Genomic DNA, 144,179 nt, shown 5'->3' with positions numbered 1-144,179 from the left:
GGGCAAGTATGGTATCTATAACTTTGTTCTTTCATAAAAGTGCTCTGTTGCCTCAGTTATTTTGTGGTTCAAAAGTTTAATCTTAAAAATAGCTGCTATTTTTGGAATTATTGGAATTTTTGTTATGGATTGCTTGAATATGTAGATGATAAGAATACTGCTCTAGTTGGCCTATAGTTCCCCAGAGATTCCAAGATGGAAGCTTGGACTTAAGAGTGATTGTGCGCTCCTGTGCTGAGCCTTTCAGGCATGAGCTCCACTGAAATAAAAAAGGTCAGGGTGTCTTCACCATCATAAATATGTTAAAATTTTGCCTCTTACAGTAAGTAAGGTCTGCTAAGTGTAGATTTGTTTCTGTGAGAGCTGACTGTTATACAAAGTCTGAACCTGGAGCCTGGAGAGATAGCTGTGATGAAGCAAGAAGGATGTTCCTACAGAGAATCCAGGTTCAATTTTAAAATCCACGTTGTGGTTCATACCCATCTGCAAATCCACTTCCAGCTAGACCAGCTTTTCTGGTCTCTAGAGCCACAAAAATGGTGCTGCAGTGCACATCAAAACCAGGCAAAAGACCCAGTCATATAAATTTCAATTTTTTAATGACTAGGAGACTACAGAAATTGCTTTGGGTTTAATTCTCAGCACCAATAGATAGGTCATAACTCCATTCCCAGAGCATCTCACAGTATCTTCTGACCCCACTTGCTCCAGGCACAACTATGTTGGACAAAAATATATTCAGGCAAAGGCAAAACACTCATGTGCATTAGATAGATAGATAGATACATACATACATAGACAGGATTTAAAAGAGTAAACCTAGTCCATACAAGTTCTTGTATCCTAGCTCGTTTTCTGTCCCTTCTTCATATAATTGGTTTTCGATTTATTTTTGCCAGGCTGTTGTGCCTTTCCCAAACTAGGACACTGGCAACCAGCTACCTGGACCATCATGCCACGTGGTACATCCATCCTCCTGGACTATCAAGCCACCTAGACCATCTAGCTACCAGAAATGATGAGCCAAATTACCTCTTTTAATAAGCTGCACAGCCTCTTTTTACAGTGATATACATGGATTATAATAGATAACATGGGCACTTTAACAATACTGCTGCTTACACAAAAGCATGTACTTTTTTTTTTACATTTAAATACAACTCCTAAGAAAGAGGAGCTAGAAAGACCTGGAGGGGACAGGAGCTTCACAAGAAAAACAACAGAACCAAAAAAATCTGGGCACAGGGATGTCTTCTGAGACTGATAATTCAACCAAGGACCATGCATGGAGATAACCTAGAACCCCTGCACAGATGTAGCCCATAGAATGTCAATATCCAAGTAGGTTCCCTAGAAAGGGGAACAGGGACTGTCTTTGACATGTACTCAGAGGCTGGCTCTTTGATCACCTCCACCTGATTGGGGATCGGCATTACCAGGCCACAAAGAAAGGCTCCTGATGAAACCTGATAGACTAAGGTCAGATGGAAAGGGAGGAGGATCCTACCCTATCATTGAAATGAGGGAGAGGCATAGAAGAAGAGAGAGGGAGGGTGGGGTTGAGAGGGTTGGAGGAGTGGCCTACATCTGGGATACAAAGTGAATAAACTGTAATTAATACAAATAAAAAAATACAACTCCTTCAATTTCTTTCATTAATATTTTAGTTTTTGCATACAAATATTTAAGTCCTTGGGTACATTTACTCTTGAGCACTTTATTCTTTTTTGACTTATATTTTTGCATTATTTTTTGGTTTATTCATTGTTTGTGAATGTGTGTTTATGCAAGTATGCAGTACTACAGTGTGGTTGTAGAAGTCAGAGAATAACTTGCAGAAATTAGCTCTCTCCGCCTCTCATGTGAGTTCCAAAGATCAAACTCAGGTAGGTTTTCAGCTTGGCAATAAACACCTTCATCTACTGAGCCATGTCATGTCTCACTAGCCTCCTAAGTGCTTTGAATATTGTTTTGTCAGGTTTAGGAGAGAGGGAGTACAGCCATTGCATTCATGTGGTCTGAATGGGTCTCGAATTTCCTACTTGCTGTGATATTTCTCAGTTTTATGGTTTTGATCAGTTCCTGTTTTATTTTTCTCAAAGGAAATTGATCTGTTTATTTGGTGCACCTAAAAAGCCAAGTCCTCCTATTCTAAAATTTTACTGATACCCTCTTCTCAGTAAATTTGAAAACTAAAGTGAACTGCAGTATCACTTAGAAAAATTTAGAAAGAGCTCTGTCACTGAGTGCTTAGATCATTCTGCTGTCCTCACTGGCAGCCAAAGTCAAGATCACAAATATGAGAAGAGGTGAAGAAACCAAGTTTAGCAAGTAATAGGATTATGTATATAAAATCTATAAGTAAAAAAACCTGTAAGTAAATAAATAATTTAATTAGAATAAAAATTAGTGAGTTCTTGGAAATAATATTTTAGTACAAACATTATTTTCTACTGTTAGTACTCAATAGAAATTTTTATTTTAATAAGCTGCAATTTTAAAATGCAACACATAATATTTTTGAGGTTATATATAAAAAAACCTACCAAACTTCATGTAATCACTAGCATGAAAAGTATTATGAATCTTTAAACATTTTGTGCTTTCTGAATTGGAAGCATTCATTTTTACTTTTTCCCCTGTGGAATGGCTTGACCAAAGGGGAAGCCACTAGCCAAATGGATGGGACTAGAAACCTAAGACTGAGACAGAAGGAAAGCTTTCACATGCATGCCTCCTACTTTGCAGTTTTATTTTGAGATCTAAAAACAACAAGGTCCAGAAGCACAGAACATTGCCTAGATTTGACATTCAGTTTAATGCTCGCTGCTAATAGTTTAGCAGTGACCTGAATCACGTCCATGTTATTAGCATTCTGTTAGCTCCTGTAATGATTGCCTCATGATTTTGTGTGCAGACGTACAATTGCATAGAATATAAATACAAAATTGATAAGAAAATGAGCTCTAAAGCCTGTTGTTTTCAACTGATAAGGTCACGAATGCTTTGCAAAATGTTCTTTAGAGATAGAGCTTATCCTAGAAATCTGACCGTCCCTCCTAGATCCAGGCGATGGCCTGGGCCCATTGCATATGGGCAGCACTACCTGGATTCAGCAGCTCTCAAAGAGAAGGAGGTGGTTCAAGGAGGGAAGAGACATGTCATGGAGGCACTGCAGGAGCGAGAAAAGGGAAGCAATGGTTGGATATGATCACATTTACTGTGTAAATGTATGAAATTCTCACAAGAGTGAAATAAACTCATAATAAACATAATAATTTAACTGCATAGCATATAGAATAATGATTAGGCTTTTCTATTGTTATTGTCAGTATCCTGAAGATAGGCCATAAAAATTAGAATTATTTCCTAAAGAGAAAAAGAGAAGTGTCATTGACACAGCATCATCTTCTTTACCGAGGTTTTCCAGCTCCCAGACTGTCAGACATTTTCATCCTGGGAGCTTAATAAGCATAAAAGGTCATTAACCTACGGTTATTACAGAAAATTTCCATGGGAGGATAAATGGTCACTTAAAAGTTATTCAAGGAACCACAAAAGCACATAGCAAATTGCTGTGGTGCTCCACATGATCCCTATGGACCACTTATTCCACACATTATAGCCATCCCTGAGAAAGCTCACCTTTGAGGAAAAGCAGTGCATTTTCATTTTCAAAATTCATTAGGTGCACGAGTAATTCTTGCACTACTGTCACAGTACATGTGTGTACACACACCCCGCTCTCATGAAGATGCCTAACTTAATTTAAAGCTTGGGCATGAGGTTATCTTGCCATACTTAAGGCAATATTGGTGAGAATTTATCTCTGTGAACAGCTCATTCCATCCCTTATTAGCTCAGTGAGTAATATTCTCCATTTTCTTCTTCTTTGCATCATTTTTAAGAGATTCCTTGCCCTGGGTTTATGGTGCAGTAAGAGTTTTACGCTTTATGTTTAGCATCTAGTGGAGTGGCAGTCAATACTATACGATGAAAATGATATGAAAATGTGGTGGTCTTCTCTGTACCAGCACTGGCAAAAATTTCTAGCTTGCAATGAAAAATGTGCATATAAGTTTTCCATGTCTTATCTCAGCTCCAATTAATCCCTCATGCACAACTCTGACTAGACATTAGGCATTGGGAAGGAGGGCTCTCAATAAATTAAGTATCTGGTGGGAAACAAACAAATACATAATTTCTATATAATCTTATAAACTATGGAAACTCTTAAGAGAAAGACTATGTACATCAAGAAAGTAATGGCAAGAGACTTCAGAAGTATAGCAATGCTTTAGTGGGTTGTTCCACAAGAGAATAAGTCAAAAAGTTTCTACTCAGGAAAACTTTGCTAGTAAAGAATAGGCCAATGATGTTTGAGAACAAATTCTGTAGCTGGGTAACCAGTGAAAAGAAGAAAATGTCAGGTACAGATTAGGAAAACAAAGCTCTTGGGATGGGCAAGGGTGGGTCAGGAGAACCTCACATAAATGAGAATTCTTTGATGGATTTTTTGCTAAAGGTCAATTTTATCTTGGATAGATTATTTTCAGGCTGGTAAATGGATTTCAAAAAGGTCAAGTTTGAAAAATGGGAGACCATTTATGGTTTTGGGTGAGAGACAATTAGAGAATCTCAAGCAGGAGAGTTGGTGGCTAAATTTGGAGGATCTGGGTGTGTAGGATAATGGGGAAGGCTAAGACTAAGATGGCCTTCTAAGTTCATGCTTGAGTGGATAATGGAGGATGGGGGAGTGAAGAAAGGAATGAGAGAGGAGAGAAAGAGAGACCAACAGAGAGATTGTAAAAGGCTTTAGGAGCAGACAGAGATTCAGAATGGCTGATTGTGAGGTTCTTCAATTATATTTTAGAAAATGAATGGGCACATCTCTTTATAAAGAACTTAGCGATAAGAGAACGGGAGTTAAACAGAACTCTGTGCCAGCCAACACTTGGAAAAAATAGAATTTGAAAATAATTAAAAACAACCCTGCAGAAGAGAGGAGTGCTCTGAACAACTGGAGGAGAAGAGAAACAGCAGCAATTGAATCCATACATCCAATGAAACCTCACTCTAAAACAAGGCGTGTTATAAAATATTTGTAAAGGCGATGTTAACTTCTTGGAGACAAACAGCACTCATCTGAACCATCTCCGAGAGCATGTTCAGTATCATGATTTTTAAAAGCATATTTTCTGTTGTGACCAGCATAGGCTGTTTTATTTTTCAAATATTTTATAATGTCTTATCATTGTGTGACAAAATTTTCCTGGGGAGATGCTACAGGCACATATACTCATCCCAGATAGGAAGTCCACAGTAGACCAAAAGAGGCAGATACCCGCAAAGTCCAACTTGGTCTGCTAATGGATTTCATTGGCATTACTTAAAGAGTAGGAATCACCATCAAGCCTCCTTTTAGTTGAGCATTAATTCCTTTTTGTACATCTAAGGCATGAGCTACATTGGCTAAAAGGTTATTCAGGGTCTGAGCAGTCTGCACAGTATGACTCCTGGCTAATGCCACGGTGGTAGCTCCAACAGCCGCCAATGAGATGGCAGTAACAATGGTGGCTGTAATTCCAAGATCCCTTTTCTGTCTGAAGAGAGTCATAGCGTAATGGGCATCAACGGGCACAGGCACCCAGCGAGGCATGCAAGTAACCAGCTAGTAAATTTACTAGCATTCCAGCATTGGGCAAAAAAGCAAGTATCATTACCACAATTACTTGGCTCTATCTGGCTAATAATGAATAAAAATGGGGGATATAAACAAACAGGTGTGGGCTTATACGAAATATTATGAGAAGCCTTAACCCCCTCTTTGGAGCATCCTGCATCAGTTCTAGAACTAGCAGTGGTGGTGTCTGAGGTCTGAGTAGGTTCAGGAGACCATTGCCCCCAGGGGCGAGACTTGATGGTGTTCAATCAGAGGATTGACCTCTTGCAGGAGCAAATTGAAACCCTCTGGCAAATCGCTCAACTTGGCTGTCAATGAAAGTATGCTGGACTTTGAATCACTAGCATACAACATGAGAATTTTCCCTGTGCTGCAAATCTGTCTAAACAATCGTCTAGCTATATTTTAGGTAATTGGACTGGAGAATTCGATACTACGATGGAGCAGCTGAGAGTGGCCATTGTCACGGTAAATTCTACCAGAGTGGATGCAGGACTAGCCACAGGATTATCATCATGGATTGCTGCAGCCATGAATCATCTGAAGGAATGGGCGGGCATGGGAGCGTTAGCAGGCCTTCTGGTGTTGGTCTCCTTGGTTTGCCTGTGGTATATATGCAAGATTAGAGTCTCACAACAGCGTGATGCAGCCATGACCATTCAGGCCTTTACAGCCATTGAAGTAGGACAGTCTCCCAAAGCATGGTTGGCTACCATAAAAAACTAAAATGTTACGCTCAGGATGCGAGGCTAAGCACTGCACTCAGGGTCAGCCGCTTTCGACCCAGAGAAGAGCATGTCTGATTGCATGCGGGTTGATGCCCCAGGTCCCGCCTCTGAGAAAAAGGTATCAGACGGGTCTGATGCTCTTTGGGTGGATGACACCTAAATGAACATCAGTACAAAGTCCCAATTTATTTCTAATATCAGAGATCAGACCTCTATTCTTGCCTGATGCGTCTAAAACAAAAAGGGGGAACTGTAGAGAGCTGTGTAAAGCCGAGCCTTAAAGATGGAGCTGGTTTCGCCTTCCACCTTCCCGATGGTGAGTGCTCTCTGTCACAAACAACTCCACATTTGGCTAAGGCTGAGGATCTGGCTTGCTTCCATGTATGTGGACCTATCTGCATTGCCTACGTGGCATGCTGGGGTTGGCTACCCAGAGGCTATTTAAGCTGTGGGCTGGCTTTCCCCAGGGTCAGATGATTGGTCAAGGTTCCTGAATAAACTGCATTGGAAAAAAAAAAAAAAAAAAAGAAGTTGAATTGTTTATTATAACAAGAGAAAGGGGGGAGTAAAAAGACAGATTGTGATTTTTTTTAAAAAAATCTTCTTAGTATAAAACATGTGTGAGTTATTATGCTTTTTGTTAAAAATTCACAAGACTATGTACTCCAGTGCATGTGTTCATTACTGTGATGTGAAACCCTATGATTAAAACAACATTCTTTTTTTTTTTTCTTTTTTTTTTTTTCAATGCAGTTTATTCAGGAACCTTGAACAATCCTCGGACCCTGGGGAAAGCCAGCCCACAGCTTAAATAGCCTCTGGGTAGCCAACCCAGGCGTGCCACGTGGGCAATGCAGATAGGTCCACATACATGGAAGCAAGCCAGATCCTCAGCCTTAGCCAAATGTGGAATTGTTCGTGACAGAGAGCACTCACCATCGGGAAGGTGGAAGGCGAAACCAGCTCCATCTTTAAAGCATAGCATTCCGCAGCTCTCTACAGTTCCCCCTTTTTGTTTTAGATGCATCAGGCAAGAGTAGAGGTCTGATCTCTGATATTAGAAATAGATTGGGACTTTGTACTGATGTTCGTTTAGGTGTCATCCACCCAAAGAGCATCAGACCCGTCTGATACCTTTTTCTCAGAGGCGGGACCTGGGGCATCAACCCGCATGCAATCAGACATGCTCTTCTCTGGGTCGAAAGCGGCTGACCCTGAGTGCAGTGCTTAGCCTCGCATCCTGAGCATAACATTTTAGCTTTTTATGGTATCCAACCATGCTTGGGGAGAAAGTCCTGCTTCAATGGCTGTAAAGGCCTGAATGATCATGGCTGCATCACACTGTTGTGAGACTCTAATCTTGCATATATACCACAGGCAAACCAAGGAGACCAACACCAGAAGGCCTGCTAACGCTCCCATGCCCGCCCATTCCTTCAGATGATTCATGGCTGCAGCAATCCATGTTGATAATCCTGTGGCTAGTCCTGTGTCCACTCTGGTAGAATTTACTGTGACAATGGCCACTCTCAGCTGCTCCATCGTAGTATCGAATTCTCCAGTCCAATTACCTAAAATATAGCTAGGCAATTGTTTAGACAGATTTACAGCACAGGAAAAATTCTCATGTTGTATGCTAGTGACACAAAGTCCAGCATACTTTCATTGACAGCCAGGCTGAGCAATTTGCCATAGGGTATCAATTTGCTCCTGCAAGAGGTCAATCCTCTGATTGAACACCATCAAGCTTCCTTTTAGTTGAGCATTAATTCCTTTATGTACAACTAAGGCATGAGCTACATTGGCTAAATGATTATTCAGGGTCTGAGCAGTCTGCCCAGTATGACTCATGGCTAATGCCCTGGTGGTAGCTCCAACAGCCGTCAATGAGATGGTAGTAACAATGGTGGCTGTAGTTCCAAGATCCCTTTTCTGTCTGAAGAGAGTCATAGCGTGAGGGGCATCAATGGGCACAGGCACCCAGTGAGGCATGCGAGTAACCAGTGCATGTGTTCATTACTGTGATGTGAAACCCTATGATTAAAACAACATTCTTTTCCAAAAAAAAAAAGAGTAGGAATCATTCAAAGACAATTGAGTCACCAAAGCCCACCCCAGCATGATGACATCTAACAAAAGCTGGGAAACTGGAGCACACTGCACAACCTGCAGACAGCTCGAAAGGTAGGGAAGTTTCCTTTCCTGGCTTGGTTGGGCTAATCCTCTTCTAGGTATTTGAGCTGAATTTCTACTTTTTATAGGCAGCCAGTACATCCTCACAACCTTCTTTGCAGCTGAGAATGACCTCAGCAGTCCTTGCTGCCTGCTCTTCAGAGGGAAGAGCCTAGTGAATCTTGTTGAATTCAAGGACTTCCTGGAACCATTTTGAATTGTTTACCTTCTGAATTAAGCTTCTCTGCAGGATGAACTGTTTGGATCACAGAGGAAAATGATACACAGCACTTACTGTTACATAATTTAAGTGAGAGTCTTTCATAACATCTGTCCTCTCTGTAATGTAGTCTCACCTGGAATACAAATCCATCTCAACTCTAAGGGGAACAGTGTTTAAGACATACATTGAATTGCACACCAAAACCAAACATTTCTATAAATCTTTTCAGACACTGTATTATATGTTTGGTGCAGACTGGGTAAACACAGATCCAACATTCCAGGGGCGGATGGTCTGGGGAAAATGGGTAAAAAGGTAAAGTAAACAGATTGTGCATTAGGTACAAGCAAATGGGTGTGTGTGTTTATGCAGAGTGAAAGTGCCATGATAATAAACCATCACCTTTAATGGGAACAATGTGCTAGAAAGGAACCCTCTGTAAATTAAATCCTGACCTTATCCAACAGCTCCTTGTCAAGAAAAGACTACTATTCCTTACTGTGTCCAGTGAGGTCTTTACATTAAGAAATTACTGATCATTTTAGTTTGTCTTCAGTAAGTTTGAATTTAGCCTCCATCTTCATAAACAAGGAACCATAATTGCAGTAACATTCAGAAAGAGAAACTGTGTTTCCATACTATGAAGCAAAGCAAAAGATCTATGCTACTGTTGAAATTGGTTACATTACTGAAAAATCTCCTTTTGAAAACTACTGTATTTTTTGTAAGTAAATACAGATCCCACTAAGGTATATAAATATTATTTGTGGAAATTTGTATTTATATAGTTAGATCTTGAAGCAAAAAAAATAATTTTCAGAATCAAGCATGACAGCACAATTTAGGCAAGAAGATCCCCAAGTTCAAGGTCAGCATGGACATATTAATTAGGGTCTGTTTCCAAACTATAAAGTAAAACGAAGGGGCCAATGAGATAGTTCCTCATGTAAAGTCATTTGCCTCTAACCTTAATGGCTTCAGACACATGCTGACACACTCACAGATGCACACACATAATATATGTGTATACATACATATATTATTTTATATATCTGCAATAAATATATAAAAATACACCATCATGGGTATTTTGGATGCAATGAGAACACACATCTACTTTGACAGTTTTTTGGCCTTATCTCCCATTTCCTATTTTGTAATGGGAAATGATGAATTTCTGCAGATATCTACATGTTTTGCTCTGTTGAAAAACCAACAGAAAGCTTTGGAGGTTGAGCAACCTTAACTCACCTAAAGCTGAAATCAGAGGCCTGTTGCTAATGTCAGTTTCACTGGATTCATGAAAGCAGTCACCATAGCAACATCCCTTCCCCACCACACAGAAATGCCACATTTTATATTTTTAATAGAGAATCTGAAGGTTAGATTATCACTGCTTTCTCATCTCCTATTTTTTCTCCACCTTCATACAGGTCCATCTTTATCTACAAAAATCTTTTTGGGCATAAAGGACCACTCTGGTTTTAAGGAGAATAATACAGAGAACAAAATTTCTTCTCAGAAAATAGTAGCAGAAGATTTAGAAAAATCAGAGGGAAACTGCTCCTGAAATTAGAAATATATTACTTGACCTTAAGCCTGAGAACTTGGGAACTAGTTATTTAAACTTGACTGTGTAGATTCAACAAAAGAGTTCTGTTTAAGTGTCTAATAAAATCCAGTTTTATAATTCAGCCACACAGGCAAACACTCGACCTCCCTGTGTTTCTTGTTTTCTTTGAGAACTAAGTTTGAAGGAGATCAGTTATAATTTTTAATGTACATAATTAAGAGTGTGTGGATGTGATTATATGCAGGTGCCAAAGGAGGCCAGGAGAGAGCACTGGATTTTCCAGAGCTGCAGATACCGGAGACTATGACAGGGATGTTGAGAAAGAACTCAGGTCCTGAGTAAAAGATATACATGCTCTTAACGACTGAGCCACTTCCCTGCTTCACAGTTATCTTAAATGATAATGGCTGAAGAAGAAATGGAAGGGACAATTGCCAGAATTATTTTACTAGAAAAAGGACAATTGTTTACTTATTTTTCCATTGGCTCTTCTCTGTCTAACCCCCTTGGCTTGAATGCTTAAAATGCATCTCTTGCTATTATAATTTTACTAAAATTATAAAAATGTTTCTAAAGATTTGGGGGAGGACTCTAAAATAATCTTTCACCCCCTAAAACTTGTATATCTCCATCATGAATAAACATCTGTGTAGTCAATAAACTAGAATGAGCCTCTTTGGAGCCTCCATGGCCCACTGACTAAGTTCATAATTGGGTAAGAGATTTCATGAGGTTGTGCTCAAGCTAATTAAAGTACGCATCAGGTGAATCAGGAGATACTAATGAAAATATTCCATGCTATCAGTTAAACCAGTAATTCTTCTGTAATGTGTCCATTCTCTTTGAAAGTACTCTGAAATTAATTTGTATCAATCACAGTAACAAAAACACAGACTAGTAGGTGATAAATCAAGCAGATCTCTAGTGTGGTCCTTAATAGTCCCTTCAGTATAGTGTTTTCCTTTCTGCAACTTGTTTCTTAATTATAGATAAAATCAGAGAGTAACTTGTTTCCTTACCAAGGCATATTTGAATAATATATATTTAGATGTAGATGTCAGCAAACATTTTCCATGCCACCCCACTGGACTTTCACATCCAGGTTCCTCCCTCTTTATCTTACTCTAAGTTTGAAGAAACTCTCACATCTCTTGATAAAGAGATCCACTTGTTCTTTACTTTCTAAACCACAACACCCCAGATTTCAGGGATGGAAATGACATTTTGTAAAGATGGGAACTGCTAAATTCCCTTCCATCTCCTGCTCTCAGAATGCATTCAGGCAAGGCGAGACCCTGCTGCTCTTCTAAGTGAATGCTTCATACAGTGGCTTCCAACTTACAGATACACAATAAAACCAGTGACTCTCTACATTTATTTTTATCATAAAATAAATGAGTCGATCAGACTCAATATTGCATGTAATAAATGGGGACACTTTTAAATACATACACAGTAAGCTGAATAATAAAAAAAAATGTTACATTATAAGGAGGTAGAAAATCCAGATTTAGGTAAGAGCATAAGATAACTAGGAAAGAATATTGCTTTTCGTGATTGGAAAAGCTCAGAGCAGTCACACAGAGCAGTCTACATGGTTCTATATTAGAGAAATTATCAGTCAGTACACTACAGGGGGTAGAATTTTGGCAGGTGCTATGGTTTGGGTGTGGTTATGTCACCCCAAAGTGCTCATGTGTGTGAAGCTTGAGTCTCACTGTGGAAGGGTTGAGGAGTGAACCCTTAAAGAGTTAAAGCCTAGAAGAAAGTCATGGGAGGCTTGCTCATGGAAGGGACAAAGGTAGTTCTTGTGAAACCCTAGGTTAGTTCTCTCTAGAATGTGTTAACCATTTCATTAGAGCTCCTTTTGGGACCATCGCTGTTGACAGTGGGGCAGGTGGCAGGCTACATGTTGGGAAGAAAATACACCTAATCCCATAACTTTTTTTTTGTGTATACTTTAGAATCGTGGCTATTTGATTTCATTGATGCCACTTGCATTTGACAGTACAGTGGTTCTGGGAGGACCGTAATTTATCAAACGCTGATCAGATGGCATGCAGCTGGTGATGAACAATGAGGTCTCCTCACATGTTACCATCTAAGATTCATTTATCGTCTTTCAATTTCCATTGCCAAGCCCAAAGACATTTTACTGTTGTCTTAAAGAAAATGTGTTATTTAACGGCACAGGTATGTCATTGCTCAAAAATCCTTAGAGAACTAATTTTGAAAATATGGGGCTTTAGAGCTCTGAAAGTGATTAATTTTAATTTCAAACCACTATGCAACACACAGTACTGAACAAAATAAACTAGTTCTAATGAGTGCTGCCCTTACCATGGGCTATGCACTCTGATGCTGTCCTTTCCATGCTGGTCTCTACCACATTCTGTAAGTACAGTTCAAGATCTGTTAAATGGATTTCACAGCTCACTAATGGGTCACGACACACAGTTTGAAGCATGCTGCCCCCAAGGCCTCAATAATTCTCCTTCTGGGATTCACAAGATGAACCATAGGACATTACAGTCAGCCAGAGAAAGTTCAAGGAAAATCGATCCTAACTCTTCAAAAGGTCCAAATGGCAAAGTGCTTTTCTTGAAAGAACTACAAAAGAAAGCCCCTCTGCTTCTTCCTGAAGGCTAGCAGCCTGCAGGTTACCCAATAAGTGGATCAAGGCAGCATTCATAGATATGTCCTACGTTGTCATCAGTTTAAAGGGACCCACCAAATGTTTTCATTTCTCTTTCATACAAACTATAATTCATTTTTCATTTTTGAGTTAACTATGCTTCAGCAGTAGGGATCATTCAAAAGGCCTTCATGTAAAATGGAAGGCTAGAGGACAGGATTTACAGATAAGAAACCCCTACCTAGGGGAAAAGGAAGTTAAAAAAAATAGGCGCATGCTAATACCTGAGAAAAAGGTAGAGGGAGAATGCCCAGGGCGTCAGGCATCCACTTGTAAACACATTAAGGTAGCACTGATTTTAACATAGTCAGATAAATTGAGGACCTTTGGAGCTCTGCAACTTGGTGACCAGAAGATTCTAGTAAAAGAAGCAGTCAAGACTCTTTAGTGTCCTCACTGTTGGAAACGGAGGAGGAGATGCCCAGCTAGTAAAGACAGGAGGAAACAGTATCCAGAATTTAAACATTGAAGGACCAGAATGAGGACTGCACCTACAACACGAAACTCAAAAAGAAAGCACTTCTCCAGTGCCTCGACTAGAAGAGGAAATTTAGATCTTAATGAAGCACACAGTTCACTCTCAACTGTGGACCACCACCACCCATGAGAACATACACGCTGTCTTTCCTCCTGAGACAGGATGGGAAAACAGAGGGGCATACCAAAAAGGGATCTTTGAATTGTTCTTGCCTACAGTACGATAGATGGTAGATGAAAAATACCTGCTCAATTATGAAAAATAATGGAACTATTTCAGTTAATAAAATGTTTATCTCTTCAAATAATAGATTACTGCCATGTCTTTGAGCTGGAAGACCCTGGTGAAATGTGTATAAGGAAGATAGATAATGACAAAAGCAAAGACTCAGTTACATTTCAAAGACAGAGATATGCACTAACATAATTTTTATATTAAATGACATTTATTCCAAGAATAATTATTGTTTTGTTTTGTGGCACATAATAGACCATATTCATGTGAAAACCAAAGTGTCTAGATGATCACAATTCTGGATTACTATGACAACCTTTAATAAAAACATGCATATAAAATCTCATTTGGGAATTTTTTTTTGACAATCCTGAACTTGGTGCTAAAGCCTAGACTCAAACCCACATCTTTTCTTCATCGGGGTAACATTTCTTACTTCTGATTAACCCCCTTCCCTCTTTCCTGGGCACTTTCTCCGTTGTCTGTCTTTAACCTCTGAGTGCTCAGTCTTTGCTTTTCTCAACCCTCTCATTTGGCTCACAGATGTTCCTTACAGATGAAAGATCCCCTTTTTGTGTCAAGCTGTCTGCTCCACCTTTTCTTACAATCACTCTTCACCAAACAGGGAAATCCTGATCAGAGTCACACCTTCTTTTAGAAGCTTCTGGCCCTCAATGATTGGTGCATGTAAGATCATGAAATCCTGGACCCAGAGCCATATTTTAACACAACTCTCATAGTCATCCTACTACAAATACAGGTTGGTAGAAGCCAGACTGTAGCACCAAAAGAGTCCAGTAGCTCTGTGTCCTTTATTCTACCCCTGTGTCCAGTGCTTCTGTGTCCCTTATTCTCTCATGGATGCTCATTCCCAGGCATTTCTATGTGGTGAATCTGAGTCACCTCAGGGTCACCTTCCTGATGAACTGTCCTGGAGACACCCCTTTCTCACCCAGAAATACTAAACCTTTCTCTGCTAAGGAACTGTTCTCTATCACACAACTAGAACTCACATAGCTTTCCATAAATACAAACTCATTGGTTACATATATTTATTATTTTTAAGTTTTTGTAAAAGTATGTAATGTGAAATTCAACTTATTAATGATTGAAATGTGTGTTGCAATATTATTAACTATGTATGCATTGTATGGCAGGTGCCTGGCAGTATTCCACTTTGTACAACCATGTCTTTTGTATAGATTCTCCCTTCCTCGAGCCCTGATAACCATCACATTGCTTACTGCTTTCATGAATTTGACTATGAGATTCCTTATATAAAAGGAACCATGTAATATTTTTCTGTCTATGACTCTTCTTTCATAAGTGTATAATCTTCTCAGAGTTCACCAGTACTGTACTAAGTGGAACTACTTCTGTTTTGGTATTGCATTATGTGTGATTAGTATATGTAGCTTATCCATTTATTTATATCTATGTTTAGATATCTATGTTTAGATATAAATAGATATAAAGATATATATATTTGATATAAAAGTTGTTTCCACCCTTTTATTGTTGTGAATATTGCTGAAATGAGTGTAGAGAGTACAATACATCTTCAAGATCCTGTTTTCTACTAAAACTCAGAAATGTGTTTTCTATTAAATTTCTTTGTTTGCTTATGAACTTCATATATATGCACTAATGTCCTTATTGGGCAACTGAAAAATACAGGAATAAATTCACTTGGTTGTATGGACCATGTTATGGTCTGTGTGCATTGTTTCAAGTATGCTAGGAAACTGGTATGGAACATGTTATTTGCAGAGACACGTTTTATTATTTTACCCATGATAAGAAGGATGATCACTGGATATCTCTAACTGCTCATCAACGAATGACCAGAACTGTGTCAGAGCACTTCAAAAGCTTCATAACAGTTCTTTCTCTTAACCTAGAAATTTTGGAGTCTTCCTGCCACTTTTCCCCATCACTGAATTTTTAAAATGATTCGACCTGCAAAACTGCCTACTTAACAGGAACATAAATCAAGTGTCTGTGGTTCTAAGTTTTCCTGGAAACAGAGATTAGTATTTTAGGCTTTCTATTAAAAACACTCAGAATGGAGTCTACTTGTATTTAATCTGTGAAGAAAGATGAAAAAGTGCTTCACAGTAACACTACAGTCTCAGTGTTGTAAAGTCTATGATTAAATCACATTTTAAATGTCTCGTTGACTTTAGCTCCACATCTCAGCCACCTACAGTTATGACATGATGATGCTCAATGTTCATATTTCTTAAACTTTACTTTTTTAATTTAAAAGTTAAAAGAATTTTAATTACATTTCTATCTCCAAACATATAATCTGAGTAGTAACTGGGTCTATGAGGAATATATCCATAGCTGAGAAGATTAGAAACTCAGAAACATTTGATGTCTTAAAGATAATTATTCTGAATGTGGAAGATGAAATGTCAAAGTCATTTTAATTTGATTTTCCGGGTGACTAAGGCTGTTGAACAGCTTTTAAAGCATTTACTAGACAAATATGTTTTTTTCTTTTGAGTATTTTCCATTCAGAGATATAGTCCATTTTTATTGAGTTGTTCGTTCTCTTAAATTTCTTTATGTATTCTAGATATTAATGCTCTATCAGATGTATAAATGGCAGAGATTTCTTCTCTTTATCTACTTTCTTGACTGTCTCCTTTAGCTTATGAAGAAGGTAAGTTGGTGATCCCTTTGATGCTCCATGGAGAGGATGTGTGGCTGGTGATGCCTGGTGGCAGAGGAATGTCCTGCAAACATTATAGGAGCTTTGCTCTGTGAGGGAATGTGTGGGGTGGGGTGGGAAGAAAGAGAATATCTTTGATTTAGGTATTAGGGAGGGGACTATCGTAATCCAATACTAATAGTTTATAGGCTCCAATGTATATACACACCCCCTACACAAGCAAACAATGAGAAATGATGTGAGATGCTTGACATAACTAAGAATTTCTTCAAATTTGAATTGATAACCCTCTAAAGCTCAGTGTTCGGTAGATCAACCAATCACATAGATCAATATCCAAACCATTATTTCTGTGCCAGTCACTAGGTTTCTTCTTTTAGCTGAAAACTTGATCTTTGGAGAATATGACACCATCTGAATAAAGACCCCAGAATACTGAGGAAGTGGACGTTTCCTAGTCTGTGTTAGTGAACCCAGTTCATCAGTCTTTGGCCACACTGATCACATTGATTGCACAGTCAGCATCCTCACGGAGTGGTCTCTTCTGTGCCTGGTTTGACGGAGACCGCACCCGCTCTCCTCTAACTGCCTTTTACATTTCCTCCCCTATCCTCACTCTACACCTTCTCCTAAAGATGTGCATAAGAGCGCATAATGCCAGGCTGAGGATGGGCTCAGGGCTGGAGAGTGTTGCTCATTCAGAGAACCAGAGTTCATTTCTAGGCATTAGCAGACCACAGAAGAAGACAAGGTAGCCATTCCTGAAGAGACCTAATTGACTAGGATCAGAAGGAAGGAGAAGAAGACCTCCCCTATCAGTGGACTTGGGGAGGAGCATGCAGGCAGAGGGTGGAGGAAGGGAGGGATTGGGACAGGAGGAGGGAAGGAACCATGGGGGGGGATACAAAATGAGTAAAGTGTAATTAATAAAGAAAAATAAAATAAAATAAGAAAAAACAAACAGAAGCAAAAAAAAAAAAATCCTAACTGCATTTTGATTAGCTTCCAGAGTTTAAGTCAAAAGTAATAATACTTGTTGTCAGCAATTCCCATTGCCAGAGAAAAGTCTTCACTTGGTGCAAAGGTAACATAAGGATATTTTGGCATCATAAACTCTTTATTTTTACTATTTCATCATTTACTGGTGTGTGCGTGTGATGCCTGTGAGACTGTCTCTTTTAGCTATAGCTTTAAATTTCATAGTGTCCCAATTATTCATTGTTGTCCATATTTCTTGAATGACCAGAGCTCTCTTTTAAGAATTGTTACCTGTGTCTAGATGTTACAGTATTCTTCTGCCCTTCTGTTTTAGAAGTCTCTGAGTGTTAGATTTTATCTTAATGTCCTTGGAGCACTGGGAGTTGATTTGTGTGCAGGTTGAAGGATAAGGATCTAGTTTCACCCTTCTCCATATGGACATCCAGTTTTTCCAGCACCATGTGTCAAAGCTGCTCTTTTCTCCAGCATGTATTTTTGGAGTCTTTGTTGAAAATGGGGTAGTTGAAATTGCGTAGCCTTAAATCTGGGTCATCTATTTTCTTCCCTTGATCTAAATGTCTGTTCTCATGTCTGTACCGCATTTATTTTATAATATGGGTATATAGTCTAACTCGAGATTGACTATGATAATGGCTTGAGCATTTTTCTTTTTCCTCAAAGTTGAGTTGGATTTCCAGGGTCTTTTAAAGTGTCTCCAATTACTTTTTATTGACTGCATGAAGAACACTGAGATTTTGAATGAGACTATGTTATAAGTTGTTTTGTGGAGGGTCATCATGTTTATAATATTTTATGAGCACAGTCAGGCTTTCTGTCTTTCTTTTTTTTTCTATGTTTTTAATATTCTTTTTTTTTCTTTTTTTTTATTAATTACACTTTATTCATTTTGTATCCCCCTATAAGCCCAGCCCTTCCCTCCTCCCTGCCCACTCCCACCCTACCTCCCCTTTCTGCATGCATGCTCCTCCCCACATCCACTGATAGGGGAGGTCCCCCTCTCCTTCCTTCTGCTCTTAGTCTATCAGATCACATCAGGAATGGCTGCATTGTCTTCTTCTGTGGCCTGTTAAGGCTGTTCCCCACTCAGGGGGAGGTTATCAAAGAACAGGCCAATCAGTTTATGTCAGAAGCAGTCCCTCTTCCCATCGCTATGTAACCCTCTTTGACACTAAACTGCCATGGGCTACATTTGTGCAGGGGTTCTAGGTTATCTCCATGAATAGTCCTTGGTTGGAGTATGAGTCTTTGGGAAGTTCCCTGTGTTCAAATTTTCTTGTTCTGTTGCTCTCCTTGTGGAGTTTCTGTCCTCTCCAGCTCTTGTTATTTCCCACTTCTTACATAAGATTCCACTCATTCTGCCCAACAGCTGCCCATCAGGCTCAGCATCTGTTTTGATAGACTTCAGGGCAGAGGCTTTCAGATGCCCTCTGTGGCAGGTTCCTAGGTTGTTTCCTGTTTTCTTCTTCTTCTGATGTCCATCCTCGTTGCCTTTCAGGATGGGGATTGAGCGTTTTAGTTAGGGTCCTCTCTTTTGCTTAGTTTCTTTAGATGTACCAATTTTAATGGGTTTATCCTATGTTGTATGTTTATATGAGTGAGTATATACCCTGTGTGTCTTTTTGCTTCTGGGACAACTCACTCAGGATGATCCTTTCCAGGTCCCACCATTTACCTGCAAATTTCATGATTTCCTTATTTTTCATTGCTGAGTAATACTCCATTGTATAGATGTACCACAATTTCTGCATCCATTCTTCAGTTGAGGGGGATCTGGGCTGTTTCCAGCTTCTGGCTATTACAAATAAAGCTGCTACAAACATGGATGAGCAAATGTCCTTTTTGTGTGCTTGAGCCTCTTTTGGATATATGCCTAGGAGTGGTATGGCTGGATCTTGAGGAAGCGCTATTCCTAGTTGTCTGAGAAAGCACCAGATTGATTTCCAGAGTGGTTGTACAAGTTTGCATTCCCACCAGCAGTGGAGGAGGGCTCCCCTTTCTCCACAACCTCTCCAGCATGTGTTGTCACTTGAGTTTTTGATCTTGGCCATTCTCATGGGTGTAAAGTGAAATCTCAGGGTTGTTTTGATTTGCATTTCCCTAATGGCTAATGAGGTTGAGCATTTCTTTTTTTTTTTTTTTTTTCTTTTTTTTTTTCAATGCAGTTTATTCAGGAACCTTGAACAATCATCTGACCCCGGGGAAAGCCAGCCCACAGCTTAAATAGCCTCTGGGTAGCCAACCCCAGCATGCCACGTGGGCAATGCAGATAGGTCCACATACGTGGAAGCAAGCCAGATCCTCAGCCTTAGCCAAATGTGGAGTTGTTCATGACAGAGAGCACTCACCATTGGGAAAGTGGAAGGCGGAAACTAGCTCCATCTTTAAGGTGCGGCTTTAAGCAGCTCTCTACAGTTCCCCCTTTTTGTTTTAGACGCATCAGGCAAGAGTAGAGGTCTGATCTCTGATATTAGAAATAAATTGGGACTTTGTACTGATGTTCATTTAGGTGTCATCCACCCAAAGAGCATAAGACCCGTCTGATACCTTTTTCTCAGAGGCGGGACCTGCGGCATCAACCCGCATGCAATCAGACATGCTCTTCTCTGGGTCCAAAGCGGCTGACCCTGAGTGCAGTGCTTAGCCTCACATCCGGAGCGTAACATTTTAGTTTTTTATGGTAGCCAACCATGCTTGGGGAGACTGTCCTGCTTCAATGGCTGTAAAGGCCTGAATGGTCATGGCTGCATTACGCTGTTGTGAGACTCTAATCTTGCATATATACCACAGGCAAACCAAGGAGACCAACACCAGAAGGCCTGCTAACGCTCCCATGCCCGCCCATTCCTTCAGATGATTCATGGCTGCAGCAATCCATGATGATAATCCTGTGGCTAGTCCTGCATCCACTCTGTTAGAATTTACCGTGACAATGGCCACTCTCAGCTGCTCCATCGTAGTATCGAATTCTCCAGTCCAATTATCTAAAATATAGCTAGACGATTGTTTAGACAGATTTGCAGCACAGGGAAAATTCTCATGCTAGTGACTCAAAGTCCGGCATACTTTCATTGATAGCCAAGTTGAACGATTTGCTATAGGGTATCAATTTGCTCCTGCACGAGGTCAATCCTCTGATTGAACACCATCAAGCCTCCTTTTAGTTGAGCATTAATTCCTTTTTGTACATCTAAGGCGTGAGCTACATTGGCTAAAAGGTTATTCAGGGTCTGAGCAGTCTGCCCAGTATGACTCCTGGCTAATGCCGTGGTGGTAGCTCCAACAGCCGCCAATGAGATGGCAGTAACAATGGCGGCTGTAATTCCAAGATCCCTTTTCTGTCTGAAGAGAGTCATAGCGTGAGGGGCATCAACGGGCACAAGCACCCAGCGAGGCATGCGAGTAACCAGTTAGTAAATTTACTAGCATTCCAGAATTGGGCAAAAAAGCAAGTATCATTACCACAATTACTTGGCTCTATCTGGCTAATAATGAATAAAAAGGTGGAATATAAACAAACAGGTGTGGGCTTATACGAAATATTATGAGAAGCCTTAACCCCCTCGTTGGAGCATCCTGCATCAGTTCTAGAACTAGCAGTGGTGGTGTCTGAGGTCTGAGTAGGTTCGGGAGACCATTGCCCCCAGGGGCGAGATGTGCTCCATGTAAATTGACTAACTCCATCTTTCCCTCCACTTTTGAAAGTCATTTAAGCTTCTTAAATTATTTTTTCCCTTTTTTTTTTTTTAATTTTTCATCAATTACACTTTATTCATTCTGCATGCCCCCATAAGCCCCTCCCTCCTCCCTTCCCAATCCCACCCTCCCTCCTCCCTTCCCAATCCCACCCTCCCTCCTCCCTCTGCATGCATGCCACTCCCCAAGTCCACTGAAAGGGGAGGGTCTCCTCTCCTTTCTGATCTTAGTCCATCAGTTCACATCAAAAGTGGCTGCATTGTCCTCTACGATGGCCTGGTAAGGCTTCTCCCCCTCAGGAGGAGGTGACTAAAGAGCAGGCCAGTCAGTTCATGTCAGAGGCAGTCCCTCTTCACATTACTATGTAACCCAATTGGACTCTGAACTGCCCTGGGCTACATCTGTGCAGGGGTTCTGGGTTATCTCTATGAATAGTCCTTGGTTGGAGTATGAGTCTCTGGGAAGTTCCCTGTGTTCAAATTTTCTTGTTCTGTTGCTCTCCTTGTGGAGACCCTGTCCTCTCCAGCTCTTACTATTTCCCACTTCTTACATAAAATTTCATTCACTCTGCCCAACAGTTGCCCATCAGGCTCAGCATCTGCTTTGATAGTCTGTAGGGCAGAGGCTTTCAGAGGCCCTCTGTGGTAGGTTCCTAGGTTGTTTCCTGTTTTCTTTTTCTTCTGATGTCCATCCTCTTTGCCTTTCCAGATGGGGATTGGACATTTTAGTTAGGGTCCTCTCTCTTGCTTAGTTTCTTTAGATGCACAGGTTTTAGTGGGTTTGTCCTATGTTGTATGTCTGTATGAGTGAGTATATACCATGTGTGTCTTTTTGCTTCTGGGACAACTCACTCAGGATGATCCTTTCCAGGTCCCACCATTTACCTGCAAATTTCATGATTTCCTTATTTTTCATTGCTGAATAATATTCCATTGTGTAGATGTACCACATTTTCTGCATCCATTCTTCAGTTGAGGAGCATCTGGGTTGTTTCCAGCTTCTGGCTATTACAAATAAAGCTGCTACAAACATGGTTGAGCAAATTTCCTTTTTGTGTGCTTGAGCCTCTTTTGGATATATGCCTAGGAGTGGTATGGCTGGATCTTGGGGAAGCACTATTCCTAGTTGTCTGAGAAAACGCCAGATTGATTTCCAGAGTGGTTGTACAAGTTTACATTTCCTCCAGCAGTGGCGAAGGGTTCCTCTTTCTCCACAACCTCTCCAGCATGTATTGTCACTTGAGTTTTTGATATTGGCCATTCTCATGGGTGTAAGGTGAAATCTCAGGGTTGTTTTGATTTGCATTTCCCTAATGGCTAATGAAGTTGAGCATTTCTTTAAATGCTTCTCTGCCATTCGATATTCCTCTACAGAGAGTTCTCTGTTTAGCTCTGTTCCCCATTTTTTAAGTGGATTACTTGGTTTGCTGATTTTCAGCTTCTTTAGTTCTTTATATATACTGGATATGAGTCCTCTGTCAGTTAAAGGGTTGGTGATGATTCTTTCCCAATCTGTAGGCAGTCACTTTGTTTTGATGACAGTATCCTTTGCTTTACAGAAGCTTTTCAATTTCAGGATGTCCCATTTATTGATTGTTGCTCTTAGAGCCTGTGCTGTTGGTGTTCTGTTCAGGAAGTTCTCTCCTGTACCAATGAGTTCTAGGGTATTCCCCACTTTTTTTTCTAGCCGATTTAATGTGTCTGGTTTTATGTTGAGGTCTTTGATCCACTTGGACTTCAGTTTTGTGCAGGGTGATAAGTATGGATCTATTTTCATTTTTCTACATGTAGACATCCAGTTAGACCAGCACCATTTGTTGAAGATGCTATCTTTTTTCCATTGTATGGTTTTGGCGTCTTTGTCAAAGATCAGGTGTCCGTACGTGTGTGGGTTTATTTCTGGGTCCTCTGTTCGGTTCCATTGATCCACCATTCTGTTTCTATGCCAGTACCATGCAGTTTTAAAACTGTTGCTCTATAGTACAGCTTAGGATCAGGGATGGAGATACCTCCAGAAGATCTTTTATTGTAGAGGATTGTTTTAGCAATTCTGGGTTTCTTGTTATTCCATATGAAGTTGAGAATATTTCTTTCCAGGTCTGTAAAGAATTGTGTTGGCAATTTGATGGGAATTGCTTTAAATCTGTAGATTGCTTTTGGTAAGATGGCCATTTTTACTATGTTAATCCTGCCAAGCCATGAGCATGGGAGATCTTTCCATCTTCTCATATCTTCTTCTAATTCTTTCTTCAGAGACTTGAATTTTTTTTCATACAAGTCTTTCACTTGCTTGGTTAGGGTTACACCAAGGTACTTTATGTCATTTGTGGCTTTTGTGAAGGGTGTTGTTTCCCTAATTTCTTTCTCAGCCCTTTTGTCTTTTGTATACAAGAGTGCTACTGATTTTTTTGAGTTAATTTTATATCCAGCCACTTTGCTGAAGGTATTTATCAGCTGTAGGAGTTCTCTGGTAGAGTTTTTGGGGTCACTCATGTATACTATCATATCATCTGCAAATAGTGATAGTTTGACTTCTTCTTTTCCAATCTGTATCCGGTTGATCTCCTTCAACTGTCTTATTGCTCTAGCAAGGACTTCCAGCACTATGTTGAAGAGATATGGAGAGAGTGGGCAGCCTTGTCTTGTCCCTGATTTCAGTGGGATTGCTGTAAGTTTCTCTCTGTTCAGTTTGATGTTAGCTATATGCTTGCTGTGTATCGCCTTTACTATGTTTAGATATGTGCCTTGTATCCCTGATCTTTCCAATACTTTGAACATGAATGGATGTTGGATTTTGTCAAATGCTTTTTCAGCATCTAGGGAGATTATCATGTGTTTTTTTTTTTTTCTTTCAGTTTGTTAATATGGTGGATCACATTAATGGATTTCCGTATATTGAACCATCCCTGCATACCTGGGATGAAGCCTACTTGGTCATATTGGATAATATCTTTGATGTGTTCTTGGATTCAGTTTGCAAGTATTTTATTAAGTATTTTTGCATCAATGTTCATAAGGGAGATTGGCCTGAAATTCTCTTTCTTTGTTGAGTCTTTGTGAGGTTTAGGTACCAAGGTGACTGTGGCTTCATAGAAGGAGTTTGGTAATGTTCCTTCTGTTTCTATTTTGTGGAATAGTTTGAAGAGAATTGGTGTTAGCTCTTCTTTGAAGGTCTGGTAGAATTCTGCGCTGAAGCCATCTGGTCGTGGGCTTTTTTTGGATGGGAGACTTTTGATGACCGCTTCTATTTCTTTGGGGGGATATAGGACTATTTAGTTGATTTACCTGGTCCTGATTCAGCTTTGGTAAGTCAAATCGATCAAGAAAATTGTCCATTTCGTTTAGATTTTCAAATTTTGTGGCATATAGACTTTTGAAGTAAGTCCTAATGATTGTTTGGATTTCCTCATGTCTGTAGTTATATCCCCCTTTTCATTTCTGATTTTGTTGATTTGGGTGGTGTCTCTCTGCCTTTTAGTTAGCTTGGCTAAGGGTTTGTTGATCTTGTTGATTTTCTCAAAGAACCAGCTCTTGGTTTCATTGATTCTTTGAATTGTTTTATTTGTTTCCAATTGATTGATTTCAGCCCTGAGTTTGATTATTTCCAGGCATCTACTCCTTCTTGGTGTGCCTGCTTCTTGTTTTTCTAGGGTTTTTAAGTGAGCCATTAAGGTGCTTGAATGAGCTGGCTCGAATTTCTTCTTGAAGGCACTTAGTGCTATGAACTTTCCTCTTAGCACTGCTTTCATTGTATCCCACAAGTTTGGGTATGTTGTGTCTTCATTTTCATTGATTTCTAGAAAGACTTTAATTTCTTTCTTTATTTCTTCCCTGACCCAGCTGTCATTTAGTAATAAGTTGTTCAGTTTCCATGTGTGTGTAGGCTTTTTGCTATTTCTGTTATTGTTGAGGTCCAGCTTTATTCCATGATGATCAGACAAGATACAAGGGATTATTTCAATCTTCTTGTATTTGTTGAGGCTTGCTTTGTGACCCACTATATGGTCTATTTTGGAGAAGGTTCCATGAGGTGCTGAGAAGAAGGTAAATTCTTTTGTGTTTGGGTGTAAAGTTCTGTAAATGTCTGTTAGGTCCATTTGATTCATGACCTTTGTCAGAGACATTGTTTCTTTGTTTAATTTCTGTTTTGTTGACCTGTCCTTTGTTGAGAGTGGGGTGTTGAAGTCTCCCACTATTAATGTGTGGGGATCTATATGTGCTTTAAATTTTATCAATGTTTCTTTAACAAATGTAGGTGCTCTTGTATTTGGGGCATAGATGTTCAGGATTGTGATATCTTCCTGGTGGAATTTTTTCTTGATGAGTATGAAGTGTCCTTCCCCATCTCTTTTGATTAATTTTGGTTGAAAGTCTATTTTATCAAATATTAGAATAGCTACTCCTGCTTGCTTCTTGGGTCCGTTTGCTTGGAAAGTCGTCTTCCAACCCTTTACCCTCAGGTAATGTCTATCTTTGTGTCTTAGGTGTGTTTCTTGTATGCAACAGATTGCTGGGTTTTGTTCACGTATCCATTCTGTTAATCTGTGTCTTTTTATTGGAGAGTTGAGTCCATTGATGTTGAGAGAGATTAATGACCAGTTGCTGTTAGATCCCTTGATTTTGATGTTGGCTGTGGTCATCAGGTTGTGTGCTTGGTTGCTTTTTGTTTTACTGAAGTAAGGTTATTTATTTCCTGTGTTTTCTTGAATGTAGCTAGTTTTCCTGGATTGTATTTTCCCTTCTAGTGTCTTCTGTAATGCTGGATTTGTTTGTAGGTATTGTTGAAATTTGTTTTTGTCATTGAATATCTTGTTTTCTCAATCTATGAGGACTGAGAGTTTTGCGGGGTATAGTAGCCTGGGCTGACATCTGTGTTCTCTTAGGGTCTGCATGATATCTATCCAGGCCCTTCTGGCTTTCATAGTCTCTGTTGAAAAGTCAGGTGTGATTCTAATGGGTTTGCCATTATATGTTACTTGGCCTTTTTCCCTTGCAGCTTTTAATATTTTTTCTTTGTTCTGTATACTTACTGTTTTGATTATTATGTGGCGGGAGGATTTTCTTTTCTGGTCAAATTTGTTGGGTGTTCTATAGGCCTCATGTATTCTAATTGGCCTCTCCTTTAGCTTGGGGAAATTTTCTTCAATGATTTTGTTGAAAATATTTTCTGGGCCTTGGAGAAGGGAGTCTTCTTTTTCCTCTATATCTATTATTCTTAGGTTTTGTCTTTTCATATTGTCTTGCATTTCTTGGACGGTCTGTGTCAGGAATTTTTTAGATTTAACATTTTCTTTGACAGATATATTGATTTCTTCCATTGTATCTTCTACTCCTGAGATTCTTTCTTCCATCTCTTGTAGTCTGTTGGTTATGCTTACCTCTGTAGCTCCTGTTTTCTTCCCTAGATTCTTCCTTTCCATTATTTCTTCCATTTGTGTTTTCTTTAATTTTTCCAATTCTATCTTCAGGTCTTGAGTTGTTTTGTTTACTTCCTTCACCTGTCTGATTGTACTTTCCTGTTTTTCTTTTAGTTCCTTCAACTCTATTTCTTTTATTTCATTCAGTGCTTTAAGCATTTCCTTTCTAAAGGCCATAAACTGTTTGGCCGCAGCTTCCTCTATTTCTTTATGGATGGCAATATTCTGTTTGAGTTTATCTTCCTCTATGTCTTTACGTATCTCATTTGTTTCCTCTGTTATCATCTTCATGAGCATACTTGTTAGGTCATCTTCTTGGATTTCAGTTATGGTGGGGTGTCCAGGGCTACTTGCCCCTGGGTTCTGGAGATGCCATATTGCTCTGTCTTTTGTTGCTTGAGCTTTTACGCTGGCCTCTACCCATTGTGCTATCTTAGGTGTTTGGGGTTATTTTCTGGTGGTTCCTGGAGATACTGTGGTGGAGAGAATCCCCTTTGCAGAAAGCTGGTTTTTCCTGAAGAATGTCTTCTCAGCTTTTAGGGTATAGTCCCTGGATGGCTGGTGTTTTTTCAGGAGTTGCTGCTGCTCACCTCAGGGATATAGACCTGAGTGGTAACTGTGATCTTTGTTAGTCGAGATAGTTCTCCTCTCACCCAGGGAAGTCCTGAGGGCAGCTGCCCTGTTTCTGGGTTTCTTGTTGTAAATTTAATGATCAGATGCTGTGACCCAGTTGGACATCAGGCGTGCAGCAACTGTTTGTGCCTGTGTCTGGAGCACAGCTGAGTGATGGCTCCTCGGCCCCACTGGTCTGCTAGACTTTTTCTAGGGAAGGATTGGGTGATTTAAGTCAGTACAGGTTCCTTCCTTCCCTGTGGATTCTCTGGAGACAGGGACTCCCAGTGTCTTTTTTTTGCCCTGGTGCACACTGCTCAGTGTCAGCCAGCTGGCTGGCCGCAGAAACTGCCTGTGCCTGGAGCACAGCTGAGTGCTGGTGGCTCAGTCTCTGCCAGCTGTCTGGTGCGCAGAAACTGCCTGTGTCTGCCTTTCCGGCCTTTGGGAGCCTGGGTGCCTCCCTACGCTGGGTAATTTTTCCGGGCACCTTTTCAGGCTGGGGGTGTAGGCTGAGGGCTCTGAGATCAGACCAGCCGTTTCCCTCCCTGTGTGTTTGCACCGGACAGTGAAACTCATTCGCTGGTGCCCTGGTGCCCACAGTTCTATCTCAGGCGGCGAATCAGGCACGCAGGCAGGCAGAGCTCTGTGCCGGAGCCTGGGTCCCCAGCTCTGGTTCTGGGCTGTCTCCTGGGGTGCCCATGGAACCCGAGTCTTTTCCAGGGGATGTCTGGGTGACCTAAGGCCGGTCCCAATCGTTTCCTGTACCCTGGGGTTATCTCTCGACTGAAAATTCCAGTCTCTGATAGTGTGGTGCGCACAGTTCAGTCTGGGACCGTGACCAGAGACACTGGCTTGTGGCTCTGGGCTGGGGCTGGGGCTGGCGGCCGGCAGCCGGCAGCCAAGCATCTGGCGGAACTGGGATCTCTTCCGCGGTTTAGCTGGGTGAGTTAAAAGCTGATTGAATCCCCCACCGTGGGGTATCCTCTCACCTGGTATACACAATGACTGTGTTTTATGACTGAGTTCTGATTGCTGGTCACTGTGCTGATCCTGCTGCTGCTGCTCAAAATGAGAGTCCTCCCGGCGCCACCATCTTGCCCCTCCTGGCTTTCTGTCTTTTAATGCCTTTCTTCATTTCTTTATTGAGAGTTTTAAATTTTTCACTGTGGTTGTCTTTGATGTTCTAACACTCCTTTCTCTGTGTGTTTGTCTTTAGTAAGACAACAATTGTTAGTCAAGATATGGGGAAATAAATTCTTATTTACTATTACTGAGAGTGCAGATTGCTACAGAAACCATGAACATCAATTTGGACATTCCTTGATAACCTAGAATAAAACTACCAAAGAGCAGGACGTTGGGAGGGGCATGCGTGGAGAAGGGGAAGAAAGGGAGAGAAAGGGGGAGAGGGTGGGATTGTGAGAAGAAGAGGGAGGAAGCTATAGGGGGAATACAATGTGAATAAGCTGTAATTAATAAAAATTAAAATAAGAAAATATTTAAAAAGAAACATATGTATATGTATACATATATATCAAATATATACATATCTCTCTCAAATACATATAATATAAATATATAAATATTACTTATTTTAATATATGTGAATATAATAAATACCTCTATATGTGCAAATGAATAGGACTTGAAACATGAGTGAGGCAGTCCAAGATCAGAGAAACACATGTCATATTCTTTCCTCATAAGTGGGTCCTAGCTTTGGATGTCTAATTTAAGGTATTCAAATTGAAATAGCTACAGACTTTCTATAATTCAATGAAAATGAATACACAGTACCCCAACTTCTGGTGCACAATGAAAGTCATGTTAAAACAAAAGTTCACAACACTAAGTGCCTACGTTTAAAAAACAAACTAATTGGAAATATCACATAAACAACCCACAGAAAAGGTTTACTTCAAAAATCACTAAACACACACACACACCCACACACACATACACACAAAATCACTAAACACACCCAAGAGGAATGGATGACAAGAAATAATCATACTGAGAGCTGAAATCAATAAAATAGAAACAAAGAGAGCAGTACAAGAATCAATAGAACAAAGAATTGGTTCTTTGAGAAATTCAACAATATAGAGAAACTTTTATCCAAACTAATGAAAAGATATTAGTTATCTTTATTAATATTCAAATTAATAATGTTAGAAACAAACGGGGTAACATAATATCAAACACCAAGGGAATCCAGAGAATCATAAGGACATGCTTTAAAAACCTACACAGATAGAAGGGGAGGAGGATCTCCCCTAGCAGTGGACTAGGGGAGGGCCATATGGAGAAGATAGAGGGTGGGTGGGATTGGGAGGAAATGAGGGAGGGGGCCATTGTACTAAATAATAATAATACTCTACCAAACTAAAAATCTAAAAGAAATGAATATTTTACTCAATAGGTACCACTTACCAGAATTAAATCAACGGGGGAGGAATAAACAATTTAAATATATCTATAATACCTACAGAAAAAGAAGCAGTCATTAAGTCTCCCAAAAACAACCAAAAAAAAAAATCCCAGAAAGACAGAAAGAACATCACCCAATTCATTTTATGAGGCTACAGTTACCCTTGACATCAAACAAAGAAAAGAAAAGAATTTCAAGCCAATTTTCCTTATGAATATAGATGCAAAAATATTCAATAACATAGTTATAACCTGACTGCAAGGGCGCATCAAAAACATCATTCACCATGATCAAGTAGGCTTCATCTGAGAGATTTAGGGATGGTTCAATATTCAAAAATCAATTAATGTAATCCACCATATAAACAAACTAAAGGAAAAAAAAAGCTATGATTATAGCATTAGATGAAGAAAAGGCCTTTGACAAAATCCAACACCCACTCATGATAAAAGTCCTAGAGAGATCATGGACACAAGGGACATACTTAAACATAAAAAAGTCAATGTACAGCTAGCCTTTAGACAACATCAAATAAATGGAGAAAAACTCAAAGCAATTCTACTAAAATCAAAAATAAGACAAAGTTCTTCACTTTCTCCATATCTAATGAGTTCAGTAATTGAAATCTTGGCTAGAGCAATAAGACAACCAAAAGAAGTTAAGGGAGTCCAACTGAAAAGGAAGAAATCATTATTTACAGATAATATGTTAGTATATTTAAGTGACCCTAAAAATTTCACCAAGGAACTCCTACAGCTGATAAACACTTTCAACGAAGTGGTTGGATACAAGATTAACTCACAAAAATCAGTAGCACTGCTATCTTCATATGAAAAGCAGACTGAGAAATAAATCAGGGAAATGACACTTTTCACAACAGCTTCCACTAATATAAAATATCAATGTCCTGTTGCAACTATAACCAGGCAAGTGAAAGATTTGTATGACAAAAACCTCAAGTCTTTGAGGAAAGAAATTGAAAAAAATATCAGATTATGGAAAATTTTCCCATGCTCCTGGATCAGTAGGATTAACATAGTAAAAATAACCAGCCTACCAAAAGCAATCTCAGGTTCAATACAGTCCCCATCTCTTATAACTAATTTTAAATATGATTTTGAAAGAAGTTGAAGAAAGATATCTTCCACAGCTAGGAAAAAAAAAAAAAGCTGCTCCTACAAGCCATAGGTTGTTGAACAAAAATGTCAGTGTCAAGAACTGGGTAGCTCCTTAGGAGTTCTTGTTCTGGGAGGCTCATAAGGACCTAAAGCAACACAGGTTCTTACCTTTCCTCTTGGTTGCCCACCAAAGCTAGATGATAAGACAATATTGGTGAAGATATCCCATTACTTAGTTTTCATGATAGAGAGAAATATAGTTGATACTGAGCTGTAAATATCCTCTCTGCTGGCTAAATGTCCTAGCCTCTGCAGGCTCCTAGGTGAGAAAAGACCTCAGTGATCTTTACCAGCTGTGGATACTACCAGCTATGAGATCTTTGTGCCAGGTAAGATATGCCAACTTGTGCAATAGCGACACTAATTTTTGTGCTTCAGTGGGGGTACATTTTCAAACTAGGTGGAACTGACCTCCAGGTTCTCCCAGCATCCCTCTATCCCTATCTTATGCAGAGCATGGCTGAAATACCCTGCCCTCAATCCACTAGAATTCACTTCTCAAAAGTCAAAATGGATTCCAGATAAGTACTGTCAATCAACAGCCTATTTCCCTAACCGACTATTCCTGAGGATGGGATCTATTCTCCTTTCCCTAGCCCTTGGAGTCCCTCCAATCCCTCCTCCAACTACCAAGACCATTGGCCTAAAAGTCTCAAATGTATATATTCTGTCCCTAATATGTATGTATATTCTAGCATCCTGCCAGGTCCAGGATTTCCTCAAGAGCTGCATCCAGAACGCAGGTGCCCTGGCCTAACATTACAGACTGCTTCAGCTGGGTCTGCCCTTCCCTAGCTGCAGATGGTCCCACAGATCCTGGACAGCAAGTAAAACAGCCTATTCTCCCCGGACTTGGCCAACATTCCAGTTTTTGGATCTTCCCCCCACTCCCAACCATTGTTAGCAGGAAGCAGTCATAGGCAAATATGCCGTCCTCATTTATTTATTATCAACAAAAGGCTGGGATATTGGGCTTCAGAGTTGAACAAGCAGCTGAATTGCCTTTTCAAACAGGTTGGAACTGACCTCCAGGTTCTCCCAGCATCCCTCGGTCCCCACCTTCTGGAGGACATGGCTGGCATATCCTGCCCTTTACCCTGAACTCTCCAGTCCGGCAATAGGGCCTCCTCTTCCCCAGTGGTTTTTCACTATATTCTAGACAATTCGGTTTCCTTCTCTTCTCTCTCTCTCTCCTTCTTTCTTCTCTCTCTCTTTGGCCTTCCTCTTGCACAGAGGCTGAAAGCTACTCCTAATAGACCAGCATTTATATACTTTAACTTGTCTTGCATTAGTTCATTTCAGCACCTTCAATACAGTTTATCACTAATATCACATGCAAAGCCAACATTCTGTGATTGGAGCTAAGGCCTGATCTACAGGAAGGGGTAGCTATTTCATATTGTAAACCTGGTCAAAAATCCAGAGTTGAGGTGTTATAGAGCCTAATGAATGAACCAAATACTCTATAGATAAATTGACATTTAAAAACTGCCTTCCAAATATTTATGTTTATACCTATAGGCAAATGCTACTCTCACATTAAGAAGAAACTCTTCTCATATTGAAGCCTTCACTTTCCAGTGAATAAAGACTGCATAAGATTCTGGGAATAAATGAATGATATGGATTCAGTCATAAACAAGGCATGTATATCATCCTCTTTAAGGCCCAGTGAACACTGTTGGAAACGATCAAAAAGAAACCAGGAGCTGGAAAACAGGTGCAAAGCCTGAGAACTGTCATCTTCTGGTTGAGACATGGCTATTAAAATCATGACCTCATTGCTGAAGATGCCTGCATGAGTCTGCACAAGAATAGGACCATCATTCGTCATACGTGTATGGAGGAGAGGCTCAGGAGGTCCAGCCCTCATAACTAGAATATTTGTCACTGATATATCCAGGAAGAGGGAAGTCACTGCCTTCAGTTGTGTATCTGTGGTGAGCATACCAGGCTCCAACAGATAGTTCCAAAATAATACTGTGGTTTAACTAAATGAGTCTCCCCAAAAAACAAAAGTAAGGAGTGAAGACTTATAAAGAGAGGGTATTGATAAGAGTGGGTGGATAAAAGAGAATATGAGAAGAGAAAAATCAGAGTGCATTATATACATGTATGAAAAAAGTAAAAAAAAAAAAATAACAAAACCAGCCTCAGCTGAAGGAGGTAGCTGTAGATAGCTGTAGATTCTAGCTATCTACAATTTATCAATAGCAAAGACACAGCTTAGCCAACTCTCAGAGTTCAAGAAAACTCCTAGCACCCAAGCTGGGGACATTTGCTTCAAGTAGCCTTTTTCATTTTCAGCTCATGTTTTGTCAATTCCATTTCAAAAATGTTTTGCAAGTTGTTTTATATACACTGCCAACTTTTAAAAGCTTGCTAAGGCTCACTAGACAATAAAGCAAGCAGAATTGCTTTCCACAAAGAGGAAAAGTCCAAAAGGCCACTTTTTAGAGAGAACCCACAGTTCAGATGCATTCACAGAAAAGCAAAGAAAAACTTTTGGTTATTGGAAGAAAATCTCAGCCATAGGTTCGGGATCAGTTTTCAAGCTCCACATACAGTGAGGATAATGCTATTTTGATATAATGGGCTTGAGGTTACATGTGTCGGCTTTCTGTTTAGTGTTAACAACTGTAAAACAATGCATCTAGCACCTGGAATAGTTCTACCTGTGTTACAGAGTCTAGGAAAACATGTCTGCCCTTGTACACCATTGGTTCTTTGTATCTCTGGGATTTTTCCTCTTCAGTTAACTCAGTTTTGATGCTAACAGTCTTACAAATCACAGGAATTTCCCCTTAGTCCTCTTTTGATGATAACAATACATGCAGCATTAAATTTTGATGTCAAAATGCCTTTCAAGGTCAATGGGTCTAAAAAAGAGTGATCCTTGTATTAGGAATTCTTGGCTTCAAACTGGGAAACTGTCTGTTTCCTCTTCTTTGTTCACATTATTTTTAAAAGAAGGGTAGGGGACCCCTGTAGTGGGTTCACCAACACAGGACCTTAGGTGTTGCGCTAACGTTCGGTAAACAAACTGGGTCAATACATCCTGAACCACTTACTCTCAAGTCTTTCTACCCAGTCTTATACTCACAGATTGGTCATTTCTACATGGGCTTCAGACACAGCACCATCATAATTTGGCAACCTAAAATAAAGAGTGGTATCGGTTCCCAAGGAGACTAATGAGAACAGGACAGTTCTGGTAGAAAGGGAAAGACAGGGGTGAGGAAAAGGCCACTCTGCAGGGCTTCTGACTGCAGCTCAATTTTGAAACAAAAATCTAGATCAGGAAATTCTCTTTAAAATAAAATAGAATGAAAGTCTAAAAAGTCTGGTATGCCAAGGAGGTCTTAACTGTATGACTATGTCAGCTTTTTTGCTAACGATCTAATATCAGATGAAAATATCTTTTTAAGTTTTCATTTGGGAACATTCTGTGTACTGAGCTGGCTAGTTGTAAATATTGTTACACATACAGATTTACCAAACACCTCCATTATTACCACAAAGCCATGAAAAAAAGATGTTTCTCTTAACTGTTTAATAATAGATTTTTAATTACTGCTTATTTTGGGATTTGGGAGTTTTGCTTCATTTTCTGGCTACTTTATAAAGAATAATATACTCAAGAATTATTTTCTCAAGGGATAATGCACACAATCAAGATCTTAGTCTTTATATTCATTCCAGCCCTTCTCCAAATGCCATGTCATGAAGTATGCCAAGTAGCAATGTCAAATAGTTACTTCGTCAGATAACTCACCAACTGGTTGTTTCCATTTGTTTATTCTCATAACTACAGAGATTTTTAAAATGTGTATTTTCACAATTCTTAGACATTTAGGAACTTTTTTCTCCTAATTTTTTTGGCCATGACCATTACTTAGAAATGTTAGCTAGTCAACCAATTAAAATATAGATCTAGTATAACATTTTTTAAAAGATGTAATGCTTTGAAAAACAAGCATTTCTTTTCATGATCTTTTATTTCTTTACTTAGTTGTTTATCTACAATGGGAAATTTTGTTTGGTAGCATAGCAGCTGCTTGAAACTCAGTGGGAAGCACACTGTTTATTTGAATCTTCCCTAGTTAATCTGGATACTTGATGATAATACTCCATCTTTAAGCAATAGACACAGCCTGAAATCTCAGTTATGATTTACCAATCACTGCTTTTTGTTTCTTTGAGTTCCCATTAAAAGACATTTCACTACCTTTGTGCTTCTGCATCGTTTTGCTTGCTGAGAACATGTTCTTTTGGAGGATGGAAATTTCTGTGTATAGTGTTTCTTACACAGGTTAATTCTTTAAACTTTTACCAGCTAATGCCTCCATTGATGTGAACTGACAGCTGGTTAAGATCCCTATACATCCTCTCAAAGAGGGAAGGAAACATGTTGAAAGAATGGAATAACACAGTTTATTTCTTTGTTTCAAAATATTGTCATTTTCAGAGTGACAGGGTGAGTGGAAACACTTTCTTACTTTCACCTCTAAGAATCTCAACAGAGTGATATCAGACAATAAAAAAAACGGAAGTTATAATGAGAGTTATATAAAAGTTAAAAATAAGAGGCAAAAACAGGTCAAGCAACGTAAGTTTAAGATGAAGAAAACAGATATGTGTGTAATAATGGGCTTAGCTGCTAGAAAAAACAGTGGACCAACAAAGCCTAAAGAACAATAAAAAGACTGCAGGAGTATGCAAAGAAGATTGGATTCCAAGCAGGAGAAATGCTTGAGACTCTAAACAAGGTACCCTTTTTAGTTTACGTTTTCATACTCAACACTTCCTACCATGGAGTAGACCTTTGAGAAAGAGAATGAATGTCGGCCTGGTAAAAGTGAGGGTCATATTCTTGCCACTTTTCCCCCAGTCCCAGATGAAAATAAGAGGGGAGATGGGAGAAGAATGATTTCACTTTCTTTTATACCACTCAGAGGTATAATTATGCAGTATTGAGGTCAGTATCTGGATTTGAATAGGCACCTCTCTTGGGAAGCTATAGCACATAACTCATGAGCATATAATTAAAAAATCATTTTCTACTGAGCTTTGAATTGTATTAACGGGATTTCAGCTTTTCAATTCTTTGCACATTTTTGTAATTATGTTTTGCTTTGCATGGTATTGGTAATATTAAATTTTGTTTCAATTCCTCATTTACTTCCTGATGGAGTGTAAGGATATACAGTCTAAAAGTGAAGTGACATTTAAAATACAGTAACCCCAAGACAGATACCTGGTTAACCTAATGGAGGCAAACTTTCTTACAATGTCATTTACCTTTCGTTTTTAATTAACTGGCAATGCTAGCTAATAAAATACGGCTCACTCTAAGAATCTATGACATCAATAATGAATCTAAAAATCAAAAGAAGCATTCGGGGTATATTTGTTCCAAGTGAAATTACTAAGACTCCGACTAAAGGAAAAGTGCAGTTTCAACCTATTCTGAGGTTGGCTTTACTTCACAGCGTTTTCAGTTTTCCTAGTTGATGAACAGAGACCACCTCTATGGAGGAGAGGACTCACCCTCAGAAGGTTAGAGCCTTTCACTCTGTCTCACGGGACAGTCATCTCTGAACCCAGGAGCTCTGGGAAGCAGTACTTCCAAGTATCTAAGTTACTAGGTTTTAGACAAGACTAAGAAACAAAATGTCTATGCTACGTGAAAACAAATTCCATTGCTTTTTTGTTTCTTTCTGTTATAAGTTGAAAATCATGCTTGTACCATTATCTTGAAGTTCTCCTTACCTTCTTCCAGAAAATGCCTGGTCAAGTAAGAAGACATAAAATCTCCAAGAATAAATAAATATACATAATACAAGTATATTATAATATAAATGTATTCATAAAACAGAACATCTCTCCCAGGAGTAACAAAATCCATATATACATAGCTTTGCCAAAAACTTATGCATAACAGTTAAATTACCAAAAAAGACTATATAGCTTTCCAGTTTATAACATCTGCAGTCATATTTACATACTGTGAGGAGAAGAGCCAGAGAAGAAAGAAAGACGTGCCAAAAATGCAGAAAAAGGGATACATACAGAAAGCAAATCTCTTGGAGATATAATAATCCGAAGGTAAAAGTCAAAACATTGGTAAGTGGATTAACCTTGAAAGGAGAAAAGGCTGATTTTGGCTTGGCAGTTGAAATCTAGAAAAAGACTCTAATCTAAAATTAAAATCTATAATACAACACAGAGAGCAGAGAAGATAAAGTTTTGGATTTCTTGAAGTTGCACAATTAACTCTTAAGTGGTAGAAAAATAAGACTGTCCACTGAGGTAACTTAGACCCAGAAAGACAAATGCCACAGGCTCTTGCTCAACTGTGGGTTCTATCTCCAAATCTTCATGTAAGAGTGTCTAACCTAGAAAAACTGCAGAAACCTTAAAAGTAAGAAAGAGATCATGGGGGTGGAAAGAAAGTTCTGGAGAGGAGGTAAATGGACATAGGAGTTACGATGGAGAGAATGGCAAAAATGGGGGAGAGACTTTGTCTGTGAAGAGAGAAAGAAGGTCAATAGTAAGGGAAAAGGAGGGGAGAGGGATAAAGAAGACTAATGGCAATTGAAAAGAGGTCATAGTAAAATATATTCTTTTATTTTTGCATAAAAATACATACATTTATGGGAATATGCACATATATGTATGTAAACACTTTAAATGAATTTATGCCATTTGAGTTGATAATGTTCTCCCACAGGGTCCTAGACTACATAACAGAAATACCAGTACTAGACATGTAAAATTTCCCTTTGACTCAGTGCTCAGATGTGTCCAAGAGACTCACAGAACAATATAGGCTATTTCTGTTGTATTTAGTGGTCTCCCAAGCTGTCACACACATACTTCAGAGTCAAAACTGTCAGGAATTAAGCTGGAACTGACCAATTCCCATTGACAGCCTCACATGCTATCAGGAGAAAAGAACAATTGAAAGCATTCCCTGCTGTAACATCTACAAATCACAATTACCAACACAACTGTATATGTCCAATGGTGCAGTAGTGGCACTCACAGTGTGGGTATAACCAACAGCCAGCTAATTAGACTTAAGGCCCACCTGATAAGAAGGAATTCTTGCGTGACACTGTAAACCTAGCCAACTACTTGTGGCTACTGACATCATGGAGACCCTGGGAGGAGAACTTACTATTGACACTTTCCTAAACAACTAAAATTTCCAACTGTAGTCTAAGTTTCTATCCTTACATCCACAGTTAAGCATAGCTCTCACTCCTCATCAAAGAAGCTTCTCTTTTTGCAGCAGATGGAGACTGTATTAGTCATGGTCCTCTAGAAAAACAGAACTGATAGAGTGAAAATATATATAAAGGAGAGCTATTAGAAAGGCTTACAAGCTGTAGTCCATGTAGTACAACAATGACCATCGGCCAATGAAAAGTCCAAGAATCTAGAAGTTGTTCAGGTCATGAGAATGGATAATCACCTGCTCTTCAGCATACCTCAGAATCCAAAAGAATCCAAAAGGCTCTCATACCAGTAAAGAAATAAACATGCCAGCGAGAATGGGGGCAAGCAGGCAAATAGAGAAAACAAGCTTCCTTCTTCATCCATGTCCTTTATTTATTTATTTATTTATTTTTGGTTTGGTTTTTCTTTTCTTTTTTTTTTTTTCAATGCAGTTTATTCAGGAACCTTGAACAATCATCTGACCCTGGGGAAAGCCAGCCCACAGCTTAAATAGCCCCTGGGTAGCCAACCCCAGCATGCCACATGGGCAATGCAGATAGGTCCACATACATGGAAGAAAGCCAGATCCTCAGCCTTAGCCAAATGTGGAGTTGTTTGTGACAGAGAGCACTCACCATCGGGAAGGTGGAAGGCGAAACCAGCTCCATCTTTAAGGTGTGGCTTTAAGCAGCTCTCTACAGTTCCCCCTTTTTGTTTTAGACGCATCAGGCAAGAGTAGAGGTCTGATCTCTGATATTAGAAATAAATTGGGACTTTGTACTGATGTTCATTTAGGTGTCATCCACCCAAAGAGCATCAGACCCGTCTGATACCTTTTTCTCGGAGGCAGGACCTGGGGCATCAACCCGCATGCAATCAGACATGCTCTTCTCTGGGTCGAAAGCGGCTGACCCTGAGTGCAGTGCTTAGCCTCGCATCCTGAGCGTAACATTTTAGCTTTTTATGGTAGCCAACCATGCTTGGGGAGACTGTCCTGCTTCAATGGCTGTCAAGGCCTGAATGGTCATGGCTGCATTACGCTGTTGTGAGACTCTAATCTTGCATATATACCACAGGCAAACCAAGGAGACCAACACCAGAAGGCCTGCTAACGCTCCCATGCCTGCCCATTCCTTCAGATGATTCATGGCTGCAGCAATCCATGATGATAATCCTGTGGCTAGTCCTGCGTCCACTCTGGTAGAATTTACCGTGACAATGGCCACTCTCAGCTGCTCCATCATAGTATCGAATTCTCCAGTCCAATTACCTAAAATATAGCTCGACAATTGTTTAGACAGATTTGCAGCACAGGGAAAATTCTCATGTTGTATGCTAGTGACACAAAGTCCAGCATACTTTCATTGACAGCCAAGTTGAACGATTTGCCATAGGGTATCAATTTGCTCCTGCACGAGGTCAATCCTCTGATTGAACACCATCAAGCCTCCTTTTAGTTGAGCATTAATTCCTTTTTGTACATCTAAGTCATGAGCTACATTGGCTAAAAGGTTATTCAGGGTCTGAGCAGTCTGCCCAGTATGACTCCTGGCTAATGCCGTGGTGGTAGCTCCAACAGCCGCCAATGAGATGGCAGTAACAATGGCGGCTGTAATTCCAAGATCCCTTTTCTGTCTGAAGAGAGTCATAGCGTGAGGGGCATCAACGGGCACAGGCACCCAGCGAGGCATGTGAGTAACCAGCTAGTAAATTTACTAGCATTCCAGAATTGGGCAAAAAAGCAAGTATCATTACCACAATTACTTGGCTCTATCTGGCTAATAATGAATAAAAATGGGGGATATAAACAAACAGGTATGGGCTTATAGGAAATATTATGAGACGCCTTAACCCCCTCGTTGGAACATCCTGCATCCATCCATGTCCTTTATCTAGGCAGCTACCAGAAGGTATGGCCCAGATTTAAGGTGGATTTACTCACCTTAAAGGACCTGGATTTAGGGTGAGTCTCCCCACTACAAACAAGTCAATCAGGTATACTCAGGTGTTTAGATTTTAGTAAATTCCAGATGGAGTCAAGTTGACAGCCAAGAAGAGCCACCACAAAAACTATCATAAAAATTAACTAGTCAAAATGCAGAGAACAAGACTGTGGGGCCCCCATCTCAAAGTGGTCAATTTTAAACACATGCACACTGGAGCAACACTAAATGGATTCAGCAACTAGTGTTTATGCAGAAGTATGTGTAAATACATATGTAGTAATATTCGCTAAAGAAGAGATCATGAAACTGAAATGGAGTAGGGAACATAGGAAGAGTTAGAGGGAAAAAGGAAGGGGTACATGAAATATAATACTCAAGTGAAATTCTACATTAATAATAAAATACATGTTAAAAATTCTATTTACCACCTAGAATTAACCATACCGAATGGAAGAATTACTATAATTCTATCTACTTCCTATTTTAAGATACAGAACTAGAAAATGTGTGTTGATAGGGGAAGAGAAGGTGGCAAAAGGGTGTTAAAATATAGATATTCTTCATAATTAAGACGGAATGTACAAGTGAGGCCCTAAGCGTATGTCTGCTCTGTGGAGCAGAGACATTCATTTCTGAAGATGGACTGCAGGGCTTCCTTCTCAGTGTCCCCTACTAAGAGCAAGGTAATTATTCAGTCCATGGTATAAATGACAGGCTGTATCAGAGGCAAAAATGAGTAAGACATTTGCATACTAAACCAGAACAGCATTTATTGCTGTGTTCATTTGTAGAGGCTACCAGATCTTAGAATTAGCACAACCTTGATAGTGGAAAGAGAACAAATTTCAAAGTTCTCTGACCAAGTTTAAGGTTCAGGTGTTACTGTTTATTAGCAATAAATAGACCAATGAACTCCTTAATAAGCAGTAAAAGCAACACAAATTTGCTGTCTCTCCCAGGTCTTCTGATAGTGAGTCAGCACTAACATGAGTCATTGAAAGAGAAGTAGGTTTAAGTATAAGCAAGATACTAGGCTTGGAGGGTCAAGGTCAGGTGTCCTATGCCCATCTGTGACAGAAAACTCCTGGCAGCCACTAGCTTGAGAAACCAGCTAAACTCTGTCTCAACTCCATAGAAGCTGCAATCGGAGTACCTTCTGTATGGCTCATTTCTTAGCCAAATTTTCTCTCTAGATAGTCTTTCCTTGAATAATCTCAGCCAGGACTTTGCTCTTGAATAGCACCAATACAATTTTCTAAGAGCACCTCAACCCACTATCACAAACCAGGTTAAAAAAGAAATAAAGGCAGATATTTAACTGTCTTAACATTCTGGAAGGTAGATATCCATACAGAACTATCTTTTGCAACTATTTAGGTTGAAGTATTTTTTTGGTCTGGGGAATCAGATGTTAAAAAAAGAAAAAAAAAGAAAAAGAAAGACCTATGAACCTCAACACAGGATTCTTTGGTCTTAACACATTTTCCATTATAATTTACAGAATTCAGCATCTTTACAGATCTTTGACATTTTTTTAGAGCTTCAAAATTTCAATTATGTCTTGTATAATTTTCTGCTTACCACATACTTTTTAACAGTTATTTTTCACCACCAGAAATATTTTAGTACAGTAATGTATATGAAATTTACACTTCTGGTTTTATAGTTCTATTTTCATATAGGAACTAATTAATAGGAAACAGTAATCAATATATAAGGAAATAAAGATGGTGCTATATAGATAATTAATGGTGATGTGATATCTATTGCTACATAGTGTATTCATGCCGTGTCTTGGAGATGAAAGACAACAGGATGAAAAGAAAAAAAAAAAAGGTAACATTATACTGGGATTATCAGGAGAAAAGAACATCACTAATCTAACTGCATCAGACTCAAAATCCCAAAGACTGTTATAGGACATATTTAAAGGTTTCTATGTATAAACTTAGAGGAAAATTCTCTATAAAGAAAATCTATAATGAAGTATGGATCCGTGAATGTGTGTATGTATATAGCATACATGTAAATTAACTTATCTATTTCACTTATTTCGTTTATGCATATTTGAACGTTTTTCATTAATTTAGACAAGTAAGCAGCTTTTTTAGATGGGCACTCTCTCCTAATGTAATATCCTGCGAATTTTGCTTCTCTATTATGAATCATTATTCGGGTATTTTCTAATTTGAGTTCTATTGTATTACAATCAAACATGATTGGTTAGTTTTCTATTGCTGTGAAAAAACATCATGACCAAACAACTAATAAAAGAGAGTTTATTTCATTTACAGTTCCAGAAGGAGAAGAGTCAGGCATGATGGAGAAGCAGCAGGCATGCAGGCTGGAGCAGGACGCTAAGGACTGACGTCTTGAACTGCAATGTTGAAGCAGAAAGCAAACAGTGAGAATGGCTCAAGTCTTTAAGATCTCAAAGCCAGCCTCCAGTGCACACTTCCTCCAACAAGGTCACACTTCCTGAGTCTCTCCAAGCAGAGCTACCACCTGGACAGCAAGCATTCAAATGCCTGGAACTGTGGGGGACTTTTCATGTGAAGAACCATGCAAAACAGAAAAACTGTTTGTCAGGTAGGAAATGAGTATTTAAATCAGATGTCCTTACTTAATCCGATCAACAAAGCTATGAGAGGAAAGGTCAGTTGGTACAATAATGTCTGCTTGTAGCTCCCCACGTATGCCCCTTTATGTGCCCTTTCATGTCAGCTCCCCTTAAAGAGTGTGGGTGAACAAGTTCCCAAATGGCATAGCTCCAGAGATCGCCAACTAAAGCATCCCAGGCTATGCAGTCCAGGTCACTCTCTTCTTCAGCTCTGCTATCATGTATGCCCTATTTTTAATTTATCTTCTAGAAAAAAATCCCTGGAAGACATCAGGGAAGCTGTCTTGGCAGTAACAAAAGTTGGAAGCCGAGACAAACATACCTCTACCTCCCAAGAGGGTAAGATTGAAACTGATTTTCCCAAACAGTGAAGCAAATATGTTTTATATTTCTTGGTTTAACTTTTCTTGTATGAGTCATGTCTTTTAAACCCAAAATTACTGCACATCTAAATGAAACAAACCATGTTTACAGGTCCTGATAAAAATAAACAAGAACAAACATACAGCATATATAAAACAAACCTACTGTAATTAATGAGTAAAATTGTATACTTCATCTCATTTTAATTAATTTAAGTTTTAACCTAAAACTAATTCCTTTGGCTACTAGAAAATGCTTAAATACATTAGAATTGATTTTGGTATGCAACTTTATTTTACTACTACTCAGGTAGTCTAAATATTGACTGGATATCTCTGATGAAAATTCAAAACTGAAATGGATTATAAACATAATTCACAGAGGATTTTGAAGACATTATACTAAAGGACATTTTAAATATGTCATAAATGATTATTTATATTACTTATAATGTTTGGGTTTATTACATTAAGCAAAAAAGACACCATAAAATTATTTTACTTTTAAAATGTAGCTATAAAAAATTTAATTACATATGTGGTTCACATATTTTTATTGGACACCAATTTTACAGATCAGTAGTTCTCAAAAATTCATAGGCATCAGAATTACCTGGGAGTTATTTTTAAACTTCTAAGATGTTTGCTCAAGAATAGTGGAGAGTTAACAAACATAACTCAGGGGAAAAAAAAGAAACAACATAATTGAGGAGTTATCTGTAGATGGAGGTTAGAGGGAAGAACAGCTCTGAAAAGATGGAACAACACGTGTCCAGGAAATGATTAGCTCTTCTGGGAAACTTCAAGGAGGCTTAAGTTGTCAGGTCTGATCTGCCAAGAGGACAGAAAGTCAGATGCAACCCAAGTTATCCATGATGCCAAGTCTCATAGAGAATTGAAGTTATATTCAAATTCCAAAGAGACAATATGAAAGAGTTTCAGTTAGTGGAGGATTTGGATATATTCCCATTTTTAAGAAGAATGGGCGACTAACACACAAAAAAGCTTTTTAGAACTGATCATGAGTGAAAACGGACATGCAGGAAAACTATTGTCACAAAAAAGGGAAGGCCATTTAAAGGATCTTAAAAACAACCTCCTGAGTTCAATGTAGCTATTGAAACTAATGAATGTGAGCAATATTCTAATTTGGGAAAACCTCACTGTCTTGGTAATGGTTTGTTGCTGTGAAAAGGCACCACGACCACAGCATCTCTGGCTTGTTTACATTCAGAGGTGTAGATCAATATCATGAAGGGAAGCATGGTAATATGCAGGCAGACATGTTACTGAGGTAGCTGAGAATTCTACATCTGGATCATCAGGCAGCAGAAAGAGAGTGACACTGGGCCTGGCTTGATCATTTAAAATGCCAAAGCCCACCCTGCTGACATACTTCCTCTAGCAAGGCCACACCTTCTACAACAGCATTGCATGTCCTGCACCACCCCTCCGTGACTAAGCATTCAAACTAATGAGCCTATGGAGGTATTCCTAGTCAAACCACGGTACTCACCATGCAACATTAACTAAAAAGAGATTGTGATTTTATCACTGGCATATTTACATACATATAATCATGCAGAAAACTTATACACACAAATTAAGTGAATAAAATAACATTTCTAAATGAAAAAGGAGGATTTGCATTCAAGAAGCACGGATGACAGCATCATGTTGTGAAGATACATTGTTTCCCTTTCTGGTTGGGCTGCTGTGACCACATATCTGACAGAAGCAAGATCAAGAATAAATACCATGGGAGAATAGATGCCAATTTTTCTTTTAAAATTTAGATTAGTGTAACATTTTACAATACAGATTGAGAAACTTGTTCTAATAAAGTGAAAAAGTGCTCTCTCACTCCTGGCAATATTTTATTTGTGATTATCTCTGCAGAGTAAAATGTGTTTTGTTTTATACAAAAAGGCATCCCCTTGTGCTCTCCATGCCATTCTGTCCTGCTAACACAGACAACACACCACCCACTAGGAGGCTGTCCTGGCTGCTTTTATGTGAACTTCACACAAAGTAGAACCAGTTTGGAAGAGGGAATCTCAGTTAAGAAAACACCCCCACTAGACTGGCCCGTGAACTTTCTTGATGACTGGTGTGGAAGAGCCCAGTTTACTCTGGGTGGTGCCATCAATTGCACAGGTGGTCCTGGGTGCAAAATCTGGCTGAGTAAGTTATGAGAGTAAGTGAGTAACAGCACTTCTCCATGGCCTCTGTTTCAGTTCTTACCTCCAGGTTGCTGCTGCTTGAGCTCCTGTCCTGAAGTCCTCTCGTGACAGGCTGTGAAATTTTTTAATATTTATTTATCTTTATTTTATGTACATTAGCATGAAGGTATCAGGTCCCTTGGAATGGGCATTAAGACAGTTGTAAGCTGTCATGCGGGTGCTGGGAATTGAACCTGGGTCCTTTGGAAGAGCAGACAGTGTTCTTAACCACTGAGCCATCTCTCCAGCCCCAGGCTGTGATATTTACTGGTAAGTGGAAATAAACTTTTTTGCTCCCTAAGTCACTTTTGGTCATGGTGTTTTACCTCAGCAATAGAAACCCCAAGACATGGACATTCCAAATGTAGTAAAATTGACACATCCATCCTCCAAATGGACAATAATGTTAGCCATTCAGTTTTCAGGTCTCCAAATAAAACAGTTCACCAGCGAAAAGGACATGAAATATCTTCTAAGTACATATAATTTCTTAGCTGCAATAAATTAGTTTTATTTCCTGCTGCTTTATGAAATAATGAATAAAATGAAACCTTAAAAGTATTACTATTGAAGATAAATTTTATACTCTGGGGGTTAAAAAAAAGATTTGTTAATGACCGACCTTGAAAATCTGATATACATAAAAAAAGACTTTTTTCTTTACTCTGCTAAGGATCAAAGCAAATTGCATAAAGTTTTCCCTATGTACTTTTTAAACTAAATTTAATATTTTTATTTGAATTGATTTTTAATTAAAGAAATTAATTTATTTTAAATTTTAAAACTAAATTACTATTTAAAGGTACATTGTTTAAGCATAAATTCTTTCCATAGTTTCTTGAGCAAAGCTTATGTGGCCATATTGAACAAAGAAAGCCATAATTTCTCAAAGCCTAATTTTTATTCTGTTCTATTCATCAATCTTTTTGAAATATAAAAATGAATATACTTAGACTATAACATTAAGGATTGAACATCTCACTAAAAGAAACATGCAGCTAGAAACAGAGTCATGGGTTCAAAACTGTGTTTTCTTGACATTTAAGACTCCAGTATTTACTGTAGCATAATTCACACTTGACTACAAGCCCCTCAGTGCACACATGGGTAAGGAAACTGTACTGCACATTCTCAGCGGAATACTTGAAATTCTATCACTCACAGCAACCTGAGTGAACCTGGAGAGTATTACAGTAGGTGAAATTAGTCAGACCCACGAAGACAACACTCTCCTTACTCACATGGGAATTTAAAACAACTGATCACAAGGGAATAGAGAACAGAGCAGTGGTTACCAGACAGAGAGGAAGGAGAGGAACAGACCAGCCACTTAGGTACCAGGAGTAGATGTTCATGTTCTACTGCACAGCTAGAAGAGAGTCTATTTTACCACAAAGAACTGACAAATGCTTACAAGGATAGGGATGCTAAACATCCCAATTTGGTCAAAATACTACGCTCTACCCCATACAAGTCTGTGACTATTGTGGGTCAATTAAAATACTAGTTTTGAAAATCACGGCTATTCACTGAAGGAGTAGTTAGATGCAGAGGCATTAGTACCTGGGCCAAATTGTTCTGAACTGTGGCTCTCCTGCGGTGCTAACTCAACAGAATCCCCCAGTAGGGCATGTGTTGGAAATACAGATTCTCGGGTCTGCCTCTGACCTGATCTGGGTTTTAACTGCTTGCAGATAATCCCGAAGCACACTCAACCTCAGCACCACATTTTAAACTATAGGACAATAAAAGTAACATTGCAGGTGTTAGGCTTGAAAGAAGAAAAGCAAAAACAAACAACTCCCCCCCAACCCTAACCCTAACCCTAACCCCCCCCCAAAAAAAAAACAACAAAACAAAACAACTTATTAGTGGGGCAAGTATTTCTGTGGAAGAAGACACTTCTAACCCTAACCCTAACCCTAACCCCCCCCCAAAAAAAAAAAACAAAACAAAACAACTTATTAGTGGGGCAAGTATTTCTGTGGAAGAAGACACTTCTAATGAAGACTGTACTAGACTAGAGTCAGGTAGAAATATAGTCTAAAATCAGAGCAGAGGGCTCAGCATGCAGAGTGTTTGCTGAAGAGCCAGAGCCTGACAACCTCAGTTTGTTCTCTAAGACCTGCATGGTAGAAGAGAACCTTGTCCTCAGGCCTGCACGTGTGCCCATGGCACCCCTCCCGTAAATAAAGCAAATGTGTTAAAATGTTGGGGTTATTTTTTTTTTTCAAATTAGAATAGATTTGAACAGTATCACTAAAGTTCACTCTGTTTGGCTATAGCTGAGGGTGGAATTGATGAGGCTTCCTTCTGAGCAGTGGATGGCTGGGTCTTCCTCGGATATTAAATATAGTTAGAGGTACTGTATATTCAGGTCTTATGGTCTTTGGCCCACGTACACATAGAGAAATTCTTCAAAAGGATGGACTAAATTAAAGTGCAGCGATATTTAGCTTTTGAAGTGTGTGTTGCTTCCTTTAAAAAACAAAACAAGACGTATTTTTATTATTCGGTTCATACTTCACAAGTAATATCTTCCAATCAATTTAATATTAAAAAAAGAAAGGAAAATGGTGTTAACACACATAATGAGTTGCCTGTAAATATCTCCAGGTTTTCGTTAGCTGTCCTGCTGCCTTTATTTATGCACTGTCTCTACAAACTTTAGAATTCAATCTACCTGAAAAGCTTTAGGTTGGCAATTATATTAGATCTATTTATATCTAATTATATTAAGATCTATTTTATCCTTAAATTTGCGGAATAATTTGAGGGAAACACATTATTTTTACTGGCTTTTCTTTTTTTTCTTTCTCTCTCTCTTTGATTCTCTTTCTGCATAGTATTGAACACTTTCTGATTTTCATTTACAAAGAAAAAATTATTGATTTTTCATTTAGAAAATAGCTTCAGTATTGATTGATTGATTTTTCACATATATGAACACCTTATTTGCTAATATTTCCGTTTCCAATTTTTATAATTATTTTCTATATCTTATCTAATTGCATAGGACAGTAACTCCAGAGCAATCATGATGGCCAGACACCTCTTGTTTCATTTTGTTTTCCCCGAATTTGCTTGAAATGCTTCAAGTATTTGGTGACTATACATTTTACCAGCTTTCAGCAGAGATCCCGTGTTGTTTAGCACTCAGGGCTGCCGTCACTGTCATTGAATCTGAAAACTCCCATCTTCCTTTGTTTGGACAGAAGCTAAAGTCTGCGTGCATCCATTGTTTCAGGGCGAGGTAGGGGTGTTGTGATCCAGAGGGAGCACACCAGAGGGAGCACACCAGGAGTTGCCAAAAGCCAAACAGAAGTTCCTTCCAGACAGAGCCCAAGCACCTTCATTCTACAGAGGAACACAGCAAAGTGGGGAGGAGTCCGTCACCTCCTCCCCACCCCCACCCCACGTTGGTGCCACCCTTGCAGATGAAATGTGAGCCTGGGTGGCCAAGCACGCCGGAGAGGCCGCCTTTTTTTTTCCCCCCTTGTCAGATCAGAGCACCTTTGGGCGGGACAAAGAACCCCTGCCTGAGCTCAGCCAGGCTTAGGACCACCAGCGGGGCCCGGCTCTCCGCAGTCCACTGGCTTTCCGCCCCAGGGCTCTGGCTGGGGTCATGGCTAGGACCGCTCTGGACTGTGTTCTCGGGAGCACAGCTCTGTCCCCCTGATCGCTCTGTATCCTTCGCATCGCTGCCGGGGTTCCTGGCTCTGCCGTCACTCCAGCCTCGGCCAGGTCGACCCGTCTGGGGCCACCGGCTTGGATGGACGCGCTGAGGCTGCCCCGGTGTCCAGAGGTCCTGCTTCCGAAGTTAGTCCTGCTGTTTGTCTACGCAGGTCAGTGGTAGTGGGAACAGGCACAGACGGTCCAGGGGCGTGGGATCAAAGCAGGAATGTGGAAGGGTAGCGATTCCCTTAGGAGGCAACACAGACACCACGGCTGGAACACTTATCCTCTCATTTATTTAACATTACTGATGTGCGCGCCCTCTTCTTCTTCTTCTTATTATTATTACTATTATTATTATTATTATTTCTCCTTTGTTTGCAAAACAACTCAGAAACTGCATTAAATGGAATTTTGATCTGGCTAGTGTAAAAACATATTCAATACTTCAGTGAACTCAGGTTGGGCGCTGGCAGAGACTCTTTAAAATACTTGGAACGTAAAGGTGAAGTTACTCAAAATAAACGCATCAGTGACTTGTACATTTATCTCCGACTGCTCACGTTCTGAATAACCCAGTCTTTCCTCTTTTAGAAGTCGGTTACGTTAGACCTGTCCCCGTATTTAAGAAAATCCACAAAATAGGCTGGACAATAATCATGTGCTCTGAGCTACAGAGTTCAGGCAAGTTAGGATTTCAACAGGGGCCATAATCTTACTTTCTTTTAAAACGTGATTAAGCGTCTGTTTGTGAAAGGCTCCTCATTTTCTTCCTTATAATTATTCTTAGCGGCAAATGCTAATAATTAATGAAGTAGAGTGGTTTTCTTGTTCTGTGATTGATAGGGAGCCTCATATGGCCTTTCACTGCTTATTCAAGTATAAAGTTAATTACACGCACTCTCCTGTTCACAGGCAGCAGCAGCCTTAAAACATCTTGTGTTTGTAACTTGCTATGACAATGAATCACAAGCCGACCTAGGAGTCCGCAGAGCTGTCCACTTCTCCACACTTGCCAAGACACTGGCTCTGAAACAAATGTTCTTCAGCCTTGTCAGTTACAGCAAAAACAAAACAACCTGAATTGCATCTTTGCATCAAAACAGATTCCTCACCGTGCTCTTCCAGAAAGGAGTCCTCACTAGTAGAGAAATTTATCTATTAATATGCAGACCGGGGCCTGGGTCGAGCACAGTTGGTCGAGTCCTTGCTTAACATAAGCAAACATAAAGGCTTGGGTCCAACCCCCTGCAATGCATTAACCAGCTGTCCTGACTCACATCTGTAAGCCCTGCAGTGGGGAGGTGGAGGCAGGAGAATCAGAACCTTCACTGTCAGCTATGTGGTTAGTCTGAGAGCCCCTCCCCCACCCTGGAATATATGAGACCCTGTCTCAAAAATAAGCCTATTTAAAAAAATAGCAAGTCTAAAAGTTATTATATTAAAGATAATATGGGGAAATGCTGACTTTCTAACATAGAAATTAATAAAACAAGTACTTAGCTGATGAAGATAATTCCCGTTCTAGCGATCGCCTCATTCCTGCTGTTTAGACTGTACACAGTTTTCCCATTTGGAGGCACTAAGTATCAGCTGTATTCCTGTTTATCTTACATCAACATCTTTCTTCTATTTTCTTGAAAGCAATGATGATTCTTCCCACTCTTCAGCTTAGCAAAGTAACACAAACACAAGAAAACAGCAAGAAGTAAATGAGGCTTTAGTGGCATTGTTGCATTGACTCAGTAACTTTGTGGAGCCACAGTTTCCTTGTTCTGTACCTCTTCCCTGCAGTAGGTGGGAAGGTGTTGACTTCTCAGGCTTGCTCTTGTCCTTTTCCTATCCTAAGGCTACATGCACAGCTCTCCAGTGTTCAGGAAACCGGCATCAGTGGCATCAGTTAGTGGAGTGGTTTATATAGGTATTTTCACTTCAAAGTTTTCTTCTCCAAATTCCTATCTAACAAGCTACGAAGTAGTTGCAAGCCAACACTAGGCTGGCTTGCTGGTTTGTGTAAGAAATGTTGAGTTGATGAGTTCCTTGGTGAAAATTTCTGAACCTCATGTTTCAGAGGCTGTTGCCATATTTATACCTGGCAACTAGAGCAGAGGTCATGCTGAGTGGGTGATAAGGTGAACCAGAGATCAGTTTAATGTGGGAAAGCACATATCACAGGACAGGAACAATTTTGTACTAGAGTTATCAAAGAAGAGGGGATATGTTGTTATTTCAAGGTAGTAAGCCCCTTTGGGTAATCACCCTTTGGGTAATGCTTATGTTCAGCAAAATAGCCTCACAGGCAGGCATGGTTATTGGACTACAGAAGAGATCTATCAATATGCATTTAGGAAATCTGAATGAGGAAAACATGGGAGAACAGAACACTTAGAGACTAGGGAAGCCCTGGAAGAAGAAAATATTACGATAGAGTATTAAGGATATAGTATTAAGACAGGCTGCATAGAAAGATGGGTAATCCCAGAAATGGATTTCAGTTTGATTGGAACGAAGGTGTAACTGAAGACATGAATTGTGATTAAATGCCTAAACACGCTATTAAAAGAACTCCTGGTTTCACAACACAGAAAGCCCATAAGTGGATACACGGCCTTGCACTGGCTGTTCCCTAGCTTTATTGCACAAAGCGAACACACTTATGTTAGTGTTCTATTTGGTTAAGCAAATAATAAGTTTTTCTATGCTTAACACATTGTGTTTTTTTTTATGTAGTAATTTTTGGAAGGAACTCCAGATGAAGTGTTTATATTATTGTCCAACTCCCACTGCAGGCTACAAAGACAGGATTCTACCAAGGCTTTACCTTCCGGTGCCTGTACCTTCTGCCCCTCCTTTTCCTTCCTCTTAGACTCAGCTAGATCTGGCAGAAGCCAATTCTAAGCAAGGGCTTCAAGCCAGATAGCACTATCCTGTACTACACATTCTTAAAGGTGGGGGCAGGGGTGGGGGTGGCAAGTGTGCTAGGGGAAGCTTCCAGATCACAGATCTCATTAAAAAGCACTTGAAGACAGTTTGAACTCACTGTCAGGAATATTAATTTGTATGTTAGAAGTGATGTTATTTTATCTTCAGAGGGCAACTGGACTGTCCCACTATTTCATGAAGGACAAACAATCCTATGAAATCCAAATGATGATCTGCATTGTATTCTCATGACATGAAAAAAAAAAAAAAAAGCCCCAAAACTGTGATAGTACAATAAGCTTTGGTGGTCTGATTGAGGCTTCGGTTAAGAAGTGCTATGATTGTGAGTACATTTGTCAAGCTGCTGAATTCACCCTTTTCCGTTGTTTAATTCTGGGAATTAGACAACAGTGCTAGAAAATGCCATAAAAGTAATGAATAGTGTGTGACAGGGCATGGATGTTTGCTACCGGAATTATCCAGCTTCTTGGCTAGAAAATTTGGGGCTTGGTTTCCTGTAAGTTGGTTCACATTATTTTGATAACACTGTGTCCTCATGTCAGCAGTAACAGTAATGAGTGCAATGGGGCAGTTGAATCACTGAATTCCTGGGAAGGCTAATTGGAAGTCACTGTTCCTGCCAGCACCACAAGTCCTGGGGTCTTCATGATCTCCATAGCTTTTCCTTCTTCTTTCCTTCCTTCCTTCTTTCTTTCTTTGTTTTGTTTTGTTTTCAAGACAGGATTTCTCTGTGTAGCCTTGGCTGTCCTGACCGCTCTTTTGTAGACCATTATGGCCTTGAAGAACTCACCATCAGTAGTGATCCACCTACTTTCCTGAGTGCTGGGATTAAAGGCATGCACCACCACACCAGACTCTCAGTAGCTTTTAAGAACCAAACAGCAGCACATCCCTGATAAGCTCTGGAGATAGCTGACTGGTCTAAAAACTTGAATCAACTGAGCAGCAAAAAATCGAGCTGGAAAAATAAGAAAATGGTAGAATAGAAAGCCTAAAATTTGATGTCCTAGCTGGGAGGAATGTTTAGAAGGTAAAGTCAAGAGATCTGGAGTTAAAGGTCAGCTTCAACATTCATAAACCACTCTGGGCTACAGAAAGGTGTATCTACCAAACAAATGAGTAAACCAAAAAATATGTGTTTTTACAATACTGTTGTCAGTGTAGCAGCTTCTCTCTTAGAGCTTTATGATTGATTGTGTTTCTCATGTTGATTTAAGTAGAATAACAAAAATAATTTCTCTCTCCAGTCAAGTAGAAACTTCTAAAGTTCATTTTGTTTATCTGTGATATAGAAATAAAATGAGGAGAAAGAAAATATGACCTTTCTCACTTGTTCTACAAAACACACATTAATTAACAAAGTCCTAGGGACTGTGCTCTATTTGGATCACATCGTAGGAAGACCTGATTTAAAAAGCTCCATAAGGTTTCCTTTTATAGAGAAAGCAATAAAAGAACATGTGTCCATAAATATAATACCTTGTACTTTCGATATTTTAACTTTGATAGGAAACAAAAACTTCATATGATTTACAGCTTATAATTCCCATTACTTTCCAAAGCTGAGTTGGAAATGGCTTATTTTGAATTTCTTCAATTTAGAATATAAATTGTAGGACTATAGTGCATTTTAAATATGCACCTGAAACACATCCACCATAATTTATTCTGCTTGTTAAAGCTCAATGATAACCCTATACTGCAAAATAAATCATTTAGGTAGAATAAAAAGTTGCTTAAGGTCAGTGTGATTCTTATTAAATATTTTTGTATAAATTTTCTTATTGAAAAACACATAGAGAAAAGCAATGTGACCATATTAAGTCCAACATATCTTTTAATAAAAAATTGTTTTTCACAATGTGCTGTTTTATAGTTTATTGATTCTTTATTATGATGTTAACTGTCAATTTACAAGTTATTTATCTTCCAAGCCTTGTAGATTGACAGTATGCAGACTCAATTATATAATTGTATATATAGAAACTACAATTATGGTGGTAAAAAATAACAACATAAAAGGAAAGGCATGAATAAATTAGCATGGCAAATGTACACATTAGTTTTCAGTGATCACTGTTGGTATTACCCATGTCGATAATACTTTCCATTAATTGAAGTTAATAGAGAATCAGCATTCCTAAGTCAGGAAACTTTGTTGTATAAAAGCTATTATAAGAACTCCATTGGTAACTTTATTGACTGGTGAGCTGACACATTCCATCCATCATAATCTTTTTCACCCAAAGCCAACCTCAGCTGCAGTGTTCAGAGCAGAAGACTTGGGAAGAATGGCTTCTGTCCACCAGCTTAGAGTCTAACTTGGGAGAAAGGCCAATTTAAACCCTTAGAAGCATTTTGGGATTTAGAGTGTGAAAATGAACATCCTGAAAACTGGTTGGTTGATTTAGACATGAACAGAATAATTTTTTCTTAAGCTGTGATTTTGCAACTTCAACTGCTCTTATTTTTACATTGTAGAGAATTGCTTTGCTCAGTGTGGCAAAGACTGCAGATCTTACTGCTGCGATGGAAGTACGCCCTACTGCTGCTCCTACTATGCCTATATCGGGAACATTCTCTCGTGAGTAATGGTCAAAGTTGGCAGTGCTCTTCCTTTGATCCAGTTACTCTTTCAAGAAACAGACTAGAGAATTGGTGCAGGAGATGGCTCATGCCTGTAATTCCAGCAGTGGGAGGCTGAGCCAGAGAGATTGCCAAGAGTTTAAAGCCAGCCTGGGTGACATAATTATTTCCAGTCCAGTCTGGGCTAGTGCATGAGATTTCATCACACACATGCACACACACACAAGCATAAGATTGCTTATTGATTTAAAATTTTTACTAGAGTTTTAAACACTCATTAATACCTTGTATATAATATTCCTAGACAGATATATAAATTAATATTTTTTTCTTTATTAGAGGGAGTTTTAAAAGGATCTTTTCTTTATTTCTTATGTGTATTGTAGTAAAACATTAAGTAGTCATATTATTGATAACATTTTGATGATATGTTTTTGTCTCCTGTGTTGAAAGATGTATAAACTAACATTTGTTATTTAATTATGGTCAGCTTATTTTACCAAGTATTCCCTAAATTGTCTAGTACATCCACAAACTAAGGAAAATAAGAAGTTATAAATAAATAAAACAATTGTAATATGAAGTCTCAGTTATTTACATGATGCATATAAGACAACTCTGAGAACTAATTTAGAACCTAAGTGAAGGCAGGTGTGAGTAGTATTTAGTCCCGCCCTCCACATGGACATGCAGACTGTGTTAAGTAGCCCCATATGGGAGTAAGAACGTATTTTATTGCTGCTTCTGAACAAAGGACAATGGAGATGACATCTGCCTTTAGGTTGAATGCCTAGAAAATTATTTTTGTAGTTCTCCTAAATCCACGTAAGTGTGGGCTTGCAGCTCCTCTTCCTATAGATTTGAGAAGTGAAGAGCAGGAGTGGGCTGTGTCAGAGTCTCCAGTGGTGCAGCTATGAGCAGTGGTCCAGCCTCTGTCCTCTTCTGCTTCCTTCTCCACACCGATGTGCACTCCGATGGATGGAAACTTTCCATCCCCCATGTAGCTGTGCTTTAACTTCTGCCTTCTGAAGGCACAGAAGGAAACAGGAAGTATTAGGCTTGCTCCGGCAGGCCCAACTGCTCCAGGAACACGGCCATTAAGATGCCTGGCAACAAAATCCTCCATTTCTCAAAAGGAAGACCTGTTCTCTGTGAGAGCAGAGACTTTGTAGAATCCATGCTGGGCTTGATGTTAGAGATCTGTTTGACTACAGATCTCACTCCCCAAAAATATGGTTTGGGATACTCTTGAAGATGATAAAATTTTTAAAATGAAAGATTGTCAATTTTAAGTGGGAGTAAAATATTCATTGAAATACACACTAAGTAAATTTCCTGAGTTTCTTATACATTTCTTAATGATTCTGACAGCCGTCCTGCTGGAACAGTAGGTGTGTGAGCGGAAGCAGTTGTGGGAAGGAGTGAGTTTGGGATTCTTTGGTCCTGAACCCCTGACACCTTTACCTGCGTACTCACTACATTTCAGTGTGCATTGTGCCCAATTTCTTGACTCCCCACTGCCCCTCAATGGCAAATAAATATCATGGACATAACTATTAACCAGAATATCTTAAAATTTTTATTTTGAAGATATACTCCCCGTGGCTTAGAATCGAAAATGAGATTTACAACTTTCTGATCTGGGTTATCAGAACCATGTACTTGTTATAAGCACAGGAGAAAAGGGATTGTGTTTTGGAAGGGAAAAGTAAACACAGATGGCATTATATTTCAGGCAGTAAAAACTGAACTTTCTGTCAAAAATAGAAACTTCTGAGTAAATCTCTTGCTAAACAATTCTTAGGGTTAAAAAAAAAACATTAAAGTGTTTTTCCCACTGGAAGGAGGAGGATACATTTTCAGGATTTCCAGTGATTGTTTAACATTTGAAAAGAGTTCTCAACTCCACCCAAGTGTTTTTTTTTTTTTTTTTTTTTTTTTTTTTTTCTGTTATGTTGTAGCGGGTGCAATAGGGGAAAAGAATCAATTCTAGGAATGCTCATAAGAGTTTTTTCGTGCACATGTTTCCCAATATTGCTGGTATGGAATTTGAAAACTATACTTCCTCTTTCTCAAGCCCCTGGACACATTCTGTTAAATAATTTGAAACATCTTAAGAGAAAATTTAACTTTTACCTTATCAGAAAAAAAAGATAATAAAATATCAACTTGAATAATTTTATAAATTGGTTTTACCTCATGGTTTGTTTCCAAAATAAAAATGTTGTCTTAGTTTAAACGAACTTTAAAAAAAAGTGAGAGACTGTTCAGAAGATAACTCAGGGCATTCTGTAATGTCTGTTTATTGGTTAAGTGAGATCTACAGGAAACTTCTTCTTGAAGCCTCCCTCAGGCAGCAATCATAGCTGTGCTGCTTGTTGCTGAGTCTCAAAGCCAAACTTTGGGCAGAGTGCAAGGAAACTTATGGAAGAAGGGGGAGATAGAAAGACCTGGAGGGCACAGGAGCTCCAAGAGGAGACCAATAGAGCCAAAGTATCTGGGCCCAGGGCGTCCTGCAGAGACTGATGAATCAACCAAGGACCATGTGTGGAGAGGACATAGGTCCCTGCTCAGATGTAGCTCATGGGTAGCTCTGTTTCCATGGGGGTTCTCTAGGAAGGGGAACAGGGGCAGTCTCTGGCATGAATTCTGTTGTCTGCTCTTTGATCACCCTGGCGAGGTGGCCTTACTAGGCCACAGAGAAAGAGAATCCAGACAGTTGTGATGAGACCTGTTAGGCTAGGGTCAGACAGAAGGGGAAGAGGACCTCCCCTATCAGTGGACTAGGAGAGGGAAGAAGGGGGAGAAGAGGGAGACAGGGTGGGATTGAGAGGAGAAGAGGGAGGGGGCTACAGCTGGGATGCAAAATGAATAAATTGTAATTAATAATAATAATAATAATAATAAACTTAGCATGTGTATGGTATGTGAAAGAGAGTAGTTGTGTGTGAGAAAGTAGAGTGTGTGTGTGTGTTTACAATGAGATGTTTAGAGAAAGCTTCATAAATGGCATTTGATAAGAGTTTTTGAAGGAAGAGTACATGTTTACACAAATGAACAGTGAAGGAAGGGAAGTTCCTTTCAGACAGAGAGACTCCTGCACACACAGCCAAAGATAGAAGCAAGGAAATGAGCTTTTGACAAAACCCATCTTGTTCAAAGTAGCTGGAGAGGAAAATTAAACTTTGAGTCAGAAACAGAAAAATCGTGGGTCACAGATAAAAGGTGGATTGTTATTAATAGACTCTTATTGGCTTTGCCTCCCCGAATTCAAATGAAATAATTCCATATTCCATGGCAAAAGTAGACATCTGGCTTATGCAGTGTGGGCACTGTCTTAGACACGACTCAGAGTGTAGGGAGCAAGAGATACCCCCAAATGGAGATTTGGTATATTCCTCAGACAAAAGGTCAGAATGTGCACTCTGAGACAGGATCATGTGGAACACTTTGGATAAATTACATGACCTGATGGTTATTTCTACATTTAAGAGAGTTTTGGATAATAGGAGCAACCACTTGAAGTTTAGAAGCCTCCCTACGCTTAGGGGAAAAAAAATAAGAATTTGATTTAATTTGAGAAATAAGGAGTTTCCTGCCAGGTTGATTCACACACAGTGCTCTGTAAAGAGGTGTCTACATTTAGGCTGTGGATGGAACCTGATTGACACTCCCTAGAAGTGAACCCAGTGTAAAGCTGTGGTATGTAAAGTACTCTTTAGAACTGGTAGAATCCAAGGGAATACGGGGTGTTACAGAGTCACTGTTTATTGTTATCCACTGGAGCAAAGTGAAAACATGTCCTTGCTGAAAATAAAGACCCTCTGCCATGTCAAAAATCACTATACAATCTTCAATGTGAGCCAGACTGGCTGGACGGTCACACGAGCCATACCATCAAATGTAGGACTTAATTCTCCAACCTAAAAATAGGATATTGCTTCTTCAGTCTGCCACTGTAAAATGTAAAAATCATCGCAAGCACACCATCTAATAGCAAGAAAAAGAAAAAAGAAAAAGAAAAAGGAAAGAAAAGAAATCCCCGCAGGAAGAAATGAAGACAAGGAACTAATAATGGAGATGCTAGTGGGATTCAGTTTCCTTTCTTCTCAATGAAATGTGAAAGATATATTACCCACAGTTTTGCAAAGACAGCTAATAAATATCACTGCCATGATTTTAGAGCAACACTATGCATGAAAGCAAAGTGAAGTTAAAGGATAAAGGTTTTACATTTTCAGATGACATTTGTGGTCCTGCGGTCATAAAGTAGTTGAGGATGCTAATTAAACTCAAGAGACATTTGCAATGGTAAAGAACAGCATTTAAAGGAAATAAATTATTTTAGTTTCAGAAATGAAAAAAATAGCTCTGAAAAGTGGGCACTGAGCAAATCAAAGTTTTTGAGATTTCTCATCTGATTTCTGTTGCTGTGATGAACTCAATAAACACCTTCATGGAGGAAAAGGTTCATGTGGCTTACACAGTCTATCAGAGAGGAAAGTAAAGACAGGAACCTGTCAAGTGCTGAAGCAGGGATCATGGATGAATGGCTTTGCGCCCCATGGCTTGCTTGGCTTGCTTTCTTCACAGCCCAGGAACACTAGTCCAGAAGTGGCACTTGGCTTTTCCACATCAACCATTAAGCTACAAAACACTGGCCAGTCTGTTGGAGGCAATTCCTCAGTTAAAGTTCCATTCTTCTAGGTGATCCTAGTTTTCATTGAGTTGAGAAAAGAAAATACTAACAAACATAGTGAAGTCTCATTTCTATTTTAATAGTACCACCTTGATGAACAGTAAAAGACAATATTAAAATAAGGATGAACTTGATTGAAAATATAACAATAATTTCTGTTTTATCAAGAAGAAGGTAGGTGTCTCTCTCAGAAGACAATCATATATTAGGAATTATTTTATTAACAGCAAATATAAATATGTTAATAAATAAAACTTTTCAGTCAAATTTAGAATCTCACTAATTAGCTTTTTAAATGAAGTCTACTTAACATAAACATAATTTGCCTTGAGGAAAAAAATAAGTGAGGTTTCTAGGACATATCTCAACAAAGTATTAATAATGTGCTTCAATTCTTCAGTGGTCTCTACCAACTGCTGTGGGACGAAGCCATCAACAAAGCATAGGCATGCCCAGAAGCCAGTGGATAGCAGAGAGCTCTAACTAAGCAGGTTGTTTAGCCTGCTATGGTGGGTAGAGCTGACAGCCTAGCAGAACCAAAAAAGAGCTGGCTTCTTTCACTCTGCCCTGAGCGTACTCTGAAGGCTGCTTCAAGAAGACTTATTCTAACATCAAACTCAAGAGCTGGGCACACTTCACAATGGCTAGAGAGCTTACCTAACACACACACTGGCTTGGATCTCCAGCACTTCCTAAACCAAGTGTGGTGGTACACACCCATAATGCCATTTGGGTGGTGCAGGCAGAGGGGACAGGAGTTCAAAATTATGTTTAGCTATTAAGAGCTCAGAACTATCCTGTATTTCACATTGTTAAAACATTTAGGAAACTACTGATAGAGGGGGAATTTTAGGTTAATAGATTATCTTCATGACTTCAGATCATTTTGCATTAGTTTACATACTTTATGGTGTGCAGTTAGATGACTTCCTTTAAAGATAGTAGTGGATAGGCCTGTCTGTCAGGATGGCTACTCACTATCATACTGAAAAACCAGTGTGACCCACAAGGTAGTATAAAGAAGATGCAATAATTGGAAAAGCAGAAACTAAACTATTGTCATTTATAAATGATGGGATTGTTAATGCAAAGACCTTTTAAACTAACAAGAAACTTTGATCAAATAGGCAGTGTATACAATCCATGTAACAGTTAGTGCAGTGCTATATGTCAACAACACATATTAGGAATCTTAATGTGTATGCAAATAAACACCCCAAACCACCTAAGGGCCATAAGAGAGATGAGTGTCCTTGCTTTGTATTCAGAATTTCCACTTCCATCCCCATCACTCCTCTCACCCCAATAAAAGACTTCAAATAAATAATAAGCCACTCCATATGTGCTTGATACTTATGTAGCAATACAAGCACATAAAAATTCAATAGTTATTTACTTTAGTATCGGAGTGACCAAAACACCTTATTGCTTAACCCACTATGCATGGGCAAAATCTCACAAGTAGAAGGGAGCATGTGGCAAAGGACCTTCCTCACTACTTGCTGACAGGAAGTGGAGAGGAGACAGGAAGTGGTCAAGGATAATATACCCTCAGGGACCTGTTTCTAGTGGCCTCCTTCCTTCAGTTAGACTTCAACTCCTCACATTTCTAGAACTTACCAAAACAGCTCCACATTCTGGGTACCTAGGCTCAAACACATGTGCCTATAAAAATATTTTATATTCAGACCACATCAGGATGAGTGGAAAAGAGAGGCTGGCATCATTCTGTGGGTGGCATATTTGTAGTGAGGTCAATAAACTAGACTCTGCCAGTTCTTCTATCTGTCAATTCCATGCCATTTCAGTCAAAATCCTTGGAGCTGTTTCTTATTGAATTTTGAAGACTGTGCCTAGGGTTTATATGTGATACTGATTTAAGAAAACTTAAAAGCAATAAAAGCAAGGATAATGGACATTCCCTACAGACATGATAGATGTGAACATTTATCATACCCCTATGATCCCAGTTACTCAGGGGCTTGAGGCAGAATGAGCATGAGTCCAAGGCTACCAGGGAAACATAGTGAGAGCCTGTCTCCAAAGGAGAATAGTACTGTGAGATGTCTCCTGGAATGTCAAGGTTGGTTACCTGAGTTTGGTCCCTAGAATCCACAGTGGAAAGAGAGAGCCACCTTCTTGGAGTTGTTCTAAGATCTCCACACATGCTGCTATCACACATACATCACATGTACACACACACAGACACACACACCATAATACATACATCACATACCACACACACACATCACAAACATAACACACATACACACACACCACCACCACCACTAATAATAATAATAATAAATATACTTAGTAGAGAACAACATGCATTACTGGATTATGGATAAATCTAAAGACTATAGGGCTTAGATATTTTCTAGTAAGCACAACTCCCAGTCAGCCCCGGATCACAGATGAAGCACCTGATGTCACACAAAGCACAAAGCACCGTGTCACAGCACTTCTTGTGTTTTATGTGCTACTGTACTAAAAACCTGGACACATCCAGCTTAGTTACTGTGATCTATAACTTCGGAGGTCTCCATTCAAAATGGTTACCTTCTCTTGTTGCTTTGAGCCTGAGGCAGCACAGTGTATCATTACTGGGATGTGTAGATAAGAAGGTTTGTTACATCATGGTACCCAGGAAAGAAAAGGGGAGATAAGAGGGGGTCAGGGTCCCAGTATTGTCTTCAAGAGCACATCCCCAACTTCCTTCTGTTGAATCTTACTTCTAAAGAGTCTCACAAGTCCAATAGCATCAAACCAAAGAACAACCTTTTAACACAAGTGCTTTGGGTCTACTCCAGATCCAATTGTGTTTTCACATTCCATTATGTTTTCAAAGTGCCAGTCTCTCTGTGTCTGAGTCTTTGCTTTCTTTTTTTAAATGGAGGGTTGACTTTGTCTAAAATAATTTTAGCTAATGCTAGATTAATGTAAGTAAGTACATAATTTTCACTTAAGATCAGCTCCACTGAACTTGAGTGCTGTATAGGATGTAGGCATTCAACTTTCCATGAAGATCTCAAGGTGGGGTGAATGAAAAGGATACATTGCTGCCATTAGAATGATCTTAACACTGCACTTGGGGAGTCCCCTTTCTTCTCCTCAATACCTGGATTAAAAGCTCTTCTCTTTGCTAGTAAACAGCTCTTCTCTGCTCTATTATTATTCATTGGGTCCTAAGGTATTTGTTTGCCCTTCAATATTCCAAACCTGCAAGGGTTAGAAACCAGTCTGCCAAGCCTCCATCAAAGCTCTTGGATCTAGAGAACCAATAATGTATCATTTTAATGCGGGCCAATTCTCTACTGAGGCACGAACACCTTGAGACTGTGGGGCACTGAATTATTAATATGCATCATCTGGATAAATATTTATTTAGAAAATTCAAACCACAATTTGAATATGTTATTGGCTTCCGAGACTATCTTTCCATGGAATACAAATTAGGTACCATCACGGTAAAGGGTGTGAGAGTCACTCATCACTTCCTAATCACACTGTTTATGATAAATTAGAATTGGATGAGAGGGACTAGAGCTGAAACGCTGATTTGATTATGATGATTTAACTTCTGTGTTTCCTGGCGAGTGTGCTCCATCAATGAGGCAAAGTAATCCCGGCGCAGACTGTTAGGGCAATGGGCTCCTATGCATCTTCACTCACGTCTATAATTTGGAGAGATAAGATGTTTGTTGAGGAGGGAGAAATGACATAAACTGAGTGATTTCCCCTTTACTCCATTGTGTCTGAAGAATTCTGTCAGACAGCTGTGGCCCAGAACACAACGCCTCCCAGATGTCTCCCGACTGCAGAATGTTAGGAAGAACACGCTTAATAACTAACGAAAATTTCTGCAGGCAAAGATAACCTCATAAAGTCTAACAGGATTCCATCTGAAGTGCCACGGGTGGAAGACCTGGCTGTTGAACCCACAGAAGCTTTGTGACTCAAGACAAACGGAATTTGTGGTTTCTTTCTCACTGTAATGGAAAGGAGCAGGAGGAAGTAGACCTTACCTATAACAAGAAGATTGCCTTATACCTTCGTGTACATCAAGCAAAACGCAGAAAACATCACAAATTACTTCAACCATATTTCTGTACACATTTGCACCGGCGAGAGGTCAGCAGATCAGTATCTCTTTTTGCTATATTTTGCAAAAACAATAACTACCTGGGATTGCATAGTGCCAAGTCTAAAATGCTAAAAAATTCATTCTTCCTTCACAGACATCAGAAAAAAAAAAAAAAGCTCTGCCTCCAACACATCACTCACAGAAAAGTTCTAGAGTTTACACATTTTTAATTTTTCAAAATTTATTTTTGTTGAAAATATATTAATTGCCCAATTTTAAGGAGTCCAGTGGTTGACCTGCGGAAGACATGCTTGTCTTTATCCATCTGCCTCTCACTCCCTGGCTTATGCAACTGCTAGTCTATTTAAAAGATACTTTTTTTGTAGCTTCCACATAGAAATGTGATATTTTTGTTTCTGATTCATTTTGCTTAATGTCCTCCTAGTTCCATCTATTTTTGTACAAATAACAGTATTCTGTTCTTTTTTATAGCTGAGTAGTGTTCTGTGACACTTAATCATTATTTGTTCATTCTTCAGTCCATCCATTCATTCATTGATGGGTACCTATACTGATTTTGTATTTTAGCTGAAGCTAATAATTAGAATTAATTTAATTCTAAATCTTCTACTTTAAGATTGTAATATAAAAATATTTATTCTTACACTAACTGGAAAGCCTCACCCTTTGCCAGATACCAGAAGACATTTTGGGGAGCTTCTTATACTTCATGAGAGTTGTAAGGAAAAGAAGTTATAGAGGTAAGATCATGAGTGTTTGGTTCAGAAAACTTTGGAATTATCTTAGTTAACCTCATCGAATCTACTTTGAAAATGGTTAGAAGGGTAATAACGGGAACAGTTTGCTTCTGGGTCATAGAGGGGCTGGATGACACACTTACACACAAAATCACTCCGCAAGGATTCATGCATTCTTCATGTCATTAGTAAGCTTGTCAGGATTTGAAAATATCTGGACCTAAGAGGAAAAGGGAAATAAGCGCAGAATACGTAGACTTCCCCAAGGTCATTTCGAAAGCTCGGGGCTGTGCAGGGTGCCATTCCTGCTACAGCTACCTGCTAACACAGGAGGATCTCACCCCCAGGGAGCACCCTCAGCCTCAGGGAACCAATCTACCCCTCTACCCAACATGATTATAGCCCTGACTGAAAGGCAGCTCAGTAAGTGCTATGTTCCTCCACTCAGCGATTGCCAAAAAAGTATCTCACGTCCTCCGAAGTCATGCAGCTTGGGTTTACACATCTGCCAACAGTGGAAGGTAGGCTGAGCAGGGAGCTAGAACGCAGGCTTAGAAACAGGAGGAGGCTTCAGTAAAGGTACATAACTCTTATTTATGAAAAAGAAATAGTATCTGTAATAACAAAAGCCAAGAGGTAGTGATTTGCTTCACAAACATTCATTATAGAATTCTAATTAATTCCCTTTTCAAATTTTAATTCACAAGCTTTCTGGCACTTATTTTGAATGTGTCTGGCTTTTCTCTATTGGTACATGAATAATTAATGTTCATGGCAGTGTTCTGAGGGCTGTGCATTTCAGCAGTATGATCATAGTGATCTATAGATACGAGTTTGCTTTTGCATGCAGCAGTTTAGAATTGCCCTGATTAGGCTTTTCAAAAATTGTGCTAATTGTCAGTTCTCTCAATAGGAGTCAGTGCTTATAAAACTTACAGGAGTGTTAAGGACAACAGCTTGCCTTGAAGATATTATACATAATCTACGATCACAGCAGTCTCCAGACAGAAAGCATGTTCAGTGGTAGCAAATAAAGCCAGATTGTATGTCAAATCAAAGCTATTGATTATTTCAAGTACTGAGGTTTATGAAGTCTAAAACAATTTCTTTACATTCACCTTTTGTCTTTATATGGTCAACTTACACATGTTTAGAACTGTATGCTGTATTTATGGTGGTTTTTGTCTCTTTTCATTTTTCCTGGACACCTTGGTTCTGATTCTGAGCAAGATGGAGAAGGCACAGTCTGCCCAGTGCAGCCACTGAACGCAGCTTTCAAACCTGGACAGGGAATGCACAGCCGCTACCTCAGGGCTGTGAATACCTGGCAGAGTCAAGCCGAATTCAAAGTTCTGCCTAACTAGCTATGCCTTTGCCAGGTTTCTTCCTTTACTTAATCCACTGTGGCCCAAGCATAGCCTGGCCACGTAGGTAGGCATTGTTACCACAGAGAGCTGCAGGAGTTGATGCCCGGCTGTGGCTGGGTGAGCAAAACCTCTTTGTGCTCAGACACTGGGGGACAGACATTCTGTAATCTTTTTCTTTTCCTATACTCCCTTGAACCCCACACCCTGGGTGGTCCTTGAACAATAAAGTAGCACCAGTGACACTACCAACAATAAGATCCAGCAGGACAATAGATCCCAAACTAGGACAGTTACAATGCAGACCTGATTTTCTGATCACAATTATGTAGGACCAGGAGGGTAGGGTGCATCTCCAATCTTCATGAAACAAGTCTCAATCTCTCCCTCATTCTCATTCTCATTCATGCTCACTCAGTCTCTCCTTCCCTCTGTATATATAAGCATGTTGTGACCCTTATAATTATGTATAAAATCCTGAACAAATACGTACTCACACAAGATACAGAATTGATAACAGACCAAAATAAGATACTACCTAAGTCGAACTTAGTGAACCAATGAGCTTATTAGGGTTACTTATAGGAGTATGGGCAGGGAGTTACTTATGAAAGCAAAAATAACTTGAAAGCAACTGCATTGTTGAAAGCCTAGAAACTTCTAAATTGTTTACTCCATGAATTTTGAGGAACTTCACTTTAGAATGTCCTGGTCTTAAAGAGATTCATTGCAGTCTAGAATGTCCCAACTTGAGGGAAAGTGATATAACTGCTACTCAGAGAAGTTGGATCTGTGTTCTCAACTGAACCTAAATGATTACTTTCTCTAACAGAATTCTGTCTCATGACATGGACTTAAGAAAATCCGAGGTACAGTACATCATTACCTAATATACAGAAGATTAAGGGAAGGTCATGTCATAAGGGAGAAGACAATCAAAACATGTCAGGGATGTGGAGATTATCTGGTAGAAAACGCAGATAAGATAATGTAAAATTGATGCAAGAATAGAAATACTATTTGACATTAGTGAGGGGACTGAATTCCTTTTTTAAAGTGATGAAAATGTGAACAGGATGAAAAATTTAGAACAAAAGGTAAAACCACCCTGGTTAAAAAAATTCTCTAGATGTGGTCTGTGACAAAAACAGAGATGTCATCGAAAAAAAAAAAATACCAAAAAAACCACGTGCATCTAAAGACAAACCAGCAGAAGTTATCCAGCCAGATAATTCCCCAACAAAAAGAAGAAACCAAGAACAACAAATGATCCGAGCTTTCGGTGCCTGCAGCGTCACATCTGATGTGAATGTGTCATTGGATTCACAGGGCAAATGGGAGCATAACAGAGTGAAGAAATGTTCAGTTTGTTGAAAGAATCTACATGTTCAAGAATATCTGACAAATCCAAATTACAAAAACCTAAATAAACACACCCAGGCAAATTATAACAAAAAATATTAAAACTAAAGAAAAAATTTGAAAAGATATTACTATAGGGGAGCCATGGCTTGAACACTTCCCTTTTTCATCAGAAATCACCATAAGACAGAAAAGTGACATCTTTTTATTTTTTTAAAAATTGCTGGAAAAGTAGAACTGACAATCTACATTTCTACATCCAGTAAAAATACCCCTCACCAAGGAATTCCATTTTGAGATTAAGAAAAACTAAGGCCACATTATTAAGAAAAACTATGACAGCATTAAGGCAGCAGATCTGACCTAAAAAGATTACTAAAAGACATTAAGAAATAAAGCAAAAGGTGTCAGAAAGAAATCTGGACTGTGGGAAAGCAAATGAGATCAAGAAAATCAGCTCTGGGGTTGGTAAGTACTAGTCTGCTTTTTGCCTCTTCATTGTCTTTACAATGCACTTGAAAGTCACATGGAAAAGCATAACATGCTATAATGCACTTACAACGGGCATTGCTATGTTTCAAGTACAATATGTAATGCAACAAGGAGCAACGGGTTGAGTTCAGATGACAGGGTTTCCTGTGAATGTGATACCAAATATATTCAAAGTGAAGATAGGTCTGCCTTCTATCATCCCCTTGAGCAGCCACTAAAAACAACAGGTTTATTTATCTGTAGTGTACTGAAATTCACAGTCCTTAGAATAAAATGGAATGCTGATGATGGTCAGTTTTCATTCTCAAGATGGCTTAAAATCACCTAGCAGTGCACCTCTGAGGGTGTCTGTTCCCAGAGAGGCGTTGCTGAAAGGAGAGAGAGATCTGCCCTGAGTTCGGACAGGTCTATGCTTAGGGCAGGGGTCCTGGACTGAACAAAAAGAAAGAAAGGGAGGAATCTCTCTTGCAGATGCAGTGTAACTATTTACCTCATTTCCCACTTTCCTCCATGCCTTATATTTCCCATAATGATGGGCTGCACCTTCACACCAGGAGGCAAAATAAACTCTTATGTTGCTTTATTTTATCACAGCAGTAAGGGGAAGTAACAAATATACTAATACATGTTTATAAAAAAAATGAACACATGAAAGAGAATAAAATGAATGAAGAAATAGATGGGCGAGACACTGTGAATTATAAAATTACATTCTTAAAGTTAAAATTACTAGTAATTACACTAATAGTCTAAACATACCAAATAAAAGAACAATTGCAAAATACTAACCCAAATCTATACTCTCTATATGAAACACTTCTGAAGTGTAATGATTTAGATTTGTTAAAAAATCAAGAGGATTAGAAATGATACCATGGAACTAGTTACTGAAAGAAAGTTGTGTGGCTATATTATCTCATGCGAAGTGAAGTTCAGAGGAGAGGATATTACCAGAGCTAAAATACGATGTTGTATGAGGATACAGTGGTCAATTAATTCAGAATACATGGCCCTTCTAAGTGGACATGCAGCTAAGAATAAAGAACAAAAGTTTGTAAAACAGAAAGTGGAAGAACTGGGATGAACAAAAGACAGAAATAAGTCTGTGCTTAGGGTGGGTCTTCCTCTCAAAACACAGAATTACTAGAGAGGGAAACCCGCAAAGATTTAAAAGACTTGACACACGCTCCAGCCAACAGAAGCCTGTATTGTTTGCGAGAGCTTTCATTGAACATCTGTTAAGATAGATAGCATCCTTGGTCATAAACATACTTAAAATAAAAAAGAGTGAAGTATGTAATTTGTCAATAACATAATTATAATAGAAATCAGGAAACAGAAAGGTGAGTGGAAACTTGATGAAGGAAATACTTGAGAATCAGCCCACTTATGAACACACATCTCAAGATGAAATCATAAGACTAATTTAAAAGAAAAAGAGGCTTTAAACTGAAATTAAGAAATAAGGAATGATTCTTACATAATGTCTGAAAAGAAATGCGTAGCATTAAAGCTTACATTAGGAAAACAGGTTTGGTTTGTTTTGGTTTGGGTTTGCTTTTGAACCAATAATCTGCTCCCATCTTTAGAAGCCAGGAAAAGACAAAGAATAAACCCAAAGCAAAAATCAATGAGCATGAAAACAAAAGAATGGCAGGAAAAATAATGAAGCCAAAAGCTTATCCTTTGAAAATATCAATAGAATTGACAAGCTTCTAGGAACACTGGGGACAAGGGGAGAGACATAAATTACCAGTGTCAGAAAAGATTAAAACATCTAACTTATCTATCATAATGTTTTACTTCTGCAGTTATGATAAATAACCATAAACTGGAGAAATGTCAAGCTGCAGAGTGAATTTAAATCAAGGGATGCATATATCAATTCTTTCTCATTCTTAATAATTTTAAGTTCATCCATCCAATAAATAATCATTTAATCTATTTCTCTAGATTTTTCAAGCAATTTACTCTCTCAATTCTTTCAGCATTTCTCCTTTATATTCTTGACATTTGTGTCTATTCCAACTGAGACATCTCTACCTGACTCTAAGTTCCTAAGAGGAAACTACATGCTATATTCATGTTTTATATCTTTCTTTCACTCTGTGACACCCAGTCCCTTGAACGTTTAGAGTGTGATTAAGGCCATCCACTTAGCAGGCATTTACAGACTCAAATAAACAAATCTTCACTTGTAAGAGCCAAAGAGAAAGACCTTTGGAGACCAACAAAGCCAAATCCACTTGTGGCTCTATAATATCTGTTAAATGGGCAAGTTCATTTACTTCCCTAACTCTCAATTTCCTCTCACTTTAGAGGATATCATAATAGAAACTTGAAATATCTTGTAACGTCTAAGCAATGGCAGCACCTGGCTCTGCAGCCATGATGGAGTGGGTGCTTACTTGTTGGGTGACATCAGCCATGACATGTTTTTATTTATAAGTATAGAATTATGACTTACAAGCATACTTCCCCAACCGTGTTCAACCAAGATCTGTGAAGATGAACCACTGAGCGGTTAGCAGAAAACTGTAGAATTTATACCCATGTTTTTTTTATCTCCTCACTATAAAATGTGTCTTTGTGCTATGATGAACATGTATAATACTGTAATGTATGCATAGCAGTTACACGTGTGAACATGTTGCATATAAAAGTACTTTCTATATGTGATGAATAAATATACAAGTTTGGAAAAAAATGGTTCACCAATGGGCTCAGGGAAAGACATGCCAAAATGGAGTAAAGACGGGAGTAAAATTAGGTGTGATTGAATGAAAAAGATAAAAACCCTAAAATCTCTAATTTAGTCGTTTTCAACCAGTGATATTTTGCCCCTGAAGCATATTTGTATTCTTGAAAATCCAAGTATTCTCGGAAATGCCTTTAAAAAATATTTATGAAGGGCTAGAGAGGTGGTACAGAGGTTAAGAGCATGGCTGCTCTTTCAGTGGTCTTGAGTTCAACTCCAGACAACCACATGGTGGCTTACACCCACCTATAGTGAGATCTGGTGCCCTCTTCTGGCCTGCATGCATACATGCAGGAAGAACCCTGTATACATGAAAAACCAGACCAAACAAATAAATCTTTAAAAATATATATATTTAAGAAAAGATGTGTTACTGACATCCAGTGGACTGAAAGTCAGACATGCTGCTCCACTTCCTCTAATGCACTTGCCAGTACTCACAACAAAGAATGGTTTGGTTCAAAATGTCAGTAGTGGCAAGACTGAGAAACCCTGACCATGTCCAGGGCTGTAAGTGTCTCTGCAGTGTTGAGACAGTTTAACATACTTACAAAGAATATCTAACAATTGTTTACACTGGACTGAAATATCACTCTCATGGAGCATTGAAATGCTTGATTATTATATGATTCATTCTAACGTCAGACCCGTATACTCTATCTTCGTGTAAACTTACCTAAGAGGAATAGGTAACAACAGTTACTTACATTTCCCCAAAATGTCTCTCTTCGGAGTTGCTGAAATGTGAGGCTATCGCATGATATGATGACAAGTTGTCCCTTGTTGGTGTAAGAGACAAGTAGATAGAACTATTACGTTTGTCAGGTGAATTAGAAGAAGTGAATGGACCCATTTTGTTAGGCCACAAGTCATAATACCTTAAAAATTTCAAAGAGAACAAAGGCTGAGCTATTATTCACTGCCCACCAAGGACCCCAAGTCTTCCAGGTTCATCACTGTGCGAGAAATGCTTAATGAAAGAACCATGATTCCCCTTTTCAGTAAAAGAACAAATCAAGAAGAGAAATGCACAGTTTTGATGCTGGATTTTATGAGCAGCAAATGAAAAACCTTATGTTTTGAAAATCATCTCCCAAGGGAAAAAGAATGATATAGTTATGATGAAATTCATGTGAGCCTACATGCATGTGATTATTTATTTCTCTCTCTCTACTGCATCATTTTGTGTTGTTATTGTTATTTTTGGTTTTAGACACAGGGTTTCTATGTGTTTCCCTGGATGTTCTGGAACTTTCACCCTGGCTCTGCTTTTGCAGTGTGGGGATTCTAGTTGTGTGCCATCACACCAGCCTTCTCTTTAAGTCTTTCATTTAATTGACTGGCGTGCCAGTGGCTTATATAAACAGCATTGGATAACCTATCTTTGCCATTCTACTCCAGCTTAAAATCAGAGCACTTGTTATGATTTTCTATCAGGGTGAGTACCTCAGTTAATAACTGAGATCTTTGGGGAGATGGTTCACTCCGTACATGCATAGTTCATAAGAAACCTACTACATCAATAGTTAAAATACCAACTTCACATGCTTTATAAAAAGGGAGCCCCTAGGTAACATGCAATAACAGTGAGGACATAGAAAACACAGAAAACTAAGGATGTTGATGATTAAAATTTGTGATAAAATGGGTTAAATGACTTTATTAAGTAAAAATAACATTATTAAGAGAAAATGCTGTTTCATGAAATGCATCATTGCTATTTGAGAAGAAAGATAGCAATATTAAAATCAAGAGTTTCTAATCATTGGCAAAATTTCCAAACTATGTTTATACATTTAAAAAAATCATTAAAGTAAAAAAAATGTCTTGGCTTTTTTTCTAGCCTAAATATTCAAAAGAGAGCTCACAGAGAAGTGAGGAGGCGCCCAAATTCATGCATTTCTGGATGGAGGGAAAAAAAATAGTTCTCACGGGAAAGAAGCTTATCTTGGAACGATTTTTTCCAGAGCCAGTAAAATAGTTTCTGCTTTTCGGATTATGCCATTAGGCAGGCCAGCCCCCAGGTATCCCAATTAATCAGTGATTTAAAGACCTAGAAAACCATGTGCGTTATTTCTTTTCCTGCACAGAATCATTTGTTTCAAGTAAGGCTTTCAAGCTGGTATCCACATGTAAGAAAAAAAAAAAAACACTTAAGAAATGTATCCATTTCTTAAATCATATGCAAGCTTTGGAAGTGTTTTTCATTTATAACCAAACATCAGTCCTCGTTGTCTCTATTCAGCAAAAACTAAACCAGAGATTTTACAGCATTTAAGTTAGTTTAAAGTACAAGTTTCCAATAGCTAATATTCATGAAACTCTCTTGGGAGTGCCTTTTAAAAATACATTTTCCAAGGACTTAATCTAGACATTCAGACACAGTAGGTGAAATATGGATGTAGGAAATTTATTTCCATCACCTCTCTTCATAGGAAAATCCTGGAACAAATGGCCCTGGGAACATGCTAGTCTAAATAAACCATATCAGAAATCATTTCATTTTGAAGTCCTATTAATCTACTTAGTTATCAAATTATGATACATAATTAAATAGTCATTTCTTAAGCCATAATTTCTTTACAATGAAATAGACTGACCCTGAAGAATGATCTCAAATTACTATGGCAACTATATTACGGAATACTGAAAATGAAATACAAAGATTCATTTTTGTTTGGTTAAAGTAGCTGAATAGAGTTAAGGGCAGCAGTGAGTTCTCAGAAGCTCTGAAAAGCCAGATTTATCAAGCAATGTCTCTACTAAAGCGAGGGTCACAAAATGGTGATGTCATTAAATCCACCACACTGGTTCCTACTGGATTAAATGAGCCAAGAAAATAGGAGTTGGTGCTTAGCCATTATCAACCACCACATGGTCATTCTCACGTATGCTTCAAGCATATCGACTGATAAATGACCGGTGTTATGGTTTGAATCTAAAATGTCCCCATGGCCTTATGCTTTGAATGACCAGTCCCCAGCTTGTGACACTAATTTGAAGGTTGTGGAGCCTTCAAGAGTTAGAACTTTGGCTGGCAGGAGTGGGTGAACAGAGGTGAGCCTTGAAGGGTGTACCCATTTCTGAGTCTGGCCTGTTCTGTTTCTCATTTACCATTATGTAAGGAGCAGGAACTTCTTGGTCTTATATTCACAGACAGAGGATCTCCCATCACCGTGCCTTCTCTGCGTTGATGAAAGCTTTCTGTTCTCGGTGTCCTGATACCACAAAGCGGACATTTCCACTGGATTCTGCCATTTTAATCTCCTTTGAGGCCACTTCAGGGCCTCTGAGCTTCCTTCTAACACCCTAAGGTGCCCGTAAGGTAGATATTACTGTTGCTGTAGTACTCTAAAAGGACAGAGTCTGTTGTGACATTGATCAATCCTTCTCTTCAGGGCTCCTGTCCTCCTAAGGCCCTATCTTTATAGTCTGTTGTGTGCTGCTGTGACAAAATATGGAAGAACCTAGTCCTGTGGGTATAGGAACAACCTGCTGTGAGACTTAAGTCACTCCTAATGAGAATAAAACTAATCCCTTTTAAAGAGCTAAGCACCATCTTTTAACGACACTGTGGCCCCAACCCTGTTGCGGTGGTGTTAGTTACTTTTTTGCTGCTGTAATTCAACACTGTGACCAAAAGCATCTATAAAAGGAAGAGTTTATTTTGACATACAGGTCCAGAGGGAGAGTCTACAATGCTGGGAGATTCTTGGCAGCAGGCAGCTAGAACAGGAGGCTGAAAGATCACATGCCCGTTCACATGCAGAAAGAAGAGAGTGACCTAGAAGTGGGATGAGGCTATAAATTCTCAGAACCTACTCCCCACCGGTGACATACTTTCTCTAACAAAGATCCTGAGGCTGCCATAATCACACCAAACAGCACCAACAACAGGGGGAAAGTGTTTAAATATACCCTGTGGGGGACATTTTGCACGGAAACTACTAATAGTGGTGACCAAGCTTCTACCACATCAGGTATGACATTTTTCTTGGGAAGACACATTAAAATGCCTATTCACTCGAAAGACCAAAATAGCAGTACCACCAAAGTCCAACTTAGTAAACCAATGAGTTTATTAGAGTCAGTTACAGGAGAGTTTTTGAGGGGTTACTTAGAGAATCATGGGACTCTCAAAGGCAGCTGTATCACTAAAACCCATTCCAGCATGGGAGACCAATCACATAATGGAGCCATGGAGCTCTCTGAAGGATGTGCAGGCAACTAGGAAGGTACTGAGATTCTCTCCCAGAAAACTGCTGCTTTGAGTGGCCCCAGCAGTTCTAACTGCTTCTATAACCTTGAAGAGAAAAAGAAACCTTATGTATCCAGTCTAAATGGAGAGAGGACGAAGATTCGCATCTAAGCAGTCCCAGTCAGGGTGTGGTCCTGGTCACCACTGACCTGTCTGTCTGATCTGGCTTCCATCTGATCTTGCAGTGGTCTGACAAGTTGTTGAAATTGTTTAAAATCTCCTGCAGGGAGACATGTTACCCTGCTGGCTGGTGCAGCTTTCCAAGCAAAAGACTCCTGAGTAAATTCCCATTTCTTTGGAATCCACTGTTTTAACAATCTGATAGTCCATTGAGAGACGAAGTGTTTCATTAGAATACCGTTTTTACCAGACTGGTTACAAAATCAGGTTGAACATTTTATTTGTAATAAAATGCATTACCTTAATATTAAAAAAAAAATGTTTGCCTAGTTAAAATGTAAACCCAGACCATGATACATAGATAGATTTTACCATTTAAGGTGTTCTGAATCATTTAACATTCTCTCAGATGTTTTAGGCATTTAGTTAAATGAATATTTACATGCCACTTCATGTTTACATAATACGTTATCGTAATCAGTATATATCAAACATAGAGGTAACTTTTTGTTATGAATTTGCTTTTTAAAATATAACTAGGTATTTTTTTACAAAATGCTATATATTGTGTAAATAATTTAAGACCAATGACTTGCCTTCTAGCATTATCTTTAGTCAGTGTGCTCAATTGTCACCAAAAAACATTGGAATGTATTCTCATCAAGGGGGTCTAGAGTGTATAAAAATCTAGTTTTCCAAATTGAAAAGAGATTTATAAACATAGTATCTCCATGATAGTCACTCAGGCAGTAAATCCCAAGTAAGCTTGGATTTATAAATGTTTCTGTTGCCCTTGGGATTCCAGTGGTTGATTTATGAGTCAGTATACAAAAATCTATAATTTGATCAGGCACAAATCTTACTGTCCAGCTTCTGCTTTAGCATGTAACTCATAAACCCTGCTCAGCATGTTTTTTATTTTCTAGATGATCAGCACTTAGCAGTGAGTCTCATACTATTTTTATTTAAGGGTTGGGTGAAGAAAACTGATTATCTGATGAAATTCCAATGGTAAATAAAAACACCAAATAGAGGCAAATATGATGACTTAGGCTTGTCATGCCAGCATTTTGTCATAAGGCCAGATTGGGCTGGGAAAGAGTTTTGGACTAGCTTCAGCTGCAGTGTGAGATCTTGTCTCATCAAAAGAAGACAAAACAAAGCAACACAACAAACAAAACAACAGAAGAGAACTTTCTCTATTTTCTGGTGAGTTGGTAAAAAATGAGCTACAAACTCCTTGATAGTGCCAATGTTTCCAAATATTTCAATGTATTTTTACATTTAAATTGCTGTTTCAACTTTTTTCTAATTGTATCTTCTAGTCATGTGGGTCAGAAACCTATCAGTTGTTTTGTAACATTGAATTTATCTCCTTCATTTAATAGAAATTTAGTTTGAATCGAGTATTGCCACGACGTCCCAGTACAAACATTCCAGTACCTTCTTAACTTGAGGTGTATGTGACCCTTGGACCACCTCTCCGCCAATGATTTGTGAACACTGATCATGTGTGACAGCAATCCCTCGTGTGTCTAGAATACAAAGTCCAATGATAGAAACGTAAGAACATGAGTAGCTGACACAGGGTACGCTTTTTAAGCCTGGGATGTTTGTGTATGCGTGGAAGAGTAAGTGAGAGAGAGGTGGTGTCGGGGGGTGATTTGGGTGTCTTCATGTGCACAGTACACATGTGTTTTGAGAACAGCAGTCAACCTTGATTATCATTCTGTAGGTACTGGGTCTCTCGGTGGCCCAGATTTTGCCAGTTGGGCTGCACAGGCTGGCCAGTATCTCCCAGAGATCCTTCTGCCTCCACCTACCCAGCAGTGGAATTACAGACCTCTTCATAATGTCCAGCTTTTGATTTGATTCTTAAAGACCAAAATCAGGTCCTCATTTTACAAGGCAACTCAACTGACTGAGCTACTATCTCTTGGCCACACAACTTCTAAATTTTAAAGCAAACTTTAAATTTCTTTCATAGGAAAGAAACAGCATTTGATCTGTTAATAAGTTAATTGAATTTTCTGTTCATTACTCTGCTACTCATTTTATAAGTAAAGGAGGCTTTGCCTTTTTCTTTTATGCTAAGTTGCCATTTTCTTCTAAAATTTAAATGTAAATCAGGAGCCTGTAATTTCAGCACTAGAGGAGACAGAGACAGGCAGATCTCTGTGAGTTCAAGACTAGCCTGGTCTACAAAGCTAGTCTAGGACAGCCAAGGCTACACAGAGAAACCCTGGTCTGGAAAAAAAATATTAAATGTGAACTTTAAACTGAAACATAAAAATGTAAACATTATATGCAATGCTGAAAGGGGCAATGCTGATTGGGCATGGTAATTTGTTTACTATGCTAATAAAGACAACTACCTTCAGTGTTTCCTAATCCATAGCTGTTAGATTATGAAACTGCATGGTTTTTAATTATTGTAGCTTCAACCTTATTAAATTCACTTTGTACTTTGATGAACGATTTTCTACAATGGTTAAGATGTTCTATGCAACATTTATTTTATAATATTTATGTTCTGCTTAATAGATATCTTATAAAATAGGATTTTACTTCTATTTTCTAATGTTTTCCTTAATAATTTGGACATGTTGAATCTATTGAGTTGAAGTTGTTAGACAAGACTGTTTATCTTGTTCTGGAACTTGGGGACAAAGCTCAGTTAAGTGTGACCTTAACCATTTTACTGAGCCACTTTATTGAACAGAGGGATTATCTTATGCGTCTTACTCTTGTGCATAATGCCCTGGGGCTCTTAGAAGGAATGGAAAAGTTCATATCAAGTGCCTCTTTGCATGGATTGAAAAGATCACTTTTCTCTTGAAAAGTGCTTTAAATGGTTGATGTTAAAAATTACATCACTGGGGGCTGGAGAGATGGCTCAGAGGTTAAGAGCACCAGCTGCTCTTCCAGGTCACAGAGAAGACAATGCTGCCCCTCCTGAGGAGACCTGATAGGCTAGGATAAGAAGGAAGGATCTCCCCTATCAGTGGACTTGGAGAGGGACCTGGGTAGAGATGAGGGAGAGAGGGTAGGATTGGGAGGGAATGAGGGGGAGGGCTACAGCTGGGATACAAAGTGAATAAACGGTAATTAATACAAAAAAATAAAATAAAATAAAAGAATAAAAAGTGTGCAGATAGCATGTGGGAGCCAGGAAATACCAGGGCAAGACAGTGTTGTTTGTGTCGATGTCCTCAGGAACTCAAGCAGCTCAGGTTTTTTTTTTTTTTTAGCTTTGTTGGTCTCCTTGTGGGGCTCCTTTCCTCTCCATGTCCTTCTATCCCCCGCTTCTTCCTTAAGACACCCTGTACTTGGTTCATATGTCAGTTGTGAGTCTTGGCATCTGCTTTAATCCCCTGTTGGGTGGAGCCTTTGAGAGGACCCTCTAGAGTAGGCTCCCATCCTGTTCCTTCTCTTCTACTGCTTCTGGTGTCTGTCATGTTTGCCATTCTGAATGAGATTTAAGGCGTCCTGCAGAGACTGATGCACCAACCAAGGACTGTGCATGGAGAGGACCTAGACCCCCTGCTCTAATGTAGCTGATTGGCAGCTCAGTCTCCATGTGGATCTCTGAGTGAGGGGGAAAGGGGCTGCCTCTGTCATGAACTCAGTTGCCTACTCTTAAATCACTTCCACCTGGTGAGGCAGCCTTGCCAGGCTACAGAGGAAGAGGATCCAGGCAGTCCTGGTGAGACTTGATAAGCTATGGGCAGATGGCAGAGAAGGAGAATCCCCCCTTTCAGTAGACTTGGGGAAGGGAATAGGGCAGAAGAAGGAGGGGAGTCGGACTGGGAGGAGCTGAGGGAGGGGCCTTCAATCGGGATATATAATGAAAAGATTGTTAAAAAAAAAAGAAAAAAGAAAAGAACTCAAGCAGTGGTCTGCACAAGACCAAAATAAGATCAAGCCAGCAAACATTTCAGCATAGGGGAGGTTCATATGCACATATAAATTTCTCAAAGAGTTAATTAAAATATTGCAAATTTTAAAAAGAAAAATGCTTGTAGATTATCCTGAATAATTTTCTCCTGAAATTGCTTCTGTTCCTTGAGTCTGAGTTGGTGGTTTGACTCACTTCAAAGTTGCTCCTGTGTTTGGTTTCTTACAATGACATCTTGGACTTACTTTCATATTTTGTCTAGTGTTCATAGTTGTGATCTCTGGCAGGATTTGCCCACAAGAAGGAAACTATAGCTACTCTTCTCATAGAAGAACTAGCCACACCCTGGCCATCACTTTTGAAAAACAACGCATGCTAATGTTCTGAACAAAAATGATGAAAGGACCCACAGTCAGATGTCTAAGAAAGTCCTTTCAAGAAAGCTTTCTAAGACACAAAACAGCTTCTTTATAATGCCTTGTGCCTGTTTTCCATTTAACGTCTGTCAAACCACAGAGGAATACATAAGCTACTTTTTGGGGAGAGGGATAAATTACAGGTATAATTTTTTAAAGCTATTTATAAATGCACTAGTTATTTTGTATAGACTGAATGCAAATGTCTACCTATAATTCCCCCTGAATCTTCACAAAGCTATGACAATAAAATAATTTTTTTAAAACATCGCAAGGACAAAATGAAGACAGCTGACAGAAAAATAGCATTTTGAAATCTGGAAAGTAGTTTAACTCCTGGTACCTGCTTCAGACTAGAGAAGGCAGAATGCCAAAATGCTGAGTACAATGAGACAAAAAGCTAAAAAGCTGATTATCTCCATATAAAACTCCAGAATTGTGCAGTTCTTTGCAGGCAGGTGTACTCCCCACCTCTCAAAAATTAGAGCTAAAAATTTAAGTGGTGCTGAAAGATCAAGGAAAAGTTGCTCTCTTCCCACTTCCCCCTGCACCTCTGCTGCACCAGGGAGAAAGCTGGAGCGCATTCTTCCAGGGTTTCATCTCCCAGTCTCTGAACTTGGACACAGCTAATGTACTGGAGACGGAGTGCAATGTGAGGGTCATTAGAAAAACCTTCCTACTGAGCAGAGGTGTATTCTCTGCATGCTCAAGAGAGGCTGGAGGTTGGTGAGCTGCTTCCTGGAAAATCGATCCACCCCGAAGTAAAACCCTACAGCAGAGATTTTAACCAGTGAGTCTGTGAACCTAAATGAGAACAGTAATTCATTCCTGCTTTCACAAGCCTCTGAAAGCTAGCATTTCTCTCATTTCTAATGTAAGCAGCAGACCCTCATAATATAATCACACCTGGGGACTCTGTGACAAGCAAGAATCACAGCTGTTTTTTTTGTCCCTGCAGGACTCATCCTCTATATCTCAAAATTACACCATTATTTATAAATTACAGCAATCTGAATATATAACTTTGAAACGGAGCCCATGAGCTTCACCAGAGTGCCTTAACACCAAAGGGCCTTTGAACAATAGACATGTTATTAGAGTTTTCCCTATCAAAATAGTGTTTCCACAGTGATAAACATACAGGGATAAACATACAAACAAACACATAACCATACTTGGGCTTCCGAATGCACTTATGACCCCTCTTCCTTCTCTTTCTGCTATACTGAGAGCGGAACATTGAGTGTTTTCCAGGATAGACAATCCGCCAGATCATTGCCTTTTTAAAAAAATTGTTTGTTTGTTCATCTACTTATTTGAGACATAGCCTTACTAAATTGAGCTGCTAATGTGGGTCTTGAACTTGTAATTCCTCTGCCTCAACCTTTCAAGCTAGGATGAGAGGAATGCACAAGAAGACTCAGCTTGAGGCTCATTTTAAAAATATAATCTGACATATAAGAAAGATCTGACATTTGAGGAAAGCATTACTGAGAAAATTAGAAACAAGACTGATACAGAATCAAACACAAACAAAGAGGATACAGACAAAGTGGTGGATAAGTAAAACCCTAACAAGACTTTAATAATTAATGTCCTAAGAGAAATACAAAAGTGCACTGTGTCCACAAAAGAAAACAAGGATGATACACACAAAAGAACAAAGAGCAGTAAGTAGCTATCTTAGCAAATAGCAATTAAATGCCCAGCATATGACTGGAAAGTAATATTTGAGAGAAAATTATCCTTTACTATGAAAGTAGAGCAAAGAAATGGTGTTTTGTACATTATGCTTACCTTACATCTGCAAAACATTATGCCCCCCAACTGAACACCTTCTGACCTCTATTTTCTGTACAACCCCCTGCCTCTGTGTATAGTTAAAAACAGATGGTCAGAAGTAAAGAGAGGTCCCAAAACGGCTTTGAGGCAGGCAGGTCATCAGTACCAGCAATTTGTTCTTTATAGAAACATCAATATCCGACAAAGGAAAGGCTCATCTCTGTGGTAGTTGCTACTATTACTCACTAATTGGTTCCATTCAGGCTACAGTAACAAGTACCATCAAGTGGGTCTGATACAAATAACAGAAGTTTATTTAGCGTTGCCTTAGCAGCTTGGTGATCCAAGATCAAGGCATTGGTAGGATCACTGTCTAAAGAGGGCCTGATTTCACACACATGTTGCCTTTTCACTGTGCCTCCATGGTGGAAGGGGCTGCACAGCTTCCTGTGGCATCCTTTAGAAACTAAATCCATTCTTGATGATGGCTCACCCTTCATAGACCTTCTCAATGGTTGTGTCCTAATAGCATTACATCAGGGGCGAGGCTTCAGCGTGGGTCTGCAGGGCGATAAGTACTGGACATAACACTTGCTCTAGAGCTCCAGCTTTCTAGTCAGCCTCATTGTGGGACTGCTCCACCTGTCCCTAATTTGAACATTGTTCTTGGTTTGCTTTGGCCAGTGTATTAATAATTTCTTTTTTATTGTTGTGACCAAATACCTGATAAGAAAAAAGTGAAGAGAAAAATAATCCTGTTTACAGATTATGCAGGAATACAGGCCGTTAAAGCAGAGAAGGCATATAGTGGCTAATCACATGACATCCACTGACAGGAAACACCTGGAGGTCTGAGAAACCTCAAGGTCCATCTTCAGTGGCCCACTTCCAGCAGCTATGGACCTCCTCATCTGGGGAACAAGTGTGTAAACTATTAACCCTCTGAGCATCATTTCACATCCAAACTACAGTAGCCAACAAATGCACAATGCTCCTCAGTGAAGACTGGTTTACAATCTGGCCTAGCACAGTCTGTTTGCTGCCACATTGAAGGAGCCTCTTCCAACACAAACTGCCATGTTCCAGTGGAGGACAAAACCCTCCTTTTTGCCAGTTCAGTTTGTATGTAAAGCTTGAACGATAGATAGACCTTACTTGCACCCACACGGAGAGCTCAAGGTTGCTTGTGTTACTTGAAAACAGCCATCCCATGTGCCTGCTCCACAGCTATGACCTGCCCCACTCTCAAATTCCTGTTAAAAACCCAACACCCAATTACATATGTAATTAGTAGGTTATAAGGCTTGTACTTTGAAGACATTGAGATTCATAAGGGTGGGGCCTCTACAATGGCATTAGTGAGTTTAAAATGAAAGGGTAAGCCTTGCTGGATCTTACCAGGTGATTCTGCTATGCTATGTTATGATACAGCAAGGAAGGCCTCAGCAGATGCTGAACAGGTGTGCTTCAACTTGCCGGATTCTAAACTTCAGAGCAAAAAAAATTCAGTATAAAATCATGATCTTAAAGGGTTTCCTTCTTCCTCTTCCCCCTCTCCTTCCTCCTCCTTTTCTTCCTCTTTTCGTAGCAACAGAAGATAGGTCAAGATTTGAACCAAAGAGACTCACTTCACCAATAGAGTTGGAAAGAGTGAATTCACAATCTCCTTCTTCCTAAGCTTTTACCTTATACATTTGTTAGTTGGAGTCCAGAAGTTCTAAGTCAAACATACATATTTCAGCACCATTCACCGAGTGAATGAGTCCTTTAGATGTTACCCATTCTCTCTGATAAAGTCCTGCTTGAACACCTTTCTCCTATCCCTTTTTATTTCTTAGTTAACTTAGATTCACTAGTTACTGTTCTCTTCTGAGTATCTCTTCCCATGCAATGCCTCTGGACTCTACTGGTTAAGGAAATTCTCTTTGTTAAATCCCCGACAGTGTGGGCTGGAGACTTGGCTCAGCAGTTAAGAGCATTCGCTGCTTTTCTAGAGGATCTAGGCTTGATTCTTAGCATCCACATGGTGGCTCATGACCATTGGTAACTCCAGTCAACATGCATGATCTTCATGGGCACTGCACACATGTTGTACACATAAACACACACATACATACAAATACTCACACTTGTAATTTTTTTTTAAACTAATTACAAAGAAACTTCTGTAATGTGTTTTCCTTTACAAATCTGACTAGTTTTTATCATTACTTCTTTTGGAAAGTTTTAAAATTACCTTTGTTTATTTATGAGTATATTGGTATTTATGTGTCCCAATACATGAGGAAGTCAGAGGAGAGCTTGAGGGAATCCACTCTCTACTGTGTGGGTCCTGGAGACTGAACTTGGGCCCTTAAAGTTTGACAGGACTGGAAAGTCCACAGTCACTCATGCAGTTGTCTCTTGGGCTTGGCTGGAATGGCCATATTCAAGAATCAAAATCATTACTTGGGTTGTGGCACAGAGAGTCTTTAATGAATGAATGAGCAAGCAAATGGAGCATCAAGAAAGCTCAGAATATGTCTAAAGAATACAGAAGCGATGTGGATCAGGAAATGCAGAAATAAAGATTCTAGAATGGATGAAAGCAACTACAGGACTTCCAGGTAGTGATGCTTGGGTAATGTCATGGAGCAGACACACTTTCTTCCACTGTCTTGGTTGGCCAGAGCTATAAAAATAGAGAGTGAAAAAATCAAAGTGGAGAAAAGTTACCATTTTCTTTCCACCTGAATACTGAATTTTTAAAAGCAAGCTTCAGGCCCTTCCTAATCACTTCAGAGCAACTCCCACCATGTTTTTCAAACAGAAAAACCTCAGGCTTTGCAGGAAACAGTGTTCAAAGTGGACCAACATGACTTATACCTTCTAAAAAGAGCTCTTAACTTTCTGCCTTTCCCGATTTAAAAATGTTATAGCTTGACATCTTTTGCCTTTGATCCTGAGCATGGTATCTTCACCTACATGGGTTAGGTGCCCATTTATTAAAAATATAATAAGGCAACTTTCATGGACACAGGTCCCCATACCTGTGTGTATCCCACAATGTGTTACCCACCTGCTTTTTAAGCTTCTCTGGCAGCTTAGCAGTTAATGTCAAAGGACACATATAAACTCCTGCTCCTAGAAGGAGAGGGCCTGCTTACTATGTGTCTCTGGAGGCCTCAGCTTTCTACTACTCTTAATCCTAGTGAGGACACTGAAGTAGCCTGAAAGGATGAGATTGTGAGGAGGCTACTTCTGTAGAACGTAGCATAGGCAGGGAAAAGCAGCCAGAACGTAGACACTGTAGGAGGCAAAGGAAATGATAGAACTCCAATTGCTGTGATGAAGAAATCATAGAAATGTTTGCAAATGGTCAACAAAGTGTTTTGAAGTTCTAGTTTTTGAGCTTATGACTGACCAATTAAGCTGATTAGAAATAAATGGTGGCACAGTGCCAGAAATGGTAGGATGTGACATGTCATATGTACTTGAAGTGTTATGTCCAAGATACACTTTGACTTTGATACTGAATTTTATATTCTTTGAATCGCCCTTAAGCATGTCTGAAATCTAGATTCCAAACAAAAGGTGCTAGACACTTACCATGACATAATATGATCTTAGTTGGTTACTATTCAAAATGTCATTTTCTTTTACTCTCGTTAGGTTGAGTTTGGTTTAGATTGGTTGTTCTGGTTTTGAGACAGGATCTCATTGTAGTCCAGACTGGTCTTAAACTTGTTATGTAGCTGAGGCTGTGTTTGTGCTCCTAATTTTCCTGTCTCCACTTCTCAGTGGTAGAGCGATGACTCAGGGGTGCACCATTACACCTATTTGGATTAAAAATAGTGCTTTTTAGCATTCATTTTTTTAGTCTTCTTATGATATCAAGAACTGGACAGCACATACGCACACACACACACACACACACACGTGCGTGTTTATACACGCAAACGCAAACCAACAACAGTAGTGGCAATGTCAACAGGCTGATGGTGAAGATCAATAATGTGTGCCAGCTTGACTGGCTAAGGGAAACTGGAGTGTGCTGTGATGATTTTATGAACAAGATTAGCATTTAAATCCTGATCCAGATTAAGTGGTCACTCCTGCCAGTGTGTGTGAGCATCGTTCTCAGCCAGGTCAAAGGGCAGAGGGAGAGCAATGTTGTTGTATTTGGTCTGAACTTTTGTCCTTGGACTTTAATGGTCACAATTCTTAGAACTTTGAACTCTGGAATCTGCTCTAACCAGTGGCCATCCTCCCCCTAACTCCTCCTCTACCGGTTGTTCTTGAACTCTGGTCAAATCTACCTCTGATTGTTGTTTTTCTCCAGTTTGCAGATGGATGATGGCAAGTCAATTGCACTTCCATAATCCTACGAGTCAATTTTTATAATTTAGATACTGTTGCACTAAAGTATAATACTAGAGTATTGGTTCTATTTCTCTGAAGAACTTGACTGTAGTAACTGACAATTTTATATGGACAGTTTTTGATCATATGCCTGAAGCACCCCAATCATAACATATAATTTAATTTTGGGCAAATCAGTCACTCGGACTTCTTGTGGGCCATTTCTTAAGGTTAGTGACTTTCTCAATACACAGATACTAGCATAGAGTTTGTTAAACCTAAGCTTCATCGTGGCATAACTATCATGACCTAATTAAATATAAGAAGTCTCCAGGAGAAATGTTCCAGTGTAACGTCAGTTTTCTGGGGGTATATATTAGTGTTGAGCAGGGTTTACCACTGTCACTAACAGAAGATGGACAGGACAGCAGTAACATGAAATTGTCCAAAAACAAACAAACAAACAAAAAAGATAGCTGCTAAGACCTAAGGGCCAACTCCAGCTCTGAATGAAACTTTTCCCCCTTAATCATTGTAGCAAACGCCTGAGTGCTTAATAAAATAAAAACCCAGTTGCAGTGAGCTGAGGGGACTTTTGTCAAAAGCAGCATTGTCCACAGCTGGTAACTTTACTTTAAATGAAATTAGGATTGATGGCACCATCCTTGGCGATTACAAACTTTGCTTGTCTGTGACTTTATGATCTGTTCTTAAGTGTAGTGTTGATTGAGCCAGCCTCAAGATCTACATAGCAGGGACCGCCTTCTGAGACCATGATAATGGCTGCTCCTACAAAATTATGCTTCTGCAGATTTAGTCCACTTTAGTCAAAGCCAAGAAGATTTGCTAGCATTTAAAACCTGCAAAATACCCATGTGGGCCAGCATTCTTCATGAGCTGAGTACTTTATGAATATAATGTCTGGCATTTAATGAGTGTCTTCAGTATATACTAAGTGATCTGGATTTCAAAAGGTTACTTTATGTAGTTTCCCAGTAACTCAATTATTTCCTAAAATACTGTATATCTCCCTTAGTATAGGCAAAATGACCATATGTAGTGTGCTAAAAAGAGAATGGAATCTGGACTAGACACACCACAAATCAAAATGCTTTATTAGGCATGTATTATGTAGGCAAGCTACTAAACTCTTTTTGAACCCAACTTTCTCTGTACATTTGACAGTTGTACCTACAAGACAGTTCCCAGACATAAGGACCATGTATAAAGGATCTGTGCAAGTGCTGTGGAGGACTGCTGAGAAGGACTCAATAATTACTTTCATCATACCTAAAACCCTTTGTTTGCTACCTCTAATGAGCTATGTTTGTGGAGAACAGACAATAAACAACGGAACCTTACAGGTTTAGCTCTCCCACCCACCCTGGGAAAACTTTTGCTAAAAGCTTTAAAGAGATTCATTGGAATGTTCCTCCTTCTCTTACAGTTTGTCTCCACTGATTCCCCCCTGGAGTCTATAGCCAGGCTTCTTAGTAACAGTAAGTCAAATTGATTTCTGATCTGGAAATGATCCTTCTCTAAGTTTAAAAGATAGTCCCACCCCAACAGATTGAACTAAATCTTAGATTTTTATGTGCTCTTATTTCTCCTATTAAACCCCTTCTAATGTTACATTAATACATTTCTGAAAAATATTAATACAAACATCTAAAAGAAATGTTTGAGACTAAAGCAGAACTTATTAACAAAATAATAATGTTTTAGTGTAAAATAAACATTTATTTCTATTCTGTCAAAATTGTTTTTCTGTAATCCATCTCATTCCCCTTTCGCTGACTGACAGCTATCATGCTTTCTAGCATAGAACATCTCTGGATTTTTCAGTCATTAGGAACTTTGTTAAATCCTTTTCTTTATTTACAGAACTGTCTTAGTCACAGAATTTGAGTTCATTTCTTTTAGCTTCTGTGTTACTTTTATGAGTTCACATCTTTGTCTAAGCTTTAAACAGCAAAAGGGATGATGTGGACTTCACCTTCGTTTTCTCTGACGTTGTGGGATTTTCTAGAGAGCCAGTGAGGGCAAGGGCCAAGTGATGACTGAAGTCTTTGTTGTATCATTTGAGCAAAATATTCTCCTGATACCTGGAAAAGACTCTGATGCTTCAAACTTGAATTTAGAAGCAGATTCTTTTGAAATAGCCTGCTGAGCTGTCTTATTTATTGTGTGAGTCATCTAGCCATATTCATGCAAAATCAAAGGAATGAGCAACCGCAACAATGAAATGAAGCGTGATCATGCCAATGCAAGGCCGCCTTTACCTGATGATAAAAACAAACCTATTCAACTGTTAGTAACTGCCTATGTAATAAAAGATATCTACCTCCAAGAAGAATGGTAAAGGCTACTATTAGGCTTTTCTTTCTGGTCAGCTTTCTAACTTCTGAGGTTTATGTAACAACAACTGAGTGAAAATTAAAGTGACAGGACTTTCTTTGTTAAATGTGTGGCTGGGATCACATTACTTAATTAAAGCTTATTAAGGGTATCCAACACCATGCCAAAAGAGGGGAGGGGAGAACTTCAAAAGTTATGCGTGCCATTTATAAATTCCAATCCCTCATTTATTGACAAGATTTTTATTTTCATAATGTTTTGGTCTGTAGAGAGAGAGAAAAAAAAGAAAGTGGGGGGACCTCTCAATGCTTTCAAACTTTTTACCTTCTAGATGGCTTTAGCTAGTTCCAAGGGTCTAAACTGATGTTTTTATTTCATATGAAGCACAGTTACAAGAGGGAGGCCACTGCCTGACATCTGAGCAATCCCATTATGCATCAGAGCAGATGTTGAAGACAAAGTAATATTCCAAAGCCTCTTCACTTTTGGAAGCAGCTCACTTTATTTTCTATTTTATTTTCAGTGATTGACATAAACTCTTGGCTCCTCTTTTTTTTTTTTTTTTATGTTCTAGTGCATGGAATGGAGCTGGCTTATATGCTGGATGTGTCCCAACTGCCTTCATAAAGAGAAAGGTTTCTGAACTTTAGTAGTGCTCTTGTAACAGTGGCCTAATTTTACCTTAATTAATAAAACTCACCACGAATTCCCTAATATAAACCTCTCCAACTATGAGAGGGCACCTACAGTTCACCTTTCAATCTACATTCAGAGCACACACAGGCTGTGCTTATCTTGGTTCCTCTTATGCAGAAAAAAAGAGTATATTTTCTCAAACAGGTAGAATTGACAAAGTCATAGTGTTTGCAGGTCTTGAGCGGGATCCTGAGAGGGGTTCTTGAATTTTAAAATGCTCTTAACTTCCTTATTTCCTTTGATAACTAGGACCCTGGAGCAAGGACAGGGATTATTCTACAACTTTAAAGATGAAAAAAAATTAAATCAAGAATTAAAGGGGTGAAAGAGGCTTATGAAGTGTTCAAAGATACTTAACTAATACATGGTTCCAGACTGGAACTTTGGGTATTTTTTTAGGATTCTGCACCAAGGTCCAGGGCAGAATACTGTGCGCTTGAAGTCCTCTAGCTAGTGCTGGATTTTTTTTTCTTTCATTTTAAGCATAGTTGTTGAAATTCATTCAAGTAATTTAAATGGTTGTTATGTGTTTAAAAGACATTTAAGTATAAGTTCTTTTAAAAAAATGTAATAGTAAAATACAAATTATGTATAAAAAGAAGAAAACTGGGAGAAGATGAATCTTTAGTCAATGGGGACTATCCACAGAGATAATGAGTGAAATGATTTTAATGTAAGCAATGATTATAGTGGCTCACAGAGGTCACAAAGCCAATCACACCTTTAATTAAAGAAAGAATCTTTCAGGAAACAGAGACGCTTCCACTTAATATGCTGCTGTAAATTCCTTAAATAGCCCATATACAAATAATAATAACGTCATCTTAATTAAGAAACTGCACTGCTCAATAATGACAAATATCCTTGTATACAGACATACACACTCACCCACATAAATGCATAGGATACCATATTATTATAATTGCAATAAAAATAAGCCAATTAACAGATGTTAGAATCCAGAATTATCTAAGATAGATTCTATTTCACTATTGAACATTTTTACAATGAAAGAAAAAAATGCTGTAAAAATGTTGAAAGTATGAAAGTGACAGAGATATACCGTGCAAACATTAATCAAAAGAAAGGTTGGCAAACATCTCCATGAAAACAACAGCAATAAACAGCAATGAGGCAAAACTGAAAGCAGAGACACTATTTTATAATATGATTATTAAGTATGGGAGAAAAGCACCAACCAACAGTACAGTTATCTTTGTAAAGACACAATCCTAACCCCACGCATCTGGAAACATTGTCTCCGACTGAAATACAGCAAAAGTTGACAGAATTTTAAAGAGAAACAAGTAATACCCCCTCAAACAACCATGACAGATATTAGGAGATGTCTCAGAGCCTAAAAGATAAATACTTAGATAATTGTTAACCATTTGAAGAAATAGGGTACAGGTAAGAATTTCACTTTAAAAGTGCTGCAAAATAAGCGGGAAATTTACATTTCTTTCATGAACACATGGAACATTTATGAAGTACAACAACACAGAAATTTAAGTAGTAGCTGGCAAGTGGTATCCTGCAGTTCAACCAAAGTAAAATTAAGTTAAATACTAAATGTAACAGGACAGTTAAAATACAACCACCTAAGGTTAGAAAAACATTTTTTGTTCTTATCACTAATAGAAATACAAAAAGAAACTTTTGATAAATGATGAAGTGAAGTTCAAAGATATGCATTGGAGCTTTGGCAGGTAAATATTTCAATAAACCCACAAAAGGTCATCCACTTGGGAAAGCACAAATAAATTGTAGATTATCAGGCAATGGAATTCAACACAGAAATAAAAGAAGAAAACAACAGTTAACCAATTCATAGAAATATTCATAGATACAATCTTGATAAGGGCACACTGTTACTTATAGACATAGGTCTTTAGAAGAACATAAAATGTGGCCCAGCTAGAATCCACATTTATAACAAGGTTTGACTTAAAAGGAAAACAGAAAGGAGAAAGGAAATAAATACTTGGAGTCAGAGTGATGAAATACCTAGTCCAGTTAATTCCAGATGGTAGGTACATGATTGTTTAAGTGATCCTTGTTTGATGAAGCAAAATGTTAAATTGCCCAGATTTTAAAAGAAAAAAGATAACAGCCAGTGGCTTGGGAGGTAGTTTGTTGATAAAATACAAATGAGAACTGTTTTCACATCACCAGCTGGCACGGACGGCTACCTATAAATGCAGCAGTCAGAACAAGACACAAGGGTTCCACCAGAGAAGCTGGCTAGGTAGGCAAGGTGAAATTAGCAAGTTCTGGGTTTAATAAGAGACCCTGTTGTTTTTTTTTTTTAAATATGGAGTGTGATTGAGGAAGATATCTGACATCAACCTCTGCTTTTAATGTGCGTGTGGACACACATGTACATACATGTAAAGACACACACACACACACACAGAGAGAGAGAAAAAGAGAAAGCTGAGCTTCTGTATTCTGGTTGATGATGAAGCGCCTTCAGTTTCAAGGCATCGTAGCTCTACTGACTCCGCTAAAGCTCACTTAAGCCATTATTTCTCCACTGCAAGACAGTTTATTTTAGACTGTTTTGTAGAGTTTGTCGCTGAGAAAAGAGGATTAAGATTTCAAACTTGAACAAATCAAACATATTTCTTCCTTTCCACAGCATCAACTTTGACTCGAGGGGCCTAAACATTCAGAGTAGCTGTTTGGAATTGTTGGGGTCAATGAAAGCATAACAGATTTATATATACCAGCTCAGCATCAACACTTTGTAGTAATGCTTCAGCAAATAAGATATGTAGCCATAAGTACCCTGTAAGCTGCAAAAGGAATAGATAACCAGGTATCCATTTAGATAACATTTATCTTAAATGTCAACTCAAACCTTAGAACATACTTCTAATATAAATGATATAATCCTAGTTTATCAAGGTATCTCATAAAATGTCATTAATCCAGCTATGAATTTGTCAAAATTCTCCATTCTTTGTTGTTGTTGTTGTTCTCATTCTTATGTGAGACTAATCATAGTTCCAACTGAAAGAACTGGACATTAATCTTCTCTATTCTTCACCATTGTTAGAGGGACTTTTTCTCACTTGCTTTTATTATACAACTAAATAGACCTCTTCCCCTGTTTCCTCCTTTGATGACTAGCATGGAGCTCTCTGTACCTCCCTGACTGCCCTAACAGTGGGGAAAATGCTGTTCTTCACACACTCCTTGTGGCTAACAAGGATCTCTCTAGCCAAAGCAAAGCAATGAGCATTGTACAAAAATTGTTGTCTTGTCTTCATCACTCAGGCTACCTTAGCAAGCTACTGTTTGGCATGCGTTTTTCACATGTATGCAGTCTGGGAGTATACCATGGTTAAGGGGATTGCTGACTGAGTTTATGGCGAGCCTTTCTAGTTTAGAGGGACCCTGGTCTTGTCACCAGGCAGACACAAAAGACATTGATTTTGCTTCTCTTTTTAGAAGAACATTAAATTTCAAACTTTGCACACTAATCTCATAACTTCATCTCTCTAGTTTCTTCCCACAAGCCCTGTTCAAAACACCATCACATTGAAAGTTGGGGCTTCAATGTGTAAATTTTAGGGGCACACAAAACCCAGTCTTTAATAGTTGGACATTAATGGCTGGAGTTCATCAGTTAAGAGCACCTGCTGCTCTTGCAGAAGAGTAGGGTTTCATTCTCAGCACCCACCATCAGACAGCTAACAAGTGCCTATAACTTCCACTCCATCAAATGTGACACACACTCTGGTCTCCTCACTCACACTAACATACACATACACACACACACACAGCACACACACACACACAAGTAAAATAAAACAATAGTTGGTTATTTATATCTTAAAGATAACTATATTAAGATTATAGTTTCTGCCCTACCTTCTTTCCTTCATTTACTACTTCCGTATCATTTTCAATTGTTTTCCTTATATAAGTAAGAAACAAGGCTTTGATTTTTTGCAATTCAGGTAACTCCGTACCATGACATCAAGCTGAAGTTGATGGTAGTTTTCTTGGCTATTCATGAAACTATTTGCTTCATGCACAGCTATGTGTTCATTGTCTTCCATTTGCCAGGGCCCCCTGCAGTGATGAGAAATCTATTTCTGCCAGCTCCTGTGTGGTACGTGTGACTTTTGAGCACTGGAAATGTTGCTATTGCAACAAAGAAAAGAAATTTATAAGCTCACTAAACATTTCATAGCCACGTGTAATTGGTGGCTACTGGGTTGAGCAGAATTGTGCTAGAGGCTCTTCTGCACCAGGAAAAGAGAAAGGAATGGCACAGCCCGCATGTCCTGATGTAAGGAAAATGGGTGAAGGGAAGAGATGCTGAGAATGCAAACGTGAAAGTAGAAAAGTGAAGGAGAGCCATGTCAGAAAAAAAATCTGTGATAGGGCAGTGTAGAAAGACCTGAGGGGCAGGAGGCCTGTGTTCTGCCAAGCAGATCCCACGTACATTTACATCTGTTGGTCTTTGTGCCCCGAACACTTTTGATTTCTTTATATGTCTGGAAAAATTTATCTTTCCAGTTCCACTTGGTCTACAGTGAACTTTGGTTATTCTGAGAATTAAACTACCCTTGAATGTGTTTCCTTGAGTGGGTTTCCTGGTATAAGATAATTAGCTGTGTCTGAATCCCATCTGATGAAGGAAAACTCTCACCAGCTGGTAGCTGCTCCTTTTTAATCACTGTAGCAGCATCCCACGACCAGTGTAGACTGGTTGCCCTACATTGAACATTCATGGAAATAAACCAAGATGTGTTGCCTTCCCACAGGTTAAGGAGTGATGTCATCTATCTATGAAATCAGTCCTTCTTTTACAAAGATACAACCTCTGTACTGTGCCTGGGTCTTGTCTCATTTGTAGTTTTGAGATTCACTGATGAAGGAGTCAAACTTCGGGCCCCATCAGAGAGACAATAACATACCAGCAGGTCACAAGCAAATGCTGGAGTCCCCAGGAAATACCTATGTGTGTCTATATGAAAGCCATCTGGAGTCTCCTACAGGTTCAGTAAGGAGTAGTCTATCCAGGTTATCTCAGATCTTAGGACACTCCTGTCCCTTCTGAAAGCATTTAAACATATGTCTGATGTCCAATGACTCTGTTTCTTTAATAAAATAACGTTTGTACATGAATTAAATATATCTAGACGAATGACAAAGTTTTCTCCTGCAATTTTCTTTTGCTTGCAAACCACTGAGAAATAATTAAGTTTATCTGACAGGGTACTTGAAAGATTAGAAGTAATACCATATTAAAGCTGTATATAATAACATGAAAAGTGAGAAATAGATTCTAGAAGGAATGGATTTGGACATTCCTAGCATAAGGTTGTTTTTCTTCCACAGTAATTCACTTTATTGAGGGACCATTATTTTTTAAGCTTGATTATAGTCAAAGTTATAATTGGATAGATTATCCTAGTAAATTCTTAATCCTGGATAAACCTTGTTTCTATTATTTCCTAGGACCCCTTCATTAATTTTAGCTTGTACATGATTTTAATATTAAGTAAAAAAATGTTTTGAAGCAAATATTGCCTCAAATGCATAACACGCTCTAGTAAGCAATATAAGTGACTTTGGCTTTGAACCTTACCATGCACAATATAGAAAGCTACTATTGCCTAGTTGGGCAGATAATTAAAGATTGATTTTATTTTGGGAGACCTCTGTAAATTTACCAGCAATGAAGAATATTTGAATTTGATATTCTGCCATCAGTGTTTTTTAGAAGGATGTCCAAATTTTTAGTTGTAATATTGATAATATTCTTGTTGACACTGAAAATGAAGATAATTTTTTAATAATCTAGTACTCAGTTGTCACCTATTAATAAAGATATTATTATTTATCAAGTGGGAAGGAAAGCCTCTTTTAACATAGCTTAAAACACCTTCAGTATAGTTTGCCCTTCAGTTCAAACTGCCTTTCAAGCTCCCAGGCTATTTGCAGCAATGTAAATTATGTAGAAGAGGAAATTGTGCAGGGATTTGAATAGGACTTATTAGCAGTATCCATGAACCTAGGATGCACATCAGGGTAGAGTTTTGTTAAAGGCTGAAAATAAGGCTGCATGCCAGTAGACTGTGCATACTACTGGCAGTGAGAAGTATTCACTTGACTCTGACCGTCCAAGATCTCTGCACTCTGGAGGTTAAAATAAGTGGATCATTCTAAGCTACAAAGTGAGGTCCTGCATCATTTAGAAGAAAGGCAGGAAAAAAAAAGGAAGAGAAAGGGAGGGAGGGTCACAAACTCTAACTCAGTCATGACAATTTCCTCCATTTCTTAGAACTACTTTATTCCACAGAATTCTAGTAAGAAGAAAGACTAGAGTGAATTGGAGATAATGGAGTCAGAAAACGAGTGAAGCAAAAACAACAAGCTTATAATCCCATTTTAATTTCTTTCATGATCAGCTTTTGAAGAAAAAAGTGAAAATATGAAAGGGTCCGTATTAGTTACCTTTCTGTTCCTATGAAAAGACACCATAGCCAAAGTAACTTTGACAAGGAAAGGTTTATTTGGTGCTTATCATTCCAGAAGGATAAGACTCCATCACCATCAAAGGAAAAAATCATGGCAACAGGTGGGTATGGCAGCTGGAGCAGCTGAGAACATCCATCTTAAACCACAAACAGGAAGCAGAGAGCAAACTGGGAATGGCCCATGATTTCTAAACCTCACAGCCCACCCTTAGTGACATTCTTCTTCTAGCAAGGCCATACCTCCTAAACCTAACAAAACACGGCCACCAACTGGGGAATACGCAAGACTATGGGGGACATTTCATTAAAACCACCACAGGGCTGAAGAAAGTGATACTTTAAACACTGGTTTTATATAAATGGCACTTCAGTACACTTGTGTGAAGTTTTATAAAATGAGTTCAAATGACTGGATGTTTATAGACTGTTTTTTGAAACTTGTAGCAACGACAGTGACTGACTGAGACGATCCTATCTTGAATGAACAAAATAGCATTAGCCTTGAAACTCAGTGTAACTACTTTGTCCAAGAGTAGTTGGACATAGATCTAAAGCAGTTCCCCAAGCACTAATTATGTTCGTTTATTTTGTTTTCTTTATTGCTTCTTTCTTTGCTTGCTCAGATAGGGTCTCCTTATACATCGCAGGTTGTCTTTGAATTCAAGCTCTTTCTGCATCAGCTTCCTGAGTATTGGGTTCCAGCACCACACCCAGCTCTGGTATTTTTTTTTAATTATTCCTTGTGTTTTGGGGGAACGTATGACAGAGCACACATGAAGGCTGTAACCTTCATGGGCCAGCTATAGAAGAGGTATGAGCTATCTAATAAAGAAAACCTTGCAGAAATATGGTGAGGAAAAGAGTAACACTATCAGGCAATCCACATAGGACGCTTGCCAGCTATTCATCCCTAAATTTTGTTTTAATCTTCCTTATTCACATAATAGCATTCATCAGTGGCGTATACTATTGTAGCAGGAGGCAAATAGCAGAATTAGTTTGGGTTTATGTATGCCTGCCATTAGTTTTCATTTCCACCAATCACTTAATATTTGATAGCCCATCTTTCTTCCTCTACAGAACAAGTGAGTTTCCTTGCAGAGTTATTACATGCATCATGAGACATTGTAATAGGTGTAACGTGGGCTCTGACAGGTAGCACCCAAGTCAGTTTGTCCCACTTGGGCCCTCTTTACACTCTGCTTGCTTCTCTCTTCTGTGCCTCTTATGTTCATCTAAGCTAGGGACAGTTTTCTTTCTTCATCAGTTTCTCTAATCTCCAGGCTCTAGGTTATATATAAAAGTAAAAGCAGGAATAACATAAGGAATCCTCTCAGTGTTTAGGGTTCTGTTCAAATCAGGTTCTGTAGTGGTTTCTCTCTATTTTATGATATGATCTCATATTTTTAGAGTCTAGTTGGTCTTAGTAACTGTTGAATTCATATCTGGGCTCCTGCTTTCCCAAACTCTTTTGTTTCTTATAGAATTCAGCCTGCCCACCATACCTTTATTATACCACTAATTTGTATTTTACCATGCCACTGGAATGTCCTTGGGACCTTCAGCTAAAGAAGGATTGAACTGTGAGTTCACTAAACCTAGACTCAGTCTCAGCCTGTGGAAACTGAACAGGACTTGCATACCTCTGAAACACCCTTAAGAGTGCAATGATGGCCGGGTCAGAACACTTGGGGACTATATAATCTGCTATAGACAAAAGCTGAGTTCATGACTAAAGGCTGTACAAGACTGGATAGAGAAAGTGTCAGGGAAGTTTAAAGTATCATCTGTCAGAGTATTGTTTTTTATAGGAGAAGATGGTAGAAGCATTCTAAAAAGAATAGAAGAAAAGCAATCTTTCTCAAGGTTACAATCCTTTGCATAGGGGACTGGCTCACATCCTTGAATAAGGACAGCAGTACGTTCTTTGAGCTGGTTTAAACTAGTAGGCAGCCGCTTTGGCACAGGCCATTGTGCTGCAGCACCATGGAAAGCACCTGTGAGCTGCACTGCCCTGGGCTCTGCCGCTTTGCTTTACAGGACAGCACATGGCACGCGTCACAGCGCTGGTGCGTGTGGCGAACCTCTAGAAGGCCTTATCTCGCTGTCTGTGCACCATTTATTTGACTTCCAGTGCCTGTGTTGGGGCATCTTTTGATGTCTGTCCTGACTGAATCTATCCTCTTTCGAGCAGCACAGCTGAGCTACGTAGACCAATATGAGAACAGGAAATTTCAGGACGAGGTTTGATTAGAAGATTCTGGTCTGTATTCTGGTAGTTTATGATCTCTAATAGTTTCAGCCCCTGCCTGAGGCCTTCGAGAGACTTTGAAGATATTCCTGCTGTTTAGTGTCTACAGTGCAGCCACTAGCAGCCAGGAACATCTTTTAGTCCAGTAACTGGTAGAGCTTCCACAGAGGAAGCAATCAGCTTATTATAGGAAGTGCTTGCTGCTGGATGCAGATGCACACAAACAGAATACACTTTCCTCTACATAAGAAATGGCCTACCACAGTGAACAGATGCAGTGCTCATAGAGAGCATTTGTTCACTTTGTAAGTAATTGGAACAGATAACATATATACCCATATTCATATATTTTAAATTGAATGTACCAAAGAGTCCTTTTTTTGCCCTTCACAATACTTTTTTTGCCCTTTACAATACCTTTCCAAATTTAGAAGCCTGGCAGACTGGATATCATTACTGCTGTTATTAATATTAACCTTTTATCATCAACAACCACCTTGAAGAGACTGACAGAAGGATTTAAATTTATTTACTTTGAAAGTGGTCAAAAATGTACCCATTAATCATCCAAATCTACAAAAAGCAATAGCATTAAAAGACATGATATATTTTCAATACAACCTAGTAAGACTTTTCAAATACCTGACATTTGGTCATCATGACACTTGGTTATACAACATACGAGCCTGTGCAGGACAGATCCCACAGCAGGGCTCCCCACTGACTTCTTGTATCGAGTGCACTGAAGGTCAGAAGCAATGCAGAGAAGAGCCCCCTTGGGGTTTATAAACATATACTTTTACATTCTTTAATTAATCTTCCTCGTGCTCTGTAAATATAAAGTACTCTAATGTCTATTCATAAGCATGTAATGATTTCAGTGGTGAAGAAATCCCTCGGATCTGGAAGCAGTAGCATTCACTATGGTCCTAATGCTGAGCTAACTTTGTCAATTCTGATGTAAAATTAAAATGCAGTTTGTTTTATCTCAGCTGAACAGATTTCTCCTGTGTATTAAGCACCATTATTCATGCACTAGCATCTGAATGTTAGACCATGTTTGGAAATTCTGTTTACACACTCTGCAGTAGGAATTCACACTGGCACGCACATGCAAGTACATACATGTGCGTGTCGAGGCCTGAAGTCTATGCTGAGAATTTTCCCTCTGTAACTCTTTACCTTTAGCTTTCGAGACAGGGTCCCTCACTAAGCCTTAAGATGGTGCACTGGGCTTCTCTGCATGGCCAGTGAGCTTCAGGAAGCTGCACATTTCTGCTTCCCCCATAGCTGGGGTTACAGGCTCGTGCTGCTGCCTACGGATTTTTACACTGGTTCTCAGGATCAGCATTCAGCTCCTGGTGCTTGGGCAGCAACATTTTAGGAACAGCCCTCTTCCCCGTTCTCCATTTACACACTTCAGTATATGTCACTTGCAGTCTCCGAAGTGTGAACAGGGCATATGTCATTTCTCCCTTTTATTCATTTTTTTCTTTGAATTTGATAACAGAGTCTGGGAACTTACACCAGACTTTTATTTATCCCACATGAGTAGTGGTTGGCTTAGCCAGGTGTAATGCCCAGCCCTGGTGATCCTTCCTCCTCGGCTCTCTGCATTGTGCCATGCTGCAGCTTAAGAACATCAGCCCAGTGCAGATCCAAGCTACCATAAGTTACTGTTTCATCCAAGTTAAACCGGCTGTTCTCAAAGACAGCAAACAAACAAGCAAATGCAGGTAAGGCTGTGGGGAAAGGCAGTTCACAGGGTGCCTGGGCATATACACTAGTGTAGGCACGATGGAAGACAGTATAGAGGTCCCCCAAAAGTCTGAAAATATGATTTTGGTATGATTCAGAAATATCCTAGAAGGTAGCTATCCAAAGGAAATGAAATAAGTGTATCATTCACAATTGACAACATACAGAATCAAGCTAAGTTTTTAGGAATGAAAGAATGGGTTAAAAAATATTGATTATCATTCAGCCAGGAAAAGAAAAAATATTCTGCTCTTTGCAACAACATGGGTGAAACCCGTGGACAAATTAACTGAAATAAACCAGGCACAAAGCACACAAATGCTACATGTTCATCTCTAAGAAGTAGAAAGTAGAATATCAATTATCAGAGCCTGGGAAGGATGTCAAGGCTGGGAGAGGAAAAGACTTTAATGGATTCAGAAATAAAGTAACATCTACTATTGTGCAGCATAGTCAAACAACAATGGCTGACGATGATAAATTGTAAAGTAGATTCCAAATGTTCATAACCCAGAGAAGTAAAGAATATGAGAGGGGGTGGCCAAGCCAATGAGCGTGATCTGTGTCTACATTATGTACATGTATAGAGGCAGAGAGGTAAGGTGTGTGGCATATCATGGAATGTCTTTCAAGCAAGTAAGACCTTTATTCCTTTGTTTTAAGTAAAATTATCTTTAGGCCAATGAAAAATACAGTGCAATGTGGTAACTTACTTGAATTCATATTCTCTACTCAGGGGTATTTTTATTGGACAAAATTTATGCCAAACATTTTGATCATGTTTTCCCCTTCCCCAAACCCTCCCAGATCCTACTCAGCAAACTTTGTGTTCTTCTTTTCTCTCTTTAAAAACAAACAAACAAAATGAAAATAAATATGCAAAAAAAACCTCTACAAAAACACAAAAGCAAAATGTTTTAAAACTGTGCTCATGATAGTGACGGTCACTTGCGTAAGTTATTACGGCAATGTGAAGCTGTCATCCATCATGTAACACCTGACCCAGAAGTAATTCTAGCTGAACCTTTGCTATTGATTAGTTCACAGTGTACATCGGAATGATGATAACCTGGCTTCGAAGTTCCCTGTTTCCTCTGTCACAGTTGTCTGGATTGACGTGTTTGCCAAACAGCTATCAAAGAGATCTTTGCAAGCATCTTAACCTATCTTTCAGAAACTACAAAGATCACCAGAAAATGAAATTCCATAGCATACAAAGCAATCACTAGGCATGTTTTAGGTCATGACAGGGGTGTATTGACCTCATGGCTTACTGTAATATTTTTATATGAATATTCAAATAAGTCTGGCATTCGTGACCGTTGTATTGCTTTTCTCAGTGCAGAAAATTCCCTAGACTTCCTCAATCAGAATCTTCAGACTTTACCAGAAGGTGTTTTTTTTCCTCCAACATGTCTCTCCAATCCCCTTTCCTACACTGTAACACAGCCTCAGACTTAGCTCTTGTTTAGTGGCATGTAAATTGTAGAAATGCCCCTGTGAGCTTCCCTGGCCCTTCATCTCTTTGCACAACGTGGAAGACAGTATCTTTCCAAAACCAGATTGGCTGGTGCCATTCCTCCTTCCTCCCTCTTCTTGGCTCAAAGACTCCCTCGTGATCAAATTTCTGACTGTGCTTTTAGCTGCATCCTTTGCCACTCCTAGATTGCACTGGCTGCTGCAGCCATATAATGCCACTTGTTTTCAAAATGTTATGAGCTATTTCACACATCTGTGACTTTACAAAAACTGTGCCCTCCAATGGAAGATTTTCACACCTTGTCATGCTTGAACTTCCTATTGCTTTCAGCTTCTATTTATATGTCAAAACATTTGTGAAGTTTCCCCTGGCTTCACCTTCAGGACTCTTTAGATCAGAAGTGACTTTGAACTTTCTTGCATCAACAGCACAAAACACCACATGAATGTCAAAAACCTCTGAAGCAAAGGCAAATAGTAGGTGCTTAATCACTGTTGAACTCCAACTACAAAACTACTCCCCTGGTGGGTGTTGGCACATTTAAGAGAATGTGTTACGTGCATCTCAATACACAAACAATTATGCTCAAGAGACAGAAAAGAGAATTGTGTTCTCACATACTGTCTTAAGGAAAATGGGCATTTATTTTAGTAGTTTATTGGATAACTTGAAGCTGAATAGAATTTTAATATCAAACGGGGTCTTTCAGAGAGTAGGGTTTAGTAGATGTTTGTTGTTTATTTGTTTGACATTTGATTCCCAAGAATAATTTAGCTTTGAATTTCTCATTGACTTATGGCATCTTAAATTATTATTAAATTCTTCTATGGCTGACCTAATTTTATTATGTGTTTGATTCTTTAACTAGAAAAGAGAAGATGGTTGAAAAATTAGCCCCTCAATTATAAAATATGTATAAGAAATGATTCATTTAAGGGAGCTGTTCCAGAAGCAATGATCAAGTAATGAACATATAGATGCCTATATGTTCAGCAATGCAACATTGTTGGGTATTTAAATTTAGCTCTGTGCTTCTTATTACAGGGTAGCATATGTTCTGGAACGGGACATTGCTGTTTTTTGCCTCATCAACTTGAAGCTTTTCTCTAGTCAGCATAAGGCTGGCTACTGCAAAAACATGCTTTTATAGTGGAGGTTGAGTCATCTGTTTTCACATGGTTGGTACTGTAAGAAATTGAGACATATGTCTCATGTGTCAGGATTTGAGTGTGAATCTGAAAGATGAAAGTAAAAAGCACCCCTCGCACATACTCAAGTGAAGGTTTTTGCAACCTGTGGGCTGAGCATTTTCAGAGCCACTGTGACTTTTTGAAGACTGAAGGTTTATACTATTCCCAATCCTTTCATGCAGTACATAGAAAAAATTCTGAGCTTCAGGCTTACTAGTTCTGTGATGAAGAATGTAAAATTTCTGTGTAACCAGCAGTAAACATTGATCTACTCTTATTTATTTATTGAACAAATGTGAGCAAGTGGTCAAAGGAAGGGCCAGAGTTATTTACCAAATGGGTATCCACCTACCTTGAATAAGAACCCAACACTGCTTTTCAGGAGCTGTGGGTCAGATCTTCAGGGTGCGATCAGAGGCACTGCATGCCTCGATATGAACAGCAGGATCCTACAAAGAATGCTGAGCGCACTGCTTGATGATTTTCCTCGCAAACCGGAACCAGACCTTCATTAGAAAGGCTGAGTTTGAGAGTGTAGCTGTCCCTGCAGTTTACATCTTCTTAAAATCTACTTTCTCTGAATTCTTACTAAGCCTTTGCCCAAGTTGCTTTAGACTGCATACTATGGTTAAGATAATATTCATAGAGTTTTTAATAGTTTAGCCAAAGTTCCTATTTGTAAAAAAAAAAAGAAGTTATCATGCAAAACAAACAAACAAACAAAAAAAAACTAGGAGCACACTGAAAAGAGGATGACTTCAGCCTAGAACCAAGGTGAAAGGTGAACTAGAATATAGTAAGTAAAATGAAATTAAGAGATGAGGACTAAACACTAAACGTTAACCAAAGATGAAAAACGGAGCTTCAGAGTACTCAAAGGTCCTTTTCTTAAGACAGAGAGTAAACCCTGATAAAATCAACAGAAGAGATGCCCTTTGGGAGTAGACAGCGAGGTGACAGTGAGCCGAAGGGATGTGCTAACAGTTTCATAGGCACATACCCAAAGCCATAAAATTCAGCATAAAATTCAACATATTCAATATTTAGGTACTATTAAAAGCAAAGACAGAATAACAGCAATTAGTCTTGAAATTATCAGGATGATAGCTTGATCATGTTAAAAAATAAACAGCGCTTGCAGAGCTTGGAAAGGGACGAACCTTGATTTCATCCAACTCCAAGAATGAGGAGTTCCTTAATGTGGTCTCATGTCATTTTTCCTTCATGCCTACAAAGAGTTACAAACTTTGTTGTCAAGTTTTGTTTTCTTATTAACCTATATTCCCCAAGAGGGAAAGTCTTTCTTAAATGCCGTTAGACAGTAATTTTAACTTTCATTTTCTTAGCAGAAGTTCATGAGTAGCTGGCCCTGTGGCTGGCCAGAATAATCTGTGTCTCAGAAGCTCATGATCTTAGCAACTTAATTAACCAGAAGATAACTCTAATGATTATAGCAATTGTATATCAAGCATTTGTGGTGCTTCAGGCATGCTGCTTTCACACATATTCTCATTTAATTCTTGTAATAACCTCATAAATGAAGAACATTAAGATTGTGCCATTTTCTTTTTTCTTCCCTTTTCTTTTCCTTTTTTTTTATTGTGGATTTGGATTGGCTTTTAATTTATGCGTTAACTCATTAATTAATTGACTTTACATCCCAACTGCAAACTCCCTCCCGCCTCTCCTCCTATTTCACCCCTCACATCCTTCATTACCCTCTCCCCTTCTCCTCAGAGAAAGGGGACCCCACCATGGGTACCAACCCACCCACATTAGACCACAGCAGGACTAAGGGCATCCTCTCCCATGGAGGCCAAAGAAGGTAGCCCAGCTAAAGGGAAAGGATCCAAAGGCAGGCAACAGAGTCAGAGACAGTCCTACTTCAATTGCTAAAGGACCCACATGAAGACCAAGGAGGACATCTGCTACATATGTACAGGGGGTTTAGGTCCACCCCATGTGTGCTGTTTGGTTGGTGGTTCAATCTCTGTGAGCCCCCACAGACCTAGGTTAGTTGACTGTAGATCTTCTTGTGGTATCCCTGTCCCCTCTGGCTCCCTCAATCCTTCCCCCCACTCTTCCACAAGATTCTCTGAGCTCTGCCTAATGTTTGATGTGGGCTTCTGCATCTGTTTCCATCAGCTACTGAGTAAGGCCTCTCAGAGGAAGGTTATACTAGGCTTTTACATTGAAGGAAACCATGAACGCAGCCAGTATGCGGCTGCACCGTGTCACACGGAAGAACTGAGGTCATCGGTCATTGTAGCTTCATCTTCAGCTTTCTGGGAAGCAGCATCTCCCGTATCTCTGAATTTTTATGCTGAAGTTTATCTTCATTTGCAGCATAAGTTTTACCTGCTTTTTTTTTAAACATGAGGATACAATTTTTTGCAGTAAATATTAATTTTAATATTTCACTGTACTTTGGCAAACATAGAATCAAAATAACATGACAAAACAGTTAAAGTTTAGAAAATAGAAGGATTGTTTTCTCTCTGATTTCATTGCTGAATTGTGTTTTAATTCAGATAAGGTTCTAGATTGCAGGATTGCTTTCATTGCATTTTCACATTAAACGGTGAGTTACCTGGACAGCATGTGGGTGGCATGGATTCTTGGATTCTACTTCAATATGAGATTCTAGGAAGTCTTGTAGATATACAATTCTTATAACTACTTTCTGTTTCCTTTATCACTGTCCCTCTCTCATGGCTGTTCTTGTTCCATTTTATGGAACTGGCTGATATTTCAAAATTCCTTTGTGCTGAAAAGAACGATAATGGACAAATAAAAGAGCAGAAAAGAAGAGATCTGCAGAGTAGTTTGAAAAGTCAGGATACATGAGTAACAAGAAACAGGAAGATGCTCCTATGAGATGGAGATTACTTTTACCTTCTCTCTCTCTCTCTTTCTATCTTGCTCTTGCTCTCCCTTTTTCTCATGAATGCAATGAAGATTTTAAAAAAGTTCTTGTCCATTCTTAAAGCTTCCACTTTAGTTATTATGTATGATTACCTGAGTCACTAATCTCTATATGAATATTTTATTATTTCTTTTAAAATACTCTTGTGTGAGCAAAGCAACAATTTCTGTGAATTTCCGTTGGAAGCAGCAGTTGATGGTCCTCAGCAGTGTCTCCTGGCAACCGAGTTTCTAGGCATATCATGCTGAGGACGAAAGTGAACAGAAATAAGATGAGAGATAGCATATTTAGAAAAGGAAGAATGTATGTATGTATACCTCTGCAGGTGTTTGCACATTTGTATGTGTGTGCAGGACTTGAAGAAAATAATTTATTTTTTATTTTTAATTAATTTTTAATGTAGATTGAGGTTTGTAGTTATTTGTTTAATAGTATTTTAACTTTTATCAAAACTATATAGCATATAATATCTTTTTTCCAAAGAAGTTTGATTTGATTATAGAATAGCTTTACTAATTTCTTTTTGTATATTTAGAGAAATGGTTAAATTTTGCAAGACTTAAATATTTAAAACTGGGTTCCCTCACTCAAGAACAGATTCCAAATGCTCTAAAAATGAATTCTCCATAAATTGCCTTTTTATATTAGAATCTCAAAGTATCATTAACAGTGTTAAATTACTATACTGAAATTAGAGCTGGTGTCATAGTGAATGTTTTTTTAATGTGTGTGGAATCCAATAAAGCTGTAAAACTGAGCCTTCTGAAAACAAGAGAATAACAGTAAATTTCCCATAGCTCTGTCCACTTCTGTTTGCCGTGGCTCGCTTACCTTCAGAATTAATTACTACGTAGATGTTTTTAACTGCAGCAAATATACTCAATCTATATCTATAAGGCAGGTTACAAATATCTTGACAAAAAAGAAAGTACTATATGTGAATAGGAACAAAAAGAAAAATCCCATAAAAGTATTCATTGATGGTGGCAGGTCCCCACCTGTTCAATGTAGCCCTGAAGAAGAAAGGACTAGGACAAACAACTTCTCTTTCATGTTCACTACAACTCACTGGTGAGCTGCAACCTACAAACAACGTGAAATTCCAAGCACACTTAGGGCTGACTGCATGCATGGACACCTGATGTGTGTATACAAGGAAGAGATTCCCCTAAAAGAAGACACCGATCTCTTACCCCTGTGGACGTAGAGACGAAGAGAAACGTCAAGGACAGAGTAGTTTATTCCGCTTTTCAGGCAGATCATAGCCTGAAGTAACTAGTGTTACTTATAAGAAGGTACCAGTGATTTCTAATTTTTTACAATTGTCTAAGTTCACAATGAACATATTCATATTATCTTATTGCACTATATCCCTGTAAATGCAGCCAAGGTAAGTATTCATTACTCTACCTGCCCAATGGGCTCCGCATTCCACATGTTGCTTGAGTATATTTCTAGGAAAGCACTATACATATCCTCATCTCATCCTGTTTTGCATGATTAAAAACAGGGCCATGATCAATTTGGTACATAGATTTAATACTGCCTGTGCTGTGCTTTGAAGCTGAGCAGCAGAGAGGCCCTGAAGTCTTTATGTTGAACCTGCTTCTGAATAGCTGCTTTCCTATACAGATAATTCTAAATTTCCCAGGCATGCTGACTGATTTCATTTCAGTCTGAGCATATAAACCAACGCAGTGGCTTAATATCTCATGCTACGTGTTCAGGATGCAAAGAACAATGCACTATTGATGTCTTGCAGTGTCGCACTTTGTGACTGCTTTTTTGTTGTTGTTGTTGTCCCACATAATCTGTTCTACCCCAAGGCATTGAGACCTTGGGCCAAACAAGACAAAGTCCTCTGCAGTGTAGTATCTTTCCACATTCATTAAGATATGTTTATCCCTTGGCACTTATTAATACTATTCATCGCCTTCCCTCCTCTATCCTTCCCTCTGTCTTCCTCTCTCCTGCTCCCATCTCAGAGTGTTCTTAAGTATACTATCATTAATTCTCAGAATACTTTAGAGAGGTGTATAAGTGGTCAGATTTTTATATAGTCTAACTGTGGGGATCCTTCCATTGATATAACAAGATGAAATTTGGACTCATTATCACCAGTGTACACATCTTAAGAAAACAAGGCTGAGATAGTTAAGTGTGAGATGAGGCAAAAGACGGAGCATGTGCAATTGAAGTCGAGAAGGCTTTCAATCCCGGTTCTCTATCCCAGGTCGTTGCATGCACCTTGTCACACACTTCTCCCTGGGTGTGGGAAAGCAAACGGAGTCTGCATATCATACTTTACAAAGGTCTTTGTAAAACTCCCTCTCACAATCAGAGGAGATGAACCACAGACAGCTGCAGCTTGTGATTTGTACATCCTTGGCGCAGCGCCAAGGAATGGGAAAGTAGCCATTCTGAAAGGACCTTTGCCACCCTGTTGATTTTTGTTCTAAACAAAGGTTTCTCTCACTAGCATTCATTAGCAGGAAATGTCTGCCTTTGCCTACAGAACTGTAAAATAAATAAATTAAATAAATAAATAAATAAATATCTCCTGTTTAATCCCTGCATCTGGTTATAGTCACCAGAGCTGACTGTGGCATTCCATTTGTACAAGGTATAAATTCTATCTGTTCAATGGTAGAATCTTTCACTACACTACTGTAGAATCCTACTCTTCAAAGAAAATACTATGTTCTCCTTACTTTTGCTGTCTTACTGAATTTGCTTTCTACAGTTCAAAAAAATCACTTTTTTCTATCCAGTCTGATCCACTTGCTGATCTTTAGCATCAGCAACATTCAGGAACATTCAAACCCAGCACATTTTCACAAACATAGTTGCCTACATGGCCACTATTAGATACTCATGCATGCAGTAGTACCTTGCTCTACTGGGTTGGCTCAGAATCCCTACTCCTTCCTCCTGCTATTTCCCTTGCCTTACTATAATACTACCAACCTGTAGCTGTCATAACAAATTGCCATAAAGAAGCCTTTCTATTTTTTTAAAGCATCAGAAATATGTTTCAAAAGCTCTGAGGACCAGAAGCCTTAAAACATATGTCAAGCAAGATTGACCCCACACCTTCTAACCATCTCTAGCCAAAAGTCTGGTATCGGTTGTTGATGTCATTTTTTGGTCCACACTAAGACTTAGGTAACCATGATCATGTTGCCTTCTCCATTTTTGTATGACATATCTCCCTTGTGTATATCTATGAGCACCGGACCACTAAGTTCTGGTAATGAATAATTTTGAAAGTATCATTTAGTAATTAAAATATTTATTGGAATGTCCTCACTGTGCCAGTCAATTCAACAGTTTGCAATTTCAAAGACTGATTTATCAACACTATCTCATTTAAGCCATACTACATAAGACAAACTCATTAACTAGAATTTGGACTTTATTGTACAGGAAAAACAAAGTTATTAAAATTTTTATTACTTTTGTTTATTTGTGGGAGGAGCATGCAACAAAATAGGTGTGGAGGACAGAGGATAATTTGGGGAAATTCCTTCCATCATTTACATCCCATTGATTAAATTCATGTCATCAGCCTGGACAGCTAGCACCTTTGCAGCCACTGAGTCACCTTGCTGCCCAACATCATTTTAAAAAGCAAATGAACTAACAAGTGAACTAAGGGAAATAAACAAGAAAAAGGTCATAGAACCTTTCAGGTGTTTTGGTAGAGGGGTCAGGGAGAGAGACCAGAAAAGATATTACATGTATGTATGAGTGAGAGGCCAAAGGACAGTATTCCTCAGGCACCTTGGAAGATGGCACTTCCAGCGTTCACCTCTATACTTCCCTTTGATTGCTTGAGCTGAAACCCTTTACAGCAGTGGGTATCCTGTAACATGATCCCCAACTGAAGATCAGCATGGTCAAGGCATAGTAGAGAAAACTGAATATTTTCCAATGTTAGATATGATGTGTTTAAGCCAAATCCTGAAGATCATGAAGCAGAAACTCAGTAATGGCAGTGACTTAGCCCAGCACTGCTTCATCAGTATATCAGCTTAGCTGTGTGCCCCTCTTTGACTGGGTCACTCAGCCTCCCTTCAGCCTGAAGAGTTCACTCTCCATCCCAGAATCCTTTGCTTCCTGTCACACAGGCTGAGGATGATACAAGTAATGGAAGAGACATTGATTGACCCTGGCTTGTGTTGTCAGGAAGTGATGTATTAATAGTCTTTGGGGGAGAATGAACAATATGGCCCATCTGAGGAGCACAGGAAATGGTAAATGTGGTAAACAGTTTTGCTATAGGTGAGACTCAAATGTCTCCTGCATTTGAGGCCATCTCTCTTACTATGATGAATCTGTGACAGCGAAAATATCACGTCCATATTACATGATGGTGAAGTTATCCCGTCTCTGCCCACTCTTCATTAATTTTGCTAGAGCTGTCTTCAATCAGTAGAAAGCAGTCCGACTGTAGCATCTCTTGTTCTACTGTCTATAGTCTATTGACATGGCTTGAATTACTTTTGTGAAATATTGGCAGTTTGTCAATATAGCTTATAGTAACTAATTCTCTTATCTCCTGGAAGGAAAACTGTCACTTTCAGGCTACTCTTCTTGCCTGTAGCCTGTCTTAATACAGGAACAGAGGGAAGATTTCTTGACACATAAGACACAAAACCACAAAGTTATGTTCATACAAACATCGGAAATGAATTTGACTTTGTGAAATGTGTAGTCATAGAAGTGAGAAGTGTCTGGCCTACGTAAAGTTCAAAAACTATAAAGAAACACATTCTGCTCTTAAGAAAAGAGTGTCCCCACCTTAAAAAAAATCTTTCAATCATTTTTAATTGACAAATGAAGAAAAAATAATGTACACATTTGCAGTGATATTTTGAAATATATATACATTGTGGGAAGAGAAAATAGTGCTAAATTATATATTGACTCTTTAAGTCTCTTAAGAAAAAAAAACCATCATAACGTAGCCTTTGGGGTTTTTTTCTAATGTCTTTGATATGAAATTATACCTTTTTAAAGTAGGAGTCATCTTAGTACATTCATGGTGCCACCTACCTGTAATTCTAGCATTTAGGAAGCTCAGGCATGATGATTCTGAACTGGGCACCTGCTACTGAGACTGTGTTCATGTGTATGTGTGTGAGAGAAAGAGAAAGAAAGAAAAACAGAGACAGAGACAGAGACAGAGACAGAGAGAGAGAGCATACAAAGACAGACGGAAACAGAGTGACAGCGGATTAAAGCGCTGGCTAGAAATTTGACAACACAATTATAATTACTCATATGACATGTTTATTACTTCCTCTATGATTATCACATTGCCATGCACAAGACTATTTCTTGCTTTGAGAATATGTGAGAAGAGAATTATTGGAAAGAGATATTTTCCCTCTTAGAACTGGGTATCTTATTGCCAAAGAATTGTGTGATTAAATACAGTTTGAATTACAACTAGTCAATGTGCATTGAATTTTGTCCCTATTGCTCTATAATTAATCATCACACTGAAATTTAATTCCATTCCAATCTTTTTTATATATTCATTAGGTTACAATTTCATCCACTTTCCTTTGCTGACCCGCAGCAACCATATTGCTGAAGTGGAATTTCTGTTAATTAGGCATGGTGCTAGAGAACTGGAGGGAACCCCAACATCGCTAAACCAATTAGATGCCAACTGAACAAAGATATTGGTAGCAAGATCAGACTGCATGACATTATCTAATTATAACTCAAAGACTAATTTTTTAATTTATGATTCACAGAAGTGTAAGCACACAATTTCAGAGGTGACATAAGAGGTCACTGAGTAGAAGACCAAAGCAAAGTTCCTATTGGTATGTGCTTGTTATCTTCAAATTCTACTGAATACAGTTTAAAAAAAAAGTGTTTCTTCTAAATACATCTTTACCTTTGCAAAATACACTTGATTAAATACAGCAAGATGGACAAGTTTGTGCCCTGGCTGTGATCCCTTCTTGCTTTTCCTGAAAAAGGTCAGAGCACCCCTTCTGCAGAGCACTCTTCATTGGGAGATATAAAAAATCTGATAGGCTAAATTCATCCTAAAACATTATTGCCATACAGGAGCATCTTAATATGCTACTTTCTGCAGTAAGATACACGTTACCCCCAGGCTTAATAACTGGGATTATTCAAAAGCTTTGAGTGCCAGAGGATAGCAGATGTTTACAAGAGGTTTTGGGGAGTTTGATTTGATGACTCAAAGGCAGCCATCAGTGAATTTGCGCACCCTCCTCCTCAATCTCTTCTCTTGGCACAATGTCACTGTCAAATTGATACTTCCATACTCTTTCCCAAGATGACTGCATAATTCTTTTAGTGGATGTTCTGGGTGTGATCTACACTCTGATCCAGACTTGGAGCTCTTCCCTTCTTTCCCATCCTTCACAGTCTCAGATCTTTTACCATGTCATTGAAGAGCTTTCAAATCTTCCCACCCAAAAGCCAGCCTGGGATTTTCACTTCACCGACTATAGAAACCTACAGTGTGTTCGGACATTTATGCCTTTGTTTGGCAATCCCCTTGCTTCCGCTTCTGAACTGCCCTTATATAACTTATATTTTTCCTTTGTGGCTACAAAGAGCAGGTTTAAGGACAAGTAAGTAACCTAAGCTAGGTCACTCAGACTAACCCTGGCCTTGGCTAAAAGTATTGATCTACAGATTATTTTCTATCCCTATTTAGCTAATCACATTCCTTCTCTGGAACTGTTGCCTATTGAAATGAGACAAGATAAAAAGAGGATGTTTTTTCAAGTAGATAATAGTAAGAAACAAACTCAGAAACAATCTGGCTATAGAGATAGCCATCTATCCTGAGAGAAAATGGAACAGTGCTCTGGAAAGAGTGGGTTGCTTATGAATGACTTTAATGGGGATGAGACTAGATCCTAGGAAGAAGCCAAAATGTGGCAGCGCCAATCCATCACAGCAGGCTGGCACAGGTGTGGCTGTGAGTATCAAAGGCCAGGACAGAAGTGTGACAAGGCAGTAGCTGCCAGATCTGGGCAGCCCCAGCTCATAAGAGTGGCATCCAGAGGATAAATGTCAGAGCCAGACAAACCACAGGCAGGAGACAGCCTCAGCTGACAGTGATCAATCACAGGTTTGTCTAGGCAGACAGGATCCCGAAAGTGCATCACCTTGTTTGGGAGAGTGGTGAGGTTTGAATGTGTAGCTGGGCTGGTGACAGATCTGCATAAGCAAACTAAGCAAGGCTCATGGGCTCATTATCCCATAAAGATCTGTTACCTGCTCCTGCAGTTCCTTCAGGAAGGTCTCCATCCTTTCGGCCTAGCAGACCTTGTTACACTTTCCAGCTCCAGGCCATGAAAGCCAGCTGCTACTCTGTCAAGGTAATGACTGTGAAGATGCAAATGGATTTGAAATTCTCCTGCAGTCAGTGGAAATTCAAATATGCCGAGATAATGATTATTTTTTTCGGCTTTTTTCTTCTGCAAATTCCTTTATTGATTTCACATAGCACTCCACTCACAGTGAATTTTTAGTAACTTATCTCTGTTATTCCCAGACTAATAAATTGAGGGAATCATGTATATTCGTGTTTCCAGCCTTCATTAATATTTTATTCACAGGATAATAATAATAACCAAGCATTATTATAACATCACAGTCTTCTAATATGATAGTCACGTGGATACATTGCAGGATATAAAGCAAAAGAATGTAGTTCCAAGGCCCTACAGTATTATTGAAATTCATGCAAGTTAATGCTGTTAGGACTGAAAACTATTCTTAATTGCCTTTTTTCCTATGTGTGTGTGCTTGCATGTATATGTGTGCACCACATTCCTAAAGGTGCCTATGGAGGCAGAAGAGGGCTATGGATTCCTTGACATTAGAGTTGCAGACACTTTTGGGTGCTGGGAACTGAACCTGGATCCTTTTCAAACCCAGTAAGTGCTCTTGTGGAGTTAGGCCTCCAGCCATGTCTCTTCCTATTCTTACAATGCTGTGTTGATCATAGAAGAAAATGAATCCATCCCCTTTTAAATTAGCCAAGTTGCAATTTTATTAAATTATATACCTTATTATACATTGCTAAAATGTTCTGCTAAAATATTGGCTTTGAAATATATTACTGTAATGCGTTGCTCAAAACCCCAAGATTATTGGGGAATTAGGATAGTCTAATGGGGGATTTGTCACACTTCATTCCTTTTATGTGTGTATCTTTCTTCTGCTGTTGGAATAAGATTTTTTTTATTATCCTGTCACATCAAATATAGATTATCATAAATAAATTGGGACATTTAATAGTCTTTTCCCCAAGAAAAGATTAAACAATTTGATTCACTTTTAATTTGTCATATTGTAATAAGAAATGAACTCGTTTCAAATTTATCCTTTTGAAAATTTGGTTGTTTCTTCCAGCAAGCACTCACTTCAAAAAATTTCTCTCTTGCTACTGTACAGAACTACCCTCTAGCCACACTGTCACCATCATCAGGTGTTCCACTATGTTCTTTTGCAAAAGGTCAGCACAGCCAGGCTTATTGACTCCTGGCTTTCCCCTAGTAGAAGGAAAGGTTGGAAGGGTCAAGGAACCCTTATCCAAATATACAGCCCTCTGGCATACCAGTTGAAGGCAATTCTGACCTAATTACACACGGTCTCTGGGAGGGGCAGAGGTAGTCAAGCTGGGAAGAACAAGGGAAGGGGCTCTATGGACCTGGCCACAGGAGAGTTGTCCATCCACGCTGGATTCAGTGTGGTTGCTTTATGGTCTCCCGTGCTCCTGCCCAGAACCGCTCACTCATTGCTCTATAAATAATTCTACAAACTCACGTGTTCACCCAGTCCACTCTGGTAAAATTGTTCTGTGGCACGCCTGGGTTGGCTACCCAGAGGCTATTTAAGCTGTGGGCTGGCTTTCCCCGGGGTCCGAGGATTGTTCAATGTTCCTGAATAAACTGCATTGAAAAAAAAAAAAAATTGTTCTGTGGTTTGTCTTTTAGGAGATTTAGGAGGAAGGAAGGTAAATGTTGTCTGTCCACTTTTATCCCCTACTCTCCCCCCAACACAAGCGCACTCCTAGACAAGAGTCTCACAATAGTTGTGTAGCTCTTAGTAATCCTTCTGTCTGTCTGAAAGGTTTCTCCTAACAGACATCTTTTCTGGTTTTTCATATTTTCATGTAGGCCTTTACTTTTCTACGGCAGCTTCTCTTTACTTTGCTGCCTCATTGTGATTGATGTCATTAAATTACTGCACAGAATAATCATAAATATTATGTTGTGCTGTATTATAATATATAGTTGCAAATTGAATCATGCCATAGAGGAAGGAAAATATTATACATTTTTATATTTATTATTTTATATAAATATCACTTAATGAGAAAAATAGTGTCAAGATATCTGTACTAAATTGCTGTAGTAAAGCTGAGCTTAGGAAAGAAAATGCACTGTAAATATTATCACAACAGCATATTATCAGATTCTATTTTATACAGGGAAAGCTATTTTAAGAGTAAAAAGCATTATCTCTAAGCCTTGTTATAAACAAGTTTTCTGTTATCATTGGAGCCGTTAAAATACTTTTACAGTCTTGATTATGAAATGTCATGTGTTAGAAACTTTTAATCAATTATTTTGTTCTAGAGCTTTTGGTTGGGTTTTTATGTTTTCATTATCAGCAAATAGTTAACATCTACAGATAGAAATAAAGAAAGGGCACTCAATAGCAACATGAATGCACAAACATTTTTTAACAGAGCCAAAAAAAAAGAGTGTAAGAGTTTCTATTCCTCTTTCACATGCACACACTCACACATGCACACACATACACACACACACATACACACACACACACACTCTACTTGAGAGTGAACTCAGGACCTCACACATTTGTTTTGCCGAAGCACTTGTAGAAATAACTCACAGCACTCAAGAAGATGGTAACTTGCTGTTATTAGTGCGTGCTATTGAAACACCCAGATGAAAGATACATAATGTAAAGTGTTGTTGAGGAGAGATGGCACTTTCAGAGCTCCATTCCTGTTGCAAGGTTTCCTCCAGAGACGACCACGCAGATGCAAGTTCAAACCAATGGAAAGTCTCTATTAGCCGGCCAGAGGTCACATTGGGTGTTCAACCCCGGAGCAATCCCCAGCCTTTCTCAGGGTGAGTTTTAAGCACAAAGTCCACATAAGGGGTTGACGCACCTCAGGTAGCAAGAACGGTTAGCCAGAAGCAGAACTGCAGAGCCAAAAGGCAAGCTTTGTATATTTAGGCGTTTCCCAGAGCGATGGGCTTTGATAGCTTAGATCTTTGTTCTCTGTTTGGCAGGTGTCACTGCCCATGTGCAGAGCTTCAAGGTTGGAATGGTGCTTCCATGTTGGTGTCAGTTGTGCTAAGGTCAGGGTACCGTAACAATGCCCATTCTCGGCACAACTCGTTCCACACTTAAATGTACCAGCCCAGAAGCTCTCTGAATCTTTTTGTTTATGATGGCATGTGAACGTTCTTTTCATTAACTTACATAATTGGCATAGAAAATAATGGATTTCATTATGATAATTTTATACATACGTATCAATTTGCTTCAGTTATATCTACCCTCATCACTCTCCACTATCCTTCCTCCACTCCCGCTGCCCCCTTTTCCCTTTCCAGACAGTTCCCCCTCTGCTTTCTTGTCATATAAATTTTTAAATCAAATACATGTATATATGATACATACATGTGTGTATACACATATACAGCACGTACACACATCTCCATGCACATTTGTGATGTTTAGCCACCTTATTCACCCCAGGTGCACTGAGGGAGAGTAAGTGTGACTGCAGCAGGAGCACGGGCTGCACACAGGGAGATGAAGCACTGTTGCTCCTTGCTGGTTGAGGGACTCAGGTGGTTCTATCTATATGTTATGCCGACATAGAACTCCGCATTCTTCATCACAATGTCAGTTTCCTCATTTGGTTATTATTCTATAGTTACCTAACAGGCTACCCTTGGGGGCCAGTGAGTGAAGCTTACACCAGACTGCATTCTCAGTTTTACAATTTTCCTGGATTTATAATTTTTTCAAAATAAAAATTTAAAGGAGCAAGAAATACACCCACCTTGAAAAACATTCTTTAAAGAATAAAAAATCTCCCAAAAGTTTTTTCAAAGAACAACGATGCCGAACTTCCCAGGCTTAAAGCTTCTCTCTTTCCTGACCAAGTTATTTAAATACAGAAAAAAAGCTATGTGTTTATTCTTTCTTTTAATTAATGGCTGAATAAATGTGCTATAAATTTTATACTTAATGTGTCTTAGGCTCTAATTTACGATTGCTAATGGGTAGCAAAGGATCAAGGACACCAAAATCATGATTTAATCTAGAAAAATCCACCAACCTCATTTAGCACACTTCTGCAACCCACATGGCCTTAGGAGGATGTACTTTTGCCAGAAATGTCAACAGAGGGACAAAATGCAACTCATTTTCCACTTTCTTCTGTCTTAAAAAGATGGATTAATGAATATAAATTTGCTCCAATTTGGTATCATAACAGCTTGCAAAACAGAGACTTTGGGAACTCTGTGCTTAAATGATTGAGCCATTGATTATTTCAGGAGCATAAATAAAACCCATCCAATTTAATTATATTTAAAGCTGAAAATTATAATACAAAGGAGATTTCCAGATAACTTTTCATTTTCTTCCTTCAAATTACCTCCTCTGACAAATCTTTCCCTTTGCAGAGAAGTATTTGTTAAATGACTAAATGCTGCCATTTTTAATTGCTAGTAGCAACGCTTCCAGAGATGTCTCCCTTCCAGCCTTCATAATGCAAGAGCAAAATAAAAATTCCTATAAGAAATAGAGTGTGTTAGATTCCTCAGTGGTGTTCTGTTTTTCACAGGAGTTGCCAGAGAGTCTTACAGACAAAATAACTTTTAAGCCACACAAGTTCAGAACCTTTGTCTGTATTTTCACTTTTCAGAGCCGTTAAGGACTTCAAAAGTGCAGATGAGGGTTGACTAGTGCAAGAATAGGCTTGGTACAACAGGGGCTTTTTAGTGGTCTCTAGGTAACCTGTGGATATTAGCATCCCCACCCATGCTGCAGAAACATCAGCGTTCTCAGAATGCAACAAGGCTGTTTCTGTGACCAACACACAATATGCCACACATTTGTCCTTGCCAATATTCAAACCTTTATGCTTTGAGAGACGCCTGCTTTGGCTGGAAATTATGAGCGAATCATAGAAAATGTGGGACAAATTCCCACAGCACACTGGCAGTGGGAATCTATTTATCTATCAAAAGAGTTATGAACACAAATTCATGACAAGAAATCTGGCAGAAAAGGCTGATAAGAACCAGGCTGGCTGTCAATTAGAGAATGACAAAGCTGAGGCAAAGAGGGGATATACTGTTTGTCTGAGGTGCCCAAGATGTGGTTAGAAGGTATGCAGAAACCGTGGTTTCAAAGCTAAAAGGCAGCAGTCATGATAGAAAGGAAGATTGGGCCTATGGAGTAAAAGCACAAGGACTTTGCAAAAATACAAGCCTTTCTAGAAAAAGTCCAAGCTTCAGGAAATTTTTAGTTAGATTTATGTTCTCCAACAACAAAATTGAAAAAAAGAAAAAGAATCTCTCTTCTGAGGAAAAAGAAAAATCATCAAGAAAAAGACATGAAAACTGAGCTTACATGTCTCATTTGTCAAATTCGGGCCTTGCACTCTAAGCTTATAAAGGCTATTCAGAATCTCTCTCTCTCTCTCTCTCTCTCTCTCTCTCTCTCTCTCTCCTTCTCTCTTCTGTAGAAGGGTTCATCAGTCTTTACTCCATTTCTATAACAAAATATATACATGTTTTCATAAAGAAAAGAAAGAAAGAAAGAAAGAAAGAAAGAAAGAAAGAAAGAAAGAAAGAAAGAACGATTTATCTCACAGTTTTAAAATCCAAAAGCCTAAACATCATGGCTCCACCTTTATCAAGACCCTGTCTGGCTGTGTCTATAATGTTGAGGTGAATTGATCCATGATGAGAACACATGTGAGGGAACATGAAAAAACAAAGGAGATCCTGAGGGAGCTGAAATTTTTGTTAATCCTTTCTTTGGGTACACCCTCAAGGACCTAACCACCTCCCATGAGGCTCCCCCTTTTACGTCTTCATATTCCACATTAGGATGGCCAGAACAATAGCCATGCATGAAATCAAATTAAGCAATCAAAAGAAAGGAAGGGTAGCAGAAATACAAGGAGTATAGAAAATGTCAAAGGATATGGCCACCAGTGCACTTGGAGATAAGAAAAAGACTGAAAATATGTTTTTTTAAAAAGTCAAACAAAAAATGAAGGAAGGAAGGAAAGAAGGAAGGAAGGAAGGAAGGAAGGAAGGAAGGAAGGAAGGAAAAGAAAAAAGAAAATAGAAAATAGAAAAAAGAAAAAAAAAACTTGAATCAGAATAAACACCCATAAAAGCAAAGCAGGTCATTACTTTAAAAACTACAGGGAGCATAATAGATTACAAGGTAGAGCTGTTGCAAACTAAAGCTACAACATGAGGTCAAGAAAACTTGGGAAAATTTCATAAATGAAATTCCCATAGATTATATTTAAACACACACATATGCACACAAGCAAATATCAAGAAAAGGGGAATTGAAGAAGGTCAGAATATGGAAAATCAGAATATGAAAGGAAAACCATATTATATAGCAAAGCAGTTACTGATTTATGGAATATTAAAATTTGAAGACAATGAGTCTTTAGAAATGGTGAATCCTAAGAGACTGCCAATTCTTTGTGGATGTAGCTACATTAGAAAAATGTTAGACTACTGGTATAAAATGTTAAGGATTTTTAAAAAGATAGTACAGAAAAAAAGCACCACACAAAGGAAAGAAATTAGAATTTATGGAATTCTCACAGAATAGATTCTAGAGGATGAAAAACAAGGTCCCAAGATTCTGAGAAACTATCTACACAGCTAAAAGAGTGTTGATCGGTATCTCTCAGAATTCTCAGATTCATGATGTTTGGGATGACACTACTAGAAAGTATGGAACCACAAAAAGCTAGAGCACAATAGAAGGACGTTGGTTCACTGGACTCAAGCTCTTGACATTACCTTAGGGCTCCCTTCCCATTTTGCCTTCCCTTCATTTTGCTCTCTGGCTCCCATAAAGGGAACTTCCTCCCCTACACCTTACCACCATGCTGTGCTGCTGTGCTATGGGCTCAAACAGGACCTCTGAACCAAGAGCCAGAACAAACGTTTCTGTCTTAAAGGGCGAATCATCTGAAGTGTTCACTGTGTAACTAAACTAACACAAGGGTCAAGGGAGGCTATAATATGAAGTCATTTTCAATTCAAGCTTCCGTATGAATTTCTCCATAAGAAGCAATCGGGAATGTGGTCTGAAACAGAGAACCAGAAATCCAGGCCTAAACAGAAAGAGCTCTAGATTCAGAAGGCCTCAGTTAGACCTGAGGATATTTCACAGGTTTCAGTGAAAACAGAACAAAACTGATTAGTATTTTTGCTGGGCTTGAAAATTAAAGTTAATATTAATTTCATGAAAGATTTCAAGGAACCATGAGCAGGAGAAAGAACTGGAATAGTTTACAGAGAAATGACACCAATAGAACCTTCTCAAAACATGTTGTAAGAGAATGTAAGTTGACTGCAGTACTCTACTTGGCCCAACAAGATACGCTGCAGTGCTAATCTAAATACTTATCACAGTTTTACCAGTGGATAATGGTAAATTATCATGCAAATGTACCTATAGGAAAGATTGAAAAAATAATTAAAAATGACAATTATTTTCAGCAATGTAGCTTAAAGTTGAAAATGGTAGTCATTGGTGCAGTGCACAAATTAGAGAATGGAAAATGCCTTCATTGCCCCATATTTACAAAACAACATATAGGTATGTATTTAAAAAAACCTAGCTCATGAAAATACAGTTTGTCCCAGGGAACTGCAGTTATCTTGTTAATGTTGATAGTATCTGTTAATTCTTGGGCTTCCTTTCCCAATGCTGTTAGGAAGTTAGCCATGTTGAACACCTTACCCGCTGCACCCCAGTCATCTTGGTGAGCATCCTTGTTAAGTCTTTTATGCACATATTACCGTGCAATATTTCCAAGGAAGCGTTGGGAGAAATGACACTGCCCAATCAGGTCTTCATTCTGGTAAAGATGAACCACTTCCAAAAACACTGACAAATATTGATGCTACAAATCATGTTGTGCGTAAATAATGTTGAGTGTCTTCTGAAGTGTTTTTTTTTTTTTCACTTGGTTTTGTTGCATAAGCTAAAGCTTTCTGGAGAAAACCATTGGCCGTAGTGGTAATAGAGGCATTGCTGACATCATTCCTGAGTTAGTGTTCTCTCCTCTGTGTGTATGAGGTAGGAGGCAGATGTTGCATTTGGTTTCCTTTGTTTATGAGGGGAAAGTTCCCCCCTCTTTATTTTTTTTGAAAGTTTCCTTATTATATGAAGCATTTTAATTAAGTTGTATTTAAGGTTTCTCACTGAAACGAATGTTCTCCTTGCACAGTATACACATTTTTGCTGTTTAAGTACATAGCAAAACTATTTCAGATTATTATTTTATATTACTATTTTATAACTAGAGGTTCGTATTAATATGGATTTATGAATTTTAAAAAGATTTGAGTGTGTATGTGGCCAGGTATGTGCATGTGGATGCTAGAGATGCAGGAGGTTATAAGCTGCCTTACAGGGGTGCTGGAAACCACACTCTGGTCCCCTAGAAGAGCTGTACCCACTCAAATTCTGAGCCATCTCTTCAGTTCCACACTTATGAAATTTTAAAAGCAGGAATCTGAATGGAGGGTTTGCCAACTGTGCGATACAAAATTCCACATGGGCTTTCAATTTTTCTTGTTGAAATATAAGAGACTAATTCTCGTACTTGATTAATTCAAGGCCTTCTCTTAAATAAATAAAACCCTTTCCCTCAAGCATGACTGTAAAGACACACTGAGCTTAGAACCATGGGCTGTGCTCGAGGCTCCCTCCAGACCTCTGAGACAAACCTGCTTTTGTTTTCCTCTCAGGGGCACTGCGGTTGCCGGCATCGTGTTTGGAGTTGTGTTCATCATGGGGGTCATCGCGGGCATTGCCATATGTGTCTGCATGTGTATGAAGAGCAGCCGGGGGGCCCGGGTGGGAGTCATCAGAGCTGCCCACGTCAACGCCATCTCCTATCCTGGTAAGCAACACGGCTCGCTTGCAAAAGAAGGAACAGGTTTGTTGGTGAGGCTCCACTCCTTCAAGAGACACTAAAAGACTCTTGCTGAAATAATTTTCTAGTGTATGTCCAAATAAGAATAGATTGAAGCTGTAGATTTGAGCAGAGATCTTGGTAAAAAGAAATAATTAATCCTATGTTTCAATATGGTCATATTTTCAATGCTATGTCATTAGCTACAATCATCAGGCAACCAGAATGAAGAAAACTAGAAAATTTGCACCCTTTGTGTCTACCTGACAATGAGTTCTGACAAGTAATTATGGAGAAAGCGTGCAATCTGTCTCAATGAGCTGGCCTCTGAGGCAGTAGGTACATGTGTCTCTTGGGAAAGTACTGAAAAAGGTTCTTATAGTCCTCATTAAAAAATGTATCTTCCACATAATATTAAAATCCTTAATAAAGAACAAAGGTGATGTATTAATAATTCTCAAATACATGTTGAGAATTTCTAGAACTTTTATATATTAATATATTACTGCACGACATTCTATGAGTCCAATAGTATTTCTATGTTACTTTACATATATACCACAAAACATATAAAAGGTGAGCATTTTTATGAACTCACAGTGACTGTAGTAAAACCGAATAAGATCAAGTCAGCCAAAATTCTGACAGAGATGGCTAGAGGATCTTCAGCCTCCTCCCCCTACCAAGGAGCAATTAGGAGTTGATAGATAGGGAGATTCATTCTTAATTGAAGCTGTGGCATAGTTTTCCCATAGCCATGTCTATATAGGTAGCATTAGCTGGAGAAAGAAAGAAAGAAAGAAAGAAAGAAAGAAAGAGAGAGAGAGAGAGAGAGAGAGAGAGGAAGGAAGGAAGGAAGGAAGGAAGGAAGGAAGGAAGGAAGGAAGGAAGGAAGGAAGAAAGAAACAAACAAACAAAGAGAAAGGAAGGAAGGAAGGAAGGAAGGAAGGAAGGAAGGAAGGAAGGAAGGAAGGAAGGAAGGAAGGAAGGAAGGAAGGAAGGAAGGAAGGTTGTATGCTGATCTGTCCTTTGTCCCAGGGTTACATAACCTCTGTTCCCAAACTGTTTCTCTCTAAGTTTAAGATTCATTTTCTCTCAGCACTCATTGGACATTCTCATCAGAATACCTAGTTACTGTGCAGAAAGAACATGCTTAAAGCCACATTTCTCATTTTCTCTCCCTCACAACCTAGAGTTATATCATCTCTGCTCTGCTCTTCAGTCACAGTCTTTACGACAGAGGGTGAAACTTTTCTAGTCTTCCAGCTCTCAGACCCACATCATGGAGTCACCATTGATTCTTCTCTTTCACTAAAATCTACATGCCATCTACAAGAAAAATATCTCAGCAGCACCTTTAGAACATAGGTGTGTCTGGCTACTTCTCATAAAATCTTTATGATACTGTTACTTCCTGAGTGGAAGTTTGATGGTTTGAGTGAAAATGGCTCCTGCACATTCATATACTTGAATGCTGGGTCCCAAGTTGGTGCAACTACTTGGGAAAGGTTAAGAGATTGAGGCCTTTTGGAGGAGGTTTCAAAAGTCCAGCCATTTCCAGTTAGTTCTCTCTCTGCCTCCAACTTGCAGATAAGGATAAAAGCTCTCAGCAACTTCGCCAGTGCAGTGTCTGCCTCTCTGCTGCAGTATCTCACCTCCACAGCATGATGGTAGTGGATGCTCCCTCTAAAACTTCCTTCTTCTATAAGTTGCCTTGGTCATGAAGTCTTTTCACAGCAATAGAAAATAAATTAAGTGTCACATGGCCAGCTTTCACCTCAGCCTCTGCAGCAGTATCGTAACCTCTGTAGCCGCAGGCCTCCCAGGACCTAATGCTTGACAACTTGGTATCTATGCTCAAGAAAGTTGTCAGGGCAACCCTTAAAGGTAGGTGTTGGGTTATATTGCACTTTTTTTTGTTTTGTTTTGTTTTATTTTTTATTTTTTTTATCAGTTACATTTTATTAACTCTGTATCCCAGCCGTGTCCCGATCCCTCATTTCCTCCCAGTCCCTCCCTCCCTCCCTCATCTCCACCGTGCCCCTTTCCAAGTCCACTGATAGGGGGGACCTCCTCCCCATTCATCTGATCCTGTTTTATCAGGTATCTTCAGGACTGGCTGCAAAGCCCTCCTCTGTGGCCTAACAGGACTGCTCCTCCCTTCGGGGGTGGGGAGACCAAAGAGCCAGTCATTCAGTTCCTGTTAGAAATAGTCCCTGTTCCCCTCACTTTGGGAAACCAATTGGTTACTGAGCTACCACAGGCTACATCTGAGTGGAGGTTCTAGGTTATATCCATACATGGTCCTTGGTTGAATGTCAGTCTCAGAAAAGACCCTGTGCCCAGATATATTTGGTCCTTGTGGAGCTCCTATCCTTTCCCCATCAGACTAACTCCCCTTCTTTCTTATGATTCCCTGTATGGTGGAATGGGTACAGAAATTGTGGTATTTTTATACAATGGAATACTACTCAGCAATCAAAAAGGAGGAAATCATGAAATTTGCAGGCAAATGGTGGGATCTAGAAAAGATCATTCTGAGTGAAATATCCCAGAAGGAGAAAGACAAACATGGGATATACTCACTTATATAGACCTATAAGATATGATAAACATAATGAAATCTATACACCTAAAAAAGATAATCAAGAGAGTGGACATGGGGTAAGATGATCAATCCTCATTTAGAAAGACAGATGGGATGTGCATTGAACGTATGACAGGAGTCTACTGAGCGCATCTGAAAGACTCTAACTAGCAGTGTTTTCAAAGCAAAGACTCATGACCAAACCTTTGGCAGAGTACAGGGAATTATATTGCACTTTTGTATTCAAGTTCTTTCCTCACAGAAGACCCAAAGTCAGTGGTTTCTCATCTTAATCAACGCAAAAGGTGAATTCTTCTTTATGAGAGTCCAAAGTACTTGGAGAATTATCTTTTCCCTCACATGAGCTTCATTTCTTTCTCTTCTTCCCTGCTACTCTGGATCCACAAGCCTGTTCCATGCAGTTCTGTGACAAACAGGACATGCTCTTATCTCAGGACTTTGCCTAAAATTTGGACTTACTTCATTCAAGACTCAGATTAAAGGTCAGTCTGTCCTTTTTCTGCTCCTTTTTTCTCATGGTTCTTTTTGTCTTATACAAGAGTATGTATTTTACTACTGACTGTTCATCTCCAAACAAATTATTAACTCTATTAGGCAGGATTCTTAGTCTATTTCTTTTACAGCTCTGTCTCAAACAAGTGAAAGAACTGAACTCATAGCAAGGACTCAGAGAACCTGACTGGTGAATTCACACAACTCACAAGGCTTGATTTTGTCATTTGTCAGTATTCAGGAAGCTGACCTAAAGTTCTACCTAGGAATGTATACCTTCACTCACTAAAAAGCAATTTGTGAGATCAGATATAGCTATTTTACTGATAATAGTGTTGTGGATATTATAAAGGTATGCAGGCTAGGAAAGCTGTAGATGAAACTACTTTTTATCCTTCACTCTCTTCAGCAATGTCCCTTTTTCCCCAGCCAGTGTGTACCCAAAGAATACAAAGGAAACCCAACCAGAGACATCAGTTGGAGAGAAGGCAGAAACTATTTTGCAGACAGACATTCTAGGTTCACATTTGTTTGATCAAAAAGAAAAAAACAAGGTTTAATTAAAATTAATTTTTTAAAAGGATATCTTAGTGTTCTACAGCTATGAAGAGATACCATGACTATGGCAACTTTTATAAAATGAGGCATTTAATTAGTGCTGGCTTACAATTTCAGGGGTTAGTCCATTACCATCATGGCAGGGGAGCATGGGAGCGTGCAGGCAGACATGGTGCTGTAGAAGTAGCTGAGCATTCTGCACACAGATCTGCAGGCAGCAGGAAGAGAAAGCCCCTGAGCCTAGTGTGGGTTTTAGAAACCTCAGCGCCCACTCCCAATGACTTCCTCCAACAAGGCCACACCTATTTCAGCAAGGTCACACCTACTAATCCTTTCAAATAGTGGCGCTCTCTGGTAACCAAGCTTTAAGATCTATGAGTCTATGAGGTCCATGTTCATTCAAACCACCAAAAACAATTTAAGATATTTCAAGAAATATTTTTATATGTTGTCTTTCTTTGCATTGACACTTTGAATATCATTGTAAGTTTTATTTATTTATTTATTTATTTTACTTTTGTTTCTAAGGATGTGTATGTGTGTGGAGGGAGTCTTATATGCCCATGAATACTGGTGCCACAGAGGCCAGAGGCGTTGGATTCCTGGAGGGCTAAAATTACAGGTGGTTGTAATCCTCCTGATATAGGTGCTAGGAATCAAATTTAGATCCTCTGAAAGAACAATATGCAGTCTTAACCACTGAGTCACCTCTCCAGTACCGACAGTAGAAGATTTTAAAATGTCACTCTTAGTGCAAAGTTGTGTATTTTTTGCCTGAGGTTTGAGGTATCAATTTTATGCATCATTTATATTTGTGCTCTTCTGAAGATAATACAACTCTATACATGTAATAATGTTCTGTCTGGAGGTTCACACCCTGAATCTTAGTATATAAGCATCTCACAATCTCGACTTGAAGAACATTATTGTTAAAGGTGGAGTGGGGGAGTGAAGAAATCACTGTTTGATACAGTGAATCAGAGCAGTCCTATACATCATTTCTGGAGAGGGTTTTTTTTGTTTGTTTATTTGCTTTGTTTTTTTTTTTTTTTTTGAGGATTTCTACAGAGCATTGTTTGCAGGGACCATTTGTTCTTTGCAAAGATGAATAAATAAATAAATCTCAAATTTGTTATTATTGATTAGTTAACTAGGGTACTCCAACTGAGAGATGTTGAAAATGCTGACCTCAATTGTTATCCAGTCTACTGGAACATTCCATGCTTTGGTTTTTAAGAGGTAGGAGTGTATTCATCTCAGTGTTTCACAACTCCAGAGATTCTAAGCCTTGTTCTTAGTTACTTGAATTTCTTTCAAGTTCCATAAACCAGCCAAACTTTACTCTTTAAAATCCCCCAGAGCCATTGAGAAATCAGTGCTGAGTGGTAATGAGATGGTGCCGTGGCTAAGAGCACCGGCTGCTCTTCCAGAGGACCTGGGTTCAGTCTCTAGTATTCACATAGCAAATCACAGCCCTCTGTAACTTCAGTTCCTGTGGAACAAATGTGTGGCACTCATTTTGGCCACAACCATACAAGCAGGCAAAACAGCCACACACATTTTTAAGTTGAAAGAAATAAAAAGAACTCACTGTGTCTGTCCCTCTACACTTACACTGAGGGTAGCCTACAGGCACATGCAATGAATGTTGGAGACTATTGAGTTCTTGACACACATCCTTGGAAACATGTCATATTAAAGGCACTTTCTGGGCAGGCAACTTGGCTCCATAGATAAGGGATTGGCCAAACAAGCCCAGTGATCTCAGTTCAATTCCCAGAATCCAAGATGAAAAGAGAGAACTGACTTCTGAGAGTTTTCTTCTGGCCTCCACATATGCTGTGCTATGGTATACAGACACACACACAAATAGTAATAGTAATAATAATATATATATATATATGCTTTAAAAATTATGATTTATTATTTTAATTATAAAAACTAACAATAAATTATTACAATAATAAATAGATAAAAGAATAATTTAAAAGAAAAGAATAATTTGTCCTTTGTTTGCTAAAACTTGATACTAGAAATGTTGTGTATAAAACAATAGTGCTACAGTGAATTTAAAAATACAACTCACACTAGAAAGAAACATAATAGGTACAGTGATGACCAAGACATCACCCTGGTGACCTACATAGTTATATCAGAATCCAAACATGAAGTGGAAAAGCTTCTTTTGTTGTTAATTATGCATACAAAAATTTTGGGTTTTTTTTTTATAATAGTTATTTTTTTCTCTGTCTGTGATAAAAACACTATGGGTTTATTCGGAGCTTATAGGAGCTGGGAGCTCACATCTTGAGCCACAAACAGGAAGCAGAGACAGTACACCAACAAGCAGCTTTGAAACCCAGAAGCTTGCCCTCAGTGACACACTTCCTCCAGCAAAGCCACACTTCTAAGCCTCACAAGCAAGGCCACCAACTGAGACCAAGTAGTCAAATGCCAGAAACCATTGGTGGACATTGTCACTTTCAAATTATGCCCCTTAAAAAGGGGCAGACCGTCTAACTTGTACAAAATTGGACTACCAGAGGACTTCTGATGGTTAGATAAAAAGCAGCATTTCTCAGGGTGTTGTCAGGGCGGTCCTCATCTACAAGAAGGAGTTAATCCCCTTACCTCCACAAAAGGGATATATTATTCACCAATTAACATGTACCTGATTCTTTTAAAGTCCACGTTACCATCCTCACCTTTTTCTCCTTTTCTACCCTACAGTCCCTCCAACTCATGAGCTTACTTCCCTCCCCCAAGTACCCATTCTTATAATCCTGCTATTCTCTAGGCTCCTGCTCTTGCTATTTTCACTATGATTTTTCCTATTCTCTATCCCCCACTGTTCTTTTTCTTTTCACAGGTATCCCTGGTATGTCCACTCTGCTAGCCAGTTCAGTCTACTTCCTTCTTTCTCTGCTCTAGACTCTTCCAAATGCCTCTGGATGTTCTCTCTAATATTTACAATAATAATAAAAAAAACACTTCCCTTTAACCATGCCATTGAGCAGTCAGTCACGTTGTTGGAGTATACAGTGGTGTTCATTTGAACCATCCTATATGTGTTGTGTGATGAAGTAGAGAAGGAGGTACAGTTTCCTTTAACTTTTACTTTAAATTGGATCAAGAAAACAGTGATGAGGCCATATTTTTCCCAGAGAATACTGTACTTCTTGGTATTTTGTATTTTAGTAATAAATACGTAAAGTAAAAAGAAGAGAGCGGGTGAAATCTAGAGCAGAGGGCATTATCAAGATCCACATCTTAGAGGGAAGGGTGTGCGTGAAGAGCATGAGGATCTGAATTTAACCCCTTCAACTCACAGCAAGTTGGAAGGAGGAAACTGGCTCCATAGAGTGTCCTCTGATCTCCATGTGTATGCTGTAGCACACATGTGCTCAAATACGCACCATGTACACAGAATGATGTGTTTACTTTTTAGGTATCAGAGTCTGAGTATGAGACAGAGTTGGATCCCATACACAAGCCTCCTTCAATTAGAGGCTTGGATTTGGTGGGCAGATGTGAGAATTGTTTCTTCTGTTTGCTCCTATTTTCTCAGTGAAATAGGAGCCTAGTCTTTTCCTGAGAGTGAAGATATGCTTGAGGTGAAGGAGAGTGAAGAAAGCAATCTCAGAATGTGGGACTCTGAAATTCCTAGTGTAATATATGCTTTCTAAACAACACCATCCCAAGGCCAACACATCTAAGAAAAGGTCCCTATTTTAAAGTGGGGTCAGTCTGCATGGTTGTTGTCTTATCTAACACATTAAGTTCCTGCATGTAGATTCAAAGTAGTTAAAATGTTGGACTCAATCAGAGCCTGGGCACCACCAGGCAGTCATGTTGCTAGAGTTGTTACAATCAGCGCCTATGCCCTGGCAGCCCTAACAAGCTATGCTCAGCCATCGGTCCTCAATGGGCCAATTAAACAGACAATAAGAGAAAGTAAAACAAGGATATCTGTTCATTGTGACCACACTGGGAAGAGGAACAAATAAAGGCAGCCAGGGATCTCTTCCACTCCTCCATCAATCCATCCTTAGGCATCTGAGAGGAGGCTGAGGTTTAACTAGAGAGCAAGAAGCATGCACGGTTTAGCAGTCCCGGCCAAGGTGCAGTCTTGCCCATCACTGACACATTCTTGTCTTGGCTCTGTCTCTCCTGCTAGGTGACATCACAGCTTGTCAGTCAAAGTCCTCAGAGACAAGTTTCTCCTCTGGCTGAGATCAGGCTTCAGCCTTGTTCTCCCAGCCAGAGCCTCCTGGAGGGAATCCCAGTTGCTGTGGGTCCATGTCCTGACAGTCTGGTAGCCTAAGGAGACCTACAAGTGTCTTCTGTTACTCATTCTTCCCACCACGGTTACTATAGAGACAGAGATATGTAAAAACCTAGACAACAGATGCAAAGGAGTAATTTGAGTAACGGTGCATAAACACCAGGTGATAAAGACGAGAAGATAGAAGGGAGGTGGCATAAATATGAATTGCTTTCTTTACTTTGCCCTCACTATGTTGGAGATCAGCACAATGTCCAAGCTCAGGGAAATGAGTAGTCTAGAAAAATAGAAAGCAAAAGTCATATTTTAAAAATAAAAATTTGCAAATGACAAGGAAGAGGAAATGATTATGAAAAGCATAAATGTCATAGGGATGTGAGGCAAGCTCACGTGGACATTTTAGTGAACAGGAATGGTAGCCACCAGGGGGTGGAAAGATAACTTTGGACCCTCCGCTGGGTTCTCAGTGAACGCATATTTGAGAGAGGAAGGGTTGCAGATATCTGTAAGAAAAGAAATAGAATCCCGTGGCTTTTGCAGTATGAAAGAGTCCAGAGGCTTAAAAGAAAATAGATAATGGTTTGAAGAATGGCCTTAACATCACAAATCATGTGCATGCCCTGGCCCTGCAGATTGTGGCATGCAGAAGAAAAATAACTCTGGTTTGATGAAGACATCTTTGGGGAGGGAAATCGGATTTTTAAACTCTTTTATTTACTATTGCTATTATTATTATTGCTTTTGTGTGTGTCCATGTGGTGTTTGTGGGTCTTGTATCTCGGCTCACATGTGGAGGCTAAAGAATAACTCTACAGCTAATTCTCTTCTTGCAACTTTTTGAAGGTTCTGGGGATCAAACTTAGTTGCAAAGCTCATGATTTAGCACCTTGAGCCATCTCACCAATGCAAAAATCAAAATTTTAATCAGACGCAAATGTGAAGCTATTGTTCATGTCCTTCACCTAGGAAAGTCCCCTGGGATAACATTCCTCTTCCTTCCCCAAACTCAAAATCCTCTGATTCCACAACAAATCCATCCTCCATGGCTCATACTTCTGTGAGAAATATCAGGGCTATCATGAGGAGGTGGCAGTTGACATGGAGCTTGCTGCTCAGGTGGGGACGACCTGAGCTGACTCTCTAGTAGGCAGGTGAGAAGCCAGGTAGCGGCCTGCTTTTGTGATCCCAGACTCAGCTCCCAGGAGCTTGCTGGCCAGCTAGCCTAGCCCAACCATTGGTGAGTTCCAGGTCCTAGTGACAGAGTCTGTCTCAAGGACTGAGAAGAAAACCCTTTTGGTTGACCTACACACAGTCATGCATGCAGACGCCACAGAGCAGACACAGAAAAGAATGTAGCCATCGTTAGCTGAAGGATCGATGAACCAGAGTACACCTAAGACTTTGCTAAAGTTCAGCTTTGTTTTCCACTGAGCACACAGCAAAGTGAGTCGGGGGAGCTTGGGACATTAGGCAGACTAGGTCACAGCCCTCCTGCATTGACTGTCTATAATGAAGGCTGGCCTAGGAAATTGTCCTTCTAATAGTGACACAAGGATGCAGGACATGATCTGACTTGTCCTGATATTATCAGAGAGGAAGAGGAACAAAGGGTTCTAAGATGATTTATCGTCTTGTACTTTTGTGGAGGAGAAGCAGCAGCGTTTGTGTGGTGTGTCAGAGGGTGGGGCCGTGGAAATCCTGCCAGCCACTCCTGAGTCCTTCCGTAAACTTTCTGATATGGGTGGGGCACAGGAGGACAGAGTAGAATAGAACTTGCTTGAAGCAACAGAACTAAAACTTGTGTGAAAAAAGAAGGTTTCACAAGTACATAAATTACATACATACAATGCAACACATACATATATACACACACACACATACAAACAGCATGTGTGCGTACACGCATATTCACACACAACGTGATTGACTAGTCCTATCAGATACTAACTCTATTTAAAATCAATAATACTTAAGATAAACTGCTTCTGGCATGGACACACCTAGTCCACAGGACACAGCAAGTTGATTTTCTGGCAGAAACATAACAATATGAGCTTTGAGAATTATTTAATAGGCCACCTTTAGACATTTGGCTTAGCGAAGATTAGAACCTCAGAAGAAAAATAAACTTTCTTACAACCTCTACGGAATATAAAGCCGTGGCTCACAGCGCAGAAATCGCGGCATTCAGAGGATTGGGCCAGAGGGACCCGAGCTAGCCTGTACCATGTCAAGTGTCTGATCATCCTACACCACTTTATAGCAATGTCCTGTCTCAAAAATGTATAGTTATATAAAACACAGAGGACAAATTCAGAAGTAGAATGGTTATGAATCAGATACACAAAAATAAGACTTTTTATGCTTGCAAAGAACAGAACAGTAAAGGTAAAAAAAAAAACATTTTGTTATATACAACTTTTAAACTTTGGAATGTACAAAATGATGTAGTAAAATGAGCAACCCAGACCAATTATTCTTTTTTGTTCTTTGGTTTTGCAGACAGGGCTTCACTATGTAGTCTGGAATTTGTGTAAAATAGGCTGGCCTCAGACTCACAGAGATCTGCCTGTCTCTATCTGCCGAATGCTGAGAATGAAGGTGTGAACCACCACCCCCAACTGACAAACTATTTTTAAAGTAAAAATATGTAATTTATAGCCTTGTTATTTTAGTTATTCTTAACTCTAAGAGTCCAATTTATGAGTTACCAGACTGAAATAAAAGTGAATAAAGAGATCAATTACCCAGTCTGAGTTTCAAGCACCAATTCAGAACATGGATGTTGCAAATCGCAGCCTTGATCAGAGAAATGATGGCAAAAGATAGCTATCTTTTTCTCATTTATCAGTTCTCTAATCTGACAGCCTATCTGTGTCATTGCCATGCTGGTGTCTGTGGAGGATTTCACGATTTTTTTTTTTTCTGTATATAGGTTCACCATGGCATGCATTTGCAAATAATAACACTTACACACTGTTTACGCCAGAAGATTTCTAGAATTTTTATTCCAAATAAGTCATTCAGAACAGTTAGGTCTCCAGTGAGAAGATGTTTGTCAGCTGTTTATAATAATAATAATGTAAACCTCAGAATAGGTGAATATAAAGTAAAATAATATATACCCAGTAATAATAAAATTTCAGGGAGAATACACAGAAAATAAGTAGTGCTATGAGGTGAAGTGACAAAGATGGTGTCATTTTATGCAACTGCAAAGGTGTGAATGTGTAAATGACAAAAGGTGTGGGTGTGATAGCTCATTAACAGACTCTAGTGACGAAGTTCAGGATGATCCACTTCTACATCCATATTTTCTGCATCTTTTGAAATATTACTTGAATATGTTGAAAACTGTACATTTCTTCTCTAAATTTCATCTTTTCTCTCAGTATCTATTTGTTTATTTATTTAGTTATTCACCCACACAGTCAGCCAGTCATTTTTGAGATAGGATTTAGCTGTATACACTAGGCTGACCTGGAACTCAGTTTATATACCAGGATCGCTCCAAAATTAAGATCCTCCTACCTCAATCTTTCAAATGCTGGGATTACAGATGTATATTATCATACCAAACATCAGGTTTTTAATATCATAGACACCTGTATCTTACGTTGAAGATGAATAGCTTATTTATCCTATTTATGTCAGAGAATTGGAATACCAGATATACAAGAGTTTCAAAGGCTCCTTCTTTAGAGAGGAAATTGTCTAGAAATCATATGCTCAACTGAAAGGAACAAAACCTCTTAATTAGGATTAATTAGGACTTCCGAAATGGATACCTTGAGCATCTACTTCCTATGCGACCTTACTGTCATAAAGAAAGATAACACTGTCCATTACACAGCACTATTTCAGACATGTCTTCCAGTGACTGTATTGCAAAAAATGCAGCACTTTCATGATGAATAGGCCTCGAAGCACCACTCTCCAGAATCACTGTCATTTCATCAGAGTTCAAAGGATCTTTGAATGAAAGAACATTGTTTCATAGCTGATGTTGCCATGCTCAACACACAGCAGTATGAAACATAATGATTCTCCGGGAACTGTCTGCCACAGTGTTCATGCCAGAGCAGGGCATCAATACATTGTCAAGGATACACACACCACGCATAGGTATGTGACAGAGGAGGCAAAGGCAGTTTGCACATAAGTTAGTCTGTTTCTTGTGCCAGAGGCAGGAGAAACTTAAACATAACAAGGTGGAACCACCTGTTTACAAGAGCCAGTGTGAAGGAGCAGTCCAGCCTGCTGGGACTTGCCAATTTATGTAAATGCTGTAGGGCTTCCTTTCTTGGTATGCATGAAACATTTACGAGACATTTGTAAGCTTTTGTATCAGCCCGCTTAGATGTAACAGAGCCATGATCTGGGCACAAAATCCAGAGGAACTGTGTACGCACGCCTCAGAAGTTACTCAATTTTGTGTAGAAGACAGAGCTTACAATCAGGTGGGTCTGAAGGAAGGTTAAAGAAGCCATGAGCATCTCTGCTGATGTCTTCTTCATGCAGCCCAGTTCCTGGATGAAAGACATCTGTCTCTCCAGTTCACCAGCAGGAATCTTAGCAGCAGAGCGGGGCTCTCTGGGGACAGGCCGCTCACTTGGATGGATCCACATTCCTCTTTTACTCTGGTTACTTATTTTCTTTCCTCACTTCCTCTGTGTACAGTGAGACCAGTAAATGATTCTAAGCACCAGGGTTTTGGTAAAGAGAGGCACACCAGAAGGGATCCATTAGGAACATGGCTTCTGTTTGTAGTAGTCTAGACCTAGTGTGTGCATGTGTGCCTGTTTATCAGAATGCTGTTAGGTCCTTGGGGAAAGAGCAGTTTCCTGAAATGCTAGCTGTCTTCTGCTGTCATTGCAATGCTGAAAACTTGGTGATTTAGTCTCATTATTGTGACATTTTTCTTCAGAACCATGCTACATTCATAGTGACCAGTTAAAGCCTGTCACTTCCCAAGTGGGATTCAAACCCTGAGGATGATTTTATTTCTGGCTTATCATCATGAAGACGTGGATGAATTTCAGCTCCCAGGTGCCTCTCTCCTTCCCCTGGAGACAGGATTAGGATCACTAAAAAAATAGGTATCCAGAAGTCACTATCAATGATAGTAAATGTGCCTGATAAACACACCGACGTATATTATAGTAGTAAATAAAATCAAGACAAATTTTCAAAAAAGATTTATAAAATCATATTTCTCATCTCCATTTCCAAACGTGTTTATCCTGCAAGTTCCAGAAACCCCCCTTCTGGGCACCCAAGACTTTCACCTCTCCCTTCACCCTCTCATCCCCTTTCACTTTCCCAGTGGCCTACAGACTCAGTACTTGGTGTTTTATGAATATCCCCTCCTGGTAGTCATGAGTGTGTTTGAATTACTCTTGTGTACTGATCCATCACCTGTTATATCTTCAGTCTGTCTTTGTCCTCTCCGCTGAGATATTGGTTTTACCAAAGCACGTCCACTTATCTATTTTCCCAAGTATCACGAGGCTATTTACACCCCAATGTTTACTACAGCACTGTTCACAGGAACAGTTATGCAAGCAGCCTGTGTCCAGAAAAAGAGAGGTGGACAGAATGTGGTCCAGATGCAACAGAATTGCCTTCACTCACAGAGAAGAATGAGATTACATTGTTTGCCAGAAAGTGGGTGTGACGGGAGAGCATCATACCAAGGGAACTTAGTCAGTTTCAGAAAGGCATCATGGCTCCCATTTGTGGTCCCTAGATTTTATTTAGATACCTAAAATCATGTAGGGCATGAAAGTTGAAATCAAACATAGAACAAAGGAGAATCATGATGAATGGGAGAAAGAGGAGGGTAGAGCCCATGGGAAGCTGCTGATCAGTGTGCACTGTGTATTTGTATGAAAATGTCCTTTTATAAACAGTATTGTGTTCAATGAATACATGCAATGGATACTCTTAATGAAGAAAATTTTACAATGTCTTTTCTAAAGAATGCCCCATCACTTACTCTCCCCATAACATCAAGCCCAGCATGGTGGTAGTGAGGCCAGTTCCTCAGCCTCTTTTTCCATTTCTCCCTTCCCCCACCTTTCTGCTGAAATACACATACTCTCCTGCTTCTGTGCTTTTAGCCCAAGTTGAATCACCCTCTGTTCCTTCACTCTATGCCCCTTCATCATGATACTTCCAAAGGACTTTCTCTAAACCCCCCAACTCCAAACACCCTCACTCAGGGCAGTGCCTTACAGAGAACTCACCTACTCAACCGTACCTGTCCATATCCTAAACAAATATTAATAGTTTTACAAGCAAGAAATATTTCCCCTCTAGAAGCACCTAGCACAGGGGTTTATCAGCTTCACTGAGATGGTTACCGAAGGCTTGACTTCTCTCCTTCTCTCTTCCAGTGGCACCACCCCCCTATACGTACGACCATGAGATGGAATGCTGTGTAGACCTGCCTCCACCATACTCTCCAGCCCCACAAGCTTCAGCCCAGCGCTCTCCACCCCCTCCTTATCCTGGAAACTCAAGGAAATATTCCTCCTCCCAGGACTGAATATGTGCCAATTAACAGTTTTGCCCAGAACAAAATGCCTCAATTTAGAAACACACAAAAAATTAATTGTCTACTGTTTAGGGTTCTCAGGTGAACACCCACGTGCACCAGGCTCCTTCTCTGCTCAGAGCTGACCCTCCCTGTGTGGAGAATTATGCTTGGTCCTCTGACGTCACGTATTAGGTGATTTACTGATCCACCCAAGCACAGTGAGATTAAAGCAGTGCACTGGCAGACCCTCCAAGCATCATGCCGCCTTAGGACTAACTGGAGGAAATTTCAGCATTGAGCCTGGAGTAAAGACGACACACGATAGTCTGGTCTATAGCAGGAAAGAGCTGTACTACATATACCTTTAGAAGAACTAGAATGATTCATTACTTCTTTTATCCACAAATATGTATTAAGTGCCTTAGAGCCTACTCTGTGCCTGACACCACTGGGGCCACTGGGTGGAAGTAGCCAGAAGGGAACTTTGGTTTTGGCACAGGCATACCTCATCTTGTTGCACTTTGCCCTTTTGCACTTTGCAGGTGTTGCAGTTTTTATAAATTGAAGGTCTGTGGTAACCTTGTGGCAAACAGTGTCATTCTGCCAACAGTAGGAGCTTGCTTCTTATCTTTGTAATTGTGATAATTATCAAAATATTTCAAATGTTTTAATTGTTGTTATACTATGTCTATTATAGTGATCTGTGTTCAATAATGGTTGATGTTATTATTGTGGTCTTTTGTTTTGGGTTGTCATGAACTCTACCCCCATAAAACAGTGAGCTTGGTAGATTGACAAATATCATGTGTATTGGGTCTGCTCCACTCTAAAGCTCCACCCTTTCTTCCCCCATCTCTCCCTATTCCAAGAACAGTATTGAAATTAAGCTAATTAATAGGCCAACAATGGCCTTTAAATATTCAAGCTAAAAGAAGAATCCTATCTCTTGTGTTAAACTCAAAGCTGGAAATAATTCATCTTGATGAGAAAGGCATGTTCAAATCTAGGATAAGCTAAAAGGCTAGCCTCTTATACTGTGTCCATAAGGTAAACCGTAAACAAAAATGAGAATTTCTTGAAGGAAACTAAAATTGCCTTTCTCCAAACACCTGCATGATAGAAAAGAGTGAAGGGACCCCATTGTTTCTAAGGAGTACTCTTCAGTGTTGTGGGTAGCAGATCAAAACAGTCATATATACTCCAGTCATAAAGCTTAATCCAGAGCTGGCACCTAATTCTCTTCATTCTACAAAGGCTAGCAGAGGTATAAAAAAAATGTAAGCATAACTTAGATGCTGTAACAGAAAGATTTGAAGGGAGCAGAGATCTGGTCCTGGAGTGAAGGAAAGGAGCTACATCTGAGTATCAAAGTGCAGAGTGAAGCAGCAGTCACTACTCCGGGAACTGCAGCTCATTCTCCTGAAGCCCTAGCCATCGCACATAAGGATGGCTTCAGTAAGCCAGAGTCTTGATGTAAACGAAAGATCCTACTGGTGGAAGACATGGCCTTCTAGAACTTCCAAAACACAAAACAAAAAAATAAGAAGAAGAGGAAGAAGAAAAAGAACAACCAAGTCCATTTTCAGTGTAGTTTGATGAATGTTTTGAGCCAAGTATTGAGACCTACTGCTCAGGGAAGGAAATACAAGGTTTCTTTCAAAATCTTAATGCTTATTGACAATGCACTGATCACCCAAGTGTTCAGCTGAAGATATACAAAGAGACAAGGATGTTTTCATGTTTACTAATGATCCCATACCCACTCTGGCTCTCATAGACTATGGTTAACTTCAACTTTCAAAACGTACTGTTTATGAGATCATAGCTGACACAGAAATGGGGTCTTCTGGAGGCTTGACGAAATAAATTAGAAGCATCCTGGAAAGGACTCAGAACTGTAAATACCATCCAGATCATCCATGATTCATGAAAGGAGGTCAGGATATCAATATTAATGTACATTTTGAAGAAGTTGATTTCAACTGTCATGCGTAACTTTGAAAGTTTTAAGGCTTTGGTGAAGGAGGTGCATGCAGATATGGTAGAACCACAAAGGAACTAGAATTAGAGAAGGAACTTGGAGGTGTAACTCAATTACTACATCTCATGATATCACTATGATATGAACAATTGCTTCTTATGGGTGAGCAATGAAAAGTGGTTTCTTCAAGTGAAATATACTTCCGGTAAAATGTACTGCAGGCAGAGATGATATGATAGCAAGAGTTTATGGAATTTTTAAGTGATCGTCAGCAGCAGGATGAGAGATAACTACAAATCTGAAGGATGCTGCAGAGAACTGTTTCATGAAGAGAAGTTTTCAACCCATGCATCAGGCTTCACTGCCATCCTAACAGTCTTTCAGCTTCAGCAACCACTAGCATAACCACTGAGCAGCTATCACCACGTCACCACCAAAAAGACTTGGACCTGCTGAAAGCTCAGGTGCTAGTTGCCATTTTTTTTTACCAATAAAATATTTTAATGAGTGTGCATACACTGTTTTGAAGACACTTAATAAACTGTACTGCAGTATAAACTTAATTTTAATGAGCACTGGAAAAGGAGTATCCCTGTGACTCCTTGTGAAATTTCCTTTAAAAGAAAGACAAACAGCCTCATGGGTGACATCAAAGTGTTACTGGTATGGGAGAAAAATCAAACCCATACCATGTCTAACGTATATCTGTGCAAAAAAAAAAAATAGTTGCAGCATTACTGTTGATTACATAGCTTTGTGAAAATCCCTTCCATCAAGATTCCACACAAAATCTGGCAGTGTAGTAAAGAAATATTCTAGAAAGTATGTCTAAAAAAGGAATAGCAAATTAGTCCTTTGAGCCTCAAATTTTTGCTTATGTTTTAGGTACATTTGTAGTGACCAACTGTGTCCCCAGCAGTGAAAGCAGCAGATGAATCATATCCATTTAATTTGATTATTTATAAAAGATCAAAAACCCTCAACTTGTTTTGGGGCTAAGATCTCCATAGTCATTACTAACCCCTCCCAAGAACCACTTGGCTTTAGTCACAGGTATGATGAAGGTTGCTCCAACTGTGGAATAAAAGGTGAAAAACCAATATTCCTATGGTTTTACATCAGTAGCAAAAGGCCATAATTTGACCATATACAACACACTCTTTTAAGGGGTAAATAAAATATTTCTTTCTACAGAAATATACCTCAGTGTAGTAGCCAATTTTTCCCATTTTATAAACTTTAAATAATCCATTCTTTTAGAAAGTTACAGAATTAATTGGAAGGGTTAGAAGGCACCATGTTGCTTTTTGCCAAGGACAGACATGTATGAAGTGCTTACTGTTAAATGCAAAAACAGTCAATATAAAATCAGATGTGCTGTGTTCTAGTGAGACTGACCTTCACGTTTGTATTTTTATGTGGATCCTTTCTCTACTTTAAAACTAAGTGGGCACTAGACATGCCCACTAAGATAGAATAGTTGTACTGAAATCTGTATACCTAAGGAAGCTAAACAAGAAGGAGGACCCTGGGTAAGATGCTCAATCCTCACTCAGAAAGACAAACAGGATGGACAGTGGAAGGAGAAAACAGGAAACAGGACAGGAGCCTACCACAGAGGGCCTCTGAAAGACTACCCAGCAATGTATCAAAGCAGATGCTGAGACTCATAGCCAAACTTTGGGCAGAGTGCAGGGAATCTTAGGAAAGAAGGGGGAGATAGTGGGACTTGGAGGGTACAGGAACTCCACAAGGAAAGCAACAAAACCAAAATATTTGGGCACAGGGGTATTTCTGAGACTGATACTCCAACCAAGGACCATTCGTGGATATAACCTAGAACCCCTGCATAGATGTAGCCCATGTCAGCATCCAAGTGGGTTCCCTAGTATGGGGAACAGGGACTGTCTCTGACATGAACTCAGTGGCTAGCTCTTTGATCTTCCCCCCACCCACTGAGGGAGGAGCAGCCTTGCTAGGCCACAGAGGAGGACATTGCAACCAGTCCTGATGAGACCTGATAAGCTAGGGTCAGATGAACGGGGAGGAGGACCTTTCTTATCAGTGGACTTGGAGAGGGGAATGGGAGGAAATGAGCGAGAGAGGGTGGGACTGTGGGGGAATGAGGGAGTGGGCTACAGCTGGGATACAAAATGAATAAACTGTAATTAATATAAAAAATAATAATTAATAAAACTATTTGCTGACCATTAAGAATCTTTATACCACTTTAAAAGGAAACCTAAAACACTTAATTCAATATCAGGATTATAAATCAGTAACATTCTAAAATGACACTAAGAAACTTGACAAATAGCCAAAAGAAATACTTTCTAGTATAAGTTATGGAATCCATGCTTGTAGTTGAGAAACTCAATATGAGTTAATAGTGCTGATTACTGTATCAAATCTCCACATTAGAAATGTGTGGATCTGACTGAACATGGTCTACAGAAGGAATTGAGGCTAGATTTGTTTTGAGTGGCTTGCTTGGCTAAGGCAAGGATAATCTTAGCTTCAGAGGAGATGGAATGCCTCCAAGAGTTCTGGCTGTTCTAGTGAGAGGCTCCCTGCCTCACATGAAGTATTGGCATAGGGTTAAACAGTACACAGGCTTGAATTTATTTTTCCTCTGCAAATGTGATTAGTTTACACTACTCTGCAGCTATAATTCACAATGCCAAACTGCCTGTGGTTTGAGAATGTTGTTTGCAAATGCAGTGCATGTTCCTAACATAGTGAGGTAAGACTGCTGAAATGGAAGGTTGGTCTTCACACTAATGGACACCTATCACATGCCTTCTGCATTCTGTAAGTCTTGCCTGCATGGGAACCACCTTTGTCCACACCATCTCTCACTGAGTCATGTATGGGTTCCCCTAAGGCACAGCACAAACCTATATATTTACAGTAGAGGAAGGATTTTACTGTTTTTATTAGTGTCATAATAACAAATGAATATGTCATAGATGCCTGAAGCTCACTGATTATTTCCACAAATGATGTATATTGGAAGAAAACAATATTTGATGTAAAAAAAAAAACTGGAATATGGTTACTTAAGAACTAACAAATGCTATGGCTAAATTGTTTATAATGAGCAATAAAATGAAAGAACGTACTATAATAAGAACCATGTCTTAACTGTCTGTGTCATTATTCTTCTATCTCTGCTGAATTGGTCTTTTTTTCGTTGCACAAAAAAAAAAAAAAAACAATAATAAACAAAACAAAACAAAACAAAAAAACGGGTTTGGAGCCACACTGACATTTTTTAGTTATTCGATTTACATCCCAACCGTAGCCCCCTCCCGCCTCTCCTCCTGGTCTCTCCCTTCCTTTCTTTCCTCCTTCCTCTCCCTCCTTCCCCTGCCCCTTACAAACAGGGAACCCTCCCCCAACCTGCCCCGACACATCTGCTCACAGCAAGATTGAGCACTTCTTCCTCTTTCACAGTGTCCTGGCAAGACAGTCCCAGGGAAAGTGATCGAAAAACATACATGGATCTGACTGAACATGGTCTACAGAAGAACAGACTATGTCAGAGGCAGCCCCCATTCCTCTTTCTAGGGGACCCACATGGAGACCAAGCTGCCCATTGGGTACGTCTGTGGAGGGGGTCTAGACCAAGTACGTGCACGGGTCTTGGTTGGTGCTTCAGTCTCTGCAAGTCCCCCTGGGCCCACGTTCCTCGGCTCTGTTGGTCTTCTAGTAAAGCTCCTGTCCCTCCGGGTTCTTCTATCCTTTCCTCCCACTCTTCCACGAGGCTTCATATGCTCTGCCCAATTTTTGGCTGTGTCTCAGCGTCTGTTTCGATCCACTGCTGGGTGGAGCCTTCCAGAGAACAGCCGTGTTGTTTCCATCTACAGGCATAATTAATAGTGTCAGGGTTGGCTCTCTTCTTTAGAGTGGGTCTCAGGTTGGGCCAGGAATTGGTTGCCGATTCCCTCACTCTCTGCCCTATCTTTATCCCTACACATTTTGTAGGAAGGGTAAATTTTTCATCGAAGTTTTTATGGGTGGATTTGTGTTTCCTTCCTCCACTTGGAGTCCTGTCTGGTTAGAAAGTGGCCTCTTCAGTCTCCATAATCCTTGCTACTAGGGGTCTCATCTAGAGTCATCCCTATATCCTCCCAGGAACCTACGCTGCTGAGTGAGGGCATCTCTGAGACACGCTTGAGACCTACACCGACTTTTTAATTCTGTCTCTCACCTAGGATATTTTATTTCCAATAACTAAATTTTTGTTCTGTGAAATATGAATGATACAATGGGCCTCACTGGGTTTTCTGAAAACTGGATGAAAATATACAATTTTTTTTCTTTTTTTAGTTTGGAGCCAGAGACTTGAAAATACCTTAACCATATGAACTCAAGTTAAATTTTTAAATTTTGTAATAAAATAATAGTCTGCAGACCCGTGCATTTAGAGCTAAAGTAATTGAAACTAAATTAAGTGAAAAAATTTTCTTCAGTTTCACTAACCCATCTCAAGTGATGTGGCTGGTGTCTGCCATCCTGGACTGCGGCATACTGGAAAGGACCGTGACAAGTGTGAGGTAGAACTCAATCACCTCTAGCTAGAGAACAGGTAATTCTAACTCCCTTCGATAATGAGGGAATAAAGTATTGCAATACTAACAGGCTGTGATGTGCGGGGCCCCGTGAGGAGTGTTGCCCTCTAAGATTCTCCCAAGAACAGAGATAGTGGGTGAAAGACAGGAGACAGACTATGGGTCTCATATTAGAGTTGGTCAGACATCTTCAGTCTCCTCTCCGAGTCAAATCAATTCTCCAAATGCCAGCTCAACTCTAGACACCACGAGAAAATCCAGGGCCAGCTTCACCTTCTAAAACAGCAACACCATGATATTACTTCTGTTTTCTGTAATCCTCTAGTCTCCACCAATCAGAAACTGCACACGCCATACATCTATACTATTCTGATCTTGTCTTTGTCCAGCAAAGCCCATTTTGACAAATCTTGGTTGTAGACGATGTAGGTTGAACACCCATGAGATACTATCCATTTCAAAACACTGAATGCTAGATTTCTCTTTTTAATTTTTGATTCATGTATTCATTCTTCATGAAATGTTGTTTCATTTTATATTTTTATTATTAGTTATATCTTATTAACTCTATATCCCAGCTGTATCCCACTCCCTCATTCCCTCCCAATCCTACCCTCCCTCCCCCATCTCCTCCCTGCTCCTTTCCAAGTCCACTGATAGGGGAGAACCTCCTCCCCTTTCTGACCCTGCTTTTTTTTAATTATTATTTTAGCTTCATTAAAACAATCCAACACCAGATTATAAAGTCACAGGATCACCTACGTAAAACAAGAGGAATCACACCAGGACACAGAAAGAAGTAGGTGGAGAAGATCGGGGGTCATCTTGGTACTATTTCCCACAGCCAGGGTATTTTATCACATTCTTCTATGGCTGCTATTTGGACTTTAGGCAATGTAGAAAAATAAATGTTTCCTTCTAACAAGAACACAGTGACTCAATAGCTAAAGGAATCCCAGGGCTGTGTCTGGCTGTAATCAAATTGCTTTTATTGAAGTGACAATAGTAGAACGGATCTGGCAACACTGGAAAGGCATGCTAGCCAAACGCCACATTCCTGAGCAGCACTGAAAGAGGCGCATGTGGCTTGTGTTCCTCATAAAGATCGTCTATTCTCCGCACATTGCACTGGGCAGAGAAGAAAGTGTACCACATACCACTCACCTCTCCTAACAAGTCTCAGCAGAGTCACAAATTCTTACCTTTTGTTTCCAGATTTTCCCAAGATGCTAGTGTAATCCTCACCGGGACAATTCCAAGACAAGTCTCCAAATGAATGTACACAGATCGAGCTGCTTTAGAGCCTAATCCTGAATACCTTCAGTAAAAGCAGAAAGAATGAGTCCAAGGATAGTCTTGAGACAGCACAAATGTGCTAGGGAGCTCTGCCTTCTCTGGAGCAAGCGAGGAGAGCCATCAAGTTGCTCACAGATCCAGTTCCTTCTGGTTGGCTTGTCCTCTTTTAAGCCATTGCCAGTAGCTTCTGAGTGTGGAGTGACATCCTTTTCTCACATGTATTCGACTGTGGGTGGGAAATGAATGAGACAAGTGGGCTTGCCTCCACGGCCTAACACATGGACGTTTTAATCTTCACTGACTGAAGTCCACAGACAAAAAACAAATGAAGTGTGACATCCCGTTCTGTACCTGCACACCAGTCACTTAAGGTGAAGTGTGATTCCCCTGTCTGAACCTGCACACCAGTCACTTAAGGTGAAGTGTGAGTCCCCTGTCTGTACCTGCACACCAGTCATTTGCTGGCGATGACTTTGGAAGCAGATCAGAAGGATCAACTACTCTGAATTCAACTCCTGTGAACACGCCTTAGAAAGCAGCCCCTCTGAGCCCTTCGCCACCTTGTTAACAGAGGACATTAGCTTCCTGATATGCTGGCCTCGGAGACAGAGCCTTCTCTTGCTTATTCTGTGGAAGCGTCTTCATTCCTCCACGCATCACAAATGGGCCCAAACCTGTACAAGAAAACATTAGCAGTTTTTTTTTTCAATCAGAATTTATTGTGTCCCTCCTCTGCCCACTTTTGTAGGTATTTTTGTATTCTTCATAACCTGGATTATCTCTCTGCCTCCCCTTTGCCTTATAAGCCCCTTGGAAGCAAGAACTTGAACAATGTCTCCTGGGGGATATTACACATTTTAAATCACAAAATAACTGGGTGGGTGATAATATTCAGTATTTGACAATTTAAAATACGAAGACTATGCCAATGAGTTCCAAGGTCTTCCCCATTTTCTCTTCTAACCAATTTAGTATATCTGGTTTTATGTTGAGGTCTTTGTTCCACTTGGACTTTAGTTTTGTGCAAGGTAATAAATATGCATCTATTTTCATTTTTCTGCATGTAGACAACCAGTTCAGAAAGACACACATGGTATATACTCACTTATATAGTCCTATAAGATAGGATAAATATACTAAAATATGTGCACCTAAAGAAGATAAACAAGAAAGAGGACCCGGGGTAAAATGATCAACCCTCACTTAGAAAGACAAATGTGATGGACATAGGAAGTAGGAAGAAATAAGAAACAAGAAATAAGAAATAAGAAAGACTCTACCTAGCAGCATATCAAAGCAGATGCTGAGACTTATAACCAAACCTTCGGTAGAGTGCAGGGGATCATATGATAAAGGGGGGGGGGAGTTAGTATGACCAGGAGAGGACAGGAGCTCTGGGCCCAGGGGTCCTCTATGAGACTGTTTCTCCAACCAAGGACTATGTATGGATGTAACCTAGAACCCCTGCTCAGATGTAGCCCATGGTAGCTCAGTATCCAAATGGGTTACGCTAGTAAGGGTAACAGAAACTATTTCAGACATAAACTTAATTACTGGCTTCTTTACCTCCTCCCACCCCCTGAGGGAGGAACAGCCTTGCTAGGCCACAGAGGAGGACATTGCAGCTAGTCCTGAAGATACCTGATAAGCTAGGGTCAGATGGAAGGGGAGAGGACCTCCCCTAGCAATGGTCTTGGAAAGGGAAAGGGAGGAGGTGAGGGA

At 39.2% G+C, this 144,179-nt stretch overlaps 1 protein-coding gene across 2 annotated transcripts; it reads left to right on the top strand.

The window, feature by feature from the left end:
* The first annotated feature begins 48,494 nt into the window (after window positions 1-48,494).
* Window positions 48,495-139,723, top strand: Cyyr1 (cysteine and tyrosine rich 1). 2 transcript variants are annotated; one of them, XM_060370680.1, is made up of 5 exons: window positions 48,495-49,014; window positions 54,269-54,371; window positions 119,956-120,110; window positions 123,118-123,212; window positions 134,464-134,603. In XM_060370680.1, the coding sequence occupies exons 1-4, from the start codon at window positions 48,942-48,944 to the stop codon at window positions 123,174-123,176; spliced, it is 390 nt and encodes a 129-aa protein (XP_060226663.1). In that variant the 5' UTR covers window positions 48,495-48,941; the 3' UTR covers window positions 123,177-123,212; window positions 134,464-134,603. The 2 variants fall into 2 exon arrangements, with proteins under 2 accessions (XP_060226663.1, XP_021514483.1); XM_021658808.2 differs by lacking the exon at window positions 123,118-123,212 and having other exon boundaries at window positions 48,528-49,014; window positions 134,464-139,723.
* Window positions 139,724-144,179: the final 4,456 nt, after the last annotated feature.

The sequence above is a fragment of the Meriones unguiculatus genome, chromosome 17 (assembly GCF_030254825.1).
Source record: "Meriones unguiculatus strain TT.TT164.6M chromosome 17, Bangor_MerUng_6.1, whole genome shotgun sequence".
Lineage (NCBI taxonomy): Eukaryota > Metazoa > Chordata > Mammalia > Rodentia > Muridae > Meriones > Meriones unguiculatus.
The sequence above is the reverse complement of the archived record's forward strand: the minus strand, read 5'-3'. Positions and strand labels throughout refer to the sequence as shown.

Excerpts from the sequence above, each read along its gene's own strand:
- Cyyr1 (XM_021658808.2), top strand. The coding sequence starts at position 48,942 with ATGGACGCGCTGAGGCTGCCCCGGTGTCCAGAGGTCCTGCTTCCGAAG. Across the intron at positions 49,015-54,268 it reads CCTGCTGTTTGTCTACGCAG|AGAATTGCTTTGCTCAGTGT; the intron begins GTCAGTGGTAGT and ends TTTACATTGTAG. Across the intron at positions 120,111-134,463 it reads CAACGCCATCTCCTATCCTG|TGGCACCACCCCCCTATACG; the intron begins GTAAGCAACACG and ends TCTCTCTTCCAG.